Source organism: Hyla sarda, chromosome 10 (assembly GCF_029499605.1).
Source record: "Hyla sarda isolate aHylSar1 chromosome 10, aHylSar1.hap1, whole genome shotgun sequence".
Classification (NCBI taxonomy): Eukaryota; Metazoa; Chordata; class Amphibia; order Anura; family Hylidae; genus Hyla; species Hyla sarda.
Window position 1 is genome coordinate 82,359,620 of NC_079198.1, and position 144,179 is coordinate 82,503,798.

Here is a 144,179-nt window from a genome sequence, read left to right on the forward strand (position 1 = left end):
AGCAAGAGTACGGAATAGTATGGCGTACTCGCCAACGGAGGAATTACCCTGGACCAGGTTCAGCAGGGCAGTCTCAGCAGAAGAGGCTCGGGCAGGTTCCTCAAAGACGCTTCGAATTTCCGAGAAGAAGGAGTGTACAGAGGCAGTGACGGGGTCATCGCGGTCCCAGAGCGGTGTGGCCCATGACAGGGCCTTTCCAGACAGAAGGCTGACCACGAAAGCCACCCTAGACCTTTCAGTAGGAAACTGATCCGACATCATCTCCAAGTGCAAGGAACATTGCGAAAGAAAGCCACGGCAAAACTTAGAGTCCCCATTAAATTTGTCCGGCAAGGACAGGCGGAGGCTAGGAGCGGCCACTCGCTGCGGAAGGGGTGCAGGAGGTGGCGGAGGAGATGATTGCTGCTGCAGTTGCGACTGAAGTTGGTGCACAATGGTGGACATTTCCGACAGTCGGTGGGTTAGATGGGTGACCTGTCGGGATAGCTGGGCGACCACCGTGGTGAGATCAGAGATGGAATGCTGGGGAACCTCAGCGGGATCCATGGCCGGATCTACTGTCACGATGCCGGCTGGCAGGTAGTGGACCCTCTGTGCCAGAGAGGGATTGGCGTGGACCGTGCTAGTGGACCGGTTCTAAGCCACTACTGGTTTTCACCAGAGCCCGCCGCAAAGCGGGATGGTCTTGCTGCGGCGGTAGTGACCAGGTCGTATCCACTAGCAACGGCTCACCTCTCTGGCTGCTGAAGACAGGCGCGGTACAAGGGAGTAGGCAGAAGCAAGGTCGGACGTAGCAGAAGGTCGGGGCAGGCAGCAAGGTTCGTAGTCAGGGGAGATAGCAGTAGTTCTGGTACACAGGGTATAAACACACAAAGAACGCTTTCACTGGCACTAAGGCAACAAGATCCGGCAAGGGAGTGCAAGGGAGGAGACTAGATATAGCCAGGAAACAGATGGGAACCAATTAAGCTAATTGGGCCAGGCACCAATCATTGGTGCACTGGCCCTTTAAGTCTCAGGGAGCTGGCGCGCGCGCGCCCTAGAGAGCGGAGCCGCGCGCGCCAGCACATGACCGCAGGAGACGGGAACGGGTAAGTGACCTGGGATGCGATTCGCGAGCGGGCGCGTCCCGCTGTGCGAATCGCATCCCCAACGGCCATGACAGGGCAGTGCTCCCGGTCAGCGCAGACCGGGGAGCTGCAGGGAGAAAGGCGCCGTGAGCGCTCCGGGGAGGAGCGGGGACCCGGAGCGCTAGGCGTAACAGTCTGGATCCATTTGTAGTCCCTGGCCAGAGACCAAGTATCCTAGGAAAGGAAGAGATTGACATTCAAATAGACATTTCTCCATCTTGGCATAAAGTTGATTGTCACGAAGTCTCTGAAGAACCATGCGGACATGCTGGCGGTGTTCTTCTAGGTTGGCAGAAAAAATCAGGATATCGTCCAGATACACAACAACACAGGAATATAAGAGATCACGAAAAATTTCATTAACAAAGTCTTGGAAGACGGCAGGGGCGTTGCACAGGCCAAAGGGCATGACCAGATACTCAAAGTGTCCATCTCTAGTGTTAAATGACGTTTTCCATTCATCCCCCTCTCTGATGCGGATGAGATTATAAGCACCTCTTAAGTCCAGTTTGGTAAAGATGTGGGCACCTTGGAGGCGATCAAAGAGTTCAGAGATAAGAGGTAGAGGGTAGCGGTTCTTTACCGTGATTTTATTAAGACCGCGGTAGTCAATGCAAGGACGTAGGGAGCCATCTTTTTTGGACACAAAGAAAAATCCGGCTCCGGCAGGAGAGGAGGATTTGCGGATAAAGCCCTTTTTTAAATTTTCCTGGATGTACTCAGACATAGCAAGAGTCTCTGGGGCGGAGAGAGGATAAATTCTGCCCCGGGGTGGAGTAGTGCCCGGGAGGAGGTCAATAGGACAGTCATAAGGCCTGTGAGGAGGTAGAGTCTCAGCTTGTTTTTTGCAAAATACATCCGCAAAGTCCATATAGGCCTTAGGGAGACCGGTTACAGGGGAAACCACAGGGTCACGGCAAGGAGTACTGGGAACCGGTTTAAGGCAGTCCTTGAAACAAGAGGTACCCCAACTCTTGATCTCCCCAGTGGACCAATCCAGGGTTGGGGAATGGTGTTGAAGCCAGGGTAGTCCAAGGAGAATTTCGGAAGTACAATTGGGGAGGACCAAAAACTCAATTTTTTCGTGATGAGGTCCGATGCACATTAGGAGGGGCTCCGTGCGGAAACGTATGGTACAGTCCAATCTTTCATTGTTAACACAATTGATGTAGAGGGGTCTGGCGAGACTGGTCACCGGGATGTTGAACCTGTTGATGAGAGAGGCCAAAATAAAATTTCCTGCAGATCCGGAATCCAAGAAGGCCATAGTAGAGAAGGAGAAGGTAGAGGCAGATATCCGCACAGGCACAGTAAGACGTGGAGAAGCAGAGTTGACATCAAGGACTGTCTCACCTTTGTGCGGAGTCAGCGTACGTCTTTCCAGGCGGGGAGGACGGATAGGACAATCCTTCAGGAAGTGTTCGGTACCGGCACAGTACAGGCAGAGATTCTCCATGCGGCGTCGTGTCCTCTCTTGAGGTGTCAGGCGAGACCGGTCGACCTGCATAGCCTCCACGGCGGGAGGCACAGGAACGGATTGCAGGGGACCAGAGGAGAGAGGAGCCGGGGAGAAAAAACGCCTCGTGCGAACAAAGTCCATATCCTGGCGGAGCTCCTGACGCCTTTCGGAAAAACGCATGTCAATGCGAGTGGCTAGATGAATGAGTTCATGTAGGTTAGCAGGGATTTCTCGTGCGGCCAGAACATCTTTAATGTTGCTGGATAGGCCTTTTTTAAAGGTCGCGCAGAGGGCCTCATTATTCCAGGATAGTTCTGAAGCAAGAGTACGGAATTGTACGGCGTACTCGCCAACGGAAGAATTACCCTGGACCAGGTTCAACAGGGCAGTCTCAGCTGAAGAGGCTCGGGCAGGTTCCTCAAAGACACTTCGAATTTCCGAGAAGAAGGAGTGTACAGAGGCAGTGACGGGGTCATTGCGGTCCCAGAGCGGTGTGGCCCATGACAGAGCTTTTCCAGACAGAAGGCTGACTACGAAAGCCACCTTAGACCTTTCAGTAGGAAACTGGTCCGACATCATCTCCAAGTGCAGGGAACATTGAGAAAGAAAGCCACGGCAAAATTTAGAGTCCCCATCAAATTTATCCGGCAAGGATAGTCGTAGGCCTGAAGCGGCCACTCGCTGCGGAGAAGGTGCAGGAGCTGGCGGAGCAGATGATTGCTGAAGCTGTGGTAGTAGCTGCTGTAGCATCACGGTCAGTTGAGACAGCTGGTGGCCTTGTTGCGCTATCTGTTGTGACTGCTGGGCGACCACCGTGGTGAGGTCGGCGACAACTGGCAGAGGAACTTCAGTGGGATCCATGGCCGGATCTACTGTCACGATGCCGGCTGGCAGGAGGTGGATCCTCTGTGCCAGAGAGGGATTGGCGTGGACCGTGCTAGTGGACCGGTTCTAAGTCACTACTGGTATTCACCAGAGCCCGCCGCAAAGCGGGATGGTCTTGCTGCGGCGGTAGTGACCAGGTCGTATCCACTAGCAACGGCTCAACCTCTCTGACTGCTGAAGATAGGCGCGGTACAAGGGAGAAGACAGAAGCAAGGTCGGACGTAGCAGAAGGTCGGGGCAGGCAGCAAGGATCGTAGTCAGGGGCAACGGCAGGAGGTCTGGAACACAGGCTAGGAACACACAAGGAAACGCTTTCACTGGCACAATGGCAACAAGATCCGGCGAGGGAGTGCAGGGGAAGTGAGGTATACATAGGGAGTGCACAGGTGAACACACTAATTAGAACCACTTGCGCCAATCAGCGGCGCAGTGGCCCTTTAAATCGCAGAGACCCGGCGCGCGCGCGCCCTAGGGAGCGGGGCCGCGCGCGCCGGGACAGGACCAACGGAGAGCGAGTCAGGTACGGGAGCCGGGGTGCGCATCGCGAGCGGGCGCCACCCGCATCGCGAATCGCATCCCGGCTGGAGGCGGAATCGCAGCGCACCGGGTCAGTGGATCTGACCGGAGCGCTGCAGTAGCGAGAGTGTAGCGAGCGCTCCGGGGAGGAGCGGGGACCCGGAGCGCTCGGCGTAACACAGGCCTTGCACCTGACACTAGGAATAAAGAAAAATTAGAAAAATGAGCACAAGAATGAGAGGAAATCACTATAGAGGATTGGAAGGTGGTGGTTAATATCTCAAAGGCTTCAGTTAATAATAATCACAAAATTTTGATTTTTAAGATAATTCATAGGTTACATTATTCACATTTGTCACTAAGTAAAATGGGTTTTAGACTCACGATTTTTTAAGTTATCGGTATCGGCATCAAACATTGCCGATAATGCCGATAATGTGTCCAGCGCGTGCGCCCCCGATACCTGCTGCTGTGCGGCCTTGCTCCGCTGTCCCGTTCTACCGATCGCATCATGGTGTCCTATGGAGGAGCATGTGACACACACTTCACTCCTCATCCCCTGCACCCAGCATAACGCTACGGAGGAAGCAGAGTGACATGTATGTCACATGCTCCTCCATAGGACGCCATGATGCGATCGGGAGAATGGGACAGCGGAGCGGCAACACCCAAGGATAGCCGCAGGTAAGCTGTCTACAAGAGGAGGAGGGTGGGCCTGCTGTCTATAAGGGGAGGGCTGCTGTCTATAAGGGGGGGGGCTGCTGTCTATAAGGGGGGGGGCTGCTGTCTACAAGGGGATGGGGCCTGCTGTCTACAAGGGGGGAATATCGGCTATTGGCCTGAAAGTTCACAGGTTATTAGTATCTGTATTTGCTCTAAAAAAATCTATATCGGTCGATCCCTAATTTTTACTTTCCCCTCCTTGAATGCCTCTGCAGCAGATTCATTATATTGCCACCCCTGCTGGAATATAAATAAGCATGATTCATTATTTACAGGACATAAAGTACCAACCATTCCTTTTTAAGTCTTTATTTTTTCTTTAAGCGGAGACACTTATGAAAAATGAAGCCAGAAAGCTGGAGTTAACTAAAGAAAACACTCAGCGTATCTCATTCCAAAGCATGCTCTGTAAAAATAGTGATCTGACAGCTATAAACATGAACCTGTTATCACTGCCTTACTATGTTCTATTATTAAAGGATTGCACTTTCCCCATGGTAAAAAATATTTACAGTGAATGCTCTTACTTTCCAACTTCCTCTAGTATTCGGCATCGCTGTGTAAACTTTGCGGCACTTAGGTCAATATTATCTTTCTGGACATAGCTGTTCCCATAGAAACCTAAGCATTCTTGGAAAGTAGATAGAAGTACATTTAACCTCTTGACAAGATCGATTTTAGCAAATTTATAAACTCCACAAAGAAATATTACATGATTTTAATCAATAGAAACCTTCATTAATAAAAGAATCAACCGCCTCCTCTGTCTATAAGTTTGGTGCATTATCTTCGGGGGCTTGGCATAGCAGACACATAGTTGTGGTATTTCTGCCCACTCTGATTATGGGGCCATAAAGGATGGGGGCTTACAAGAAGCATTTATCATCAGTCAAAATAACAGAACATTACCCCAGCCATAAGGGTGGTAAACTACACTGCTCAAAAAAATAAAGGGAACGCTAAGATAACACATCCTAGATCTGAATGAATGAACTAATCGTATGAAATACTTTCGTCTTTACATAGTTGAATGCGCTGACAACAAAATCACACAAAAATTATCAATGGAAATCAAATTTATCAACCCATGGAGGTCTGGCTATGGAGTCACACGCAAAATCAAAGTGGAAAACCATACTACAGGCTGATCAAACTTTATGTAATGTCCTTAAAACAAGTTATAATGAGGCTCAGTAGTGTGTGTGGCCTCCACGTGTCCGTATGACCTCCCTACAACACATGGGCATACTCCAGATGAGGTGGCGGATGGTCTCTGAGGGATGTCCAGCATCTGCCATCTCCTGCACATTCTGTGGTGCATTCTGTTGGTGGATGGAGCGAGACATGATGTCCCAGATGTGCTCAATCAGATTCAGGTCTGGGGAACGGGTGGCCAGTCCATAGCATCAATGCCTTCCTCTTGCAGGAACTGCTGACACACTCCAGCCACATGAGGTCTAGCATTGTCTTGCATTAGGAGGAACCGCACTAGCATATGGTCTCACAAGGGGTCTGATGATCTCATCTCGGTACCTAATGGCAGTCAGGCTACCTCTGGCAAGCACATGGAGGGCACAAAGAAATGCCACCCTACACCATTACTGACCCACCACCAAACCGGTCATGCTGTAGGATGTTGCACGCAGCAGAACGTTCTCCACGGCATCTCCAGACTCTGTCACGTCAGTCACATGTGCTCAGTGTGAACCTGCTTTCATCTGTGAAGAGCACAGGTGCTAGTGGCGAATTTGCCGATCTTTGCCAAATGTCCTGCACAGTGTTGGGCTGTAAGCACAACCCCCACCTGTGGATGTCGGGCCCTCATACCACCCTCATGGAGTCTGTTTTTGACCGTTTGAGTGGTCACATGCACATTTGTGGCCTTCTGAAGGTCATTTTTCAGGGATCTCGCAGTGCTCCTCCTTGCACAAAGGCAGAGGTAACGGTCCTGCTGCTGGGTTGTTGCCCTCCTACGGCCTCCTCCACGTCTCCTGATGTACTGGCCTGTCTCCTGGTAGCGCCTCCATGCTCTGGACACTACGCTGACAGACACAGCAAACCTTCCTGCCACAGCTCGCATTGATGTGCCATCCTGGATGAGCTGCACTACCTCAGCCACTTGTGTGGGTTGTAGACTCCATCTCATGCTACCACTAGAGTGAAAGCACCACCATCATTCAAAAGTGACCAAAACATCAGCCAGGAAGCATAGGAACTGAGAAGTGGTCTGTGGTCACCACCTGCAGAACCACTTTTTTTGGAGGTGTCTTGCTAATTGCCTATAATTTTCACCTGTTGTTTTTTCCATTTGCACAGCAGCATGTGAAATTGATTGTCAATCAGTGTTGCTTCCTGAGTGGACAGTGTTCCCTTTATTTTTTGAGCAGTGTACAAGTAACCATCTCTTGCCCCCTTACACAAGACAATACTGTTACAGCCTTGTTCACAGCAGTGTTAGTGCTCCATTCAGGGAGCTCCATTTGATAAACCCATTAACCCATGAATGTTTTTCCATTTTTGCACTTTCGTTTTTTTCCTCCTCACCTTTTAAAAATCATAACGCTTTCCACCTACAGACCCATATGAGGGCTTGTTTTTTGTGCCACTAATTGTACTTTGTAATGACATCAATCATTTCACCCAAAGATTTATGGCAAAATCAAATATTTGTGGGGCAAAATTGTAAAAAAATTATTTTGTAACTTTTGGGGGCTTCTGATTCTGCGAAGTGCCCTTTCCAGTAAAAATGACACCATATTTTTATTCTGTAGGTCCATACGGTTACAATGATACACAATTTATATAGTTTTTTTTTATTTTACTACTTAAAAAAATATATAACTACATGCAGCAAAATTTGTATGTTTATAATTGTTGTGTATATGGGGTGGTATGAGGGCTCATTTTTTGTGCCGTGATGTAAAGTTTTTATCGGTACCATGATTGTTTTGATCAGACTTTTTGATCCATTTTTATAAATTTTTTTAGGGTAAACAAAGTGACCAAAAAATACGCAATTTTGGACTTTGGAACTTTATGTGTACACCATTAACCGCGGTTTAATTAACATTATATTTTAATAGTTCGGACATTTACTCATGTGGCGATACCAGATGTTTATTTTTGTTTACATTTTTTTTTTATGGGAAAAGGGGGGGGGGGTAATTCAAACTTTTATTTAGGAAGGGGTTAAATCACATTTATTAACTTTTTTTTAAAACTATTTTTACACTTTTTTTTGTCCCATAGGGGACTATTACTTGCAATCCTTTGATTGCATATACTGATCTATGCTATGCCATAGCATAGCAATGATCAGTGCTATCTGTACTCGATTGCTCAGGCTTGGAGCAATCAAACGACGATCGGACAGCGGGAAGCAAGGTAAGGCGTGCTGTCCTCTCAGCTGTATGGGATGCCACGATTTTACCGCAGCGGTCCCAAACAGCTAACTGGCATTGATTTCTCCCATTTTAGATGCCGCAATGAACTTTGATCGCGGCGTCTAAATGGTTAATACCAGATATTAGCCCCATCGGTGATGTCCGGTATTAGCCGCGGGTCCTGGCTGCTGATAGCAACCGGGACCCAGCAGATATGAAGCACACTCAGGAGCTTCAAATAACAGGAGCCGGCCATGGATGTAAATATACGTTCGTGGTCGTTAAGGGGTTAAAAAGACAAGCTGGGACAAAAAAAATACTGCAGAACAGTTTTTTTCTCCACTGAACTCCAGCAAGACAACAAACACCAGACAGAAACCAGACAGACTCCTTACAAAGCCAATGGGACCCGTTGAGACCTGTCGATGTCGTTTGTACAACAAACCACTCGTCACATTCAGCAGGGATTTGTGTAGCCCAGTGGGGTAACAATACATTTGGGGGCCCCCATGTGAGACCTACTGAGGAGGCCCCTATGCTCCTCCCCGCAAGGTATGCCACACCTATGCCAATTGCTCCAACCATACTGATATGAACCACCCATAGCCATTTTCTATGGACGTATGAAGAGCATTTGTAAGTAATACTTACATTTATTTTTTATTTTTTTTAAATGTCACTGTAGTGTACAATATATAGCGTAGATAAAATAGGACAATTATCTATGTTTTACAACCTAAGTAAATAAACAATTGAGAACTGCCACACACGGCACCCTCTGAATATAATACTGCCACACATGGCACCCTCTGAATATAATACTGCCACACACGGCACCCTCTGAATATAATACTGCCACACATGGCACCCTCTGAATATAATACTGCTACACACGGCACCCTCTGAATATAATACTGCCACACCCTGCACCCTCTGAATATAATACTGCCAGACACTGAACCCTCTAAATACATTACTAGCACACACTGCACCCTGTGAATATATTACTACCACACACTGCACCCTGTGAATATAATACTGCCTCACACTGCACCCTCTGAATATAATACTGCCAGACACTGAATCCTCTGAATACATTACTAGCACACACTGCACCCTCTGAATATAATACTGCCACACACGGCACCCTCTGAATATAAAACTGCCACACACTGTACCCTCTGAATATAATACTGACAAACACTGCACCCTCTGAATATAATACTGCCACACACTGTACCCTCTGAATATAATACTGACAAACACTGCACCCTCTGAATATAATACTGCCAGACACTGAACCCTCTGTATACATTACTAGCACACACTGCACCCTCTGAATATATTACTACCACACGCTGCACCCTGTGAATATAATACTGCCACACACTGCACCCTCTGAATATAATACTGCCACACACTGCACCCTCTGAATATATTACTATACATTACTAGCACACACTGCACCCTCTGAATATATTACTACCACACAATGTGGCCTTAGAATATAATACTACTATATATGTGCACTTTAAAGAGGTACTCCGGTGCTTAAACATCTTATCCCCTATCCAAAGGATAGGGGATAAGATGCCTGATCGCGGGAGTCCCGCCGCTGGGGACCCCCGAGATCATGCACGCGGCACCCCATTTGTAATCAGTGCCCGGAGCGGGTTCGACCGCAGGGCGGGTGGCGTGTGACGTCACGCCTCCGCCCCCGTGTGACGTCACGCTCCGCCCCTCAATGCAAGCCTACGGGAGGGGGCGTAATAGCTATCACGCCCCCTCCCGTCTGCTTGCATTGAGGGACGGAGCGTGACATCACACTGGGGTGGAGGTGTGACGTCACACACCGTCGGCCCTGCGGTCGCCGGTAATCAGTCCCGGAGCGAACACGCTCCGGGCACTGATTACAAACGGGGTGCCGCGTGCATGATCCCGGGGGTCCTCAGCGGCGGGACTCCCGTGATCAGGCATCTTATCCCCTATCCTTTGGATAGGGGATAAGATGTTTAAGCACCGGAGTACCCCTTTAATATAATACTACCACCCAATGCTAACTCTGCATATAAAACTAACACACACTGGCACTCTATCTTCCTTCCTGACACCAACCTCAGTGCCCAGCAACATCATTCAATGCGGCTGATAAATACTACTACACACTGTGGCCTTAAAGGGGTAGTCCAGTGGTGAAAAACTTATCCCCTATCCTAAGGATAGGGGATAAGTTTGAGATCGCGGGGGGTCCGACCGCTGGGGCCCCCTGCGATCTCTCTGTACGGGGCCCCGACTCTCCGCCGAGATAGCGGGTGTCGACCCCCGCACGAGGCGGCGGCCGACACGCCCCCTCAATACATCTCTATGGCAGAGCCGGAGATTGCCGAAGGCAGCGCTTCGGCTCTGCCATAGAGTTGTATTGAGGGGGCGTGTCGGCCGCCGCCTCGTGCGGAGGTCGACACGCCCCCTTCCAGCGGGCTGTCGGGGCTCCGTACAGGAGATCGCAGGGGGCCCCAGCGGTCGGACCCCCCGCGATCTGCAACTTATCCCCTATCCTTATGATAGGGGATAAGTTGCTCACCACTGAATCACCACTGGACTACTCCTTTAAAGGGGTACTCCACTGGAAAACATTATTATTACTTAATTGTCCGATCTGTTAAAATATAACATTATTTATCCCGAAGGATGAATGGCATAAACGTTAACAATACCAAACCCCAGAATTTTTTTAATTACATCATACCCCAGAAAAAATTTATTAAAAACCGATTTAAAAGTCCAATCAATACTACAATGGTACAGATAAAAACTATAGATCACGGCACAAAAAATTAGCCCTCATAGAGCCCAGTAACCAAAAACATTTTTTTTTAAAGTTATAGTGGTCAGAAAATGTCAATGAAAAAAAATGTTTAAAAAAGTTTTTAAATTTTTTTTTTAATTAGTAAAACATGAGGCAAACAATGCAAATTGGGTATTGTAATAATGGTGCTGACTTAAAGTATCATGATTACATGTTAGTTTGACTGCATGGTTAATGTCGTAAAAAAAGGAATTTACCGTATTTATCGGGGTATAGCACGCACCGGCCTATAACACGCACCCTCATTTTACCACGGATATTTGGGTAAAAAAAGTTTTTTACCCAAATAACCATGATAAAATGAGGGTGCGTGTGTGCGCGTGTATACCCCGACATACCCCCAGGAACGGCAGGGGGAGAGAGGCCGTCGCTGCCCGCTTCTCTCCCCCTGCCTTTCCTGGGGTCTAGAGCGCTGCTGTCGGCCCTTTTTAACCCCTGGTTATCGGCGCCGCTGCCCGTTCTGTCCCCCTGACTATCGGTGCCGGCACCGATAGCCAGGGAGAGAGAAGCGGCGCCGACAGCCAGGGGGAGAGAAGGGGCAGCGGCACCCATTGCCGGCGCCGCTGCCCCGTTGCCTCCCCCCATCCCCGGTGGCATAATTACCTGAGTCCGGTCCGCGCTGCTCCAGGCCTCCGTCGTGCGTCCCCAGCGTCGTTGCTATGCACGGCGCGGCGCTCTGACGTCATGCGCCGCGCCGTTCAGCGCATAGCAACGACGCCGGGGACGCACGACGGAGGCCTGGAGCAGCGGAGCAGCGCGGACCGGACTCAGGTAATTATGCCACCGGGGAGGCAACGGGGCAGCGGCGCCGGCAATGGGTACCGCTGCCCCTTCTCTCCTCCTGGCTGTCGGTGCCGCTTCTCTCTCCCTGGCTATTGGCGCCGGCACCGATAGTCAGGGGGACAGAACAGGCAGCGGTGCCGATAACCAGGGGGTGAAAAGGGCCGACAGCAGCGCTCTAGACCCCAGGAAAGGCAGGAGGAGAGAAGCGGGCAGCGACGGCCTCTCTCCCCCTGCCTTTCCTGGGGGGGTATCGGCGTATAACACGCACACAGACTTTAGGCTAAAAATTTTAGCCTAAAAAGTGCGTGTTATACGCCGATAAATACGGTAACTTCACAAATATTATTCTTTCCATTTTGGAGCACATGTTATGGAAAAATTAATGAAGATGTTACAAAGTACAATTGGTCTTGCAAAAAATAAGCCCTTATATGGGTCAGTAGATGAAAAAATAAGAGTTATGGCTATTAAAGGGCGAGGAGAAAAAAAAAAGAAAGTGCAACAATGAAATTGGCCTGGTACTTAAGTGGTTAATAGTTTGGACATTTCTGCATGTGGCTATACCACTTATTTATATTTTTGTTTACATTATTTTATTAGAAAAATGGGAAAAGGGGGTATTCAAACTCTTATTCTGGAAGGGGCTTATTCACATTTATTAACTTTTTAATATATATTTTATTCACAATTTTTTTGCCCCAACATTACATGTGATCTTTTGATTGCAAACACTGAACAATGCTCTGCCATAGCAAGACCATATCAGTGTTATTGTCGGCACTCCCATTATTCCTTGAACCAGCCTCTGGCTTTGCAGCTGGACCAAAACTACAACTCCCAGTATGTTGCACTATATAGTAGTATATGTTGTGGTGCAGCATGCTGGGAGTTGTAGTTTTGGGCTTGCTGCAGAGCCATAGGATGTGTCAATGAATGCTGAGAGTTGTACAATGCCCAGCATGCCCTGATACAACCTATGGCTCTGCAGCAAGCCCAAAACTACAACTCCCAGCATGTTGCACCATAAACTATACTACTAGATAGTGCAACATGCTGGGAGTTGTAGTTTTGGTCCAGCTGCAAAGCCAGAGGCTGTGTCAAGGAATACTGGAAGTTGAAGTTATTAACAACAACACCCAGCATGCCCTGATACAGCCTATGGCTCTGCAGCTGACCCTAAAATTTACCCGCACGTCTGCTTCCAGGGACACATGAAGTGTCCCAGTGCATCTGTTCAAGGGCGGTGTTAGCATATGTGAGTGAGTGACCAGGTCAGGGGGATGGGGAGTTTAGGGGGTTATAGGGCTGTTGGGGGTTCAGGAGGAGGGAGGGGGAAGGTTATGGGGGCGGGCATTGGTTGTGTTTTTGTAGGCCAGTGTCGGTGGGGGAAGTTGCTGGGGGAAGTTGTTGGGGAGGCTCCTGTCAGTCTGCCCCTGCTCCATTTACTGCTCCTCCGGTCCGTGACCTATAGGCAATAGCAGTAGGTCCCTGGACTGGAGAAGCAGTGGTCGGAGTACTGAAGGCAGCATGCTCTGCCGGTATACTGCTCAGCCGCCTGTCTTCTTGCTCCGCAGTGCTCCTCTGCTCCTAAGGTCTGGGCTCAGCACATCGGTAATGTGCCAGCATACGCTGCTTCCCTCCAGCAGACATGCGTGCCTGCGCGGGGCACGTGACGTCTGCTCTCAGAAGCCAGTGCAGCTGTCAGCCGAGGTAAATGGGAGGCGGGGTGTTGGGTCACATTAGCGCCGCCCGAGTGCAACACACACAGTAGTGGGGATTCATGTTCCCCGCTCCTGTACAGTACTGAGTGGCGCGATGTACATGTGCATTGCCACTCACTTTATCTTCTGAGGTGGGGGGTGGATTTTTCCACTGCTGGGGGCCCATACCTAGGCTGCGGGGGCCTCCGCTATGCCACTAGTGTAGCCCTTAACTCACTAACAGCCTCTATCATTGTCTTCTCCATGATCTGCCCTAAGCAACAGACTCCAAACTGGATGACTGTCCCTATACTGAGTGAGGCAGGTAACACTGGAGTGAGTGGTGTATAAGTAGCCAACTCAGAGGGTGTGGATGCCGGAATAAAACGCTAATGGACCAGACTCCACACCCTCTAATAGGTCTGGGAGCATCACAGCTGCAGGGACTTCGTTAGGGTAACAGAACTTCTAGATCCTGGGAGAAGCAAGGGTGTGACAGTCTAGCTACATACTTTGTGTCTGGAAAGGACTCTGTGTTGGAGTTTACTTGCCTATTGTGCCTTTAGCTTCTATGCAAGAGTTGATTGATTTCTACTGTAATAGCTGGTGAGTAGCCACAGTAAAAGTCCTCAGTCAATCAAGTTGAGTCAGTCTGCCTCAACCCTAGTCCCTTGGGACAGAGAGGAGATTTAAATTGTATGGTCAGTGAGCCCAGGCCTATAAGAGAGTCATACCTGCTGTCTGCAGTTTCCCACACCTCTTGTGAAGAACTGTTTCTCTGTTTCCTGCCTCATACCTTCAATGAGGGTAGTCCCCAAGCTACCCCAAGTTCCAGAGCTAGCTGAAGACTTTGCTGGCTGATCCCGCTACCGTGGTGAAACCACAACCCAAGCAGTGCTCTAGGGGCAAAAGGAAGTCTGATGGGTTCTGTAGCAACTGGATCAAGGTACGGGCAATCCTCAGGGCCATATTTAACCCTGTGAGGTACTAACACCTGGGGCCCCTCTGCTCGATACCATCAAGCCAGTGGCATCTCGCTATGCACGAGGCAATGTAGGTGAGGGACATTTCAAATTTCCACGGACTTTTCTACCCACCAAAATTCCCCCTGCATAGAAACATAGAATGTGTCGGCAGATAAGAACTATTTGGCCCATCTATTCTGCCCAATAATTGAATCCTATGAATAGTCCCTGGCCCTATCTTATATGAAGGATAGCCTTATGCCTATCCCATGCATGCTTTAACTTCTTCACAGTATTTGCAGCGACCACTTCTGCAGGGAGGCTATTCCAGGCATCCACTACTCTCTCAGTAAAGTAATACTTCCTGATATTACTTTTAAACCTTTGTCCCTCTAATTTAAAACGATGTCCTCTTGTACTTTTTCTTCTTTTAAATATGCTCTCCTCCTTTACCGTGTTGATTCCCTTTATGTATTTTAAAGTCTCTATCATATCCTCTCTGTCTCTTTTTTCTTCTATACATGTTATGGTCCTTTAACCTTTCCTGGTAAGTTTTATCCTGCAATCCATGTACTAGTTTAGCTCTTCTCTGAACTCTCTAAAGAGTATGTCTATCCTTCTGGAGATACGGCCTCCAGTACTGTACACAATACTCCAAGTGAGGTCCCACCAGTGTTCTGTACAGTGGCATGAGCACTTCTCTCTTTCTACTGCTTATACCTCCCCCTATACATCCAAGCATTCTGCTAGAGTTTCCTGCTGCTCTATTACATTGTCTTCCTACCTTTAAATCTTCTGAAATAATTACTGCTATATCCCTTTCCTCAGATACTGGGGTCAGGACTGTGTCAAATATTCTATATTCTGCCCAAGGGTTTTTACGCCCCAGGAGCATTATCTTGCACTTGTCCAAATTAAATTTCAGTTGCCAGAGTTCTGACCATTCTTCTAGTTTGCCTAAATCCTTTCCCATTTGGCGGATCCCTCCAGGAACATCAACCCTGTTACATATCTTTGCGTCTAAGCAAAAAGACCAATACCTTACTATCGAGACCTTTAGCAATATCACTAATGAAGATATTAAACAAAATTGGTCCCATTACAAATCCCTGAGGTCCTCACTGGTGACAAGACCTTGCTCTGAATATTCTCCATTGACTACAACCCTCTGTTGTCTGTCACTCAGCCACTGTCTAATCCACTCAACAATATGGGAGTCCAAGCTCAATGACTGTAGTTTATTGATAAGTCTTCTATGTGGGACCATGTCAAAAGCCTTACTATCAAAGCAATGTTTAAAATGTGAATAAGCCCCTCCTTTCCCAATCTATATATATATAAAACTTAATGGCCCTTATTTACTTAGAGTGTTTTGTAGGTTTCTTTGTGGGTTTTAATTCCCTTCAATTTTTTTCCACGGTATTTACTAAGGTTTCCCTACATTTTCCACTTTCCACTTGCAAGCCACACCCTATCTCATAAAGACATGCCCACAGCTTAAGCCCCACCCCTTTTATTATCTACCCTTTTTGTGGCTTGCAAAGTGGACATATAAATAACATGTGACCAAGTTTTATCAAAATATCTCCAGCCTTTTGGATGTTATGCAATAACATATATTTCCCATAGACTTGTATGGGACTTTAAACAAAAACCCCGACTTTGGCAAATTGGGGTGAGTAAGGGTTAAATTACCTATCCTATGTTGGTTGTTGACATATAAGTAACATGTGTGCCAAGTTTCATGTTAATATCTTTAGCTGTTTGGACCTCATGCTGGAACATACACACATACATACATACATACACACATTGGGGGACATTTATCATTGAGTTATCCCTTTTTCTGGTGTATTTATTTTTTTGCGCAAAAATTTGCACAGTGAGTTTCATTGCGTATTTTTGTGCATCTTTTTTGATAGTATATTTTCCGATGTTCTCTATGGGGGAGATTTATCAAAACCTGTGCACAGGAAAAGTTGCCCAGTTGCCCATAGCAACCAATCAGATCACTTCTTTCATTTTGCAGAGGTTTTTTTAAATAATGAAAGATGAAATCTGATTGGTTGCTATCGGCACTAATTTACTATTGCGCATTTTTTGTTTAGATATTAAAACTTTGCGCAAAGGCAACAGATCTTGGGCAAATATAGAACAACGGGGAGTGCACGAACCAATGTGTCAGACGGTAGAAACATGAAGGAATGTCTATGTTTGAGCAAAATTTAACAAAAAAATATGCGCATGGTTGATACATTTTGCACAGACATGCAAAATATAGAAAGCGCTGACATGGTTTAAATTATTTCTTCCTCACACCTACATTGATAAATCTCCCCCATTGAGTTTTATATATATAGATTTGTACTGTAGATTTAGTAGGCTAAAACATGAAAACTAACTAAAATATGACTAAAACTAAATGTTGTTTTAGTCAAAAGACTATAATTAAAACTAAATCAAAATTTGTTGTCAAAATTAACACTGGTACCATCGCTGGTACCATGGAGCTGGTGACCCATCGCCTCAGCAGTGTCACTCCTTTTTAAGTTTATGACACCACAAACCTTGGAGTAGGAGGGGTCAGTCAATGGGGTCATTATTTTAGAGCCCACTAGACAGTAAATATTGCAACATCAGACTTTGCCACCAGAGAGTGAGAGCATGCTGTGTTTGGGGCTAAAAGGGCACATATCTACAGAGACAGTGAAAGACTGTAGTATCTCTTCTCCTGCAAATGACCAAAAAAGAAGTTACTAGAAATGTAAAGTTTCTTAAATGGATGATAATGTGATAGCCTGGGGGATGTAGGGTATGGGGAGTGTGGCTGTGCAGCAATTAAAGGGTGCTTGTTAACCCTTGCTATTCGTGACGCCAGGGTTAGGGCTACTCAATAATGCTTTTCCTACCGCCGGTAGATAATAAGAATTGATTGTCAACAACCGAGAGTTTCTGAAACAGTATTAACTTTTACTGAAGATTTTCTGCAAGCTTCAATAACATAACAGTCTCTCAGCATAACAATGGCTTTCCTTGGAGATTGACAAAGGTTGGGACTTTAGCATTTAGAGTCTTTTAGTACTATGCGTGGTTTCACTGGATTTAGGGTATTTAGTTGCGGTCCAGTAGTCACGCTAGCATTAGCGGGGATTTAGATGTGAACTCACTGTTTTTGTTCCCCTGAGGCCGGCAGGTTTTTGAGGCCTAGCGTGTCTTTGAAAGCTGCGTAGATCCGTCCTGCTAGTCCGGCATCCACGAGAGCAGCAACCCAAGAGAGCGTTAATTGGACAAAGCTCCCTTATATGGGCAGGGGCTGGACTAACGCTAATTGGTCCATACTGATGTCAATCACCATTACAAAGATTTGTGGGTAACACGTGACCCAAGGATCTCCTAAGGTCCTACAACATACCATAGAGATTATTAGCATGGTCACATGACAGAAGGTCCTGCGATGCTGAACAAGGTAAGTACTATACATTACTATAGAAGATATATAATTATTAAATATATACATTTATTACTATTAAAGATAGACTTGAGGAGAGGCGACTATGGGCTGTCCCACCTGAGGAACCCTACCTGAACGTAGTTACTCTGACTTTGGGGACCTCTGCACTAGGTACGGTATGCAATACGGTATCGGGACACCACAATAACTTTTTATATAGCTTGTACTTAGTGTGGGGAATGTATTTTGGTGTGTGTGATGTAAATTTTTTTTTTTAACCCCTTTTCCTTGCAGTGTATTTGATGTGGCTGGGATTAATTTATCAAAAAGTCACACGGCCTTCCATGAACTGTGTGCAAAAAGTGATAATGATGACTGGATATATTGCATGGTATACACACTTTTTTACCATGTGGTCAGACTTGGTGTGACTTGGTGAGTACATAAATGTGGTCCCATGTGCATAAATTAGGGACTTTTTACAAAAGTTGCAAATGATAAATTGATGACCACTGCACTGTTGTGTAAAAAATGTTCTATATAAAAAGTTGCAAAAAAAGTCCCAGCACATCTTGCTTTTTTTTCTACCAATGCCGGCTAATAACAGGTTTTTCTAGAAAACTGCAGATTTTGGTTTTATACCTCCTTTTACCCCTTAAGGATGCTGCCCGTTTTTACACAAAAAAAGGAGCATGGTGCCTCGTGTGATATCACCTAAAGCTGATGTTTATAGAGAAGCGTAAGTTTCCCCCTGGGAGATTGGACCAACTGATGGCTGTGAAGGAAAGATGGCTGTCAAGCTGCAGTGTTGGCCCAAGATAGCTAGAGCTGATATCCATATTAATGGAGTAGAAATCAAAAAATAAACTTTCCCTATCCTGCAAAGACAATGGCATGAACGCAAAGTTCCAAGTTCTAAAATTGCTGATTTTTGGTCACATCCCCCAAAAAAGTTAATAACAAGTGATCAAAAAGCCAGAACTATACAAAAGTGGTACAGTTGAAAACTACAGGTCATGGAACAAAAAAAAAGATGTTGCAAAACTACAAATCTCAGCATTCCCAGACAGTCCAGGCAAGCTGGGAGTTGTAGTTCTGTAACATATGGCCCTTCAGATCGTGCAGAACTACAACTCCCAGCATGCCTGGACAGTCTCAGCATTCTGGGAGCTGTAGTTTTGCAACATCTGGAGGGCCACAGTTTGGACACCACTATAAAGTGGTCTCCAAACTGTTCTCATCCAGTTGGTGCATAACTGCAACTCTCAACATGCCCTTCGGCTGTCAGGGTACATTCACAAGGGTGGGGTTTAGAGTGAGTTTCTCGCTGCAAGTTTGAGATGCAGCAAATTTTCCACTGCAGCTCAAACTCCCAACGGGAAAGTCGCTGTAAAACCCTGCCCGTGTGAATGTACCCTAAAAACACTACACTAACACAAAATAAAAAGTAAAACACTACATATACACCCCCTTACATAGCCCCCCCCCCCCCCCCCCAATTTAAAATGAAAAACTTATGGTACGGCACTGTTTCCAAAAGGGAACCTCCAGCTGTTGCAAAACAACAACTCCCAATATTGCCGGACAGCCATTGACTGTCCAGGCATGCTGGGAGCTTTGCAACAGCTGGAGGCACCCTGTTTGGGAAACATTGCCATAGGGTAATTTTGGTATCGGAGGCAAGTCTAATTCTTGCATCCGGGTCCGTCCCTATGAAAATCCCTAACTTAGACCTCAAATGCGCACGGCGCTCTCTCACTTCGGAGCCCTGTCGTATTTCAAGGCAACAGTTTAGGGCCACATATGGGGTATCTCTGTACTCGGGAGAAAATGCGTTACAAATTTTGGTGGGCTTTTTCTCCTTTTACCCTTCATGAAAAGGAAATGTTGGGGTCTACACCAAGTGTTAGTGTAAAAAAATTTAATTTTTTACACTAACATGCTGATGTTGCCCTAAACTTTACATTTTCACAAGAGGTAAAAGGGAAAAAAGCCCCCCAAAATTTGTAATGCAATTTCTCCCGACTACGGAGATAACCCATATGTGGGCGCAAAGTGCTCTGGGGGCGCACAACAAGGCCCTGAAGGGAGAGCGCACCATGTACATTTGAGGTGATTTGCACAGGGGTGGCTGATTTTTCTCCTTTTACCCCTTATGAAAAGGTAAAGTTGGGGTCTACACCAGCATGTTAGTGTAAAAAAGGACGCAGGACGTAAATGTACGTTCTGGTGAGCTGGTACTTAATGCACCAGGACGTACATTTATGTCCTATGCATAACCGCGAGCATCGGAGCGATGCTCGCGTCATGTGCGGCAGGTCCCGGCTGCTGATAGCAGCCAGGGTCCCGCCCGTAATGGCAGACATCCGCAATCACGCGGATGTCCGCCATTAACCCCTCAGGTGCCGTGATCAATACAGATCACGGCATCTGCAGCGCTGCGGTCACTAAAATGGATGATCGGATCGCCCGCAGCGCTGCCGCTGCAATCCGATCATCCAGTATGGCGGCTGGAGGTCCCCTCACCTTGCTCCGGCCGTCTCCCGGGGTCTTCTGCTCTGGTCTGCGATCGAGCAGACCAGAGCAGAAGATGACCGATAATACTGATCAGTGCTATGTCCTATGCATAGCACTGAACAGTATTAGCAATCGAATGATTGCTATAAATAGTCCCTTATGGGGACTATTAAAGTGTAAACATAAAAAAGTTAAAAAAAATTGAAAAACCCCCTCCCCCAATAAAAACGTAAATTGTCCCATTTTCCCTATTTCACCCCCAAAAAGTGTAAAAAAATATTTTATATACATATTTGGTATTGCCGCGTGCATAAATATCCCAACTATTAACATAAAATGTTAATGATACCGTACGGTGAACGGCATGAACATAAAAAAAAAGTCCAAAATAGCTGCTTTTTTTTTTTTTATAACATTTTATTCCCAAAAATTTTTATAAAAAAAGCATTAAAAGTTTTATATAAGCAAATATGGTATCAATAAAAAGTACAGATCACAGCGCAAAAAATGAGCCCTCATACCGCCATTTATACGGAAAAATGAAAAAGTTATAGGTCTTCAAAATAGGGGATTTTAAACTTAGTAATTTTGTTAAACAGTTTGCGATTTTTTTTAAGCGCAACAGTAATAGAAAAGTGTATAATCATGGGTATCATTTTAATCATCCCAATCATTGACCCAAAGAATAAAGAACACGTCATTTTTACCGTAAATTGTACAGTGTGAAAACGAAACCTTCCAAAATTTGCGGTTTTCTTTTTAATTTCCCCACACAAATAGTATTTTTTTGGTTGCTCCATACATTTTATGGTAAAGTGAGTGATGACATTACAACGGACAACTGGTCGCGCAAAAAACAAGCCCTCATACTAGTCTGTGGATGAAAATATAGAAGAGTTATGATTTTATAAAGGCGAGGAGGAAAAAATGAAAATGTAAAAATAACATTGGGTCCTTAAGGGGTTAAAACGGGGAAAACCGACGTAAAAATAAACAGTTGGGGGGGGGGGGTAAACTGTGTTATGCCTCATAATACACTACAAATAAGCAATAACCGTAACCAAATGTATTTTCGAACTGCAAAATACAATCAGTGAACACGGAATGAAACTGTTGGAAGTTGAAGTTACGGGGTTCACTCCTTCCTGCGGCTCTGCTGCAGCTGAAAAACTACAACTCCCAGCGTGCCCTGACGGTAGAAGGCTTGGAAAGTCTGCTGGGAAATGTAGTTTTACAACAGCTGTGAGGTAGACCGCGCCTGGACTGCAGCGTTTGTAACTTGGGCGTGGCTATGTCCCGCACTACGTCACTTCCGGGGTTCGGCTCTCCTTCCCTGGGTGTTCCAGACCGGAACTAGGCCGAGAAGTGGGCGAGGAAGACGAAGCTGTAACCGGTATCAACATGGCAGGAGCTGACGGCGATGACTCGTTGTATCCTATCGCTGTCCTCATTGACGAGCTGAGGAACGAGGACGTGCAGGTGAGGCCCGGGGGAGCGGTGACCCACTGACCCCATTAGTGAATGAAGAGCCGGGCAATCCTTCATCCCTCCCCCCTGTCGTCCTGCTCTATACTCCGACAAATGACGTCTATTCCCTTCCTGAAATAATCGTCTCAAGCTATTGCACAGCTACTACTACTCCTAGCATGCACTGACAGCAGCTGCCATAGCATACTGGGAATTGTAGTATAGTAACACCTAGAAAGTCTGTGCTCTAGTGCAGTGGTCTCCAGGCAGTGGACCTCCAGCTGTTGCAAAACTACAACTCTCAGCCGTTGGCTATCCGGGCATGCTGGGAGTTGTTGTTTTGCAACATCCAGAGGTCCGCAGTCTGGAGACTACTGCGCTAGAACAAATAGATTTCTGACCTGTGGCTCTGCTCCTTTTTTGCAAGACTACAACTCCAAACATGTCCTATTAGTCACACATTAGTAGTTGTAGCTGTGCAGCTGTTTACCCCCCACCTATTGTGGACGATCGCACCATCAGCTAGGGCTGGGCGGTATAACGGTTCATACCGAATACCGAAATTTTTGGGCTGCACGATATGAATTTTTCCCATACCGCAATACTGGTTGGGCCCCTCCCCCTCGGGAATGAATGAATTATCAACCCAGCGCTGCGCTGTCCCCATATGTGACCACTGAGCGCTGTTCTGCTCCCCCCCAATTAATCATCAGCCCAGCGCTGTCCCCATCGGGGTAAATACTCACATATCACACAAGCGCTGCCCTCCTCGTCCTCCTGTTTGTTGCAGCCTCCGGCGCTGACACTCTATACTGTACACTGTATCCCTATGCCCGGGCTGCAAAAGATAAACAAAGTAAACTTTAACTCATGTTCCCCCGTCGGTCCGGACCAGCTTCCTGGGAACGTCGGAGAGCTGTCAGCCTATCACCGGCCGCAAAGATGTTCCGCCTCGGCCGGTGATAACTTGAGCCGGCTTCTTACATGACAATGGGCTCAGCCTATCACCAGCCGAGGCGGAACATCTTTTTGGCCGGTGATAGGCTGGGCGGTATACCGGTTCATACCGAATACCAACATTTTTGGGCTGCACGATATGAATTTTAGCCCATACCGCAATACCGGTTGGGCTCCTCCCCCTTGGGAATGTATTATCAGCGCAGCGCTGTCCCCACATTGGGGAACTAATCCTATGTTACCCGCCTGCGGTGTTCTGCTCCCCCCAATTATCAGCCCAGCCAGTGGGGTACTACTCACAGATGTCAAGCACTGCCCTCCTCCTCTTTGTTGCGGGCTGACACCGACTCTGGAACTCTATACTGTACGCCAGTGGTCTCCAACCTGCAGACCTCCAGTTGTTGCAAAACTACAACTCAAACAGCTGTCCGGGCATGCTGGGAGTTGTAGTTTTGCAACAGCTGGAGGTCCGCAGGTTTGAGACCACTGCTGTACACTTTATACCTATGCCCGGGCTGCAAAAGATGAAGAAAAGAAACTTTTAACTTACCTATGTCGGCCCTGGAACGCCGGACAGCCGTCAGCCTATCACTGGCAGCAGCGGGTCACATGATTTTGGTGGGGGGCACAGAACAGCGCTGGAAAATACTGTTATATACCGTGGAACCGCCGTAAGTTAAAAAAAAATTGCGTGATACACATATTTGGTCATACCGCCCAGCCCTACCCTGCTCGCTCCCCCCACTGCTATTGTGACAGAGCCTGCTCCCACTGTGCAGTGGTGTCCAGGTGATTGGCTGAACCCTGGAAGTTCAGGGGGAGCCAGCTCTGCGATAACAGTAGTGCGGGAGCGAGCAGGGGGAAGTATATATCCGGTGCTCACTTTCCTTATTTTATCCGTCCCGGGCTGAAAAATAAAAGAAAACAAATTTTCTCTTACCTGCCTAGGCTCCCCCGGTGCTTCGGTACAGGTGTTCGGTCCCCGGGCTGTATTCTTCTTACTTCCTGTTAGCCCGGCAGTGATGTCCCGCCTCGGCCAGTGATAGGCTGAAGCTCCGTGTGACGTGCCGGGCTAACAGGAAGTAAGAAGAATACAGCCCGGGGACCGAACACCTGTACTGGAGCATCGGGGGAGCGTAGGCAGGTAAGAGAGAGCTTATTTTCTTTTTTTTTTTTTTGCAGCCCGGAACGGATACAATAAGAAAAGTGAGCACCGGACATGTCCTTTAACTCCTGCCTTAGCAAAATGTTATACATAAGGTGCCATACTCCCTCAGTAACCGACCATTCACTTGGCTGATGGCTATCTCTGCCATTTACCCCTGTACACATGATTATTCATCTTAGCCGAGCATTTTGTTTTGTGAATGACGTGAGGAAATGTACGCCGCTGCCAGACAGCTCTGGTAGCTTATCTCCATGAACACAAAAGGGTCAGGCAGTTGAAATCCAATGTACCCAACTGTTCTCTTCTCTGATGCCATCTGTCGGGAGCCCCTCATACACATTGGCCAAAATTTGGCTTCCACAAACATTGTTTATTTGGCTTCCTGTGGACTTGGCCTTTATGTGTATCTGAGATAGGAAGATTACATTGTACTGAGGGCATGGTCTGATGACAATCCAAGTGTTCTCAGTATGCAGGTGTGACCATGTGGTGCAGTATCTGACATCCATTGTATTAAGGCTTACTTATGTCATGTAGAAAAAGCTTCTTTCAAATGCTTAAAGGGTTATCCTGCATTACAAAATGAATGGCCTGTCCTCAGTAAAGGGTATTCATATTAGGCTGTGTGGTCTGACTCCAGGCACACCCCTGCTGCAGCCTCTTTAATGATAGCATGTACTTATCCTTGTATCACTGAACTGTTATGGTATGTTCTTCCCGTGGAATTCCGTGCCGTGAACATTAACATCAGTGTGAATGGGTCTTCTGTGAGACCCATTCACACTGAGAAATTTCAGCGGTGGACAATTCTGTCGCTGAAATTGTTCAGCACAAAGAACATGTTCATTATTTGCACAGAAGTTCACGAGCACTGCATAGCTGTCAGTGGTGACGACGCAGTGCCGCGTGGTCCTACCGACTAAATACTTTTGTGGCAGCCGCCAGATGGAATCTCCACTTACGGAAATTCTTTGAGTGGAGATTCCATAGTGTGAATGTACCCTTAGTAGTAGGGATCGACCGATATTGATTTTTTTAGGGGCGATAATATGTAAACTTTGAGGCCGATAGACGATAACTTATAACGACATTCCAGTCTCTTTCCCCCCGGGCCTGCATAAGCTGCTGCAGATCAATGATATAAAGCGGGCGCTTTAAATCAATGAACTGCAGCAGCTGTTGCGGGGCCAGAGACCGCCGCTGCCACCCTCACTGTGCAGGTCTCCGCCCCCCCCCCCCCCCTCTCAGTATGCTGTCTGCTCACATCTCCCCTAGCATTAGCAAAACTACAACTCCCAGCTTGTCCTCACTGACAGTAGCGGGACACAAGCTGACAGTGGGAGGATTTTTCCTCCAGCTGTAAGCCCTGCACTCACAGCTGTCAATCAAGGAAGTGTGTCCATGACATAGGTGATGACGCATGGATGACGCATGGACACAACAGGACTAGTATGTGTCCAAGCGGGGGGGGGGGGGGCAGTTGTTTGACTTACTTTTTCAGTATGAAATTCTGTAGATCTTCTAATGAAAGCAATTGCAAAACCTATTTACCCCTGAAAAGTGAAATTTAACCCATGATAGGTTTGTATTAAAGGAAAACTGTCACCACAGGGTTATAGTGTGTGTGTTACCAGGAGTGCAAAGAGGTGTCGCTTATCAAATTCCATCCAGTGGCTCCTGTGATATAGCCCGAAGAAATTCCTGTGCTCAATTCTGTTAATTGCACGTAGGAGACTGTGCCCTGCCGGCTGCTCACCCCCTGCTATTTTCTGCCTCCTTGAAACAATCTGCCGCTATTACCATATTCAAATTCTGCCCTGCGCTCTGAGGCAGGAGCGCAAGTGCAGTTAGTTTACAGTCAGCTCTCATGTCCTGTTGACGTGAGAGATCTTTTTGATAGAGCACATGCGCTACGGCCTTGGAGCGTGGCGCTCACGTAACATGCGACTTACGTCACTAGGTCTTAGAGTCCTTTAGTTGATTTTTTTGCAACTGGCAGCTTATGTGTCTTTTAGTAAGGAAAGGCTTCTTTCCCGCCACTCTGCTATTAAGTCCAGATAGGTGGCGTGCTGCAGTGATGGTTGACCTTTTTAAAGTTTCTCCTATCTGCGCACTTGTTCTTTAGAGCTCACCCAGAGTGACCATTGGCATCTTGGTTATATATTTTACAAAAGCTTCTTTCTCCCCTGATAACTTAGTTTAATGAGCTTTAGGATGAGTCCGGGATGTTCCACATTTCTATTTAAGAATTATGGAGGCCAGAGAACTCTTAAGAATGTTCCGTGCAGCAGAAGTTTTTTTTAACCTTTGTCCAAATCTGTTCCCCTATGGAATCCTGTCTCTGAGCTTTACAGGCAGTTCTTTACCTCATAGCCTGATATACATTGTCAGCTGTGAGACCTTATATAGACAGTTGCGGTATCACCGTAATCTAACACAGCCCTAATTACTGCATGTGTCTTTGCTGTGTTTTACCACAAATGGTCAAATCGTGCTTAAAATGAGTGAAGGTCCACAGAGCTAAATTTTGTGTCAAAGCAAAGGGTCTTAATACTTATTTCCATGCTAAAGTTTAGTTTTTCATGTTTAATTAGCAACCTTTTCTAATTCTATTTTTACATTTTCATTATGGGTATTGACTGCAGAATAGGGGGGGGGGGGGGGGTGGTGGTAAGCAGATTATTTTAGGACAAGCACAACAGAATGTGAATAACGTGAAAGGGTCTGAAAATCTTCAGAATGCAGTGTAGATCAGCGTTTATCTATTATGTCTTGTATTGGCATAGTGCCGTTGGGTGAGTCGCTGGTGGTGTTGATATTCATAGCTGGAAATTGACATATTTCTCTGCAATCTGCGGAGTGTTCCTGTATAATGACTTGCTCGTGAGCCAGTGACGCCCACAGTGAATAATTGTTCTTGTCCTCTATCCAGAAAGTGACATGATAATTTCAGAATACGATTCATTATCCTGGGAGGTGACTGTTCTGGATCACTGTGATCAGGAGATCACCTCTGACTGGAATGAGTGGATAAAATGATGGTCCCTATATAGAAAAGCTACCTGGGTGCTTAGAAGGGGCTCCAAATATGTCCTCTTATTTCCTGTTGTTAGGGTTTGTTCATATAGTTACGGTTATGCTCATCATTATATAGTAGAAGGAGAGCAGCACCAGCACCCCAAAAAAAAGAAAAATTCGGTGCACGCAGAGTCCCAGACCCGGGTCAGGTATCCATGTATAAGCAGAAATTGGAAATATCCGCAGCACACTGAGTAGTAAAATTCAAAAAAGTTTTATTCCATCACAGTGGGGTGTCCAGAACAACGTTTCAACCAGCTCCCTGGTCTTTTATCAAGCTTTATCTGAGCTTGATAAAGACCAGGGAGCTGGTTGAAACGTTGTTCTGGACACCCCCACTGTGATGGAATAAAACTTTTTTGAATTTTACTACTCAGTGTGCTGCGGATATTTCCAATTTATGCTCATCATTAGTTATATGCTTTAGAACACGTATTTTTAGATGCCTATTAAAATTTTTTTTTTTCATAGGACTCTGTCCACCGGCGACAAGTCCTAACTATGCCATATAGATAGACACACATGGTGTATTGGGACATAAGGAGGGTTTATTTCTGTCCTGATAATGTCTTACCAGTCACCTGCTTACTGCGCTGCCATAATAATTTTCTTCTCATCCCGCAGCTACGTCTTAACAGCATCAAGAAGTTGTCGACCATAGCTCTAGCTCTGGGGTAGAGAGGACCAGGACGGAGCTGCTCCCATTCCTCACTGGTAAGTGTAGCTGTGTATTATGTTGTGATCCACAGTAGGGAGCATCTCCTCCTCCATATGTATGTAATTCATTTCAATGAGTCGACCGCTGTGAAACGTTTCGTCGGCTCATTTTTGCGCTGTATGCGCTTTTTTCCCCCGCACCAAAAACCGTGGACATCCACGGTTTTAGGTCCGGTTGTAAAAGCGCATACGGGGCAAAAATGAGCCGACCGAACGTTTCACTGTGGTCGACTCATTGAAATGAATTAGATACGGGAGCACATACGAAGGCATACGGGAGCGCAAGGTTTTAGCTCTCCCCTGCCGTATGCGCTCCCGCATGTGAGAAAACGTAGTGGGAACCCAGCCTTACTCCCATTAAAATTGATGTAACTTACACACTGTTTTTCCCCAAACAAAGAAGGCCAAATATGGTGACAATAATAATCTTTATTCAACATTTGTTTAAAAAAACATACATGAAATCACTATACAGGTATAGGTAAAGTCAGGATACACATGCAGAAGAGAAATAGAGGTGAGTATATCACATAAATGTTTAAACTAAGCACAACACAGAAGATAAGAACCTACATAATAGGTAACACTGTGTGAGATCACTGGTAAGTGAGACACACAATGTGCAAAAAGCGCTGGGAAAATGTAATGCACATCAGTACTGAGCAGGTGGAATATTGTCTGGAAAGGTAAAAAAAAAAAAAAAAAAGGTTATAACAAAATACAAATGCCGAGCCATGCACCCTCACACAGGATACCTCACCCGAATGCGTTTTCGCAAGTAGCTTTCTACAAAAAGCTGTTTTCTCTATCGGCTCCATTGGAGGGACACAGACCGTGGGTGTATGCTGCTGTCTCTAGGAGGTATGACACTATGGTAACAAAAAAAGTCGGCTCCTCCCAGCAGGATACACCCGCCTCCAGGCCCTGAGCTAATTAGTTTTAAGCTTAGTGTCTGAAGGAGTTGGACATGGTGTGGATTTCTCCAGCGCCTGGGGTTGTACCTTATGGGTCCGGGTCCCCCTATTCCCTGCTCGCCTCGCTCGCACATGGTAGCTCGGCGTGATGCAGGTAACAAAAGCTAACTGAAGACTTCGCAGAAGACACCATTAGGTAAGTTCTTCTGACTGAAGTGAGTATATATTTTCTCCCTTAGGTGCTGACTTGCAACCTCTGGAGACCCTCAATTTTTGGACCACCTTTGAGGTCTAAGGGGCTGGCCTGTGTTGGGGCTCTATCTTTTTCAAAGCAGGGGCGAGCAAGGGCATTTTGGGAAGGAAGGGGTTACTTTTTACTAAGTACGGTGTGTGTGTTTTTTTTTTTTTTTTTAAATACTATGTGGCTGTCAGCCGCAGCGCTTACTATGCGGCTGACAGCCGCGGCGTCTGTACTGTGTGGCGCACGGAGCGCCGACTTAATTTCGGTTTCGGCAGCAGACAGCTGCCGGCGTACATGTGTATCGCCCGCTCACTTTCCCGCGGGTGCAGACGCGACCGACGTGCGCCCGGGGCAAGGAGCGGGCGCCATTACTATTCTTCTTCACGACGGCCGGGGCGCTATAGCTCCGCCCACAGGGCTGCCGGAGCTTACTAGAGGCGCGAACCGCCCTCCAATCAGCGCGTTTTTCGGGGGCAGAGGCCAATTAGACAGTGCCTCTGTGCCAGGCACTACCCTCTATGGCTATTGGCTGGCCTGTTTCTCCCTCTCTTTCTCTCAGAGCGGAGTTCTCCTCACAGCAGCGGCCACAGGGGACACACTCGGGTGAGAGTTCTTTTTTCATTATGTCCGTACCCAGGAATGTTCCTCCCTCTAAACAGACAACTGGAGCATTAGTTTCCTATTTTATCTGTAAGACCTGTAATTCCAAAATGCCTGGTTCTGCTGAACCCACTTGCTGTTCCTGCTCCTCTGCTGCCCCAGACCCCATGGTTCCCCCGGATGCTCTTTCAGTTCCGGTGGTTTCGGCCGCCCCTCCAGCCTGGGTTTCTTCCCTATCCCAGTATATGGCTGACTTGACTCAAGTCTCCCGTTCGGTGGCTGAGGCCTCCGGTGACGTGGTGTCTGCCTTGAAGAAGTCTGCCCTGCGCCGGCCCTCTAAAGGGACCTGCTCCCCTTCTCCACATACCTCACACTTTCACAAGCGTACTAGGGGTGCATCTTCTGACTCTTCAGGTAGACATGGGCGTTCCCCTCGTGGGTCCCCCCCCCCCCCCCCCCCCCCGGGTCATCTGGTCACAAACGTCGCTCCTCCAGAGGACGTTCCCGCAGTTGCCACACTGCCTCGCCAGAGCTGCGTACACGATCAGGGTCGCCCCCCTCCAGGGCTGCCTCCACTCATTCACATTCTCCTGGTGAACTGGCGGATGAGGCTTTTGAATCGGCATCTGACTCGGAAGACCACTTGGATTCAGTTGAAACGGTGAACTCATTGGTTGCGGCCATAAGAGACACCTTTCACTTAGAGGACCCAGGATCTTCAGACGTGACTCCTGAAGTATCCTTTCATCGTGCTAAACCGGCACATCAAAGGTTCAGCACTCACGCTGAATTTGATACCCTTCTGGAATCTGCATGGAAACCTCCAGACAAAAGGTTCCCGGGAATGAAGAAGGTTCAGGTGCGTTACCCATTCGGCAAGGACCTTGTCTCTAAGGTGGTTTGCCCTCCCTTGGTGGACCCACCAATTTCCCGCCTCTATAAGGCTACCACACTGCCACTGGCAGATGCGGCTGCTTTCAAGGACCCGACGGACAAGAAGGTGGAGTCCTTAGCGAAGTTTGCCTCTGAAGCAGCAGGCTCTTCTCTACTTCCAGCCTTCGCCTCGGCTTGGGTGTCCAAAGCCCTATCGTTGTGGTGCTCAAAACTCCGTCAGGGTATCCAGGCGGGATCCCCCCCCCCCCCCCCCCCCCAGAGGGTCTGTCTGCCTTGGTTCTCCAATGCTCTAAAGCTGGGGAATTTCTATGCACAGCTTCCATGCAGTCAGCCCGTTGTGCTGCCTTTGCTGTGGGTCACCTGGCGGCTCTCCGCCGTTCCATGTGGCTTAAGGCTTGGGATGCGGATGCCGCTTCCAAAAGGTCTCTCACCGAGCTTCCTTTTACTGGTGTCCGTCTTTTTGGCAAGCGCCTTGACGAGATTATTTGAGGCGACAGGGGGCAAGAGTTCTTTGTTGCCTCAAAATAAGGATCGCTCTACTTCCCAGAGGAAGTCCTCTTCCTTTCGGTCCTTTCGGACTTTTGGCCCCAATAAGGGGTCGGGGCAGGCGCCTTCGCGGGACAAGAAGGCTCCCTCGTTCCGGGCGCACACGTCTTGGAAGTCGGACACCAACCGTTCCGACTGTTTTGTGGCCAAATCGGGCAACCGCAAACCCACTTACGCATGAAGTGATGCCCCCACCCGCAGATTTTTCTCGGGTGGGAGGTCGTCTTATTATTATTTTAATTTTTTTTTCAAGATGTCTGGACCACACACATTCAGGACTCCTCCAAGGGAACATTTTCGGGGTTTCTATTCCAATCTTTTTGTGGTCTCCAAGAAGAGCGGTTTGGTGCGGCCAATCCTGGACCTCAAGCGTCTCAACCGTCATCTTCTCATCCGCCACTTCCGAATGGAATCCCTCCGTTCGGTAGTGGCATCCATGGAACAAGGGGAATTTCTTTCTTCGGTGGATATCAAAGATGCCTATCTCCATGTTCCAATATTTCCCGGCCATCAACGCTACCTCCGTTTTGCAGTTCCAGAGGGGCATTTTCAATTCGTAGCCCTCCCCTTTGGTCTGGCCACTGCTCCTCGGGTCTTTACCAAGATCCTTGCGCCAGTGATAGCCCTGTTGCGGTCGAGAGGAGTCTGTGATCCCTTACCTGGACGACCTTCTCATCAAGGCTCCCACCAGAGTCCAGACCCTGGAGAATGTGGATCTCACCCTCCAGACCCTGGGTCGCTTATCCTTTCTCCCACCTAGTCTCTGATCTTCCTGGGACTCCAATTCAACACGGCCTCTGCTCGGATTTGCCTTCCGCCGGACAAACGTCTGACTCTCCTTTCAGGCGTCCGCTCCCTTCGGGCCCAGGTCCCAGTTTCCATCCGCGTTTGCATGGAAGTCTTGGGTCGGATGGTAGCCGCCATGGAGGCCATACCCTTTGCCCAGTTTCATTACCGTCCCCTTCAACTGGCGATTCTCTCTCGGTGGGACAGATCTCCTGTGTCTCTCAATCGCAAGATTGCTCTCCCTCGTCGGATCCGTCAGTCTCTGCTCTGGTGGCTCCGCTCCCCCTTTTCTTCTTCAGGGGCGATCATTTCTTCCCCTCCACTGGCAGATGGTTACAACGGATGCCAGTCTGCCGGGCTGGGGCAGTGTGTTCAGGGACTGGACGGTTCAAGGCCTCTGGTCTCCCTGGGAAGCCCTGCTTCCGATAAACATCTTGGAACTGAGGGCGATTCTTTTTTGCCTTCTTCATTGGGAGTCCCTGCTTCAGTCCCGCCCTGTCTGTGTCCAGTCGGACAACGCCACGGCCGTGGCGTACATCGGCAAGGCGGCACTCGCAGCTCGGCAGCCATGGCCGAGGTGACAAAGATTCTCATATGGGCGAAAAACAAGGTTCCGGACATTTTGGCGATTCACATTCCGGGTGTGCTCAACTGGGAAGCGGACTTTCTCAGCCGGTCCTCAGCCGACCCCAGCGAGTGGTCCCTGCATCCAGAGGTCTTCGCGCAGATCTGCGACCTCTGGGGCATTCCAGACGTGGACCTCTTCGCGTCTCGGCACAATCGGAAGATCCTTCCGTTTGTGGCAAAGTCCCGGGACCCCCTGGCGCTAGCTGTGGACGCCCTAGTGATTCCTTGGACGGGGTTTGCTCTGCCCTATCTGTTTCCTCCCCTTCTGCTCCTTCCCAGGGTTCTGAGGAAGCTCAAAGCGGAGGAAGTTCCTGCCATACTGGTAGCTCCAGATTGGCCCTGGAGGTCGTGGTATGCCAACGTGGTCAGGCTCCTGGACGACACTCCACTACGCCTTCCACTTCGTTCGGACCTACTGTCTCAGGGTCCTCTTTGCCACCCCAATTTACAGTCGCTGCATTTGACGGCGTGGCGGTTGAGACTGGGTTTTTGAGAGCCCGCGGTTTCTCTTCCCAAGTCATTCGCACTATGCTCGGGGCTCGTAAGCCCTCCTTGGCAAAAATTTACCACCGTACTTGGCGGTCTTATTTTCGTTGGTGCGAAGCTCAGGTTTTGTCTCCTGTTACTTTTTCTGTTCCCCGTCTTCTTTCTTGCAGTCGGGTTTGGAACTGGGTTTGTCTCTCAGTTCCCTTAAGGGTCAGGTTTCGGCTCTTTCTATTCTTTTCCAGCGTCCTCTGGCTTCTACCGTAATTCTCATGTCCGGACCTTTCTTCAAGGAGTGGCGCATGCTGCCCCTCCTTATCGGTCACCTTCTCCCCCTTCGGACTTGAATCTGGTCCTGGGAGTCATCCAAGGTGAACCTTTGGAACCCCTTAGGGAGGTGTCCCTGCGCCTCCTTTCTTGGAAAGTGGTGTTTCTTGTTGCTATCACCTCCATTCGGAGAGTGTCTGAATTGGCAGCTCTCTCCTGCTGTTCTCCGTTTCTGGTGCTTCATCAGGACAAGGTTGTCTTCTGGCCAGATCCTTCCTTTTTTTCCTAAGGTTGTTTCGGCCTTTCACCTCAATGAGGACATTGTGGTGTGGTTCGGGCTATTAGGTCTTACCTCTGTCACTTTTTCGTTTCGTCAGTGTGATTCCTTTTTCGTCCTTACGGAAGGTCGTCGCAAGGGACAACCTGCTTCCAAGGCCACCATTTCTCGGTGGATCCGGTCTGCCATTTCGGAAGCCTATCGCTGTAGGGGGAAGGTTCCTCCCTTCAGGGTTGTGGCTCATTCTACCCGTTCTGTTGGGGCATCCTTGCTCTCCAGAACAAGGCCTCTGCCTCGCAGATTTGCAATGCGGCTACTTGGTCATCTTTGCACACTTTCTTGAGGTTTTACCAGGTTCATACCTTCGCATCGTCTGATGCTAGTCTGGGCAGTAAAGTGCTGCAGGCGGCAGTGGAACAGCTGTCTGCCTAACTATCTGCCCACCCAAGGGACGGCTTTGGTACGGCCCACAGTCTGTGTCCACCAATGGAGCCGATTAGGAAAAGGAAATTTAACACTTGCCGCCCTTTTTGGGTTGCTCTTTGGTTTTCTGTCCGAGGGTGTGTTCAGTTATATTTTTTCTTCTGGTTCTTGGACAGTTCGTGTTTTTTTTCATTGACCTGTCGGTCCTCTCCTTTTTTGCTCTGGTACTAAAACTGATTAGCTCAAGGCCTGGAGGCGGGTGTATCCTGCTGGGAGGTGCCGACTTTTTTTTGTTACCATAGTGTCATACCTCCTAGATACAGCAGCATGCACCCACGGTCTGTGTCCCCCAATGGATCCTTCGAGAGAGATTTTACGATAAGTGTTAAAAAATCTCCTCTTACATATCGTCCACCATGACAGCCCACGAGAGATGGTCCCATAGGACCTAATAGGAAAAGGAAACAGAAAAGGGTTAAAAGCCCCTGCCCCCCGACACCTTCCCGAGTGTTTTCCTGTTCCTATTATGTCCAGGACAGAGCGGAGCCTCATTGGGCTCCTATTTTTTGGGTGAAACTTTTTTCTTTTTTTTTTTTTCCCCTGGGCTAGGGGACCGGGGCTATTGCTGCTTCCCTCCCCTATGAAAGCCCTATGGTTGCGGGGGTCCTCTTTCCCCTGCCTCCGGGAGTATGGGTTACGGCGCTCCTGAGGGGGTTAATGTACCTGTACAGGAGGGGAGGCCTCCTTTCTTTAGTGCGGCCTCCCTTCGTCTGGTCCCGGGATCCCTGTGCTTCCCACATCTTTGGGGCCGCATGTCGCTGGGGATTACCGGAGCTCTGTATGTGCGGCTGGGCGTGCTGTAGCAGAGTTCCGGTAGCACTTCCTGGCTGGCTGCGTCCTTGTGCAGCAGCTTGCGTGGTGCCCTGGGAAACGGGCAAGAAACTTTGGTTCCGGGCAGTATGGAGATGCAGCGGACCGGAAGTGACATCATGGGGCGCCAAAATTCAAACTGCAGAGCATAAAGGTAGGGAACCAGCGTCTCCACTGTGTCTGTGCTGTGTTTCTATTCTAACCATGGACTCTCAGGCTTCCTCCAGAGCTGATTCTGCGGAGCAGCCGGTTCCTTTGGTCTCTGTAAGTAATATCTTTCCTGCTTTTGGATATAGGACTGCAAAGATATGTTTCCTCTTTTACTTAGTGGGTCCCTTTTCTCTTTCAGGGAGACAAGGAACCCTCTCAGAAACCTAAAAAGAAATGTGTTATGTGCCTAGCTAACATTCCAGAGAAAGGAAAATCCTTATGTAAAAAATGCATTTCAAAAGTGGTACAAGAGGAAAAGTTGGAATCTTCTGAGGATTTGAGGTCGCTTATACACCAAGAAATTCAGGCTTCTTTAGCGAATTTTAATCCTCTTCAAAATCCTGGTGTTTCTGAAACGCCATCTGATTCTCATTTAATGACTCCTTTGGATGTTAATACTTATCCAAAATTACGTCTGCCTCCTCTCATGCAATTGGTACTGCCGCCTTTCTTCCACCTAGTAACTACCCCGTAGTTCCATCTCAATATGCTCCTCCTGCTAAAAGAGCTAAAATTATGGATATATCTGATTCAGAGGAGGATGATCTTGTCTCCAGATCAGATATTGAAGGGGTGGAAGAGGGCAAAGGGTCTTCTGTTCCTCCTAAGGAAAATGTAAAATATTTTTTCTTAGCAGAGGATACTGATATTTTGGTCAAGGCAGTCAGAGGTGTGATGGGGTTGGAAGAGGTTGATAAACCTACGTCCATCCAGGATCAAATGTTTGGCGGGTTAAAACCGGCAAAAAAATGTGGTTTTCCTATCCATGAAAATCTGAAAAGTCTGATTCTGGATGAATGGCAGGACCCTGAAAGGAAATTACAAATTTCCAGGGAAATAAAAAATAGATTGCCTTTTGTATGGAATGACATTCCTAAAATAGACTGCCAATTATCAAAAGTGGTAAAGAAAACATCTCTTCCTTTTGAAGATTCATGCCAACTCAAAGACCCCATGGATCGAAAAATGGATGGTCTATTACGAAAAACCTGACAAGCATCTACCGCCATTTTGAACCCGAACATAGCAGCTACTAGTGTAGCTAGAGCTCTTTTTATCTGGCTTTCTCAGTTAGAAGAACACTAAAAATAAAACGCCTAGAGAGGACTTATTGGTTTCTGTACCCATGTTAAAAAGGGCGGCAGGTTTTTTTGCAGATGCTTCGACTGAATCTGTGAGAATGGCGGCTAAGTCCGCTGCCTTATCAAAATCATCCAGAAGAGCTTTAAATTTTGGAAAGGGGATCCCACTTCCAAGAATAAACTGTGTGCCATACCTTGTATAGGGAAATATATATTTGGGCCTTTATTGGAAGATATTTTAGGAAAGGCCGTGGATGATAAAGTTTTTCCAGAAGAGAAAGCTAAAAAAACTGCAAAAACTTTTTTTCGTCCCCAAGGAAGGTCAAATTATAGAGGGAAAGGAAAAACGGCTAGGTGGAGCTACCCCAAAGGAGGGAAAGGTAAAGATTTCCTCCTCAATCCCTCTCAACCTGCCAAAAAGCAATGACTGCTGGTTGGTGGGAGGAAGACTCAAGCATTTTGTACCTCAGTGGCAATCTGTAACAACACACCCTTGGATCCTAAACCTGTTTTCGGTAGGATACAAGATAGTTTTCCTCCCTCCCACCTCAAAAATTTTTCCTCTCAAATCAACCTTCCCCTCTCCTACAAGAGAGAATGCTGGAGGGGGTAAGAAATCTGCTGCATTTGGGAGCTTATCACTCAAGTCCCGACATCGGAGAGGATTCAGGGTCACTATTCTTCCCTCTTTCTGATCCCGAAGCCCAATGGGTCGTTCAGAAATAAATTTAAAATATCTGAACAAATTCATTTCCGACAAAAGATTCAAAATGGAATCAATAAAAACAGTGATTCCAATGATAGCTCCCAATGCAGTAATGATTACCTTAGACCTCAAAGATGCGTACTACCATGTACCTATTCTCCCGGAGCATCAGAAGTATCTCCGGTTTGCGGTCAAGATAGGGGATCAAATCTTCCATTACCAATTTGTGTGTCTTCCTTTCAGAATCTCATCAGCTCCGAGATTATTCACAAAGATAATGGTGGAAGTAGCAGCACATCTTCGTCTATAAAATATAATTTTGATCCCTTATTTAGACGACCTGCTGATGACAGCCTCCTCAAAACATCTTCTCCTATCTCAATTGGATCTGGTAATACAGCATCTCCAGAACTTGGGGTGGGTTGTCAATCTAGAAAAATCGGATCTTCTTCCATGTCACAGAAAGATCTTTTTAGGCATGCTGTTGGACTCAGTCAAAAAAGCAATTTTTCTACCCCCAGCAAAAATAGAGACTATCCAGTCAAAGATGAGAAAATTTCAAAAATCAAGACTGGTGTCTATAAGAGAAGCAATGTCAGTGTTGGGTTCTATGACCTCCACGATTCCTGCGATCAAATGGGCTCAATTCCACTCAAGACAGCTTCAGGCTGACTCTTTCGGTATGGAACAGATCGCAACTGACCCTAGACAAAAAATTCACATTAACCCCCGGGGTAGTGAGGTCTCTAAATTGGTGGTTGGTAGCCACAAACCTAAAGGAAGGGGTCCCTTGGCTGTCAGATCCAGTCCTTGTGACTACAGATACAAGTGCCTGGGGATGGGGTGCCCATGTACAGGGACAGTACTTCCAAGGTCGCTTGCCTCCTCATCTAAACAAGTTTTCCTCAAATTACAAGGAACTAAGAGCTGTGTGGGAGACCTTTGTGTCAGTCAAAACTCTCCTTCTCAATCAAGATATAAAAATTTACTCAGACAATTCAACAGTAGCTTTTCTGCGACATCAGGGGGGCACAAGGCACAAAGCTCTTCAGGCTATTGCGGACAGAATCCTTGCTTGGTCTGAAATGTCTCCTCCATTACAGCCGTTCATCTGAAGGGATCCTGCAATCAGATAGTGGACTTTCTAAGTCGGAGTACCCTGAATCCAGGGGAATGGTCCCTAAATCCTTCTGTGTTCCATCTACTGGTTCTCAAGTGGGGCAACCCTCTATAGATCTGTTTGCCTCCCGTCAGAACACCAAGACCATTCAGTTTTACTCTCAAAATCCAAGAGAGAGGCCGCTTGCGGTAGACGCATTAGCTCAAAATTGGAAATTTCCTCTGGCCTATGCCTTTCCTCCTTTTCCTCTGATTGCAAGAACTCTAGCGAAGATCCGAGACAGCAATTTAAAAGTGATTTTTGTGGCCCCATACTGGCCAAAGAGGGGGGGGGGGTTTGTCTGTTGAAAAGTCTAGCGATAGAACCCCCCATTCCCTCTACCTCTAGTGGAAGATCTTCTGTCTCGAGGCCCAGTATTTCATCAGGGTCTACAGAACCTGCATCTTACGGCCTGGATTTTGAAGAGTCAAATTTGAGGAAACAAGTTCTGTCTCAAAAAAGTCATTTTTACATTATTGAAGAGTAGGAAACCCTCTACTTCAAAAATATACCTAAAAATCTGGAAGAAAATTCTATCCTGGAGTAAACAAATTGTTCCAGACCCATCTCATCCCAATTATCCACAAATTTTGGATTTCCTTCAAGAGGGATTTGAGAAAGGACTCTCGCTTAGTACATTAAAAGTCCAAGTGGCAGCGTTGTGGGCTTTCTTTGATTATCAGATTGCAGATCATCATTTGATTAAAAGGTTTTTTAAGGCGGTTTCTAGACTAAAACCTAAAACTCCAATCCGTACACCCTCTTGGAACCTTAACTTGATGCTATCTGCTCTCACTTCTCACCCCTTTGAACCTCTAGATCAGTGTTCTATAACATTTGTCACTCTAAAACTAACTTTTCTCATAGCTATTACTTCTGCTAGAAGAGTTGGAGAAATTCATGCCCTGTCAATCAATGAACCATACATGTCCATATCTGATGACAAAGTAACCATCAGATTAGTTCCTTCTTTTCTCCCTAAAGTGGTTAGTGACTTCCACCGGTTTCAGGAAATTTTTCTTCCTCCTTTTTGTAATAATCCAAGAAATCCACAGGAAGAGAAATTTAATATGTTAGAAGTCTTCTCTATTATTTGGATGTCACAAGGAAAGACTCTAATCTTCTTTTGCAGTTCCAAGGTCCGAATAAGGGTAGGAAAGCTTCCAAAAGTACTATAGCCCGGTGGATCAAGAGTGCCATTGTTGAGGCGTATAAAGTTAGTGGTCCCTAACGGTCTGAAAGCTCATTCTACTAGAGCAATGTCAACATCCTGGGTGGAAAGATCTGCTGCCTCAGTAGATCAGATTTGTAGGGCAGCTACATGGTCAAATCCCCATACCTTTTTTAAACATTATAGGCTCGACTTATCAGAGTCTCATGATTTGGCCTTCGGTAGAAAGGTTCTGCAGGCCATTGTACCTCCCTAATGATGTTTATTTGGTATTTCTCATGTGGGCTGTCATGGTGGATGATATGTAAAGATAGAATTATTTGCTTACCAATAATTCTGTTTTCTTGAGTCCACCATGACAGCCCCATTATTTCTGTCCCTTTTTTTTGGTGTTGGGGTTGTTTTCTTCTACTGGCATTACTTTTTCTGGTGTCCCTTTTTAATTTGTAAAACACGGGGGGAGGGGCTTTTAACCCTTTTCTGTTTCCTGTTCCTATTAGGTCCTATGGGACCATCTGTCATGGTGGACTCAAGAAAACCAAATTATCGGTAAGTAAATAATTCTATCTTTTGCGCTTAGTTTAAACCATTTATGTGATATACTCACCTCTATTTCTCTTCTGTATGTGTATCCTGATTTTACCTATACCTGTATAGTGATTTCATGTATGTTTTTTTAACAAATGTTGAATAAAGAATATTTATGGACATTTATCAACGGGTTTAGTCAGGTTTTCTTTACTATAATTGTCGCAAAATTGTCGCAACTGCGACTACACGATTTTTCGTGCGACATTTTGACTGGAAAGCGAGAAAAGCAAGTTTTCCTAAAATTTACTATGTAGTAATAATTTTAAAATGGACTACGGGTAGTCAGGTATTTATTAACTGCGACAGTCGCAACTGCGCAAAAAAAAGTCGCAACAGCGTTAAAAATTGACTAAATTTACTCCAGCTCAAACATGGAGCAGAAAAAGCTACTACCAAAGTAAAAAAGGAAAAATTGCTTACGTGAAAGAAAATTATCAACAGGCTGAAAGCAGTTGATAAATACGTCGCACATAAGCAAAAAAAAAGTAAGGAAAAAATTACTAAAAAAAAAGAATACATAAGCAAAGATTGATAAATGTCCCTCATTATTGTCACCATATTTGGCCTTCTTTGTTTGGTAAAATAATTTTAGTGGCCTATGGTTTACTATGATATAGTGCCTTAATTTTGTTGCTGATATTTACACAGACTGTGTAAAACAGCTGGCTTGGCTTTTTTTTTCAGGTTCCTGACAACCTCTGGCAGCCATAGGCAAGAAATTAGCTCTGCATCTTAAGACCTAAAGCATCAGACACTTAAGGCATACTCTATAAATGTCCACATTGGATTACTACTTTAAAAGCTTTCGCTTGTATAATGTGTAAATTAATCGCATCAGTGTACATATACCAGTGTTTCCCAACCAGGGTGCCTCCAGCTGTTGCAAAACTACAACTCCCATAATGCCCGGACAGCCTTTGGCTGTCCAGGCATGCTGGCAGTTGTAGTTTTGCAACAGCTGGAGGCACCCTTTTGGGAAACACTGGTATATCTACATAGCAGCTGTGATAAAACGTATGGTACTATGGCACTTACACACTTCTATTACTCTGTATTTTATATAAACATGGTATTTGGGGAGAAAAAAGCAAATATGCATTTTGTGATAATTACCAACGATGGAGTCCCTGTGGCTTTATATGGTGCCCCAAACCCAAATGATGGATCAGATCCATTTGTTTGAATTTCTTATACAGTAAGAGGCATGTGAAAGAACATTAGCACTAAATATTGTTGCTATAAGTGCTACCATCATGTTATTTTGTACTGCTTTATATATACAGCTTGAGGGTTATCCACCATCGACAGGATAGGGGAGGGGTTCACTGCTGGGACCCCCACTGATCATGAGAGCAGAAGCTATCCCCCTCATGAATAGTAGCTGTTGTCAGTATTTTGCACCTTTGCGACCGCCCCCATATAGCATTGTGGCCAGTCTACATCAAGTAGGGATAAGTGTTTAACTTAAGTGTGGCCTCTTTTCTTCCATTTTTGTCCCATTTTCTGTTATTTATTTCAACCATTCTCTCAGACTTTTGGAATTGCCTAGCACTGTACCCAACTATGTTTGGAAGTCCTGTAGACAGTGAATAGTGAGGTGACTAAGCATGAATGAACCATTGACCCAGGAAATACCAGTGTCACTACTACCCTTGTTTGGCTTCCCACCCCCTAAAACTTAACATTTTATTAAATGAAAAATTATCATTAAAGTGAGTAACAAAGGGTGAAAACACATGCCGCTGTGTGTTCGACCTCAGGGTGCATTCACGCCATATTTTTTTAAACAGTTCCCGTATACGTTTTCAATTTAAAAACCATATGGAACCGTATTGAAAACCGTATGCCAAACGATACATCCGGTGGCATCCGTTTTGCGTCCTTGTACGGTTTTGTCAGTTTTTTCCTGTACCCAAACCCTTAGCCTACCACGGTTTTTGGTCCGGATGAAAAATGTATTGAAAACCATATGTTTTTTTTTTAACATGGGAGTCAATGGGAACTGTAGAGATTTATGTGTGTACGGTTCCATCTGGTTTACACCATCACCATTTTTGACTTTTCACAGGTTTTTTTCTTGAAATTTCAATCAAGCAAGTGAAACTTTATTCATAATGGAGTGAAGTTAAAAACGTATGTTTTTATTTTCTTAAAAAATGGATGCAACCGGACATAATTTTTCAAACCGTATACGGGTAAAGATTTGTACACACGTTTTGATAGTTTAGTACAGTTTTGAGGAATCCTTTTTTCATCGAAAACCTGATAAGGGAATGTATTGCCAAAACGGTGAATGCACCATATTATCACATCCAGTGTACACGCTATTGAATTATCACACTATGATCAGTGGTCTGCAGTACCACTTGGATTCTGGGGGCTCTGCAGTTAAAACAGAAATGCCCACTCTACATGTTTCGTTACTTCCATAATGTCATCAGGAGGGAAAATTGGCGCGGTGACATGCCAAAAGTTTTTATCGGTCGGGATTGCTAGAACAAGCCAGGAGAAGAGACAAAATTACAGTAGAAGTCTATGCAATTGTCTTGGTCAGCAGTCTTCTCTTCCTGCTTGTTCTAGTGATTGGTTGGGGTCTAAACACCCAAACCAATGACAACTTTTGACATGTCTCTAGGATATGTCAAATTTTTGGAAGCGACAGGTACACTTTAATTGGTGGGGTCCTTATAGTGTGAATAAATCTTTTTTCCAATGTGTTTTGTGAATGCATACATTTTTTTTATCAATGTCCTGTGATTGTATTCATACAAGATTTTTATCTTTTATTTTTACAAAACCTCTTTTTAAAATGCATAGGCAAATAGGTAAAGGGCATTGTCTGTCTTCCATTCTTACAAGCTCAGTCTAGTTTCCTGTAAACCTGCACATATATATTTTGGAATTACTAATAGTGAAATTACATTTTAAAGCTGGTTGTGTGGGAGTATAGAAGAGGCTCTTCTTTTTATATTCCAGAAACTGCTAGTTTCATCAGTCACTTGTACCCTGGTGTTTACTCAGTTCCATTGATTAGGGTTGAGTGGCTATACCAGGCACAGACTATGGTGCTGTTTCTGAGAGTAAAACAGTATTTCTTTTGTTTAATCTCATGCATCATAAGAATACGTAAAGGGCTTAAATCTTGTAGGTAGCATTTGTATGGTCCCTTGAACTCTAACCTCCACCAATTCAAAAGTTTCACAGATGGTACTCAGCTCCCTCTTCAGTAACCAGACCACTTCAGTACTGTTTATAGGCCTCCCACCTGCGTTATCTTCTGTAATGTTAACTAATGGCCAGATATGTTATCTGCTTCTGTAGCAGCATGTATATACTGATAACATGCAGCGTGGTAGGATATGTGACATTCTCTGGATGGTTTGATATCCACCAACCTGTGGTCTGTTGATGGATAGACCCTGTGGCTGCTAAAAACCATTTTCATAACCTTTCTCGCTCATGTAGGTTCCTAAAGGGAAATCTGATAATACAACTTTTCCATTTGTGAACTTACATATTTGTATTCCCTAATGCTGTGTTTCCCAACCAGTGCCACCAGCTGTTGCATAACTACAACTCTCAGCATCTGGGTTGGGAAACTATGCCCTAATGAAAGTTAATATATTTTACCTGTGTTTTTTTTTAGATACCATTTATGATGAAGATGAAGTTCTTCTTGCACTGGCTGAACAGTTGGGAAGCTTCACCACTCTGGTTGGAGGACCTGAATTTGTGCATTGCTTGCTTGTAAGTTTGTCCTTGTTTAATTGCCAATGTGCCTTTGTTCAATGTAAGTGAATGTTTGTTTGTTTTTAACAGTTGACTGACATCAATCTAAAATCCAATTGCGAATATATATTAACAAGGATTATGATTCAGGGATTTGGAATCTGTATCACCCGGGACATACAGTTCCGGGCAGGTGATTTCTTCAGGCATTTAGCCCTGCTTCGGGCAAGCAGCACTAAATGCCAGAAGACTTCACACACTGCTACTGTATTTGTATCTCCCTGCTGCAGCCGATGGCAAGCCTTCCTCGAGGGGTGCGCAGTTGGTGATGTCGTCGCATCTGTGGTGTAGGACGCCGGGACGAAGACGTCCTGCGCGGCGTGTGATGTCACCTATCGCATGCGTCCCCGCAAGGAAGGCTCGTTATAGGCTGCAGCAGGGAGGTGTAAGTACTGTAGCAGTGAAATACCTTAACTTGCCTAATGACTCAATAAGGGAGGACCTGCTTATCACCAGGGGCTAACCTACAGTCATGTCCATAAATATTGGCACCCTTGAAATTTTTCTAGAAAATTAAGTATTTCTCACAGAAAAGGATTGCAGTAACACATGTTTTGCTATTCACATGTTTATCCCCTTTATGTGTATTGGAACTAAACCAATAAAGGGAGGGGAAAAAAAGCAAATTAAACATAATGTCACACCAAACTCCAAACAAGGTCTGGACAAAATTATTGGCACCCTTTCAAATTTGTTGAAGTATAAGATTGAGTCAAGTAGGGGTGTGAATCGCCAAGAATTTGGCGATTCGATTCGAATCGCGATACCAGTGTGGCGATTCGATATATCGCGATATATCGCGATACCGTCTAGGTGACGATACATCGCGATATATCGCCCACCTGGGAGCATTCATAGATCCCAATAGACGCCGCTGTCAGCTTTGACAGCGGCGATCTAGTACTCCGGCGCGCACTTTTCTCATGTTATCCCGTCCGGGCTGCAAAATAAAATAAAACGCACTTTCTCTTACCTGCCAACGAGCCCGCGGAGCTCCGGTACAGGTGTTCGGTCCCCGGGCTGTATTCTTCTTACTTCCTGTTAGTCCGGCACGTCACATGGAGCTTCAGCCTATCACCAGCGGAGGCGGGACATCGCTGCGGCTGGTGATAGGCTGAAGCTCCATGTGACGTGCCGGACTAACAGGAAGTAAGAAGAATACAGCCCGGGGACCGCACACCTGTACCGGAGCTCCGCGGGCTCGTTGGCAGGTAAGATAAAGTGCGTTTTATTAAAAATTCCACATCCCTAAAAGAATCGATTCAAAAATATTTTGAATCGATTCTGTATCGGCAAATGAAAAATCGCGATTATCGCGAGAATCGATTTTTTTCTTACATCCCTAGAGTCAAGCATGTGATGCTCCTTTAAACTCACCTGGGGCAAGTAACGGGTGTGTGCAATATAAAAATCACACCTGAAAGCAGATAAAAAGGAGAGAAGTTCACATAGTCATTGCATTGTGTGTCTTTGTGTACCACACTAAGCATGGACAACAGAAAGAGGAGATGAGAACTGTCTGAGGACTTGAGAACAAAAATTGTGGAACAAAATCAACAATCTCAAGTTTACATGTCCATCTCCAGAGATCTAGATTTGCTTTTGTTCAGTGTGCAACATTATCAAGAAGTTTGCAACCCATGGCACTGTAGCTAATCTCCCTGGGTTTGGACGGAAGCGAAAAATTGAGGAAAGGTGTCAAAGCAGGATAGTCCGGATGGTGGATAAGCAGCCCCAAACAAGTTCCAAAGATATTCAAGATGTCCTGCAGGCTTAGTGAGCATCAGTGTGAGCGTGAACTATCCAACATTTAAATGAAACGAAATGCTTTGGCAGGAGACCCAGGAGAGCCCGACTGCTGACCCAGAGACATAAAAAAAAATCAAGACTACATTTAGCCAAAATGAACTTGAGTAAGCCAAAATCCTTCTGGGAAAACCTCTTGTGGACAGATGAGACCAAGATAGAGCTTTTGGGTAAAGCACATTATTCTGCGGTTTACCGAAAACTGAACGAGGCCTACAAAGAAAAGAACACAGTACCTACAGTGAAATATGGTGGAGGTTCAATGATGTTTTGGGGTTGTTACGCTGCCTCTGGCACTGGGTGCCTAAAATGTGTGCAAGGCATCATGAAATCTGAGGATTACCAATGGATTTTGGATCACACTGTACAGCCCAGTATCAGAAAGCTGTGTTTCCGTCCGAGATCTTGGATCTTCCAGCAGTACAATGACCCCAAACATACGTCAAAAGGCCCCCAGAAATGGACGGCAGCAAAGCGCTGGAGAGTTCTGAAGTGGCCAGCAATGAGTCCAGATCTAAATCCCATTGAACACCTGTGGAGAGATCTTAAAATTGCTGTTGGGAAAAGGCGCCCTTCCAATAAGAGAGACCTGGAGCAGTTTGCAAAGGAAGAGTGGTCCAACATTCTGGCTGAGAGGTGTAAGAAGCTTATTGATGGTTATAGGAAACCACTGATTTATTTTTTCCAAAGGGTGCGCAACCAAATATTAAGTTAAGGGTGCCAATAATTTTGTCCAGCCCATTTTTGGAGTTTGGTGTGACATTATGTCCAATTTGCTTTTTTTTTCCCTCCCTTTTTTGGTTTAGTTCCAATACACACAAAGGGAATAAACATGTGTAGAGCAAAACATGTTCCTGCAATTGTTTTCTGTGAGAAATTTCTTGAAAAATGTCAGGGGTGCCAACATTTATGGCCATGACTGTATCTTCTTAGGGGCATAATTGTTAAAATAGGACCCCTACCTGCCGGGGGTAATATCTATCTGATCTGATCATCAGGTAGGGCTCCCCAGTAGGTAGACCGGCCCCCAGATAGATATGACCCCCATCAGTGATGGGGATAATATCTTTCTGGGGCCTTTATACCTATTTGGGAGCCCTACCTGATGGAGGTCATATCTATCTGTGGGCCGGTCTTCATATAGGGGAGCTCTAACTAATGGGGGATATGTCCATCTGGGGCTTTGTCTGTCTGCTGGGGAGCACACCCTTCCTATCTAATATGAAAAGGATAAGAGTCTCCTAGGACTGTATCCACCTTTTCCAGCCCACCGGAGCACCTGAAAGCTGAACAAATTTATGCAGGATAAAGTCATAAACTGCCGAGCCCGAGAAGTTTGTGACGAATCAAATTTACTGTAAGTTCGCTCATCTCTAGTAGCAATCTTTGCAGATGATACTAAACTCTGTAAAGCGGTAAACACAATAGAGGACAGTGCACTATTACAAATGGATCTGGATAGGTTGGAGGTTTGGGCTGGTAAGTGGCAGAGGAGCTTCAACACTGATAAATGTAAGGTAATGCACATGGGGAAGAAAAATACGGGCTGGAATTATGTATTAAATAGGAGAACACTTGGGACGACTGACATGGAAAAGGACTTAGGAGTCTTAGTTAACAGTAAATTTAGCTGTAGTGACCAGTGTCGGGCAGCTGCTGCCAAGGCAAATAAAATCATGGAGTGCATCAATAGGGGCATAGATGCCCACGACAAGGAAATAATTCTACCACTGTACAAATCACTAGTCAGACCACACATGGAATACTGTGTACAGTACTGGGCACCAGTGTACAAGAAAGATATAGTGGAGCTGGAGAGGGTTCAGACAGGCAACCAGGGTAATACGGGGAATGGGAAGACTACAGTACCCAGAAAGATTATCAGAATTAGGGTTATTTAGTTTATTAAAAAGAAGACTTAGGGGCGACTTAATAACTATGTATAAATATATCAGGGGACCGTACAGAGATCTCTCCCATGATGTATTTATACCCAGGACTGTATCTATAACAAGGGGGCATCCTCTATGTCTAGAGGAAAGACTGTTTCTACACCAGCACAGACGGGGGTTCTTTACTGTAAGAGCAGTGAGACTGTGGAACTCTCTCCTGGAAGGTGGTGGTTATGGTGAACTCTGTAAAAGAGTTCAATGGGGGTCTGGATGCATTTTTGGAGAATAACATAGCTGGTTATGTATACTAGATTTATAGGCACAGAACGTTGATCCAGGGATTTATTCTGACTGGGGGCACACATCATTCTGGGACATTATTTACTTAGGAAATCCTATTGCCCGAGACATGTAGTTCCAGGCGCCCGGCAGGTGAATTTTTCATAGGATTAGCCCTGTATTGGGCAAGCAGGGCCGGACAGACTGTCCTTTATTTTTATTATGGATATGTTAAAAAAAATATATATATATATATAAACTATTTGGGATTTGTGCAATCAGGCTGACCTAAAATATTAAAATATGTAAGTTTGACCACAAGGGGAATGGCGGGTAAAAAAAAGAAAAACCCCAAATTTGCATATTTGATTTATTTATTTTATTTCACCTCACACACAATTTCCGAGCATAAGTTATGAAAAAATTTAAAGGTGTCATTGCAAAGTATAATTGGTCCCGAAAAAAACAAGCCTCATATGAGTCTGTAGATGTAAAAATAAGAATTATGGCTATTATAGAACGAGGAGGGAAAAACTAATAGACCATATTTACGTTCTATTTTGGTCGAAATAGTTTTGTCTACCAGGACAAGTGGATTGTGCTCCGTTTTAGTGCCTTGGACAAGTAGTTTTATTTTATTTTTTCCACACCCCTGTGATTAGTCTTTCTGTACTTCATAGCTTTGTAGTCTCTCTGCAGGTTTTTCTGTATTCAGTTCCTTGTGTGTTCATATATAGGCTTTTTATATTGTGCAGAGTACCCCTTTAAACCTAAAATCTTATATCTACACAGATACTGCCAAGAAAATAACATGCCGCTTTGTACTCCATTGCCCAATGTCACAGCATTACCTGTGGGGTTCTTGGGGATTGAAGATTTTGGCAGTATTCTCAGTGTTGTTACCTTGCACCTGTGTTGTCTGTCTTATCCTGTCAGGAGTTTTTTTAATGCTTTTTTTTTTCTTTAGTTGGCCCATCTCATACTCGAGAGGCCACGTTTTTTGTAGATTGCATTATTTGAGCTCGATTACCTGGGGTTTAAGCAAGAAATAGTTTTATCCTCTACTCTTGTGTTCTTCCTAGTCTTAATTCCATCAAACATTAAAGTTGTTAATAGACTGTTGCCTTGTCCCTTTTTGTCCTCTATTGGCTTCAGCTACAAAGCTCGCATCTGGCTCCCCACTTCCCTGCCAATCTACTTTGTGCGTCAGCAAGTAAAGCTGCCAAAGTCTTAGATCACTTCTGAGCCTTTTCCGCCTTCTGGAACGAGAGGCTTGTAAGCATTGCGGGTATTGAGACATTAGGTGCCATCTGGGGGGCCCTACTCTCCTGGCTGTCGTCCCAAACTTGTGTTCAGCTTGGCAGCTCTTAAATATTTTTATCAACGTCACCAGCTCCGTTGAAACTAATTTATGTATGTTGGTAGCAGATGCTGCATGAACAAAACAGGCAGCTCCAGGTGGTCTTGTAAGTATACACATAATAAGCTTATGGTACAGCAGGATTAATAGTAATCGGTGGCTGCTCAGACACTGTGGACATCGCAGGAAAGTTCCTGTAATCTGCATGTAGTGAAACTGCACTTAATTGGCCTTCCTTAAGTCTGTCCCTGTAGTCCACATATGAGGCTCATTCTCCTGACCCACATCCTTACACTGGCTTTTCTCATTTGCTGCCAGATCATCACACAGTGGTTTTCTGATCCTACAATCACCCTTTTACACGGAGATCAGAGTGACAGAGTATACGCCAATTATTACATAAAATGCTGTAAGTGCTAAAAGCTCACCTAAATGCCGAGGTTGCGAATCTCGTGAAGATGTAACATCTGGATATTACTTAAAGCACAGAGAGCAAAACTTCTTCTTGGCTTCTTTTGTAGGATGCAGTTTCTGCTATTATACTGCAGAGCTTGACACCTATGTCAGTGTTTTCTAACCAGGGTGCCTCCAGCTGTTGCAAAACTACAACTCCCAGCATGCCCGGACAGCCTTTGGCTGTCCGGGCATGCTGGGAGTTGTAGTTTTTCAACACTGGTACTGACCTATGGTGCACAGTACTGGCCAGTCACGCACTGAGTCACTGGGAGTTGTAGTTTTTCAACACTGACCTATGGTGCACAGTACTGCCCAGTCACGCACTGAGTCACTGGGAGTTGTAGTTTTTCAACACTGACCTATGGTGCACAGTACTGCCCAGTCACGCATCGAGATTGAAAGATCTCCCCCTTTAGCAATAAATAAAAATGTCAGTAAACATGGTAGGAATCTGCATAAAGACATCATAATAATTAGAGATGAGCGAACTTACAGTAAATTCGATTCGTCACGAACTTCTCGGCTCGGCAGTTGATGACTTATCCTGCGTAAATTAGTTCAGCCTTCAGGTGCTCCGGTGGGCTGGAAAAGGTGGATACATTCCTAGGAAAGAGTCTCCTAGGACTGTATCCACCTTTTCCAGCCCACCGGAGCACCTGAAAGCTGAACTAATTTATGCAGGAAAAGTCATCAACTGCCGAGCCGAGAAGTTCGTGACGAATCGAATTTACTGTAAATTCGCTCATCTCTAATAATAATAATATTCGTTCTGCAGTTATAAAGATGTTATGTATGTTCTGTGGGTGAGATTATTTACCTAGATTATTAAATATTATAATAAAAATTATAATAAATTAAATTATTAAATATTCTTATTAAATACCCAGATTTAGTTTTTATGTTTTACCTGTGTCACACTGAGAATGCGGTCTATTCTGCAACATATAGAGAAGCAGGAGGTGAAAATATTCAACTTATTGTCACTTAAACATGTACATTTCTGCTCGTTCTGGGCTAATTAGTCATGTGGGCGGTCCTACTCGGTTATTGACAGCTATCTGTGTATAGTGTGAATATCGACAGAGCTGTCAGTCATTGAGTAGGACTGCCCATTTGACTGACTGCTTTGCTTATTCTAGTGTAAGGCTGCGTTCACACAGCCGTCTAGACCCGTGCCGTTCTTCTCCTGTCAAAAATAAAAACAGACTTTAAAAATAAAAAAAAACGGACAATAACTGATGCAAACGGATATTATCCGTTTGTATCTGTTATTGTTCAGTTAATAAACCAAGAAATTTTTTTTTTTTTGTTCGTAGCATGCCCGGAAGTAAAAACAGATCGAAAAAACGGATGTAAACAAATGACATTAAATGGGCACTGTCAGATACAAAAACATTTGATATGTTGTACAGCATGGGTTTTACAATTGCTCTCATTAGAAAATGTTCACTATTTCATACTGAAAAAGCCAGTCATACAACTGCCCCCCCTGCCTGCTTGGGCACATACTAGTCCTGCTGTGTCCATGCGTCATCACCTATGTCATGGACACACTTCCTTGCAGGGCTCACAGCTGGAGGAAAATTCCTCCCACTGTCAGCTTGTGTCCCGCTACTGTCAGTGAGGACAAGCTGCTGGGAGTTGTAGTTTTGCTAATGCTAGGGGAGATGTGAGCAGACAGCATAGTGAGGGAGGGGGCGGAGACCTGCACAGTGAGGCCACGCCCCCTCTCTTTGAGAGGAATTCAGACTAGTGAGCTAAATTAAAAGTGTAATAAAAAAAAATACATAAAGGTACTAGACACAAAAATCAGATATACATGGTCAGGATTAGGTACTGAGTGATATATTAACCCCTTAAGGACCACGGATTTTTCTGTTTTTGCACTTTAATTTTTTCCTCCTCACCTTTTAAAAATCACAACCCTTTCAATTTTCACCTATAAAATCCATATTATGGCTTATTTTTTGCGCTACCAATTCTACTTTGCAGTGACATCAGTCATTTTACCCAAAAATCTACAGTGAAACGGGGAAAAAAATAATTGTGCGACAAAATTGAAGAAAAAATGCCATTTTGTAACTTTTGGGGGCTTCCGTTTCTACGCAGTACATTTTTCGGTAAAAATTACACCTTCTCTTTATTCTGTAGGTCCATACGGTTAAAATGATCCCCTACTTATATAGGTTTGATTTTGTATTACTTCTGGAAAAAAATCATAACTACATGCAGGAAAATTTATGCGTTTAAAATTGTCATCTTCTGACCCCTATACAATTTTTATTGTTCTACATACAGGGCGGTACGAGGGCTAATCTTTTGCGACGTGATCTGAAGTTTTTATCGGTACCATTTTTGTATTGATTGGACTTTTTGATCGCTTTTTATTTTTTTCATGATATAAAAAGTGACCAAAAATACGATATTTTGGACTTTGGAATTTTTTTGCGCATACGCCATTGACCTTGCGGTTTAATTAATTATATATTTTTATAGTTCGGACATTTACGTACGCGGCGATACTACATATGTTTATTTTTATTATGTTTATATATTTATATGGAATTTGGGAAAAGGGGGGTGACTTAAACTTTTAATAAGGAAGGGGTTAATGTGTGTGTGAATCTTTTTTTAACTTTTTTTTTTTTTTTACACTTAGTCCCCTTAGGGGACTTTTAGGAGGAATCATTAGATTCTTCATACAGATCACTATGGTTGTATAGAACCATAGTGATCAGTGTGCTCTGCGCTCGAATGTTAAAGCCTGGCCCTGCCAGGCTGTATCATTCAGAGAGCCGGAGCCGCGTGGAGGGAGAGGTAAGCCCTCAGGCTACCCCAGCAGTGGATCGCCCCCCCCTTCCCCCCCCCCCCCCCCGGCGATAGCCGCATGTCTGCTATTAACGCTGCAGGAATCAGCTGGGGGCCAGGCGGTATGACGCGGGCTCGAGTCAGGAGCCTGCGTCATACCCGGTTAAGGGCCATTGGACGTGTATACACGTCCATGGTCCTTAAGAGGTTAAAAAAAAAATTTTGTTGGATCTGACGGGTACGCTTTTAGAGGCTCATCCGCTTTACATAGACTTCAATGTCAAATTTACTGCATCTCGTTTTGTCTTCCGTTTTTTTATGGGAAAAAATACTTTGTGCCATTTTTTCTGCCGTAAAAAAACGGAAATGAGTGCAGACTGATACAAATGGATGTAAACTTATTGTAAAAATCCCATTGACGTGAATGGGATTTTTAAAAAAACTTTTTTAATCAGTTTACAGCCTGCAAGAACAGAACCAAAATGGGGATAAAAAAAAACGGGGACAGACGCTATTGTGAACGCACCCTGAGTAGTCATGGAGATTGCCAGCTTTTGTACACGGATAGCTGTCGATCTCTTGAGTAGGAACATCGCCCACATGACTTAGCTTAGAATGAGCAGAGATTTACATGAATAAATGGCAGGAAATTTTCCTAAAAAAAAAAGTGTATAGCAATCCGCTAAGCTCCTCCTACTCTAAGCATGTGATGCGACCAAAAATCAGCAACTTTGGCTTTGGGTATGGTTTTTTTTGCCTTCCTACGATTCATTGTAAAGAATTAACAGCTTTATGTTTTATTAGTTTAAATGTTTCTACATGCAGCAATACCAGTTATATAATTTTATCCTTTTAAATAGGAGACGGGTGAATTCCCTTTATTACATTTGTAGTTCCCCTATGTGATCACTTATACGGTTCCCTGCAGTACAAGTGTATTTCAGTAAACTGTCATTTTGGGATGTACAATCATTGCTTCTCTTCGGTAAGCATCATGCTGCCATGACAACCAATCGGCTCCCCATGATTGCTTTGTGGGAGGTTTTAGCTAGACCTCGGAGGGTACTGTGATACACATCCGCAAGTAGATAGTTTCAATGCTGGTTATATAACCATCTCCACAGGTGTCACTGCTGAAAGCAGTCGCTAGGTATAGGGGACTTGGCTCCCTGTCCATACATGTCATGGGGGCATTAAGGGTTATGATGGATCTGTTGCTGAATTTGCTGCTATAATTTTGTTCTGTTTGGCTAATGGCTGCAAGATTGCAGTGGACTAGTCAAGCTGACAGCTATCTGAAATGCTTGAACAGCTTAACCCCTCAGGGACCACAAGTTTTTTCATTTTAGCACTTTTGTTTTTTCTTCCTTACCTATTAAAAATAGCCCTTTCAATTTTCCACCTACAGACCCATATGAGGGCTTGTTTTTTGCGCCACCAATTTTACTTAGTAATACCATCAATCATCTCGCCACAAAATTTACGGCGAAACCAGAAAATAAATATCTGTGGGGCAAAATTGAAACCAACCCCACCCCCGCCATTTTTTAACTTTTGGGGGCTTCCAATTCTACACAGTGAAGTTTATAGTAAAAATTACACCTTATCTCTATTCTGTAGGTCAATATGATTAAATTGATATCCAACTTTTATAGGTTTCATTTTAAAATTTTTTTTTACTTCTGACAAAAAAAAATTATACATTTTGCACCAAGATTAGCACATTTACAAATGAAATGTCCTCTTCTGACCTCTAACTAATTTTTCTGTATGCGGGGATGTGTGAGGGGTATTTTTTTTTTTTTACTGGTACTATTTTTGTTTTTGATGGGACTTTTTGATATTTTTACAATTTTTTTTTTTGTATACAAAGTGTATAAAGTGAACTAAAAAAGCAATTTTGATATAATTTTTTTAAGTTAATGCCATTTTACTTCGTTGGTCCGGGACTGACCAGCTCACACACTGTACAGGTCTTTTCATCCTTCCTCCAGCAATAAATCATGTTATGCTTTGAATATCAGCAGTAAGTGATAAGATCTACACACAGCAACCTTCACTCAGCTTCTCTCAAGGCACACAGAGAGGGGAGGGGAGAGCTGTGGCTGTGAAGCCAGGAACCATGTGGTGCTTGTCTCTGTGTAAACCCCCTCACTGACCTAGCCCCCACCCTACTGTCAAGACACAGTAGTTGGCTGGATGACGTTTTCCTCACACTTCCTGCATGTAAGTGACAGCTGAAAGAGGAAAACTACTGTATATAGTGAATGACTGCTATTTAGACACATACATATGTTGGTGAGAGGGAAAGGATGGGCTATGGGTTTCGTTCTCTGGAGTACCCCCTTTATGGAGTTAAAACACCGTTTACAAACAGCTCTCTCCAGATTCCCAAATGCATGCTTCGCTCAGCTTTATAGTTCCTCTTGTAAGTGGAGAGAGGGGAGAATGCTGCTACCAGACTCTAACCTGCCCATCCATATGAATTGAGAAGGTTAAACTGATTAATGCGGTATTAATCCCATCCCAGCCCCTCCTCTGTGGTGACTGACAAGCTGCTGTATGTAGGTAGGTATCCTACCATATTGTGTAGGGCTGAAACAACTAGTCGATTAATCTGCAACTAATCGATTATGAAAATAGTTGTCAACTATTTTTTAATAATCGGTGGGTCGATTAGTTGGACAGCCAATTTCTAAAGTTTACATACCGCTATTATCACGAGATATATATATATATATAATATACACACACACATGCACATGCATATGCAACTGTGATCTTTTGCAGCCGGTATAGTGACGAGAAGGCCCGGACAAACAATCTTCTGCTTCCTGCAGCTCCTTTCTGCAGCTATTGTGAGTCCCCGGTTGTCAGGCTCTGTGATAAAGGCCAAATTCACAATAGTTGCAGAGAGAAGATGCAGGGAGTGGAAGATTGTGTTACTGTCCTCTTCACTAAATGGGTGGCTGGGGGCATGTACGATGGGCAACCAGGGAATGTGCTTCCCCTCCTATCAGGTAAGAAACAGGAAGAAGTGGTATAGCCCTTACAAGGAAATAAAATATTATATTTATGAAAATATTTTAGTTGCAGCCCTTTTTATTGTGTATACAGCTCCTGTGCAGACGTATGTGTTTCCATAGTTACACACTGCTTACGTATACTGGGTCTGATCTGCAGTCCTGCACAGCTTTCATCTACAGACAGAAGTAGAGGGGACAGATGGAAAGGAGTTACACTGACTGCAGGGTCAAACATTATTAGGGGTTTTAATCTGTAGCTACCAACACACACAAAGGAGAAACAGAATGGGCAGACTGATAAGGAATGTTCCTTTCTAGTTATTAATCATTGTTCCATGTGTTGATTGTTATTATATTGAGATTACTCCTGATAGATGGTCTGACTGTGGTGCTTTCATAGTTGTGATTCTCAGCTTGCATCTGATCTAGTGACTTCTTCTGTGTTTACAGCCTCCCCTGGAAAGCTTGGCAACTGTTGAAGAGACAGTCGTCCGTGACAAAGCGGTAGAGTCCTTGAGGAAGATCTCTCATGAACATTCTCCTGTCGATCTTGAAGCTCACTTTGTGCCGCTGGTGAAACGTCTGGCCAGTGGAGACTGGTTTACGTCTCGCACGTCAGCATGTGGCCTTTTCAGCGTGTGCTACCCCAGAGTGTCTAGTACTGTCAAAGCAGAGATAAGGCAGTAAGTTTTCTCACCTCTCCACCAGGGGTCACCACAAAGCTTCAGTGTAATGATAGTGTCAGCAAAGCACTGGAACCGCATTAGAAGACCAAAAGTTATATAGAAATTGTAATTGTTGCTGGGAATTAGAGGTTTATTTGGAGAACAAAAATGTCGGGGGAGGGAACAAAAATATCGGGGGAGGGAACAAAAATGTCGGGGGAGGGCTATATAGATAGATAGATAGATAGATAGATAGATAGATAGATAGATAGATAGATAGATAGATAGATAGATGGATGGATGGAGATAGATAGAGATATAGATAGAGAGATATAAAAAACAATTTCCCCCTAAGATGTAATTCCGTTGAAAGTCCAGATACTTTCTAGTTAATCAGCGAAGATGGCAGTAATGCAGTGATAAACTACAGAGTACTGATGTAATTTCTGTCCGTCCATCCTATAGGGAGCTTTTCCTCATGCTGTTTCTTCCTTTGTTCAGGTGCTGGCACTCCCAGTTGCAGGGGTTAGCTTATACAAGAGCAGAGAGGCAGGCAGTAGTGTTAATGCTTTGTATCTACAGTCAGTAACTCCAAAACTTTGAAAGGGTACAACTTTGATAACCATAATTGTTGCCTGAGAACATAAACTATAGCTGGAATGGGCTGTGTGGACTAGCTGCCAAGATGAGCAGACATATGCTTGCTTAGCTTCCCTCTGAGCCCATGCCTTTTAGTTATCTTGACCTAATCCTGGACCCTCTTCAGCTGGCCTGCTCTGCTCTTTACCAGACCTGGACCCCCTTGATCCACCATGAGTCCAACCCGGGGTAAATCTGGTACGAAATGCTGCATTTTTTTGCCCGCTTGAAAAACAAAGATGTTGCTGGCTCCTCTGCTGCCAAAGTGCACTCCTCTGCTGTGACGGTCTTTGCAGAGGCCCTGGCTGCTGACTTAGCAATTGACAATGAACCTACCCTTCAGAGATGTCTACTAAGCTACTTTCCATGATTGCTACCTGTAAAACTTCCCTAACATGAATGTTAGAGGAAGTCTTGCGTCTCCACCATAAATTACCTGCCCTGATCTTCATCAGTTCTTTGGTGTCAATCTAACAAGATTTGCACAAGAAAAGAGTGGCATCTGAGGGAAATGGCTGTTCCTTATTCAATGGCATACTCTGCCAGGCTGCAGGTCGTTGATGGGGACAGGGTAGTGTTCTTTTTCCTACCACAGGAGGCGGATGAATGGGCCTCATGTTGAAGAGCTGCTCAAAACCATTAGTTTATGAATACCAAGAAGGAGCACAACCAAATTAAACTGAAACCTTTATCCTGCAGCGGCCCTAGATACAAACGCATATTGCTCCTTTTTTTTTTTTTTTCTCTATTAAACTTTGTCAGTGTTTGAAATGTATTCCAGGATTTGCTTGTGAGGATCAAAAAAATCCCATATACAAATGACTTCTGGGGAAAAGGGGGTTTTACCCCCCCCCCCTTTCCTTGAGTCATGATCCTCTTATTACCTCACCTTTCTCATGACTTGGATACAAAGTTTGGATACAACTGGGTGTGTATAGTATTGGTGATGTGAGTGGGGATGGGGATTTTCACTTATTTCAGCACTTACAGGACAACCCTGGTGAATCCTTTTATAAATTTGTTGCAACTGTGACATGCTTTCCAGACAACGTTTTCTGACTCCTTTTAGGCCTGTTCTGCTTCCCTCCTTTAGGAATCTATAAGTCTCCGGGTCCTTGGGGTACTATTTTGGCATTGTACACGTTCCTCTTGGGAGCCAAATTAAGAGGGTATCCCTTGTCTGTAGAAATGTGTTCTTCCTAATCTCTCAGATGAGGAATGGGATGACAGCGTAGCCCCTCACCTGTATGTGTCGCCTGCTAAGACTCACCCAGCTATACATTTTCGGTTAATGCTGTGTAACCCCAGTCAGCTTGTTTAGAATGGGTAGATGTCAATGACAGAATGTTATAGGGGTAGAGCTCCGTGATCCAACTTTATGCACTTTAGTAAACACCGCTGTTACTTACGAATATCTGGTCTTCAAGCATAGAAAATGCCCAGCCACGTTTAATAAAATATGTGGCGTGCAGTGCCATCCGTCCAGTACTGGTTATACCACTACGGAATGCTTTACTATCAGCTCCTCACTCTGTGGCCTGTTTGCTTTGTTGTCTTCATGGATTTATCCTACGGCTGACTGTTGTCGGCGAGCTGTATAAGACTGCCACTGATGCACACAGTTTATATACTTGTTTTACTATTGCACAATGAAATTAGTTTAAAAAAACTTGAACTGCAAATTACACTCATAGTGAAGAAGCGTGTTGAGTTATAATTGCCAGTAATGTAAGAAATACTAACTAGCTGATTGGTGGGTCTTGCACCTCTCCATGAGATTACCAAAACATAGGGGGAGATTTCTCAAAAGCTGTCCAGAGGAAAAGTTGCCCATAGCAACCAATCAGATCGCTTCTTTCATTTCTGACAAGGCCTCTGCAAAATGAAAGAAGCGATCTGATTAGTTGCTATGGGCAACTGGGCAACTTTTCCTTTACACATGTTTTGATAAATCTCCATGTTGCACAGCACTTTGCTGCTTTCAGAAGTCCCACAGAGGGTCAATGGAGGAGTGGTAGCTGAGCATGTGCACTGCCTCTTCTTCAGTGGGGAGACAATTGACCTATGTTCTTGTGACCATTGTGGGTCCAAGTGGTCTCCGATCCAGGGGATCATCTAGACCCATTTAAAAGGGTACTCCGGGGAACTAAACCCATAGCTCATCTTTTCCCTCTCATCGACCTTTTTAGTTGTCTAAATATCCTTCATTAGCCATATAGAGCAGTTGTCCCTCTTTTGGTTTTCACTTGCATGCAGGAAGTGAGGGAATTAAAGGGGTATTCCAGGCAAAAACTTTTTATATATATATATATATATATATATATATATATATATATATATATATATTATATAATATATAATATATAATATATAATATATAATATATAATATATAATATATATATATATATATATTATATAATATATAATATATATATACACATACATATATATATATCAACTGGCTCCAGAAAGTTAAACAGATCTTAAACCTTCCAATAGTTATTAGCTTCTGAAGTTTTCTGTCTAACTGCTCAATGATGATGTCATGTCCCGGGAGCTGTGCATGATGGGAGAATATCCCGATAGGAACTGCACAGCTCCCGGGACGTGAGTCATCAGAGAGCAGTTAGACAGAAAACAAATCAACTTCAGAAGCTAATAACTATTGGAAGGATTAAGATTTTTTAATAGAAGTAATTTACAAATCTGTTTAACTTTCCGGAGCCAGTTGATATATATAAAAAAGTTTTGGCCTGGAATACCCCTTTAAATCATCCAGCCATCCACTCTGTTCAAAACCTTCTCTGAAAGCAGCCCCCACCCACTTGAGACAGACCATGTGGTTTCTGCCCTGTACTGATGAATCATGCTCTCTAGTGCAGAGAACTTGGAGGTGTGTGCAGCCTTAGCCAATCAGACACAGAAACTCTGCTGCTCAGCGCAGGAGAGTGTTGTCTGCTCTCAGTAAGTGAGCAGGCTGGCAGAGGTGCAATGATTGCTGGGAGATGAAGGGAAAGGTGGTAAAGAATATTAAGCAGCCAGACAAGACAACAGAGGCCACAGTAGCCATGCATATCAGGCAGGATGGTGTACAGGGAACCTATCCAGGTAGTGTGGGTGGCTTTGGAGCTTTATTGAATATATATATATATATATATATATATATATATATATATATATATATATATAATATATATATATATATATATATATATATAATTTTTTTTTTTTTTTTTTTTCCTGGAGTACCCCTTTAAGGGCGTTCTCTATAAATGTATATGTTGCATAGGCTACTAATTTTATGCTGTTCTAAACCACTTCTTGATTTCATAAAACGTGCATATTTTTGTTTTTCCTAGACATTTCCGCAACTTGTGCTCTGATGACACTCCCATGGTACGCCGTGCTGCTGCTTCCAAGCTTGGGGAGTTTGCTAAAGTACTTGAACTGGAATATGTGAAAAATGACATCATTCCTCTGTTTACAAACCTGGCATCAGATGAGCAGGTGAGCTGTATAGTATGATTTTTGTAGGGGCATTTTTACAAAAAAATTAGCATAATTGTCATATAAGTAATAAATGTTCACAGCACTAGTCTGTAAACTGTTGCCCATGAAGAATTGTGTGTGCTCCATTGTCAGTGGCTTAAATTACCTCAGCAAAAAAAACCTTAAAGAAAAATGATTTGCACCTTAAGATTGTGCTTCCAGCAAGTCAATGACCCTAGACAACAAGCCACAATTTACAGTATTTACATGGGCAATGTTGATAGACCTTTTAAAATTCTACATCACTTTGTGAAGACAATTTTCTTTTTGTACAGTTTTTATATCTAATGTATTTATAGAACTGATATAGATACACTTGAAATGTGTTTTATCAGTTCTGTTTTGCTGAATGTTATTGATGACTTATAGGGTAATCAATGACTGAACTTTAGGCTTCTGTCTTTCCAGGACTCTGTACGCTTGTTGGCAGTAGAAGCCTGTGTTAGCATTGCACAACTTCTTCCTGAAGAGGATCTTGAAGCTCTGGTGATGCCTACACTCCGCCAAGCTACCGAGGACAAATCCTGGCGTGTCCGCTATATGGTAGCAGACAAATTCTCTGAAGTAAGAAACCTCCTACTGTTATGTTGCTTCTTTTTTACCTGTGTTTTATTTGTTCTTGTGAGTGAATTTAAAGGGGGTACTCTGCCCCTAGACATCTTATCCCCTATCCAAAGGATAGAGGATAAGATGTCAGATTGCCGGGGCCCCGCTGCTGGGGACCCCCGGGATCTCGGCTGTGGCACCCCGCTATCTTTACTGCACAGAGCACGCTCGCTCTTTGCATAATGACCGGTGATACGGGCCGGAGCATCGTGATGTCACGGCTCCGCCCCCTTGTGCCATTATGGCCCGCCCCCTTAATGCAAGTCTATGGCCGCCACGCCCCCTCCCATAGACTTGTATTGGGGGGCGTGCCGTGACAACACGAGGGGCGGAGCCATGACGTCACGATGCTCCGGCCCCTGTATTGCCCGTCATTATGCACAGAGCGAGTTTGGATGCTAGGGGCGGAGTACCCCTATAAGTTGTCCACTTGTAAATATAACATTTAGTTGGGGCACGTGGGGTTCTGTTATTTGGTCTACACTGTATTTATGCATGCAATGTAATCTGTAATATTATGCACGCAAATTGTTTGAAGTGCAACCTGCAAATACAGAAATAGCAAAGCAATATAAAATGTTTACCATGTTGTGTTTTAGCTCCAGAAAGCTGTTGGCCCAGAGATCACAAAGAATGACCTTGTGCCCGCATTTCAGAACCTGCTGAAAGATTGTGAAGCAGAGGTTCGTGCTGCAGGGGCACACAAAGTAAAAGGTGAGTTTCTGTGTTTTATTACCTTAGTTTGAAATTTGTGTAAACATTTAATTGCAAAATCTCACCTATTTGGCTCATAATTGCACAAACTTAGCCGTGATTGACAGCCTGTGCACAGCATTGAAAACTTAAGCGCTGCGTCCAATGGATGAGTGGGCCAGAGTTATCGACGCATCTGGGTCTGCATGTGACTTGGTGAAATATAGATAAAAAATTCGGCCATGCCCAGGCTGTTAATTATGCGTAATTGTGCCTAAATAAATGCTGTTACAGCCCGGGTGCAGTGACTAGTTCCAGATGCAGCACCACCTCAGGGACTACTTGCTACTGATTTAAATACAATGTGGAAGATGTATAAAACTGCTTTTCCCCCCACTTCAGCAGAATCGAGCCATGGTATATAAGCGTACTGGGGAACATCATCTTCGGAACTAAAATGTCTTGGTTACAGGCAGTCTAAACTGATGAAAGGTTACCTTTTAAATCAGTACTAATGGAAAACTATGTCCAACCTGAGCTCAGGCCTACTATTTTAAGGGGAACCTATAAGCTCCAAAGTGTCAGTGATTTATTTTATCCCCTTAGCACCTATCTGCCAGTACAGAGCTGAAGAGGTTTGTTTAGGCCGACCACATCCTTCCTGCAGCAACCTAAAGCCAACAGCATAAGGAATGTGCTGCATCTACCGTATATACTCGAGTATAGGCCGAGTTTTTCAGCACGATTTTTCGTGCTGAAAACACCCCCCTCGGCTTATACTCGAGTGAACTCCCCCACCCGCAGTGGTCTTCAACCTGCGAACCTCCAGAGGTTTCAAAACTACAACTCCCAGCAAGCCCGGGCAGCCATCGGCTGTCCGGGCTTGCTGGGAGTTGTAGTTTTGAAACCTCCGGAGGTCCGCAGGTTGAAGACCACTGCGGCCTTCAACATCATCCAGCCCCCTCTCACCCCCTTTAGTTCTGAGTACTCACCTCCGCTCGGCGCTGGTCCGGTCCTGCAGGGCTGTCCGGTGAGGAGGTGGTCCGGTGGGATACTGGTTCCGGGCTGCTATCTTCACCGGGGAGGCCTCTTCTAAGCGCTTCGGGCCCGGCCTCAGAATAGTCACGTTGCCGTGACAACGACGCAGAGGTGCGTTCATTGCCAACGTACTTCTGCGTCATTGTTAAGGCAACGCCTCTATTCCGGGCCGGAAGCGCGGAGAAGAGGCGCCCCCGGTGAAGATAGCAGCCCGGACCACCTCCCCACCGGACCACCTCCTCACCGGACAGCCCTGCAGGACCGGACCAGCGCCGAGCGGAGGTGAGTACTCAGAACTAAAGGGGGTGAGAGGGGGGCTGGATGATGTTGAAGGCCGCAGTGGTCTTCAACCTGCGGACCTCCGGAGGTTTCAAAACTACAACTCCCAGCAAGCCCGGACAGCCGATGGCTGCCCGGGCTTGCTGGGAGTTGTAGTTTTGAAACCTCTGGAGGTCCGCAGGTTGAAGACCACTGAGGGCGAATGATGAGAAGAGGATGATGAAGGGGGGGGGTGTGGGGATGATGAAGGGGGGTGGGGATGATGAAGGGGGGGGGGATGATAAGGGGATGATGAAGGGGGGATGTGTGGGATGATAAGGGGATGATGAAGGGGGGATGTGTGGGATGATAAGGGGATGATGAAGGGGGGATGTGTGGGATGATAAGGGGATGATGAAGGGGGGATGTGTGGGATGATGACAAGGGGATGATGAAGGGGGGATGTGTGGGATGATGATAAGGGGATGATGAAGGGGGGATGTGTGGGATGATGACAAGGGGATGATGATGAGGATGTTAATGACGGGTCTGGATGATGACAGGGGGGGGATGAGGTATTTCCCACCCTAGGCTTATACTCGAGTCAATAACTTTTCCTGGGATTTTGGGTTGAAATTAGGGGTCTCGGCTTATACTCGGGTCGGCTTATACTCGAGTATATACGGTATTTACTTAGTGTACCTGAGTGTTCCTGACAGCACCTTTTCTGTTAAGACTGGCAGTCATGGCTTCATTTTTAACAGGAAGATGTGTTAATTGAACCGTATTTGTAGATATTTTTACTTTAACTAATATTTCTTGTTTGTCTTAGAATTTTGTGAGAATCTACCTGCTGATGGAAGGGAGGCCATTATTATGAACCACATTCTGCCCTTTGTAAAGGTGAGATCACGTCATAGGTAAAGGAGGGCAAATGAATAGCATTCTCTTAATAGATCATGCACCATGAAATTGTTACATCAGCGCTGTGTTCTTCTGTAAGGTCAGGCTTTGTCTTGTTACCCATCAAGCTCAGGAGCTGAACTCGCATCATACCCGCACGGTCACAGCTGCTATCAGCAGCCAGGACCCGTGGCTGATGCCGGACATCGCCATTGCGGCAGATGTCCGGCATTAACTCTTTAGTCGAAAGTGAAAAAAACCTGTAAATAAAAATAAACGTGTGGTTTCGCCGCGTGCTTAAATGTCCGAACTATAAAAATATATTGTTAATTAAACCGCACGGTCTGTGGCGTACGTGCAAAAATTTTTTTGCCGAAATAGCGTATTTTTGGTCCCTTTTTATACCATAAAAAAATGAATAAAAAGCGATCAAAAAGTCCGATCAAAACAAAAATGGTACTGATAAAAACTTCAGATCACGGCGCGAAAAATTTGCACTCAAACCGCTCCGTACGTGGAAAAAAAAAAGGTTATAGGTAGAGATGAGCAAACTTACAGTGAATTCGATTCGTCACGGACTTCTCATCTCGGAGGTTGCTGACTTTTCCTGCATAAATTAGTTCAGAGTCTCCTAGGACTGTATCCACCTTTTCCAGCCCACGGGAGCACCTGAAAGCTGAACTAATTTATGCAGGAAAAGAAATCAACTGCCGAGCCGAGAAGTTCGTGATGAATCGAATTTACTGTAAGTTCGCTCATTTCTAGTTATAGGTGTCAGAATAGGACAATTTTAAACGTTTACATTTTTCCTGCATGTAGTTATGATTTTTTTTCAGAAGTAATACAAAATCAAACCTATAGAAGTAGGATATCACTTTAATCATATGGACCTACAGAATAAAGATAAGATGTAATTTTTACTGCAAAAATCTACTGCGTAGAAACAGAAGCCCCCAAAAGTACAATTGGTGGTGCAAAAAATAAGACGACATATGGATTTTAAGGTTCAAGATTGAAAGGGTTATGATTTTTAAAAGGGAAGGAGGAAAAAACGAAAGTGGAGAAACACTGTCCTTAAGGGGTTAATAACTGAGTGTGGAGGGGTTTTTTCTTCGTGGGTTTTAATTCCCTACAATTTTTTTTCCTAGGTATTTACTAAGGTTTCCCTACATTTTGCACTTTTCCCTACATTTTGCTTATTTTTTTATTTTTATTTTTTTAACACCTGCTCTGATCTGTCGGGTTTTCCTCAACTCAAATCCACTTCATTTTCTGTGGAAATGTAAATGTGTTGGGTTTTTGTGACAGTCAAACATGCCCCTTTTAGTTAGCCAAGCCCCTTTCCCCAACAGTCATGCCTTTTTTTTCAGGAGGGTTGGTTGGGGTTTTTTTTTTTTTTTTTTTTTTTTTTAATTCTGGCGCTGACAGAATTCTTGGCACAGTGCTCCAGAATCTGGCGCACAACCCAACAAAATGTCAGGGTTACAATAGTAAATCAGGGCCAGTATGTTTAGAAATAGTCATGTGGGAGTCACATCTTAGGATTTTGTCATATGGAGGTGGAACTGAGGGGGTTGACTGACTGAAACCTCCACCAACCTGGTGTATGTAGTCTTATAAGCCATGCATTGCCATGAATAAGGACCTGCTTGAGGTCCGGAGCGCGTCGGTGCACTTGTTTAACCCCTTCTATCTATGTTTTAATGGAGTTAATTAAAGCTTGAAATTTTAAGTCATGCTGTGAAGCCGGATACCCTCCCATTGTTGCATCAAAGGGAAAAAGTATGCAAACTCCACAGGAAAAATAGCTTGTTCCTCATTGCTACTTATTAGAGGTAGCATCCCTTTTGAGTTAATGTTTAACCCTTAAAGAGCCTAAACCCAAATACATTTTAAACTTTTAAAAACATTAATTATGCAGTATTAGTATGCATTAAAAAGTGTCCTAAAAGAGAACAAAACTGAGATTGTGAGGTGTCACAGTAAAAATCGAAAGTAGGATAGTTGAAACCCTTAGGCCATATAGTCGCTAAATGAAGACTAAGGGGGAGATTTATCAAATCCAGTGTAGAGGAAGTGGATCACTTCTTGAATTTTTAGAGACCAGTGAAAAAATGAAAGAAGCTATCTGGTGGCTATGGGCAACTGAACTGCTCTTCCTCGGCACAGGTTTTGATAAACCTCCCCAAAATCCACATCCACAAAATCCATAAAACCATTTGTATTGTATAGTCTGCACAGTATTCTGAATCCTGTCAATAGTCCCTGGCCCTATCTTATATGAAGGATAGCCTTATGCTTATCCCATGCATGCTTTAACTCCTTCACTGTACTTGCAGCTACCACTTCTACAGGAAGGCTATTCCATGCATCCACTACTCTCTCAGTAATTTACTGAAGAAACCTTTTACCCCTCTCTTGATAGTACATGGAACCAGCAGTGGAGGCTTGACTGTTTTATAAATAGGAATATTCATTCTTTTCTTGATGTTTGTGCTGCAATATGGTTAAAAATTTGGAAAACGTACAGCATGTGCTGGAATGCATGCCCCAAAATATTACTTTAAATATAAATATCAATCTCACAAAACTCACTACTACTTCTATATATATTTTTTTATCTTACTTTAGGAACTGGTATCCGACTCAAATCAACATGTCAAATCCGCTCTGGCTTCTGTAATCATGGGATTATCCACAATTTTAGGCAAGGATAATACAATTGAGCACCTTCTACCTCTTTTCTTGGCGCAGCTGAAAGATGAGGTAAGGTTTCCATTTTGCTCTTTTTGTACATAAGTGATACACAGTTATACCGCAGGCTGTCACCCGGCTAATGTTCATTTTTCTTCAACTCCTGTCGTGAGATTTCGGACTTTTCAATGGCTGACCTTCTATTCCCCCTATTCTATCTATGAATACATATAATTGTAGTTATTGCAGCATGTTTTACCGTACTAGCACAGAAGCAAGTGTTCATAATTCCATAATTTCTCTGCAATATAAATGGCCCTTGTGATTTTTTTGTGAAATTGTACACTTCCTAAGTATTTTCTTTTCAACAGTGTCCTGAAGTAAGGCTGAATATTATATCTAACCTGGACTGTGTGAATGAGGTGATTGGAATTCGCCAGCTTTCTCAGTCACTGCTCCCAGCTATTGTGGAGCTGGCAGAAGATACCAAGTGGAGAGTGAGGCTTGCAATCATTGAATATATGCCTCTGCTTGCTGGTCAGCTTGTAAGTATACATATATATGTATTTCCTATTGTATGTTATTTTAATTTACATCTATCAACAGGGCACCAGGCCAAAAATCATTTGGTTGCCTTTGGCTTCAAAGCCTAAAAATATAGATGGCACTTTTAGTTGGCTTATTGGGAAGTCATTATAAATGTACAGTCACACAGGTAGATATAGACTGGCACCCCTTATCCTCAGTATATTCGGGCAATTGGATCAACATTAAAGGGGTACTCCATTGGCCAGGGTTCGGAAGTAAATGTTCCGAACGCTGTTTTCGCACTGCTGGGGTCGGCCACGCCCCTCGTGTCGTCCTGGCCACGCCCCATCAATGCAAGTCTATGGGAGGGGTGTGACGGCCATCACGTCCCCTCCCATAGACTTGCATTGAGGGGCGTGGCTGTGACGGCTAGAAGGGCGTCGCCGACCCCAGCAGCGCGAAAACAACGTTTGGAACATTTACTTCAGAACGCTAGCCAGTGGAGTACCCCTTTAATACACTATCAATGTGCGAAATCCTTGGTGCTCAGCGGCATAAAGAAATATCTTTAAACACTCATTATAAATGTAGTTATTGTGACTATTTATTATGAGTATTTTCCATGTTTTTTTTTTTCTACACTATAAAAGTTATGTTGTGTTCACAGGGTGTGGAGTTTTTTGATGAAAAGCTGAATTCTCTGTGTATGGCTTGGCTGGTTGACCACGGTAAGTGCCTGGCACGTGCCAAGATAACGTTGTTGTGTCTCAGTCTGGCTTCCTGGGGCCTGTGTAATCAGTCAGCAATTCTTTTATCATAATTGGGCCTAGCGGGAACAGTTGACATCACTGTGTTGGTTTGGATTCCACAAAAGTGCATTGATTTTGGCAGTTTTCTGTGACGCTGTGCGGCCAATTGAGATTTGCTTCTAACTCTAATGGCTGGAGACTTCCACTTCTATACTGTTGTACTGAATTATTAAACTTTATAGATAAACCAGGGCCCAAAGTTCTGCCCATAAAGCCCTATGTCTGGCACAGCAGGGCACCATTTATGTGGCAGATTTAACTCTGGCCTGCTTTTAGCTTTCATTCTGATTCAGAGAGAGTTTTTTCGTGACATATTCTACTTTATGTTAGTGGTAAAACTTCATCGATACTTGCATCATTTCTTGATGAAAAAATCAAAAATTTGATGAAAAAATTGAAAATGTTGCATTTTTTTTTTAACTTTGAAGCTCTCTGCTTATCAGGAAAATAGACATTCCAAATAAATTATATATTGATTCACATATACAATATGTCTACTTTGTTTCCATCATAAAGTTGACGTGTTTTTACTTTTGGAAGACATCAGAGGGCTTCAAAGTTCAGCAGCAATTTTCCAGTTTTTCACAAAATTTTCTAAATTCAGAATTTTTCAAGGACCAGTTCTGTTTTGAAGTGTATTTGAAGGGCTTTCATATTAGAAATACCCCATAAATGACCCCATTATAAAAACTGTACCCCCAAAGTATTCAAAATGACATTCAGTAAGTGTGTTAATCCTTTAGGTGTTTCACTGAAATAGCAGAAAAGTGAAGGAGAAAATTCAAAATCTTCATTTTTTACACTCACATGTTCTTGTAAACCCAGTTTTTGAATTTTTACAAGGGGTAAAAGGAGAGAAATCTTCTTAAAATTTTTAACCCAATTTCTCTCGAGTAAGGAAATACCTCATGTGTATGTAAAGTGTTTGGCGGGCTCAGAAGGGAAGGAGCGACACTGGGATTTTGGAGAGTTTTTCTGAAATGGTTTTTGGGGGGCATGTCACATTTAGGAAGCACCTATGATGCTAGGACAGCAAAAAAAAAACATATGGCATACTATTTTGGAAACTACACTTCTCAAGCAACGTTACAAGGGGTACAGTGAGCCTTAACACCCCACAGGTGTTTGACGACTTTTCGTTAAAGTTGTGTGTGTAAATGAATTTTTTTTTTTTTCACTAAAATGCTGCTTTTCCCCCAAATTTTACATTTTTACAAGGGGTAATTATAGAAAATGCCCCCAAAAATTTGTAACCCCATCTCTTCTGAGTATGGAAATACCCCATGTGTGGACGTCAAGGGCACTGTGGGCGAACTACAATGCTCAGAAGGAGTCACATTTGGCTTTTGGAAAGCAAATTTTGATGGTGATTTTTGGGGGGCATGTCCCATTTAGGAAGCCCCTATGGTGCCTGGACAGCAAAAAAAAAACCTCACATGGCATACTATTTTGGAAACTACACCCCTCAAGGAATGTAACAAGGGGTACAGTGAGCCTTAATACCCCACAGGTGTTCAATTTTCAATGTGCACAAATTTTCGTTAAAGTTGGATGTGTAAATGAATTTTTTTTTCACTAAAATGCTGCTTTCTCTATCGGCTCCATTGGGCGACACAGACCTCTAGGAGGTGTGACACTATGGTAATAAAAAAAAGGTCAGCTCCTCCCAGAAGGATATACCTGCCTCCAGGCCCTGAGCTAATCGGTTTTAGCTTAGTGTCTTGCAGGAGGTGGACATGGGCTGGAATTCTCCAGACCAGGTCTTCTGATTTATGGTTTTCCTAGTATAGGGACTTGTTAGTTTTTTATTCCTTTTTCTTTATTGTTTTCAGATGGGGACTCGGGGACTCCGGTTCCCTGTTTCCCCAATGCGAGTAAGGGTGCACAGACATTGCGTATATGCGCTGTTCACCCCCCTCGCCAACGGTCAGCGCCTGGGTTGGTACCTCATGGGTCCGGGTCCCCCTATTCCCCTGCTCGCCTCTCTCGCGCATAGCAGCCAGGCGTGATGCAGGCGACAAAAGCTGACTGAAGACTTCATACAAGACGCCATTAGGTAAGTACATTTCCCTTTTCTCCCTTAGGTGTGGACTTGCAACCTCTGGAGACCCTCAGTTTTTTGGCCCACCTTTTCAGGTTTATGAGGCCGGCTTATACTGGGGCTTGACTTTTATTCTGGGGTGAGCAGTGGCATTCTAGGGGGCATACATTCTATGTTTAAACTGTGTGAATGTGTTTTTTCTACTTCACTGTGTGTGTGTGTGTGGTTTACTGTGCGGCTATGACTGCAGCGCCTCATATGCGGCTGACAGCCGCTGCGCTCGTTCTGGCCGGGTGCACTGAGCGCCGGCTTACTTTCGTTTTCTCCGGCAGCCGCTGCCGGCGTTTGGGCCGCCCGCTCACTTCCCCCCGAGCGCATATGCGGCTGACGTGCGCTCGGGACAAGGAGCGGGCGCCATTACGGCTTCTTCTCGCTCCTCTCATAGCTCCGCCCCCTGGGCTGTCGGAGCTTCCTAGAGGCACAAAGCGGCCTCCAATCAGTGCCGGGGGCGTGAATTTTAATAGGGGCCAATCAGATTGTGCCTCTGCCTCAGGCACGCCCCTTTCTGGCTATTGGCCAGCCCATTTTTTACTCTAGCTGCACAGAGCTGAGTTCTCCTCCCTGCAGCTGCCAGGGGACAGTCTGGAGTGAGAAAGTTCCTGTTCTTTTCTCATTATGTCCGCCCAGAGCTGTTCCTCCCTCTCAACAGATAACCAGAATGTCGGTGTCTTGTTTTGTCTGTAGCACTGTAATGCTAAGATGCCTGGCTCTACTGAGCCCACTTGCTCTGCCTGCTCCCCCTGGTACCCCCGGATGCCCTTTTGGTTCCGGTGGATTCAGCCGCCCCTCCAGGCTGGGTTTCTTCTCTGACCCAGCATATGGCTGACTTGACTCAAGTCTCCCGTTCGGTGGCTGAGACCTCCCGGGAAGTGGCGTCCGCCTTGAAGGGGTCTGCCCTGTGCCTCCTCTGACTCTTCCATTGAGTCTTCAGATAGGCGTGGGCGCTCCTCCCATGGGTCCCGCCCCCCCTCTGTCATCAGGTCACTAACGTCGCTCCTCCAGAGGACGTTCTCTTGAGTCGCCGCTCTGCCACGCCAGAGCCGCGGTCAGGGTCAGCACCCTCCAGGACTGCCTCCACTCATCGCATTCTCCTGGCGAACTGACTGACGAGGTTTCCGAATCGGCAACTGGTACAGTTGAAATGGTGAACTCATTGGTCGCAGCCATAAGAGACACCTTTCACTTAAGAGGACCCAGGAACTTCGGACGTAAATCCTGAAATATCCTTTCATCATGCTAAGCCAGCACCTCAAAGGTTCAGCTCTCACGCTGACTTTGACACCATTCTGGAATCTGCATGGAAACATCCAGACAAGAGTTCCCGGGAATAAAGACTATTCAAGAACCGAGGGATCGCTTTTTTCGATCCAGGGCCCCCCGGTCTCCTTCTCTGGCGAAGCAATTTCGAGAGGCTCTCCAGTCTCTGCTTCCCCAAGGGGTTATCGTTCCCGTTTCCTCCAGGGGGAAAGTTTTTCGGCGTTCCTATTCCATTCTTCTTGTGGTCCCCAAGAAGGACGGTTCTGTACGACCAATCCTAGACCTCAAGCGTCTCAACCGTCATCTTCTCTTCAGCCACTTCCGAATGGAATTTCTCCGTTCGGTAGTGGCCTCCCTAGAACAAGGGGAGTTTCTTCCTTTGGTGGACATCAAGGATGCCTACCTCCATGTGCCAAGATTTCCAGGCCATCATCGCTATCTCCGCTTTGCGGTTCCGGAGGGGCATTTTCAATTCGTAGCCCTCCCCTTTTGCCTGGCTACGGCTCCTCGGGTCGTTACCAAGATCCTTGCGCCAGTGATGGCCCTGTTGCAGTCGAGGGGAGTCTCGGTGATACCCTACCTGGACGACCTTCTCATCAAGGCTCCCACCGGAGCCCAGTCTCTGGAAAATGTGGATGTCACTCTTCACACTCTGGATCGCTTCGGGTGGATGGTCAACCGGAACAAGTCAGTCCTCTCTCCCACCCAGTCTCTGATCTTCTTGGGACTTTACTTCAACACGGCCTTCCCGAATTTGCCTTCCGCCGGTCAACCATCTGACTCTTATGTCAGGAGTCCGTTCCCTTAGGGCTCAGGTCCCAGTTTCCATCCGCACTTGTTTGAAAGTCCTGGGTCGGATGGTGGCGGACATGGAGGCCGTACCCTTTGCCCAGCTTCATTACCGCCCTCTTCACCTGGCGGTTCTTCCTTCGATGGGACAGATCTCCTCTGTTCCTCGATCACAAGATTGTTCTCCCTCCAGAATCCGTCAGTCTCTGCTCTGGTGGCTCCGCTCCCCCCTTTCTTCTTCAGTTGAGGTAATTCTTCCCCTTCACTGGCAGGTAGTTACAACGGATGCCAGTCTGTCGGGCTGGGGCGGTGTGTTCGGGGATTGGACGGTTCAGGGATTCTGGTCTCCCCGAGAAGCCCTTCTTCCTATAAACCAATTGGAACTACGGGCGATTCTTCCTTGTTTTTTTCTTTGGGAGTCTCGGCTTTGGTCCCGTCCTGTCTGCGTCCAGTCGGACAATGCCGTGGCTTACATAAATCGCCAAGGCGGCTCTCGCAGCTCGGCAGCCATGGCCGAGGTGACAAAGATTCCCATCCGGGCGGAAAGCAAGGTTCCGGCCATTTCGGCGTTTATCATTCCGGGGGTCTGCGACCTCTAGGGCATTCCAGACGTGGACCTCTTCGCGTCGGCACAATCGGAAGATCCTTCCTTTTGTGTCCAAGTTCCGGGACCCTCGGGCTCTAGCCGTGGACACCCTAGTGATCCTTGGGCGGGTTGCCCTACCCTACCTGTTCCCTCTCCTTCCGCTCCTTTCCAGAGTTCTGAGGAAGCTCAAAGCGGAGGATGTTTCCGCCATTCTGGTAGCTCCAGATTGGCCCCGAAGGTCGTGGTACGCCGACGTAGTCAGGCTCCTGGATGACTTCCGGACCTGCTCTCACAGGGTCCTCTTTGCCACCCCAATTTACAGTCGCTGCATTTGACGGCGTGGCGGTTGAGACCGCAGTTTTGAGGGCCCGCGGGTTCTCTTTCCAAGTCTTTCTCACCATGCTCAGGGCTCGCAAGCCCTCCTCGGCAAAAATCTACCACTGTACTTGGCGGTCTTATTTTCACTGGTGTGAAGCTCAGGTCCTGTCTCCTGTGATTTTCTCGGTTCCCCGTCTTCTCTCTCCTTTTGCAGTCGGGTTTGGAACTGGGGTTGTCTCTCAGTTCCCTTAAGGGTCAGTTTTCGGCCTTTTCTTTTCCAACGTCCTCTGGCTTCTAATTCTCATGTCCGGACCTTCCTTCAAGGAGTGGCGCATGCTGTCCCTCCTTACCGGTCACCCTCTCCCCCCTTGGGATTTGAACCTGGTTCTGAGTGCCCTCCAGGGTGCACCCTTTGAGCCCCTTAGAGAGGTGTCTCTGCGCCTCCTTTCTTGGAAGGTGGCGTTTCTTGTTGCTATCATCTCCATCCGGAGGGTGTCTGAATTGGCGTTCTCCGTTCTGGTAGTCCACCAGGACAAGGTTATTTTCCGGCCAGATCCTTCCTTCCTTTTTTGCCTAAGGTGGTTTCGGCTTTTCATCTCAATGAGGACGTTGTCCTCCCGTCTTTTTGTTCTGCTCCTTCTCATCCTAAGGAGCGTTTACTCCACAAACTGGATGTGGTTCGGGCTGTTAAATCCTATCTCTCTATTACTACTTCGTTTCGTCAGTGTGATTCCTTTTTCGTCCTCACGGAAGGTCGTCGTAACGGACAACCTACTTCCGAGGCCACCATTTCTCGGTGGATTCGGTCTGCCTTTTTGGAAGTCTATCACTGTAAGGGGAAGATTCCTCCTTTCAGGGTTGTGGCTCATTCTACCCATTCTTTTGGGGGGCATCCTGGGTTCTCCAGAACAGAGCCTCGGCCTCGCAGATTTGCAAGGCGGCTACCTGGTCGTCTTTGCACACTTTCTCAAGGTTCTACAGGGTTCATACCTTTGCATCTGCTGATGCTAGTCTTGGCCGTAAAGTGTTGCAGGCGGTAGTGGAACGGCCATCTGCCTGACTGCTTATCTGCCCACTCAAGGGATGGCTTTGGTACGTCCCACAGTCGGTGTCCCCCAATGGAGCCGATAGAGAAAAGGAGGTTTTTTAACACTTACCGTAAAATCTCTTTCTCGAAGGATCCATTGGGGGACACAGCTCCCGCCCTTTTGGGTTTCTCTTTGGTTCTCTGTACGAGGGTGTGTTCAGTTGTATTTTTTTTTCTTCTGGTTCTCAGACAGTGGGTCTTCTTTGACCTGTCGGTCCTCTCCTATTGCTCTGGAACTAAAACTGATTAGCTCAGGGCCTGGAGGCGGGTATATCCTGCTGGGAGGAGCCGACTTTTTTTTGTTATTATAGTGTCACACCTCCTTGAGACAGCAGCATACACCCAAGGTGTGTGTCCCCCAATGGATCCTTCGAGAAAGAGATTTTACGGTAAGTGTTAAAAAAATCTCCTTTTTCCCTCAAATTTTACATTTTTACAAGCGGTAAAAGGAGAAAATGACCCCTGAAATTTGTAACCCCATTTCTTCTGAGGATTGAAATACCCCATGTGTTGACATCAAGTGCTCTGCTGGCACATTTCAATGTTCAGAAGGGAAGGAGCGCCATTGAGCTTTCGGAGAGTGAATTTGTTTGATATGGAAGTCAGGGGCCATGTGCGTTTACAAAGCGGGGGGGGGGGGGCTTTGGCACCCCCGTGGTGCCAGAACAGTGGACAACCCCCCCCCCCCCCCACATGTGACCCCATTTTGGAAACTACACCCCTCACAGAATTCAATAAAGGGTGCAGTGAGTATTTACACCCCACTGGCGTTTGACAGATCTTTGGAATAGTGGGCTGTGCAAATGAAAAACAAAATTTTCCATTTTCACGGACCACGGTTCCAAAAATCTGTCAGACACCTATGGGGTGTAAATGCTCACTGTACCCCTTATTAAATTCTGTGACTGGTGTAGTTTCCAAAATGGGGTCACATGTGGGGGGGTCCATTGTTCTGGCACTATGGGGGCTTTGTAAACACACGTGGTCTTCAATTTCGGACACATTCTCTCGTCAAAATCCCAATGGCGCTCCCTCTCTTCTGAGCATTGTAGTGCACCTGCAGAGCACTTTACATCCACATATGGGGTATTTTATTACTCAGAAGAAATGGGGTTACAATTTTTGTGGGGCTTTTTTCCTATTTTCCCTTGTGAAAATGAAAAATTTAGGGCAACACCAGCATTTTAGATAAATAAATTTTTTTCATTTTCCCATCCAACTTTAATGAAAATTCTTCAAACACCTGTGGGGTGTTAAGGCTCACTATACCCCTTGTTATGTTCCGTGAGGGGTGTAGTTTCCAAAATGGGGTCACATGTGGATATTTTTTTTTTTTTTTGCGTTTATGTCAAAGCCGCTGTGAAATCAGCCACCCCTGTGCAAATCACCAATTTAGGCTTCAAATATACATAGTGCGCTCTCACTCCTGAGCCTTGTTGTGCGCCCGCAGAGCATTTTACGCCCACGTATGCGGTATTTCCGTAGAAATTGTTACAAATTTTGGGGGTCTTTTTTTGCTTGTGAAAATAAAAAGTATGGGGCAACACCAGCATGTTAGTGTAATTTTTTTTTTTTTTTTTTTTACAATAACAAGCTGGTGTAGCCCCTAACTTTTCCTTTTCATAAGGGGTAAAAGGAGAAAATGCCCCCCATAATTTGTAGTGCAATTTCTCCAGATTACGGAAATACCCCATGTGTGGCCCTAAACTGTTTCCTTGAAATACGACAGGGCTCTGAAGTGAGAGAGCGCCATGCGCATTTGAGGACTAAATTAGGGATTGCATAGGGGTGGACATAGGTGTATTCTACGCCAGTGATTGCAAAACAGAGTAAAAGTAGTAGAGAGTCGGCACTCGTATAGGTGGTGGTGCACGTGGACCAAGGGTGCAAATAGTAGGTAGAAGAAATCCCGGCACTCACGGGATATGCTGAATCATAGTAGTTTATTTATCCATATGCAAGGTAATGCGAGTCGCTATCTTGCATTACCTTGTATATGGATAAATAAACTACTATGATTCAGCATATCCAGTGAGTGCCGGGATTTCTTCTACCTACTAATTGCCAAACAGAGTGCCTCCAGCTGTTGCTAAACTCCCAGCATGCCTGGACAGTAAGTGGCTGTCCAGAAATGCTGGGAGTTGTTGTTTTTGCAACAGCTGGAGGCTCCATTTTGGAAACACTGCCTTACAATAAGTTTTTCATTTTTATTAGGGGGGGGGGGGGGGCAGTGTAAGGGTGTATATGTAGTAGTGTTTTACCCTTTATTATGTGTTGGTGTAGTGTAGTGTTTTTAGGGTACATTCACACAGGCAGAGGCTTACAGTGAGTTTTGAGCTACAGCTGAAAACTAGCTGCATTTCAAACTTGCAGCCAGAAACTTACTGTAAATCAGCCTGTGTGAATGTACCCTGTACATTCACATTGGGGGGGGGGGGGGGGGGGGGGGGCAAAACTACAACTCTCAGCATGCCCTTTGGCTGTCCTTGCATGCTGGGAGTTGTAGTTATGCAACAGCTGGAGGCACACTGTTTGCAAAACACTGAGTTTACTTAGCTCAATGTTTCCCAACCCGTGCGCCTCCGGCTGTGGCAAAACTACAACTCCCAGAATGTACGTTTTTTCAGTACATGCTGGGAGATATAGTTTTGCAACAGCTGGAGGCACACAGGTTGGGAAACACTGAGTTAGGAAACAGACAATGTTTCCCAACCAGTGTGCCTCCAGTTGTTGCAAAACTACAACTCCCAGCATGCAAGGACAGCCGAAGGGCGTGCTAAGAATTGTAGTTATGCAACAACTGGAGGAGAACAGTTTGGAGACCACTGTGTAGTGGTGTCCAAACTGTAGCCCTCCAGATGTTGCAAAACTAAAACTCTCAGCATGCGCAGACTGCCCAGACATGCTGGGAGTTGTAGTTCGGCAACATCTGGAGGGCCAGATGTTACAGAACTACAACTCCCAGCATGCCTGGACTGTCTGGGCATGCAGGGAGTTGTAGTTTTGAAACTTCCAGAAGCAGCAGTGAAGAGCTTCACTGCTGCCTATGATGCTGCAGATGCCGACGCAGTGCCGCCTCCTCCACTTACCAGCCGCCGTGTGCCTCCAGCTGTTGGGAGCCTGCCGCCCGTCCCCACTGCCGCACCGGTACTTGAAAAACGCCGGTAAGTGCCGAAGTCCCAGCCGCAGCTGTCGGTGTCATCTTCCCCTGCTGTTCCCGGACTTCTATGGGCGGGAAGAGCAGCGGAAATTAACTTAACCCCCCCCCCCCCTCCCCCCAGTCAGCTCATTCACTGTGATTGGTCCACAGGGTCCAATCACAGTGATCGCTGACCAGGACCATCGACAGATGGTTCTGGGGGGTGTTGCAGAAGTTGTCCCCTGCTGGAAACAATGGGACTTCTGCCAGTTAACCCGTGCGATGCCGCGCATCGCCGGGTTAACTGAATGACATCAATTGACGGCGGAATGCGCGAAGGAACTTCTCAATCCGCCGTCAATTGACGTGTTTCTGCGGGAAGGGGTTAAAGCTTTGTTTTGTGTTTGTCACTTTTAAATCTATATGACATTTTTTATTTTTATGAATCCTGGTGTAGGGGACAATAAAATCTTTTCATATGTCTTGGCTTTACTTAGTAAATATAATAAAATTCAATAATTGGTCAGAAGAGTTTTTAGGTAAATCCAAGGGAATGGGCTATTCTATGAGTCCAATAATAATCAGTCAGTTTTGCAGTCCCTTTCAAAATAGTGAAAGCGGTTTTCTAGGACCCTTTTTTTTTTTTTTTTTTTTTTTTTTTGTGATTGCTTATCTTCAAGTTTTAGGCCACAGTGAGTCCCTTCTAGTCTGTCTCCTATGTTAACACATCAGAAGCTCTGGCAATAGGGCTGTCCTGAAAGTAAACCCAAAAATACAATCAGAAGCAAATTCGAAAAATCATGGGGCAGGGGAATAAGTTTTAAAGTAGTGGAGAACCCACTTCAAGTACTTCTATACACTTTTTAGCCAAATTTTAAGCCACTAAATGAATACCTGTCCATTTTCTAATTAATCCAATCGTGTTTTATAGGGTTGAAAATTAGTCTTGTATGCAGAATAATCAGTTTCTGTTAAATCATATTTCAAGTACCATTTTTAAGACCTCACTTCCTTTACTATTGGCTTGGAGTTGGAGCCCACACACTTTAAGATTGTTATAGAATTTTATTAGGTTTATTCCTATATACATGTACTTGTAAAAGACCTAGAAGTATTGCTTAGACGTCAATGAGCAGTACATTATTAGCACACTGGAACAATTGGAAAGACAGGATAAAGATGCGTCTATAATTTTTTACTGATTTTTACTGCTGAACACAGTCTACACATTATTTATTTAATACAAGAGGTAAAACATGTATGTGATTTCCTTTCAGTTTATGCAATCCGAGAAGCAGCCACAAACAATTTAATGAAGCTGGTGGAAAAGTTTGGTGCAGAGTGGGCCCAAAATACTATTGTCCCGAAGGTCCTGGCTATGGCAAATGATCCCAACTACCTGCATCGAATGACAACTCTGTTCTGTGTTAATGTATGTATTCTGCACTAGTGATCTTGTCACTGGATTACTGCTTCATTTAGACAGGTTGTGTGGGTGCAAATGTATTTTGAGTCCTCCTATTTTCTTTACAGGCGCTGTCTGAAGCATGTGGAAAAGACATCACCACTAAACTGATGCTGCCTATTGTATTAAAGATGGCGGCTGATCAGGTGGCTAATGTTCGTTTCAATGTAGCCAAATCACTACAAAGGATAGGACCTGTCCTGGATAGCAAGTATGTGTTTCTGTTGAATAAACCTAAAATACAGGATTGTCTTGAATGATGTCTTCAAGTGAAATTATGATTGTAAGGGTAGGGTCACACGTAGAAAATTTGATGCAAGTACACTGCAAAATTGCATCGGACCTCCAGCGAGTTCTTTTGTGTGAAATACGCACCTTCATTATTTAGCAGCATATTTAATGCTATATATTTTCTCCCGACACCTTGCCAGCTGTTTGTGTGTTCTTTGTTTTAATAAGGTAATTCACTCGCGACGATTGCAAAATTCAGTAAAATACTCCAATTCTACTACTGAAGTGAGTTGAGCTTCCAGTTCCATTCACCATGTAATGCAGGTGCCTCAACTTTGCGGATCAGCTGATCATCAGTGGCTTTGGCACCTTACTGATCACGTATAGATGGCCTGTCCTCTAGCTGAGCGATCAATGAAACCCCAGCAAATTTATTTAACCCCTTAAGGACTCAGCCCATTTGGGCCTTAAGGACTCAGCCAATTTTATTTTTACGTTTTCATTTTTTCCTCCTCGCCTTCAAAAAATCTTAACTTTTATATTTTCATCCAGACTAGTATGAGGGCTTGTTTTTTGCGTGACCAGTTGTCCGTTGTAATGCCTGTATGTAATGCCTGAATGTAATCACTCACTTTACCATAAAATGTATGCTGCAACCAAAAAAAAATACTATTTGTGTGGGGAAATTAAAAAGAAAACCGCAATTTAGCAAATTTTGGAAAGTTTCGTTTTCACTCCATACAATTTATGGTAAAAATGACGTGTTCTTTATTCTTTGGGTCAATATGATTAAAATGATACCCATGATAACATACTTTTCTATTACTGTTGCGCTTAATAAAAAAATCGCAAACTGTTTTACCAAATTAGTACATTTAAAATCCCCCTATTTTGAAGGCCTATAACATTTTCATTTTTCTGTATAAGCGGTGGTATGAGGGCTCATTTTTTGTGCGGTCACCTGTACTTTTTGATACCATATTTGCTTATATAAAACTTTTAATAAATTTTTTATAAAAAAAAAATTTGGAATAAAATGTTATAACAAAGCAGCTATTTTGGCCTTTTTTTTTTTACGTTCACGCCATTCACCGTACGGTATCATTAACATTTTATTTTAATAGTTTGGATATTTACGCACGCGGCAATACCAGAAATGTATATAAAATATTTTTTTTATCACTGCATCTGAGGGGTTATTGGCAGACATCCGTGCGATCGCGGACGTCCGCCATTACTGGCGGGTCCCTGGCTGCTGTCAGCAGCCGGGACCTGCCGCGCATGACCCTAGCATCGCTCTGATGCTCGCAGTTATGTATAGGACGTAAATGTATGTCCTGGTGTTTTACGTACCAGAACGTACATTTACATCCGACATCGTTAAGGGGTTAAAGGAATCTGTCAGTTGTATTTGCAACCACTGGATAGCTGATGTGGTATAAAACCAAACTGTACCTTTCCTGGAGTTAGAGGTGGTTGTTAAACTCATACAGTTGCCTTTATATTTCATAGACAAGTATCAAGAAGGGAGAATAAAGCTGCTTAAAGGGGTACTCCGGTGCTTAGACATCTTATCCCCTATCCAAAGGATAGGGGATAATATGCCTGATCGCGGGAGTCCCGCCGCTGGGGACCCCCGTGATCTTGCACGCGGCACCCGGTTTATAATCAGTCCCCGGAGCGTGTTCGCTCCGGGTCTGATCACCGGCGACCACCGGGCCGACAGCGTGTGATGTCACGCCTCCGCCCCCTTGTGACGTGACGCTCCGCCCCTCAATTCAAGCCTACGGGAGGGGGCGTGATAGATGTCATAGATGTCTTCCTGTCAGCTCCCAGCCCCTTCTTGAATAACGTTTTAAGGCCCTGTATATCAGTTAATGTTTGCAGCTCTTAGAGCTAGCAGATTCCCATTAATTTTAATACTGTTATCCTGCACTCACCTTTGTCATATTGAGTTTGTTCTATGTTCTCTTCTTCTTTACTTCACTGAAAGAATTAAGTATGTCTGGCCTATGCTGAAGTTTGTCTTTTATTACACATCCCTGACTTATAGGTAGTAATGGGTAATTAGAAGAAATGCACACAGATTGAAAAGTTTTAATTAAACTAAATATCACTGAACTCTACGTGTGTGTGTGTGTGTGTGTGTGTGTGTGTGTGTGTATATATATATATATATATATATATATAACAGTCTTATATTCATAAATATAAATTCTGTCATAAAAATTATTAGCTATAAATAAAAAGCAAACTTTGATGTTCTGTGCTCATTGCAGTACATTACAATCAGATGTCAAGGCTGTACTTCAGAAACTGGGCCAGGATGAAGATATGGATGTGAAATATTTTGCCCAGGAAGCCATGACTGGTAAGTTGTTTTGTATGAATTAATGTTATATGTACTGACAGGGTGCCACTTCATCATTTGCCATATATTTTAAATGTTCAGTTTATGAAATATTTTATTCAAAATTGATACTTGTGTACTTAAATGGGCGTTGTCAGATACAAAAACTTTTTATATGTTGTAAAGTAGGGATCGACCGATATTGATTTTTTTAGAGCCGATACCGATAATCTGTGACCTTTCAGGCCCATAGCCGATAACTTATACCAATATTCCGAATTCATACTAGTGAGCTAAACTAAAAGTGTAATAAAAAAATAAAGGTGCTAGACACATAAAAATGAGATGTACATGGTCAGGATTAGCTACTGACTGATATATTAAAAAAATGTTTTTGTTGGATCTGACGGTTACGCTTTAAGATTGATAGTTAATATTGCCTTGTACATATTATTGAAGGCGAGCTCACAAAGCAGTTGGCAGTCGCATTTGTAAACATTTAGCCCCATGTATGAAGTATAAATAAAATGCGTTGGTTTTACCTATAGCAACCAGTATGTTCCATATTCTAGTGAACGTCTGAAAACTGAACTCTACTATGAGTAACAAGGAAAAACTTTGCTGTAAGACAAGAAGGACATTGTGCTCCAGTACATGGCATAATTTGATTCTGTTCTGTAAAATTAGCTATAGTGTAGTCATTGTGTTGTAGAGGACAAAGACTTGGGAGATTCTTCAGAATCAGAGTAAAGGTGGAACAGTTGATCGTTGCCTTATTCCAGCTCTCCATCTTTTTTGGAGGTCCTCTGGACTGTTAAAGCGGCACCCACTGGGTCTGTGGGCAACTGCTTTACCTTTTTGATAAGCACCCCCACCCAAAATATTTTTAGCATGTTTAGGTGGATGTACTATTAGGTGGATAGTCTTCCTGAATTTACTTTCTTCTTTAGTTCTTCTCCTTTCCTTATGATTAACAATTTTTCCTTGTTTCTGTTGGTATTTGTTCCTCTTTAATTGTTGCCTTACCCTCTTTGACCATTACTTTTAGCCCTGACTTGCACTACAGATTTTTATTGTATCTATTCTTTTTTCTGCAGTCCTTTCCTTGGCATAAGAAGAAGTTGCAGACAACCCGTCCCCTTATTGTATGTTGAGTATGTAGTAGAATGATGTTTTGAACCTCTGCGGAACAACCTTTCAAGACCTCACAGGACAAATGGCAACTACTGTTGGAAGGCCACATTCCCTGCATATGTGCCTCTTCTAAAAGACTTCTTTTTTTTCTATGTTATTTATACATTTTCAGTCTCATTATTTTTATTTGCAGTACAAAAGGAGTCTTACTTGTTCGTGGTGAGGGTCAGTATATTCTTGGCTATTGGTGTTTTTGAGTTGGGGACCTGATGAAACTCTTTTCAGAGAGCAGTGTTCAGAGCTAGATGTGGGATTAACACATGACACTGATGTAGAAGTTAAAGGGGTACACTCTCTGCTGACACCTGATGCCCGTATCAGGAACTGTCCAGAGCAGGAGAAAATCCCCATAGCAAACCTATGCTGCACTGGACAGTTCCTGAGATGGACAGAGGTGTCTGCAGAGAGCACTGTGGTCTGACAGAAAAGAAATTCAAAAAGAAAATAATTTCCTCTACCATACAGCTGCTAAAAAGTGCTGGAAGGGTAAATATTTTTTAATAGAAGTAATATACAAATCTGTTAAACTTTCTAGGATCAGTTCATTTAAAAAAAGAAAAAACTAATAATTTTCCACCGGAGTACCCCTTTAAAGGGGTAGTCCAGTGGTGAAAAACGTATCCCCTATTCTAAGGATAGGGGATAAGTTTCAGATCGTGGGGGTCCGATGGCTGGGGGCCCCGGCTCGCTGGCCAGAGAGCGCGTGTTGACCACCTCACGAAGCTGCGACTGACACGCCCCTCAATACAACTCTATGGCAGAGCCGGAGATTGCCGAAGGCAGCGCTCCGGCTCTGCCATAGAGTTGTATTGAGGGGGTGTGTCGGCCGCCGCTTCGTTGCGGTGATCAACATGCCCCCTTCCCGCGGGCTGTCGTGGCCCTGTACAGGAGATCGTGGGGGGTCTGACCGCTGGGGCTTAGGATAGGAGATAACCAGTGGTGAAAAACTTATCTCCTTTAAGCTTTGTCAGAGGTGAGGCTATTCTAGAAGTGGGTGAAGGGGAGACCCAGGAAGTTAAAGCGCAATTATACCCCCCACATTAATACCATGATAGTATAGATGATGATACGTGTAATGCAGATGTACTTTTGGCTGCTCTTTATCACCAGGAAAATGGTTTTATCGTGCGGTCAGCAACTGTCGGATAGGCGTGGCTGGGGATCGTAATGCCCCGCCTCCGCCACGCCTATCCCCTGTAAGTGAGCACGGGACCACTGTGGGATTGACACACAGGTCCCCACCCCCGATGTCCATGATGTGCAGTCCGGCGTGACTCCACTGAGCCTATACATATTATGTGCACCTTTATGTTATATGATATACAGGGCCCGTACTCCTCTTCTCCTGGTGCTGGAGACGCGCTGCTTCTGCTTTCACTATAGGCACAGAGTTCGCTCCCTGCCTCTAGCACTGCGCAGGCGCACTGAGCTGGTGACAGACAACGGGAGAGAGCTCTCTGCCTGTAGTGAAAGCAGAAGCAGTGCGTCTCCAGCACCAGGAGAAGAGGAGTACGGGCACTGTATTTCATATAACATAAATGTGCACATAATATGTATAGGCTCAGTGGAGTCACGCCGGACTGCACATCATGGACATCGGGGGTGGGGACCTGTGTGTCAATCCCACAGTGGTCCCGTGCTCACTTACAGGGGATAGGCGTGGCGGAGGCGGGGCATTACGATCCCCAGCCACGCCTATCCGTCTGTTACTGACGGCACGATAAAACTATTTTCCTGCTGATAAAGAGGGATGTACAGCTGCATTACACGTATCATCATCTATACTATCATGTTATTAGTCTGGGGGGTATCATTTCCATGACAGTTGCGCTTTAACTGTTACAGATATTATCCATTACTTCTTACATTCATCATATTTCCTAATATTGTATTCTTCCTTCCCTCTAGTTTGAGCTTGATGTCTGATTGAATATCGCAGGAACTTTCCACTCTAACTTTTCTTTTTGCTTTTGGCATCTTTCCCATTGCAGGGGGCACTGAAATGATATAGCAACTGTGAGGTGGTCAATGTTTTTGCATGTCGGGCATGATTAGGGACAGTGCTTATCTACTGACATTTGCTGGACTCTCTTGCTGTGTCCTTGGTGGTAGACATAGCATTCCATCTTTGTTTTGTTGTTTTATTTTTTAAGCTGTTTAGCTTTGCACGCCAATGCCTGGAGAAAAGGTGCTCACTTAAAAATAACCACCTCCATATCTGTAGGCAGAGTGTCCATCTGAATAAATGACAGCCTTTTAATCCAATGCAAAAATTAACTGAAGTCCCCTTGCTACTGGATTTTCCTTGAAGGGTAACTCAATATTGACTGTAGAAATTGTCATGTAAGTGCTTGATAAAGGAAATAAACGTAACACAAATAATGTCTCCTTGAGGTTGTATTTTTGTAAATGTGTTCATTTTCCATTCTTTGGAAGTAGCTTTCTATACTTTGAGATCCATTGGGTACGCTCAGGTCTGGCTTTATAAAAGCTCCCAGTAACGTTGTAGGTTATCTGTAGTTTGTGTTCTTGCATTGCAATTCAATTGTTTGTGTGTTTTGCATCAGGTACTGCATCTTTAGAAAGCACATTCAGTTTTCATTGCCTACACAGCCTTGAATCAGTTAGAATAGTGGCCCAGATTACTAAGGTTGCCTGCAAGAATTTTGTAGTGAAGGGCAATCTCTACACATTTATACACAGTGCAACAAAAAGTTAAACAATGGCCATGATTTAATGAGTGTAGGTTTCTTTGTGGGTTTTAATTCTCTACTAGTTTTTTTCCACGGTACTTACTAATGTTTCCCTATGTTTTACACACTTCCCTACATCTAACTTATTTTTTACACCTGCTCTGATCTGTGAGGTTTTCCAGAGCTCAAATCCATCAAATTTTCTGTGGAAACCTTAAAAAAAAAAATGTTGGGATTTATTTTTTATTTTTTTTGAGATGTCAGGGACATGCCTTTTCGGGTTTTTTGAGTCAAATGGAAAGTTGGTCTGGTTTTTACATTCTTTAGCCCAAATTCTGGCACAGACACAATTTGTGTTGTTAGGCACCAGATTCTGGCACACAATCCGACAAAACAGGTTGTGTTTACAATAGTAGATCAGGGCCAATGTGTGCAACTAACATATTTGTTTATTGCCCACAATGTAACGAGTTTCACGGTCCACAAACCGCTTCCTCAGGCACACTGTGTGTATGTAAAGATATATATATATATATATATATTATATTATAATATAATATATATTTTTTTTTTATATTTATCAAAGGATTACAAAGTCCCCTTGGCTCTTAAATTTCACCAGAGTTGACAGAAAGAACTGGGAGTTATCAATGAAGAAGAATATATTGACATACCTAGACTTATAAAGTGTGAAATGCCGGTTGGTTTAATTCAGTATAAATCATAGGCTTTATTACACACCAACACTTTTGTACACTCTAAGTGACCTAGGTGTGGTGAAGATGGAGGATTTCCTACACATGGTTTGGTCATACACATACAGTTATTGGAAAGAAATAATGACTATGGTCTTATCTTAATTAGACTTGCTTTTTAGGAAGTTTAAATATACAGGTTACTTCCCAGAAACGACTTGGGTTAATTATATTGCATATTGGAGATTGGTTAACTTCTAATTCTGTCTGCAAGAGTGGAAGTGGTAAAACCAGAGATGTCTCGATACTGGTATCGGTATCTGGACTCATACTGAACATTTGCTTGAGTACTTGTGCAAATGTCCCTGCCGGCAGGTATCACCGAACTATGCAGCGTGCTCAGCAGCTGAGTGCGTGTAATGGCCAGGATCTATGGTTAATGTTGGACATCACCGATCACAATGATGTCCCTTTAATGATTAACCCTTTAGAGGCTGTGATCAAAGTTGATTGCAGCGTCCCGATTAGCTGAGAGGACGGCCAGAGGTCCCTTTCAGTGCTCTATGCCATCCGATCGTAGCTCCTTTACTGCAGCCAGCCATGATAGAGCATTAGTAATGGAGTTCCGATAACACTGATCAACACTGGCATAGCAGTGGATGCAATTTACAGATTGCATGTAATAGTCTCCTATGGGGAAAAAAAAGTGTAAAAAGACATTAATAATGTGAATTAACCCCTTCCCTAATAGAAATTTGAACATTCCCCCTTTTCTAAAAGTTTTAATAAAATATATACTTAATGTATGTTCCAGCATCACGTCCAAACGGCTAAAGATATGAACATGAAACTTGGCACAAATGTTACTTATATGTCAACAACAAACATAGGATACTCACTTACTCACCCCATTTGCCAGGGGCGGGGTTTTTTTCAAGTTCCATACAAGTCTATGGGAAATATGTTACTGCATAACTTCCAAACGGCTGGAGATATTTTGATAATACTTGGTCACATGTTACTTATATGTCCACTAAAAATATAGGATGGTTAATTTAACCCTTAACTATCCCCATTTGTGAGGGTCGGTGTTTTTGTTTTAAGTCCCATGCAAATTAATGGGAAATGTATGTTCCCACATAACTTCCGTACGGCAGGAGATATTTCAATAATACCTGGTACACATATTACTTACCGTATTTATCGGGGTATACCACGCACCGGCCTATAACACGCACCCTCATTTTACCAAGGATATTTGGGTAAAAAAAGTTTTTTACCCAAATAACCATGATAAAATGAGGGTGCGTGTGTGCGCGTGTATACCCCGACATACCCCCAGGAAAGGCAGGGGGAGAGAGGCCGTCGCTGCCCGCTTCTCTCCCCCTGCCTTTCCTGGGGTCTAGAGCGCTGCTGTCGGCCCTTTTCACCCCCTGGTTATCGGCGCCGCTGCCCGTTCTGTCCCCCTGACTATCGGTGCCGGCGCCGATAGCCAGGGGGAGAGAAGCGGCGCCGACAGCCAGGGGGAGAGAAGGGGCAGCGGCACCCATTGCCGGCGCCGCTGCCCCGTTGCCTCCCCCCATCCCCGGTGGCATAATTACCTGAGTCGGGTCTGCGCTGCTCCGGGCCTCCGTCGTGCGTCCCCAGCGTCGTTGCTGTGCACGGCGCGGCGCTCTGACGTCATGCGCCGCGCCGTTCAGCGCATAGCAACGACGCCGGGGACGCACGACGGAGGCCTGGAGCAGCGCGGACCCGACTCAGGTAATTATGCCACCGGGGATGGGGGAGGCAACGGGGCAGCGGCGCCGGCAATGGGTGCCGCTGCCCCTTCTCTCCCCCTGGCTGTCGGCGCCGCTTCTCTCTCCCTGGCTATCGGCGCCGGCACCGGCAGCGGCGCCGATAACCAGGGGGTGAAAAGGGCCGACAGCAGCGCTCTAGACCCCAGGAAAGGCAGGGGGAGAGAAGCGGGCAGCGAAGGCCTCTCTCCCCCTGCCTTTCCTGGGGGTGTATCGGCGTATAACACGCACACAGACTTTAGGCTAAAAATTTTAGCCTAAAAAGTGCGTGTTATACGCCGATAAATACGGTATATGTCAAATAAAAATGTGATAGTTAAATGATCCCTTACCTACACCCTTATATAAAAGATGGGTTTTTGTTTCAAGTCCCATGGAAGTATATGGGACTTCCAGTACCTTACCCCATAAGCTCCGCTCTGCATTGGTGAATGTGTCGGTCCGGCTTGCAAGCCACACCCCCGTCTCACAAAGACGGGTCGGGCTAGGAGGATGGCATATGGAGATGGGATATGACAATATATGAGGACGGGATATGAAGTTAAAAGCTTCCTCCTTTGTTGATTGATTTTTTTCCTCCCCAACAAGGATTAGGAAGGAAAAGTAGTAGTAAAATAACAAAACCTATATATGATGAGTATCCTATTTGTATTAAAACAATAAAGTGATGTAATTATCAAGTTTAATTGGTCCCACATAGAACAAGCTGTTATATGGCCCTCTAAGTGGAAAAATTAAGTGTAATGGCTATTTAAAGGCTAGAAGAAAAATAATAAAAATTGCTGTGTCCTCAAGGAGTTAATATGGTCTATAAAGGCAATACCTTAGAGTAGAGTGCGTCAGAGTAAATGCTGCTACGGTGGACCTGGCCTATGGTTTGGCTAAGCAAGTGATAAGTTCTTACCCCGGTCTCCCACAACAACTGTGCCAGGAACTACCCCGCTGCAGGTACTGCTCCTGGTCCTTCTCTTGAAAGCAGAGAGGAACAAAGGGGAATGGGAGATGCGTTGCTTTTTTTATTTATACAAAATGAACCAACAATATATAAATTTTAAAATGCTAGAAAACCCCTTAATGGAGCAAAGTTATTAAAATGGTCAAATGTTACTTGAATGTTTAAGATTTTTTTTTTATTTCATAAAAAGGGTTAATTGAATATATACAGTTCAGCTACAAAGCAGCATTTATGTGATATCAAATGAATGCAATGTATTAAAAGGATATGATATTAAGAGATGAAGAAAATCCCTTTTAACACCTATAACTAGAGGAAAAAACTTTCCATAGCTGTTAAACCGTAAGAACGTTATGTGAACCATTTGCCCGATACTATTGATATGCCGTGATGCAATTTCTGAGCAATTTTCTATTAACAAATTCTGAAGCCAGAAAATGGAAAGTGAGGGAATGTTCCTTCACCGGCTTCTCTGCTCATAGTGACAAGCAGCATAGATACATAATGAGAACAACCAGTACCTGATTTGCTTTCATTGTAGACCTATTCCAATTGTTAAGGCACCTGCTGTTAGGAATTACAGTCAGCAGAGAGTAGCAATGATTTTCTTTGAATCGCTGGAGTTACAGACTTTTTTTTTTCCTCTACTAAACTCCGTTAAACTACCCGATCCCCAATAAACCTCATTTCGGTAAGTGGGATCTTTCTAGACCCAACAGTGTCTGTTGCGCTCTGACCCAATTCGAGGTCCATTCTGCACAAGAAAGAAAAAGAAAAAAGCCGAACAGACCCTGAACGGGAAGGATGAAAATGACACTGTGAACTTAGCCTAAAAGAATATTTTTGGTGTATGACATTTATTCCATTTTTTATATTCTATTTGAGAATCAACTTAAAGGGGTTTTCTAGGACTGAAAGGTGTTTTACCATTAACACCTATCACCTATCCACAAGATAGGGGATGAGTTTTTGATAGTTTGGAGCCTGACTGCTGCATCCTGTTTAAATTGGGATGGGGTCGGACATGTGGGCTGCCACTCCATTCAGCTTTGTGGGCCTGCAGAAGATAAGCAAGCCATGTATTCTGCTATTTTTGTCAGGTCTATAGAGTCAAATGGAGTGGCAGCGGACATGTATGCCCACCAATCAGTTCAACAATGGGGGACCCCTGCTACCCCGATACTTCCCAGGAGCTGAAGGGGGTCACTGTGTCTAGCAGTGTTGAAAATTGTTAGAAAGCTTGCTTAGGTTGCTGACACTGTAGGAGTCCCAACATGGACAGAGGGGGCAGCAGAGAGACTGTGTTTCTATCGGATAATATAAGGGCACAGAGTACGCCTTTAAAATGTCAGAATCCCACTATTGTGTTTGCCACGTGCTGCTTATGTTCTGTACATGAGAAAAATTCAACCTTAAAATTTGATTTGAAATTATATAGGATATAACTGCCACATACATACATATTGATTTTTAAGAGCATTATATGGTGTATTTTAAATATTGAAATTGTTGAATATTAGGGAATGAAAACCTAGGGCATTGTGACATGGTACACTATTGAGAAAACAAAAGTCCCCTGCCAGAATAAATAGGTGTCCAATTATCTGCAGGGCTCTCTCCATTTTAAGTCTCTTGGGATTTAGAGAGAGAGTTGTGCAAGCTTGCTATTGTATAGAAATAGTAAAAACACAGGCTACCCATAACTAAACAACACTGAGATATAAAGTATGTAAGTACATATATATCAGATTGCAAACACTTAGGGTACGTTCACACTTGCATATTTTTGCTGCCCACTAACTTAAATGGCTGAGGCAGATCTGCAGCAAAAATATGCACGTGTGAACGCACCCTTAGACGGGTTCTCTACTTTAAGCAAAGACTATTAGAAGGGTCCTCCATAAATAAGCTGATCACAGGTCCCACTGCTAAGGCCCCCAGCCATTAACTCTAATCTGTTGTAGTTTATTTCTCTCCTAATAATGGGAAACCTTTTTTATTAGAATTTCTGCATGTTTTTCTTTTTATCAGTACTGTGCAATTTAAAATGATATACAATTTATTGGCCTTACTGTAGCAGTCAGCATAAATGGTTGAACCTCCTGTACAGAAAGGTAACAGATTGTTTGTTTACTGCTTCTGCAGGGTAATTCTCATTGTAATACTAAGTAAAGGATTCGAATGACAGCTATGATGTTCTTTTGACAGACTAGATAAAGATGTCCCAGACAGACATGGGCTACTTTTGCACAATAATGCATTTCAGGGTAAGTAGTAGTTCTGATGTCACCGCATTCCAAGAGCCATATCTTTATATGTAGTTTTCCTTTCATGTAGCGGTTTGGAGCCTGGTTTACCTATGAGAACCAATTTAGCATACACATAGGTAATTGGTTCACTTTTATTTCTTATTGCTCCATTGCTGATTTTCTATGTCAGTCACCTTGTAGCTTAAAAGAAAATGTGATGGTTCTAGATCATGCTTAAATCTCATGTGGGCTTAATGCAGTGTCATGCTACAGAATGCATGCCTTCTCCCTCCCCCCCACCCCTCCCTGCCTTGTCAAATTGACTAGCTGGACTCAATCAGTTCAATAGCAGTACTCTGTGTGCAAACATTGGGGGTGGTGGACCTACATAGATCTTTCGAACAGGGCCACAGTAGAGGTAGGCTATATAAGCAAATCACTCATAAAAATGTTTGTGGTTTGCTTTGACAATGGCTTTGACAATTGAGTACACACAGAGAAGGGACAGAAAAGGAACTAGACGCTATAGAGCAAAAGAAACCACTTTTTTTTTTAATTTATAAATGTTTGACTGTCACATACATGTTCATTCGTTAACAAAAAAGAGTGCAGGAGTCCCTTTAAGGCTATCTAAAAGAAAGCATTGCATGGTTCCCATAGGCCTGTTCCATCACCAGCTGCTTGCTATTTAAGGCAGGGTACTGTATATATCGGTGTTAATACTTTGAGTAATTGTCTGCACCCTCCCCCGGTTAGCATGCTGCTCAGTACTTTGGACAGGTTGTACAGCCTTGGTCTGCTTTCTACAGAACTCACGCAGGATAACTGGGGATTTAAATATCGCCAATAGAAACCATGACGCATTATTCCATTCCTACACACTGTTCCCCCTCAGCACCTGTCTGAATTATTTGTCTCTTGTTCCAGGTCGTGCTCCTTACAGCAAGGGAACAACATGCTCATTGTTCCCATACAATAGAGCCAGGGGTGAGGCAGCAGGCTATGGAACAATGTCACATTTACCTGGGATCTTTAGATCAGCACAATTTATTTTCTTGAAGCTACTTGTTAAAGGGAAGCAAGGGCAGCCCTAAGGCTAAGTTTCCACTTGGTTTTTTTCTGGCAGTTTTTGGAGATCTGCCACTGCAGTTTTTGAGCCAAAGTCAGAAGTGGATCTATAAGGGAGGAGAAGTGTAAGTCCTTCTTTTATTTGTCCTATTACTTTTGAATACACTTCTGACTTTGGCTCAAAAACTGCAGTGGCAATATTCCAAAAACTGCCAGAAAAAAACAAAGTGGAAACCTAGCATGAAGGAGAACCATCACCTTTTGCCACTTCTAATATTTAAAGTAAGATTAGATTTTAAAATTGACAAATCTGTAAGCCTCAAGATGTTCCCATTATTAATGTTTCTGTATGATAAGACATCATTTCTGCAACAAACCTTCCGCATACCCTAAAGGTTTAAACTTCAGATTGAGGTTTGAGGTCTTGCAACGTGGCAACACAATTTTTTTTTCCCCCCCACAAAACATACTTTCATTTAATATAAATAATGTAAATATGGTACAGGTATAGTACCAGCGCTGAAATCCATTTACTTTAATGAGCCGACTGGAGTCAAACGGTGACTGCGGTCGGCTAATTTTTGACCCGTGTCCCGTTTTGTGACCAGACCTAAAACCATAGTATACTACGGTTCTAGGTCCGGTCAGGAATCTGCATACGGGTGAAAAATGAGTAGACTGGAGTCACCGTTTGACTCCGGTTGGCTCATTAAAGTAAATGGAATTTCCCCTCCCCGTCCGGATCTGGCAACCTTGGCTGAAAACTAGGTGTGAATGCAGCCTTACAATGGCCTCAACATACAATAGTTTCAACATACAATGGTCTTTCCTGGACATTGTAATCTGAAACCAGACTCAACATACAATGCTACGGACAGTCCAGATCTGCAAAACATGTCAATGGCTGGAAGAACCGACCAATTAGAATGGGCATTCACTGGTAAAACCCTGGACCCCTGCCTGGTAGCACCCCCTGCAGTACAGGGTGGTACTACATGTTCTGTATTACTTTCCCCGTGCCACAGTTAGCTGCTCCTTCGGACACAAAGTAAGTTTTGGACAGTGCGTACTATACAGGACCCCCGAAGAAGCTCCTGTCCTCTATAGACAGTAATTTACAGCTTCCAGCAGCTCTTTCTTCCTTTTATATGTAAGGACTTGCTTTATTTTTTGGTAATTTCAGAACCAATTATCAGGTTTCCATAAAGTTATGGTCTCAACATACAATGGTTTGAACACACAATGGTCGTCCTGGAACCAATTAATATTGTAACTTGAGGGCTCACTGTAAACTGTTACCTCAAAATGTGTAACTTACTAATATATTGTTTTCGCAAATTTCCTAGCTTCAGCATTTTTTTGCTTAATTTCACCCCTAGCAGTAGTCCTTTCATCCTCAGTGTGGTGTTGTCTCAGTAGGTCCCTGTCTCCTAACTATTGAGATAACACATCATCCTCTGCTGTCTCAGGAGGCTTGGCTGGATCTTTTCTCTGAGCTCAAGCCCTAATGCCCTGCCTTCTGAGCGATGTCACGACCTCAATATCTTTATTGGGACATTTAGCAAAGACTAAGCTGTGTTTACAACATACTGCCTTGTGCTCAACATTGTTACACTCATAGGAGCAGACATGGAATGAATGCAGCAGATTCTGTAGGCTGGCTGTGTGGAGGGATAGTGTGCTGTATTATGCAATGTTCTGCAGCAGCTTTGAGAAGGGATCTGGCAGGAGTTCTGTAGGAGTTCTGTAGGAGAGCTGTGATGAAGAGCTGAAGGAAAGCAATGCATTCTGGGAATTGTAGTACTGAGCAACTGTTTAACCAATCTGACAGTGAGAGACCCACAGACACACAAAACTAATGGATTTTGGGGGGTTTTAGAACTGGAGAAGACAAGTAAGCAATGCTTTATGCTTCCGCAGCATTTCTATTTTTCTTACCTGACACCAGAATACCCCATTTAAAGGGGTACTCCCATGGAAACCTTTTTTTTATTTATTTATTTATTTTTTATTTAAATCAACTGGTGCCAGAAAGTTAAACAGATTTGTAAATTACTTCTATTAAAAAATCTTAATCTTCCAATACATTTTATGGGCTGTATACTACAGAGGAAATGCTTTTCTTTTTGGATTTCTCTGATTTCACGACCATAGGGCTCTCTGCTGACCTCTGCTGTCCATTTTAGGAACTGTCCAGAGCAGCATATGTTTGCTATGGGGATTTTCTCCTGCTCTGGACAGTTCCAAAAATGGAAAGCAGAGTTCAGCAGAGAACACTGTGGTAATGACATCAGAGAAATCCAAAAAGAAAAGAATTTCCTCTGTAGTATACAGCCCCTAAAAAGTACTGGAAGGATTAAGATTTTTTAATAGAAGTAATTTACAAATCTGTTTAACTTTCTGGCACCCGTTGATTTAAAAAAAAAAAAAAAAAAAAAAAAGTTTTCCACGGGAGTACCCCTTTAAGGCTAGAATTGGGCTATAAAACAACACAAAACTTGCTGTTGTGTCTATAGCAAGAGTTCTATAAAATGGGTTAGTCTGTGTGGAATATTGTTTTTGCTCCCTTAACCACTACATGGATAACCCTCAATGGTATGGTATCTATGCTGTTGATTATGAGTACTTACTATGCAGGTGGAAATACAAGATGTTTATTAGGAAGGGGCTTTCATTTTTTTTATGTCAAGCTCCAAAAAATGTACATTTGACCACAAAACGTTTTTTTGACACGTTTACCTTTTATTGTTACATTTTTAAAGAGTAGCTCCCACCATCCTTTTTTTCTTTATTTTTTTTTTCTTTCCCTGCCTATTGCCCATCTATCCCTAACCCCCTCCCTGCCTTTAATTTTTTTTTTTACTATCTTAGAAATGGCCTTTTGTCTACCTGGTAGTGTGTTCACGTCACTGATGCCTGCTGGGGGACGACTTCCGCCCTTAGTGCATCTATACACCTTTAGCTTATCTATACAGGCCAGGATTGTTTTCCTAACAGTGTACCTCCAGCTGTTTTGCAACTACAACTCCCAGCTTGCCCTGACATCTGTTGGCTGTCAGGGAATGCTGGGAGTAGTAGTGGTGAAACAACTGGAGCCAAAATTATTTCAGTTCTCTCACTGCTGAGCCACTTAGAGCCCCCCCCCCCCCCTTCATGGTGAGCAGCTATTTCTCCTTCTTTTTTAGTGGGCGAAACCAGAGCTGGGCTGTTAGCTATTAGTGCACACACAGGTACTTCTTTCCCATACTTTTCTGGACAATCACAGGACTTCATTTTCTTTGCTAGGTTATGACTAGAGATGAGCGAACTTACAGTAAATTCGATTCGTCACAAACTTCTCAGCTCGGCGGTTGCTGTCTTTTCCTGCATAAATTAGTTCAGCTTTCCGGTGCTCCGGTGGGCTGGAAAAGGTGGATACAGTCCTAGAAAAGAGTCTCCTAGGACTGTATCCACCTTTTCCAGCCCACGGGAGCACCTGAAAGCTGAACTAATTTATGCAGTAAAAGACAGCAACTGCCGAGCAGAGAAGTTCGTGACGAATCGAATTTACTGTAAGTTCGCTCATCTCTAGTTATGACACAGTGCTGGTGAAAGTGCATTGAATGGGCAGGAACTGTGCTGAGGTGATGATTTACAGAGTACACTACTATAGATAATGTATGGAGGCAGAACTGATTATTGATGCACTTGGTTTGTAAGGGGCTCTGTTAGTTAAAAAGAGCAATAGTCCCAGCAAGGAAGGGGTCACGCTAAGCACTAAACTACTTGTGGTGATAGTGATGAAGACAAGCCTGAAAACTAAAGTGAGGGGGAAGATAACACTACAGTACTGGGGACATACAGCAGTAGGTGAACTAATATTTTCACAAGGGACAGATAACCTGAACTTTATGGTTGGTGAGAAATTAAAGGGAAGCCTTGATTTACCTTTTTATAGATAGGCAGACTAGCTCAGCTTGCATGTACACCATTCAAGCTTTCTCAGGCTCTCTCTCCTGTACAAAGCAGATGCTAAACCCCACCTCCACTTTCTGTGTTTTGCCTTGCTCTGTCTGTTACTAAAGACAGGTTTCCACTAACAGCAGACAGTGGACAGTAGGTTGTAGAAAAGGGAGATACCTAATGGCAAAGAGCTGTTTTTTTGGGGGGGTAAGGAGATTTATAAATACAGTATGTTAGGAATCACAAAGGCTCTCACATCAAGGGAAGTTGGTTGAAAGAACAGTGACTATTTATTATGCAACTTTCAATTATTAAGTGCTATTTATTACGGACTTAAAATGAACCCAAAAAGCTAGTTCCGGTTCTTAATATTTTCTGAAAATACATATTTTTTCTTTTAAATTGCTGAAGTGTTGTACATGATTACAAAGTTCCTACTGCCATACTCAATAGTGGTTTAATAGTAGCAGACAATGTATTAGATGCTCTCACCATGACTTCGTCTAAACTGCAGATATTATGGGCTTTTTTGCTATTTTGTGTAATCTTTTTCTATTCTCTTTGAAGTTGTCCTGGAGTTTTGAGTTTCACAGATTAGTTTTTGGTTCATACAAGGTAAACTGAGCTGAGCAGGTGGTTTTTCTTTTTATGCTTTTTTAGTGGTATAACTTACCTTGAACTGTGCCGTTTTCTTCATGCTGAAATGTGTCCGTACAATTCAGCAGGTTTTACTTATTTCTCTCTTTTTTTTTTTTTTAATACACTGCTCAAAGAAAAGTAAAGGGAACACTTAAACAACACAATGTAACTCCAAGTCAATCACACTTCTGTGAAATCACACTGTCCACTCAGGAAGCAACACTGACTGACAATCAATTTCACATGCTGTTGTTCAAATGGAACAGACAAGAGGTGGAAATGATAGGCAATTAGCAAGACACCCCCAATAAAGGAGTGGTTCTGCAGGTGATGACCACAGACGACTTCTCAGTTCCTATGCTTCCTGGCTGATGTTTTCTTCACTTTTGAATGATGGCAGTGCTTTCACTCTAGTGGTAGCATGAGACGGAGTCTACAACCCACCCAAGTGGCTCAGGTAGTACAGCTCATCCAGGATGGCACATCAATGCGAGCTGTGGCAAGAAGGTTTGCTGTGCCTGTCAGCGTAGTGTCCAGAGCAGGGAGACGCTACCAGGAGACATGGAGGAAGCCGTAGGAGGGCAACAACCCAGCAGCAGGACTGCTACCTCCGCCTTTGTGCAAGTAGGAGCACTGCCGGAGCCCTGTAAAATGACCTCCCATGTGCATGTGTCCACTCAAATGGTCAGAAACAGACTCCATGAGGGTGGTATGAGGGCTTGTGCTTACACCGTGCAGGACATATGGCATTTGCCAGAGAACACCAAGATTTGCAAATTCACCACTGGCGCCCTGTGCTCTTCACAGATGAAAGCAGGTTTACACTGAGCACATGTGACGGACGTGGAGACCCCGTGGAGAACGTTCTGCTGCCTGCAACATCCTCCAGCATGACCGGTTTGACGGTGGATCAGTAATGGTGTGAGGTGGCATTTCTTTGGGGGGGCCGCACAGCCCTCCATGTGCTTTCCAGAGGTAGCCTGACTGACATTAGGTACCAAGATGAGATCCTCAGACCCCTTGTTAGACTATATGCTGGTGCAGTTGACCCTGGGCTCCCTCCTAATGCAAGACAATGCTAGACCTCATGTGGCTGGAGTGTGTCAGCAGTTCCTGCAAGAGGAAGGCATTGATGCTATGGACTGGCCTGCCCATTCCACAGACCTGAATCCGATTGAGCACATCCTGGGGCATCATGTCTCGCTCCATCCACCAATGCCACGTTGCACCACAGACTTTCCAGGAGTAATCAGGAGCATGCCCAGGTATTGTAGGGAGGTCATACGGGCACGTGGAGGCCACACACACACTACTGAGACTCATTCTGACATGTTTTAAGGACATTGCATCAAAGTTGGATGAGCCTGTAGTGTGGTTTTCCACTTTGATCTTGAGTGTCACTCCATATCCAGACCTCCATGGGTTGATAAATTTGATTTCCATTGATCATTTTTATGTGATTTTGTTGTCAGCACATTCAACTACACTGCTCAAAAAAATAAAGGGAACACTAAGATAACACATCCTAGATCTGAATGAACTAATCGTATGGAATACTTTCGTCTTTACATAGTTGAATGTGCTGACAAAATCACACAAAAATTATCAATGGAAATCAAATTTTTGTACCCATGGAGGTCTGGATATGGAGTCACTCAAAAGTCACTTAAAATCAAAGTGGAAAACCACACTACAGGCTGATCCAACTTTGATGTAATGTCCTTAAAACAAGTCAAAATGAGGCTCAGTAGTGTGTGTTGCCTCCACATGCTTGTATAACCTCCCTACAATGCCTGGGCATGCTCCTGATGAGGTGACGGATGGTCTCCTGAGGGATGTCCTCCCAGACCTGGACTAAAGCATCCGCCAACTCCTGGACAGTCTGTGGTGCAACGTGGCGTTGGTGGATGGAGTGGGACATGATGTCGGATTCAGGTCTGGGGAACGGGCGGGCCAGTCCATAGCATCAATGTCTTCCTCATGCAGGAACTGCTGACACATTCCAGCCACATGAGGTCTAACATTGTCTTGAATTAGGAGGAACCCAGGGCCAAACGCACCAGCATATGGTCGCACAAGATGTCTGAGGATCTCATCTCAGTACCTTATGGCACTCAGGCTACCTCTGGCAGGCACATGGAGGGCTGTGCAGCCCCCAAAAGAAATGCTACCCCACACCATTACTGACCCACCATCAAACCGGTCATGCTGGAGGATGTTGCAGGCAGCAGAACATTATCCATGGCTTTTTCAGACTCTGTCATGTCTGTTACATGTGCTCAGTGTGAACCTGCTTTCATCTGTGAAGAGCACAGGGCGCCAGTGGCGAATTTAACAATCTTGGTGTTCTCTGGCAAATGGCAAACGTCCTGCACGATGTTGGACTGTAAGCACAACCCAAACCTGTGTATGTCAGGCCCTCATACCACCCTCATGAAGTTTGTTTATGACCGTTTGAGTGGACACATGCACATTTGTGGCCTGCTGGAGGTCATTTTGCAAGGCTCTTGCAGTGCTCCTCCTTGCAAAAAGGCGGAGGTAGCGGTCCTGCTGCTGGGTTGTTGCCCTCCTATGGCTTCCATGTCTCATGACCTCCACTTCTCCAAACCTAATGTGAGGGAACTAGCAGGTTCCCCACATTAGGCAGTCGCAGGTACCCCACATTAGGTAGTCGCGGGTTCTCCACATTAGGTAGTCGCGGGTTCCCCACATTAGGTAGTCGCGGGTTCTCCACATTAGGTAGTAGCAGGTTCCCCACACAGTAGGTAGTTGCAGTTTCCCCACATTAGGTAGTAGCAAGTTCCTCACATTAGGTAGTAGCGGGTTCCCCACATTAGGTAGTTGCAAGTTTCCCACATTAGGTAGTTGCAAGTTCCCCACACAGTAGGTAGTAGCACATTCCCCACATTAGGTAGTAGCAGTCCCATCCCCCCCCTCCCAAACACACAAAGATGTCCTCCTGCGCGGGTCTGTGGAGGAACATCACTTGCACGACATCCCTCATCAGACCTGGGACGGCCGCCGGTGCAACTGAAGACTGGGGGTTGGTTGCGGGGGGTTGGGTGCTAAGGGGCATGGTGTCGCCCCATCAAGCTGGTGTCACCCGGTGCGGCCTGCACCCCGGTCGCTACACCACTGGTCAGCTGCAGACACTGTTGGATATCTATTAGGATATAAAAGCAAACTGTACCTTTCCTGGTGCTGATGGTGGTTGCCAAATTCATAAAAATCTACTTTTTCAGCCATATATCAAGGAGGGGGAGCTGAGCTACTCAAGTGCCACAATCTGGCATGCCTCTTTGCTTGCCCTCACCTTACAGCCCCTTCCTTATTGATGTACATGTATGTGTGTTAGTAAATGATGAGCGAGAAAGTGTGCCAGGCTGTAGCACTTGAGAAGTTCGCCTTTCCTCCTTGACTGAGAAATAAAAAAGGAGATTTTATACATTTGGCAACCACCGTCAGATCCAGGAAAGATACAGTTTGTTTTACATTTTAACAGCTATCCAACAATGTCTGCAGCTCATTGCAGCTAAAAGATTCCCAAAAAAAGCAAGAAATGTTTTTTTTTTCTATGAAATAATGCTTAACACTTCTCAAAACTTCACTTAACATTTAAAACTCATGTCATCTTTTTTTATCAGCATGTAAACAGTAGTGTGCATGTGAGGATGCCCCTACTGTTCTGTAGCAGTCATCTCATTTTGTTTAGTGGCAGAACACAACAAAAGTTGTGTAATCTCTATTCCTGGAGGCAGTGTATCCAGATAATTGGTGATTGTCAAAGCTCACCTTCTTCACTCCCTGCACAGGTCACAGAGCATGCTCATAACACACTGCCATAGTTGATAGAAGTGATGGTCATAGTTCACCTTCTCCCTTCACTGCATAGACACCTTGGAAGTGGTTACATGGCATGCTCAAAAACACTCTACCATAGTTGATGGAGGTGATTTTCACAGCCTATCTCCTTCCCTCCCTGCATAGACTTCTGCACAGGTTACAGAGCATGCTCACAATGTTTTCCCATAGTTGATAATTGTTATGGTCACAGCTCACATCCTCCGTGCATAGATGGTGTTACACCTATGCAGATAGAGACGTTTGCATAGGTGTAACGCCCCACGAGTGTGGACCCACTGTACCACAAGTGGCAGCTGGCCATGCAGACAGAATGGGGCACACTGACACTATAGACAGCGTCAGACACAGTAGAGCTGAACAGGTGTTTATATGAGAAGCTGTAAAAACATCTAGGCAAGATGATTACAGATGCAGGCTTGCTGGAACAAGCTGCTAGCAGACAGAAACCAGGTAGACAGGCCAAGATCATACACATGAGATACAGGTCAGAGTCCAAGGGATGAGGCAAAGTACAGAATACAGACAGGTATCAGCAACACAGGAGAGCAGCAGACAGACAGGCTTCAGAAACCTACCAATGCAGAATAAGGCCAGGAACAGCAGGTGTGGCAGACTTATATATAGGGAGCTACTGGCTGAGTTTGGAGGAGGATCCAGTAGGGAGTACACGCTCGCTCTATAAGACTTAGCCAGTGCTTGCGCTACTACCCCAGTGGACAGAGCGAAAACTGCAGCAAGGGACACACCAGAGCAGGCAGAATAAGAAATGGCAGGCAAATGACACAGAGAATGTCGTACAACACTGGTAAGAACCACATGGTATGCTGGTGGTTGCCAACCAGCAGCCTTACAATAGGTCACAGAGCATGCTCACTGCACTTTACCATAGTCTGAAGTGTGTTATATCCATGTGGCTACTGTAAACCAAATTACATAACTGCTTTTCACAGCTAAGAGCAGCACTAAAGGGCAAGATGCCTGCCCCCACAATTATGTAAAGAAAAATAAATATATTCAAATAAAAATAGGTTAGAAAAATGTTTCCGTATATATGCTTTTAATTAAAAGAAATAGATCCACTCGAAAGATGGATTTTCGCTATGAGGGGAGAACCATTTCTGTACGGTAATGACATAATGGATTACCCCGGCTAAACTACAGTGTTAAAAACTTGCAATGAAAAATCCCGCTGGTTGTTTGTGCTCTCTCGTATGGTCGAGTGATCAATAGAATAAATTAACACGTTATTCTAAACTGCGCATTTTCCTTTGGATATACTGTAAAATTAGGAAAAGCCAAAAAACTATAAGGCACTAGAGCAGTGGTCTAAAACTGTGGCCCTCCAGATGTTGCAAAACTTCAACGGCTGTCCGGGCATGCTGGGAGTTGAAGTATTGCAACATCTGGAGTGGCCCCAGTTTTGGACCACTGCAGTAGAGGGTGGGGGGGACTCTGAAAAGGATGCAGGAGGGCAAAGTGTGGAAGAGTAACCTTGTAACTGCAGGAGATAGATTGGGAAAAGGGAATAGATAGAGAGTCGTAATCGTGTTGTGAGGTTAAATACAGAGGTGAATTGATGGGATTGTCTGTGTAATACGTGTGCAGTTAAAACAAACATGGTTAAAGCCCATTTGTTTATTGAATTACCAAAAAGTAAAATCAGTGACATGACCGATTTTTTTTTCTCTAAATCATAACACCGTCTCCATGGCAACAAAAGACGTCATACTTGTTATTGCAGGAAAGAGCATCTGCGAGGACATTGCATTTAGCACAGAGTGGAAACTGACAGCCAGGGAAATCTAAATAAATTGATTTTTCTTTCTGCAGCACTCTGTGTATAGGAAAATTCACACAGCATTTCACTTTTACATTGCCCGCCCAATAGTCATCTATGTACTCTATTGCCTGATCCTCAATATACGCTGTCAGCACCTCAACACTAACAAGGACACACCTTCAGTCTGGTATAGACAGATAATCCATGACCACAGAACATGTGGATTTAAAGGGAAAGTGTGATATCTCAGCACAGGACATGGTCCTGCACTACACTTAGGCCCTGTCAGGTTGAGTCCCTCGGTGACCTAGGGGATTCTCCTGCAGTGTCTCCCCGGCTGTTATCATAGTGCTATTTAATGTAATAGGATTATAGTCAGTATAAAGGACCTTTGGGGGACTCCAGTAAATGTCTAAAGGACCTGGGAAATGTCACATGTTATGTTTATGTTATCACATGTTACCCAGAGGGCACCAGTTTAACACATGACCCGCAGCTTGACCAATGGGCTTTGGCTCAGCCCCCCTCTATATAAGGGGGCAGCCATTACAATTCTCTCTCTTCTATCATCACTCTTGCTGAGGAATAGTGAAGACCAGATGTCTCAGTGCCAATACCATCTTGCCCCTGGGGTTAATACCATCTTGCCCCATCCACCTACACCACTACACCCGTGGTCCCGCCATCACCATGGGTCACCACAAAAGTATCACCTATTTAAAAAAAATATTTTACTGAAAAATTTTCCTGTTTCCTATTCTGTTTTAATTTACCGATTGTAATTTCTTTTATTTATTTTTGTTGTACATTGTTATGGGGGCAGCCATTTTGCTGGCATTGTCTTTAACCCCTTAAAGGACAAGTATCTTAAAAAAATGTTTCCCCTATCTGAAGGATCGCGGGGGGTCCGAGCGCTGGGGCCCCCCGCAATCCCTGTTTAAAACCCCAGGCTCTCCTTCACAGCAGCACGTCACGACCCCTGCCCGATGCGGGGGCCACCATGCCCCCTCCATATAGCTCTATGGGAGAGCCGTTCAGCAATCTTCGGCTCTCCCATAGAACAATATATAGGGGGCATGGCGGCCCCCGCTTTGGGTGGGGGTCATGATGCGCCGCTGTGAAGGAGAGCTTGGGCTTTAAACAGGAGATCGCGGGGGGCTCCAGCGCTCAGACCCCCCTCGCGATCTAAAACGTATCTATTAAAATTCTTTTTTTTTTCCATGATACTTGCCCTTTAAGGGAGGGGAATTTATCAAACCATTTAGACTGCTTTTTTTTGTCTAAATTTGTAGCATGAAAAGTTGCAGGGAGGCCCCATACTACGTTTTCTGCGACATTTTATTTAGAACGTTTACATTTCATTACCATGAAAGGCTCTTATTTAGAGCACTTTGTACAGTGGTCACTGATTTATAATGTGCGTTTTTTTGTGTAATGTCGCACTGGCCAGATTTAGACAGGTCCAAAAATTTCAACTTTTTGTACACAAATTGTCCTTTACTGACCCCTATCACTGTTTTATTTTTTCGTGTACAAGGATGTATAAGGGCTAGTTTTTTTGTGCCTTTATCTGTAGTTTTTCATCTGTACTATTTTTAGCTTTAAGTGTTAAAAGTGACAACATTTTGGACTAAGGTATTTTTTACGTATACGCCATTGTCTATGCAGTTTATTTAACAAAGACAATATAATACAAGAGTCAACTTTCACTGTAATGCCGTACAGATCACTTTCCACAACAAGTGGGTTCCTCATCCATTTCCCCTGAATTAATTGGTATCTGTGTCCTTAAAGGAAAACTGTCAGCATGTTCACCCACACTAAACCCAATACACTGGGTTATAGTGTGGGTGAACAGGAGTCCATTGAGGGGTCGCTTATTAACATACATAACTGAGGTCTGGAGTAATGTCCTACCAAATAACCTTTCTATCTGCACTGAATTGCGCTCTGGAGCCGGACCCCGTCAGCTGTATTTGCTCATTCATCGGTGCTGTTCTCTGTGTCCACGTGAGCGCTCAGTCGGCCCATGCACTCACGTGACCAGCACTAGGACGTGGAGACCAGCATCAATGAATATCCAAATACAGCTGATGGGGTCTGCCCCAGCGCACAATTCACTGAAGATAGAAGAGGATCTTTGGTAGGACATTACTCCGGACCTATGGTACATATGTTAGTAAATGACCCTTTGTTGGACTCCTGTTCACCCACACTATAAACCAGTATATTGGATTTAGTGTGGGTGAACAGGATCACAGTTTTCCTTTAAATAGGATGTGGGTACAATTGAATGAGTGTGCACTGGCAGGTGCAGATGTGATGCAGATGGTGTGACTGCACTACCTGTGTCCTTTTCTAGGAGCCAGACCTGTACATTGTATTTTAGGGAGCAGTGCGTCTTATACAGTACTTAAAATGATCGCTGTTGTCTCAACAAACTTAATAAAACCATAAATGTCCTGTCAACTCTGCTCCGCTTTATTCAGAAAGCCAAGAGCGTGGTGTACAGACATAATGAATGTCCCTTGGTTCTAGCAATCTCAACAGCCACACTGCCATATATTTCAAGTTGTGTGAACATTAGGGTACACATTAACTTTAAGGATTAATTTACCTTTTCTTCCTGCACTGTGGATGTTTACTCAATGGTCCAGATTTACTATTCCAAATGTGACAGCATTCTGGGGCAATTTTACCAGAAAACTGTCTTGCTTCCACAAAAGGAATGTGGCCTTGATGCTCTACAAATGTGCCAAAACTTTGAAACATGGTAAGCCATATAATATTTGGTTTAAAATTATACTAGACAGTCTTCAGATACACCTGATTTATCATTCAGCATGATACTCTGTACTAAATTTGGTGCATTTAAAGTCTGTCCGTCTAAGTTTGTGTAAACTAAGTGTGCAAGAATTAGGAAGTTTTAGTACATGTGGGCCAATCTAATTAATAAGAGACTGGAACAGTACAACGGTTTGTATGTTAATAATTCAATTAGATCGGGTTACCACATGCTGAGGGTAAGTTACAGAAAAATGACATTTAAAGTTCGGTAGAGATAGATTTGAGCAGTTTCTCAATGCGGTAACCACTTTGGGGGACGTTCATTATTAAAATTGTGGCGAAGAGGGGCACATGTGCGCAGCTTGAGAGGAAGTTTGCATGTAGAACAAGCTCTGCACCACCTGTTGTTCTATAGCCTTTATCAATATGTAGGAAAGAAAAAGGAACAAAAATGGCACTAAGTGCCATTACTGTGATCTGCCAGGGAATGTTGGGTTTGGGTGGGAAAAAGTGGGGCAAGAGGGGCATGCTCACCTTTAACTGTTGCGCTACAGACACAACACTGGATATAGCATTTAAGTGTGTAATACACTGTCAGATCTCCAGTGGCAGCCGTGCATCGGTCCCGATCATCAATGGCGTCGGTTTCAGGAAATGTGGCTGGTGCTGGGTCTGGACATCGGGGTCTCAGGTCCGGCGTGTAAAAGATGGATGCAGCTCGGGGCACCTTGGGTCATTCTCCTGTGTCCCAAAGGACAGTGAAATGGCAGGAGATGTAGATTGTTGTAGGAATCTTTTCTTTATTCATCTTAAAAGACTATGCGTTTCACGAGGGGTCCCTTGCTGACAAAGCGAGGGACCACTCATGAAACGCGTAGCCATTTAAACTACAGATTCAGCTGAAATCCTGTTCCTCTGTGGTTAAATCTTTATCAGAAGGCTGTACTTCAGAAAGAAGGGATTGATTGGGAATAATCACTTTCATCTACCCCTGGCTCGCAGAGACCTCAAGGTGTCTAGAACAAGGTGACCCATCCAATAAAGAGGGCTAGAGTAGGCCGCAAACAGCACAGATATATGATTTGCCGACCATTGGTTCTTTTGCTCTTCTTTGGCTTGGGGCTCTAGTTGGTTTCCTAATGGGCTACTACTCTGTTTCCATTGGAAGTTGGGCTTTTAGACTACTCGTGTAAGACTGTTCTTACTGTTTTGTTTTTGTCTTAACTAATGTTTTACTTATAAGTTACTCTTACTTGATGGTACCCATCTTTATCTCATACCACTTTACGTTCTGGTTCTTACTGGGGTTCTTTTGTGACCATTTTGTTACATGCATTTGGGCCTTTAGCTAGTAGTCATTTTTTTACATGCATGCACCCCTAGTAAGATTGTTTTGTGCATTACAATGGTTTATATACAGTATTTTAGAAGCTATAAGGCTGGGTTCACACTACGGTTTGTAATTACGGTTCCCGTATACGGCCGTATTCGGGAACCGTAGTTAATGTATGTCTATGAGCCAACCGGAGTGAACCGCAGCCTCCGGTCGGCTGCTTTTTCGGCCGTATGCGGTTTCCCGACCGCAGGCAAAAACGTGGTTGACCGGCTGAGTGCGGCGCCGCGATTAAGCCCCGCCCACCCCTCCTCCCAGCCGTATACGGGAGCCGTAGTTCAAATCATAGTGTGAACCCAGCCTAACAGTATGGATTTTCATATTGCCTCCCTACTTATGTTGTATCCATCATTCCTACTGCTTTTATGTTTATTATGATCTACACGCCCCCTTCCAGCAGATAGCCGGGGCCCTGTTCAGGAGATCACAGGGAGTCCCAATTAAATTATGTTTTACTACAGAACTCCTGTAAGGCTATTTTTACATAGTGGAATTTCTGCACTTCCTCTTAGATTTTTTTGGAATATTCATGGAATTTGTGGAGAATTTATGCAGAATTTCTTGCACGCAGATTCCAGATGGAATAAAGAGTCCCATTGACTTCAATAGACTCTGCATAGGAATTCTGCAAAAACTATTGACATGTTTAATTTTTTTGCTGAATTCAAAATGTAAAATTATTGCAGTGGAAGTTCTACAGTGGAAAATTGGCTGTGTGAATGGGAAAGCAAAAATTCTATCAATACAATGTTAAACCTGATGTAGCAAAATTTCTGAGCTGAATTTTTCCTTCAATTTCTGCCATGTGAATATAGCCTAAGGGTAAAGTCACACGTGTCCTATTTGCTGCGGCATATTTTCCTGCCTGTTGAAGTCAATGTGTTATTTTTTTATTATGGAAAGTAATAGGGTAACTATAGATAAAGTCATCAAACTGCAGAATATCATATTATTATATATTTAGGCTTTATCCCCGACTTAAAAGATCAAATAGTAAGATCTAACTGAAATAACTGAAGATTTTGACGATATTCCCAGTAATACTGGGATTATTGTACGGTATATTTATTTTTGCCATAAGTAATAGAATATTTTACAAATGTTATTCTATGTAGGTTTGGAGTTCTTGAGGATTTCTTTCCCTACCTGCCCTCTGCACATTTTTCATGGTACCTGGAGCATGACAGGTAATTAGCAGGTTGTCGTGCTCATGTGACTCAGGTAATTTCCAAGTGCAGGCAAGTAGAATTGAGTAGTGGAATTAGAGCCCAGGATGCCTGTAATTATTACAGTGGATACACTTGCTAAGTACTAGTGTTCTGCTTTTTGAGAACATGTTTTCAAGGTCAAACTGTGCTCTTTCCTTCGGAACTAATCCAAGAAAGAAGGTATCCTTTTATCTTCTAAAATTCTCTTTGTAAAATGTAAAGATTATAGTGTAATGTTCAGGACGGGCTGGCTTTACACCAAAATTCAGTCATCTGGTTCACGAAAATGACATGTTTAAATTTCCTTTTGAGATAGAAAGAGATGCAAGAAAGGACAGCAGGAAGCAGGTATCAGAGGGATCCGCGTGAATAAGAGGTCATGCCCAGAAACTAGAGGGAGCCAGGCTTCAGGATGCTGTGCGCAAGAAGTTTTAATATTCTATTTAAATTAAAAAGGAACATGGAGTAGATGTTTGGATTTAACAGATGGAGAATGTATATTCCTCAGAGACTGCTACTCAACCATGTTGTGCCACATGGGGTGTACGGACCATTCTTGCATTATGTCAGTAGTACCTATGGGCCTGTGGCCGACAGAGAGCCCACAACCCCTTAGCTATATTATTCCTTGCAGGACCAGAAAAGAAGTGTTACCTAAATACAGTTTCCTAACTCAACTAGTAAGGCCCGACCACTGAGAATCCCCTTCTGGTAGGGTCTTTTTGTAGTTTGTTGAAGAGCCGTACATGATCGTTCTGTTCAAGCTTTTTTGAAAAATTATGTTCAGTTTTTATTGAGCTAAAGTCGGGTGACCCTTTTGGCTCAATTTTGATTTAAAAAAATAAAATACTTTGCCAAATAGTTTTAATGGTTATATTAGTCTCACTATTAATGCACGTTAGTGACCCACCTCAGCCTGTGATTGGCTGAGCAGACACTTCCTACATATAGGAATACAGGAAGCACTGCTCAGTCCCATAGACTTGTATTAAGGGGGCGGGCTGTGATGTAACGAGGGGCGGAGCCGTAACATCACAATGCTCCGGCCCCTGTATCGCCAGTCATTACACACAGAGCAAGTTTGCTCTGTGCAGTAATGAAAGCAGGGTGCTGCAGCAGAGATCCCAGGGGTCCCCAGCGGCAGGACCCCTGCGATCTGATATCTTATCCCTTATTCTTTGGATAGGGGATAAGATGCTAGGGGCGGAGTACCCCTTTAAGGCCAAAACTGCTTTGTTTTGTTTTTTCTATTTTGTAGTAAAAACAAAACACAAAATATTAAAACATATATTTTACAACAAAATCATGATTGTTATTGCCACAAGCAGTAATGTCCAAACTATTTAAATATAATGTAAATTGTTTGGCTTGTTTAAAAAAAAAATCGCAAATGGGCTGTTCACACGACAATTTCATTAAACATTTCTTGTATACGTCAGCATCCTGCCAAAGGTATACAAATGTATACTGCCACATACCGACTTTGACTTTATTGGTCCAAATGCAGTAAGCTATTTCCTGTATGTATAAATTTACTTAGTGGGATTAAAAAGATCCAATAGGATGCTTGGGAAAAGTGTTCTTAATTATAAAAAGAAAAGAAAAGAAAAAAAAGTTGATTAAAACTGACAACTACGTTAATTACTGATCAAAAAATAACATCTACCCCAGTATGACAATGAGAATGATTTGTAACACTTATGGGTGAGTTTTAGAGTGTTGATTCCCTCCCCTTCCAAACCTTCATATTAAAGTAGTCCTGAGAGTCACAACTAAAATGAAAAAAAAATAGAAGCAAAGCACTACACTGTGAAGGACAGTATACAATGAGGTGAGCCCCTAACAATAGAGAGGCACAACACTCTTCAGAGCATGTAATGAAAAATCCTTTCGGAGGGTTGTGGTGGAGATCCCGCCCGGACATCAACTCAGGACTGCAGCTTATCCCGCCCTCGACAAAGCATAGGGAACGTATACAGGAGTTTATGCACTTTTTCAGTGCACAGAAAGAAGGGATATTTTAGTGCTACCAAGGTAGGTAAAGTTTAAATCTTTTATTTCAACATGTAACGCGTTTCAAGGACGCTCCGTCCTCTTCCTCAGACATGAGGAATAGGACGGAGCGTCCTTGAAACGCGTTACATGTTGAAATAAAAGATTTAAACAATACCTACCTTGGTTGTGGACAGTGCTAAAATATCCCTTCTTTCTGTGCACCGAAAAAGTGCATAAACTCCTGAGATACACAAGGAAGACCTGAATTAGTGGTGGGAAAAAAGAAGGTAAGAAAGGTAAAAAAAAAAAAATGGAATGCCCCCATAATGTACGAATATATGGGAGTGGGAATATGGGATCAAATTATAAGGAATGAAGGCAAAATTGTTTACATTTTTTTATTGGAATCTAAAAGAATAGTGTGCAATTGTGCTTAGTGGCTTTGTTAAAGGGGTATTCCCAGCAAAATCATTTTATCCCCTATCCAAAGGCTATCTACTTGCAGCACCCGCATTCTATGCAGGGACTGCATCTCTAGTTTCGGAAACCTCATTGTAATTACCTTTTCCTGGATCGTAACAGTTTGCCTTTTTGCCTTACTATGATTTTGCCTGTTGATTTGCACCTGATGCTACTCCTAGTTTAAACTTTGTCTGTTTGTTCTGCCTCTGGTTCTGATTTTGTACTGTGTTACCCTCCTGATCTTGACCCTTAAGTGCTTTTTTTTCTGTATTTCCTTATTCGTGCCATGACTTTGTCTTTTAGTTACCTGTTTGCTATTGTCCTGGCTAATCTGACCTTCATGATATCTATACTTAGTCCAGTGCAGGGACCATAGCCAAGTTGAGGACCGTCATTTAGGGCAGATCATCCAAGCAGGTAGGAACAGTGGCTGAGCTCAGTTCAGGGCTGCACTGTACCCTACCTGACATGACATTCGCTCATATATTACCTCCCCTCTAAGGCACAGCTCTGTATAATGACCATATGACCGCACAATTTGGAGTATCATACTCAATCCAAGTTGTCTTCATCCAAAAATGTGCAATATTTCACATGATAATTTAACTTTAAGACATGATTTTGATTTTCATTATCCAAAGACACACAATGGGGGACATTTGTCAAGGTATTTAGAGCCTTTTTTTTTCTTACAAAAGCAAAAAGTTACAAACAGCCTTACTTATGCAAATTTCAGTTTTCTCTTCACACGTAGGCAAAAAAAAAGTTGCAAACCCCCTTCAAAAAGTTGCAAGTCTGCTCCAGGTCTGACCTGGAGTACAAAACTCCCGTACATGAACAGATTTAAAAAGTCGCTGCTACAGCCGCTCATCTCTCCTCCCTCCCCCACGCCGCTCATCTCTCCTCTCCCCCCCCCCCCCGCCCCGCAGCTCATCTCTCCTTCCCCCCGCCACTCATCTCTCCAGCTCCAGCTGTTGCTAAACTACAACTCCTATGACAGGAGTTGTAGTTTAGGAATGGGGTGCCTCCAGCTGTTGCTAAACTACAACTCCCATGACAGGAGTTGTAGGTTAGGAACGGGGTGCCTCCAGCTGTTGCTAAACTACAACTCCTATGACGGGAGTTGTAGTTTAGGAACGGGGTGCTTTCAGCTGTTGCTAAACTACAACTCCCATGACGGGAGTTGTAGTTTAGAATTGAGGTGCCTCCAGCTGTTGCTATCCTTAGACTCCCATGACAGGAGTTGTAGTTTAGAAACGGGGTGCCTCCAGCTGTTGCTAAACTACAACTCCCATGATGGGAGTTGTAGTTTAGGAACAGGGTGCCTTCAGCTGTTGCTAAACTACAACTCCCATGATGGGAGTTGTAGTTTAGGAACAGGGTGCCTCCAGCTGTTGCTAAACTACAACTCTCATGATGGGAGTTGTAGTTTAGAAACTGCGAGACTCCAGCTGTTGCTAAATTACAAGTTATATCTTTCCCAGACAACTAAATGATATCTGGAAATGATGGGAGTTGTGGTCTAGCAACAGCTTGAGGCTCCCTGTTTGGAAATGCTTGTTTATTGGCGTTTTCCCTAAGAGAGGGCACTATAAATGTACTCACCATTTTTCTGTGTTTTTTCCTTCTTGTTTCAGATCTGTGTATGCAGAGGAATATTGGTGGACTACGTCAATGACCAGCGTTTTTTTTTTTGTTTAAAATGTATAAAATGGTTAGCCAGGGCTTGTAGGGGAGTGTTTTTTGGAAAAAAAGTTTTTAAAAGGTGTTGTTGTTTTCTTTTAAATTTACTTTACAGGCTTAGTAGTGGAATCTGTCTGATAGACAGAGTCCTTTACTAAGCCTGGCTTAGCGTTAACCACAAAAACATCTAGTGCTAACCCCCAATTTTTACCCACCACCACAGGGGTTCCAGGAAGAGCTGGTACCAACAGGCCGGGAGTGTAAAAAATGGCGCTCCTGGGCCTAGGTGGTAACAGGCTGGTGTGGTGTTATTTAGGCTGGTAACGTCAGGCTGTTGCTGCTTGGTTGGTATTTGGCTGAGAATAAAAATAAGGGGAACCCTATGCATTTTTTTTAAATTATTATTATTATTTATACAAAGTATAAATAATTTTCATTCTTAGCCAGATACCAACCAAGCAGCAACAGCCTGATGTTACCACGTTATCCATAAGCCCTCGTTAACCATTTTATTAAAAAAAATAAAAACGCTGGTCATCGACGTAGTCTACCGAATTTGAAAAAGTCCTCTGCATACACGGATCTGAAATTATAAAAAAAAGAAACACGGAAAATTAGTTAGTACATTTATGGTGCCCTCCTTTAGGGAAAACGCCCATAAACCAGCGTTTCCAAACAGGGAGCCTCCAGCTGTTGCTAAACTACAACCGCCATCATTTCCAAACAGCCTTCGGCTGTCTGGGAACGATATAATTTGTAATTTAGCAACAGCTGGAATCTCTTTGTTTCTAAACTACAACTCGTGATGAAAAAATGAGCCTTCACACATGCCCATATACGGAAAAATAAAAAAGTTAGAGGGGTCAGAAGAGGACAATTTGTACATGCTAATTTTTATATAAATAGCTATATATATATATATACATATACATATATATATATATATATATATATATATATATATATATATATATACTAGCTGAGTACCCGGTGTACATTGGACGTGATGCTGGAACATACACACACACACATATACACACACACACACATTGAGTTTAAAATATATATATAATTTACTAGCTGAGTACCCGGCGTTGCCTAGTTTTTCCTTCCTAATCCTTGTTGGGGAGGAAAATCAACAAAGGAGGAAGCTTTTGACTTCATATCCCATCCTTATATATCGTTGTCATATCCCAACCCCATATCCCATCCTCTTATCTCAACCACCTATCCCTTCCCCATATCCCAACCTCATGTCCCGTCCCCATATCCCAACCTCATATCCCATCCTCCTATCCCTTCTTCATATTCCTTCCTTCTATCTCGACCTCATATCCTGACCTCCTATCCCGTCCTCATATCTTGACCTCCTATCCCGACCTCATATCATGACCTCCTATCCCATCCTCATATCCCGTCCTCATATCCCGACCTCCTATCCAGTCCTCCTATCCTGTCCTCATATCTCGACCTCCTATCCCGACCTGATATCATGACCTCCTATCCCGATTTCCTATCCCGTCCTCATATTCCGTCCTCATATCTCAACCTCATAGCCCATCCTCATATCATGATCTCCTATCTCGACCTCATATCCCGACCTCATATGCCATCCTCATATCTCGACCTCCTATCCCGATCTCCTATCCCGTCCTCATATTCCGTCCTCATATCTCAACCTCATAGCCCATCCTCATATCACGATCTCCTATCTCAACCTCATATCCTGTCCTCATATCCCCTCCTCATATCCCTACCTCATATCTCAACCTCCTATCCCGACCTCATATCCCGTCCTCATATCCTGACCTCCTATCTCGACCTCATTTTCCGTGCTCCTATCTTGACCTCATATCCTGTCCTCATATCCCGACCTCATATCCCGACCTCATATCCCAACCTCATATCCCGTCCTCATATTCCGTCCTCACATACCAGCCTCATATCCCGACCTCATATACCGTCCTAATATCCCATCCTCATATCTCGACCTCATATCACGTCCTTATGTCTCATACTCATATCCTGTCCTCAGGTGGGACTGATTTGTGATGAAGATATTATAAGCTGAAAATAGAAGGGGACATGGCTTTGTGGGACTGGGAGTGATTTGCAAACCAGAACGATGCACAAAAAGAGTAGATAATAAAAGGGGTGGGGCTTAAAATGTGGGCGTGTCTTTGTAAGATGGGGTGTGTCTTGCAAGCCGGATTGACACATTCACCAGGAGATACAGAGCTGAGCTTGTGGAGTAAGGTACTGGTAGTCCCATGTACTTTTATATAAGGGTGTAGGTAAGGGTTAAGTTAACTATCATATCTTTTTATTTGACATATGCCGGCGTATAAGACGACTGGGCGTATAAGACGACCCCCAACTTTTACAGTTAAAATATAGAGTTTGGGATATACTTGCCGTATAAGACTACCCCTCCTACCGCTATGTACAGTACCTTATAGTTCCCCCACATTAGGTCGGCAGCATGTTCCCCCACATTAGGTCGGCAGCATGTTCCCCCACATTAGGTCGGCAGCATGTTCCCCCACATTAGGTCGGCAGCATGTTCCCCCACATTAGGTCGGCAGTTCCCCCACATTAGGTCGGCAGCTCCCCCCCCCCCCCCACATTAGGTCGGCAGCTCCCCCACATTAGGTCGGCAGCTCCCCCACATTAGGTCGGCAGCTCCCCCTCCCCCCCACCCCACCCCACAATAGTAGGCAGCTCCCTCCCCCACAATAGTAGACAGCTCCCCCCACAGACATACAACTTCCAGCCATATACAGTGTATGGCTGGAGGCTGTATGTCTGTGTACTGCCCCCCCACAGTGTTCCGGTCACCGCTCCTCTGGCCCGGGGTCACAATCTACTGCTATGGCCTATGGACCCTTAGCAGCAGTCCCGGGACCAGAGGAGCGGTGATCGGAACACTGTAGATGACGCGCTGCCGGTCACTCACCAGGCCCCGGCCGCGCTCGTCCTCCTCCGGTCCTCCTGCGCCTCTATGGTTATACGCACGGGACGTCACTGACGTCCCGTGCGTACAACCATAGAGCGGTGGAGAAGCGCAGAAGGACCGGAGGAAGACCGCAGGAGGACCGGAGGAGGACGCGCGGCGGGCGGGGAATGGTAAGTGACCTGCGGACATCCTTATGTCCCGAAAAGATTTTTTGGGACACGGGGATGTCCGGCATAGGAATGCTTACGATTATCGTGCCGGCTCCTGTGTGCGGCTGCAGGCGGGGGCCGGCCAGAGCATGTAAAAACTAATTCATGAATACCAAATACCAGGGTGCCTCCAGCTGTTGTGAAACTACAACTCCCAGCATGCCCGGACAGCCTTTACCGGTCCGGGCATGCTGGGAGTTGTAGTTTCACAACAGCTGGAGGCACCCTGGTTTTTAAGTATACAGTTATTAGTTTGTACATGCTCTGGCCGGCCCCTGCATGCTGCCGCACACAGGAGCCGGCACGATAATCGTAAGCATTCCTATGCCGGACCCCAATACCCGGCATATAAGACGACACCCGACTTTTCAGAAGAAAATTTGGGGTTAAAAAGTCGTCTTATACGCCGGGATATACGGTAAGTAATATGTGTACCAGGTATTATTGAAATATCTCCAGACTTTAAACAAAACCCCGACCCTCACAAATGGGGATAGTTAAGGGTTAAATTAACTATCCTACATTTTAAGTGGACATATAAGTAACATGTGACCAGGTATTATCGAAATATCTCCAGCCATTTGGAAGTTATGCAGTAACATATATTTCCCATAGTCTTATATGGGACTTTAAACAAAAACCCTGACCTTGGCAAATGGGGGTGAGTAAGGGTTAAATTACCTATCCTATGTTTGTTGTTGACATATAAGTAACATGTGTGACAAGTTTCATGTTAATCTATTTAGCCGTTTGGACGTGATGCTGGAACACACACACACACACAGACACACACACATACACACATACACACATACACACATTGAGTTTTATATATATATATATATATATATATATATATACTAGCTGAGTACCCGGCGTTGCCCGGTTTTTCTTTCCTAATTCTTGTTGGGGAGGAAAATAAACAAAGGAGGAAGCTTTTGACTTCATATCCCATCCTCATATATTGTTGTCATATCCCCACCTCCTATCCCAACCTCCTATCCCGTCCTCCTATCCCGCCCTCCTTTCCCGTCCTCCTTTCCCATCCTCATATCTTGACCTCCTTTCCCGTTCTCCTTTCCCGTCCTCCTATCTCGACCTCCTTTCCCATCCCCCTATCCCGTCCTCCTACCCCGTCCATCTATCCCATCCTCCTATCCTGTCCTCCTATGCAGTCCATCTATCCCGTCCTCCTATCCCAACCTCCTATCCCGACCTCCTATCCCGTCCTCCTATCTTTTCCTCCTATCCCGTCCTCCTATCATGACCTCCTATCCCGTCCTCATATCTTGACCTCCTTTCCCGTCCTCCTTTCCCATCCTCCTTTCCCGTCCTCCTATCTTGACCTCCTTTCCCGTCCTCCTATCTCCACCTCCTTTCCCATCCTCCTATCCCGTCCTCCTATCCCGTCCTCCTATCCTGTCCTCCTATCCCGTCCATCTATCCCGTCCTCCTATCCCGTCCTCCTATCCAGTCCTCCTATCCCGTCCTCCTATCCCGTCCTCCTATCCCGTCCTCCTATCCCGTCCTCCTATCCTGTCCTCCTATCCTGTCCTCCTATCTCGACCTCCTATCCCGTCCTCCTATCATGACCTCCTATCCCGTCCTCACATCTCGACCTCCTATCCCGTCCTCATATCTCGACCTCCTATCCTGTCCTCCTATCTCGACCTCCTATCACGTCCTCCTATCCCGACCTCCTATCCCGACCTCCTATCCCGACCTCCTATCCCGTCCTCCTATCGCGTCCTCCTATCGCGTCCTCCTATCTGACCTCCTATCCCGGTCCTCCTATCCCGGTCCTCCTATCCCGGTCCTCCTATCGCGTCCTCCTATCGCGTCCTCCTATTGCGTCCTCCTATCCCGTCCTCCTATCCCGCCCTCCTATGTCGACCTCCTATCCCGACCCGTAATATGTGTACCAGTTATTAAAATATCTCCAGCCGTACGGAAGTTATGTGGGAACATACATTTCCCATTGATTTGCATGGGACTTTAAACAAAAACCCTGACCCTCACATATGGGGGTAGTTAAGGGTTAAATTAACTATTCTATATTTTAAGTGGACATATAAGTAACATGTGACCAAGTATTACCTAAATATCTCAAGCCGTTTGGAAGTTATGCAGTAACATGTATTTCCCATTGACTTGCATGGGACTTTAAACATAAACCCCGCCCCTTGCAAATGGGGGTGAGTAAGGGCCAACTTATTCTTTGTTTGTATTACAAATACCGGGGAGTGGCTACCTCCATGTTGGTTCTTGCACCCCACCCACCTCTATCAGGTGTATATAAGGTGATTTGGATGTTCCAGATCCTGCAATGCCTGCGGATCTATTCACACAGAGGCATATTCATAGTGTAGGGTCCGTCCCAAGGAGATCACCTTACCGTGGTGGGACGGTCCAAGCTATTTGCCCGCCAAATTGCAAGCTAAGTATCTCACTATTTCATTACTGCACCATAGCTGAATAGCTTCTCATGTTGTATCTATATACTCATGTTTTATCTATATCTTTGTGCTAGCAGTGTGCTGCTGTATTCTCCTGTTGCTGTATATTTAGCCCAGCAGCCTGCACCTGTAAGCCAGGTCCGTATAATAGTTTGGAATCAAAAGTGCTGACCAACTTATTCTTTGTTTGTATTACAAATACGGGGGATTGGCTACCTCCATGTTGATTCTTGCACCCCACCCACCTCTGTCAGGTGTATATAAGGTGATTTGGATGTTCCAGTTCCTGCAATGCCTGCTGATCTATTCACACAGAGGCATATTCATAGTGTAGGGTCCATCCCAATGAGATCACCTTACCGTGGTGGGACGGTCCAAGCTATTTGGCCACCAAATTGCAAGCTAAGTATCTCACTATTTCATTACTGCACTGTCAGGCCCAAGGCCTGATTATTGAATCCTACAGGTGTATTATAATTGTATCTGTGTGTAATGTATTATCCAAGACATGGGTGAGGGGTCATTCAGACGGTGTATCCTTTGTTTTTGTGTATTGCATTTTATTGGCTGTTTGGTATCTCCTTTGAAGTCATGCACTCTGGTCCAATCACATAATCAAACAGATAAGGGGTCAGGAAGAGCGATGCCCCACCTGGTGGGATCAGAGGGGAGGGGGGGGGGGGGGAATGGAGTTTCCCTCCAAAGAAGCAGATATAAGACTTAAAATGCTGGACTCAACTGTTGTTCAAGGCTGTGCCAAAAGCTGACAAGAGCTGGACTCTCACTCACAAGGACGGCTATACCATTATGCTGTAAGGACTTCATTTTTGCTTTCTGAACTTGTCTTGCCAAACTCTTTTATATATTTTTGTACCTGTATGTCATTTGTTTCTGTTTTTTTTATATATATATAGCACTGTGATACCTTTTATCAGATTAAATGTTTAATTAATCAGCTCTGGTCTTTGATCTCTAAATATATGAGCTCTCCTTTCTGAAGGAAGCTCTGGTGAAACACGTTTATCTAAGGGTTAATTTGGTGACTTGCTGGGACTAGTAGTGGATACCCAGAGGTCTGGTGGCCTTAACCCTTGCACCATCACACTCTCTCTAGCGTCTTAGCTGGACCGATAGGGTGTGATCGTGACAACTACCATAGCTGAATAGCTTCTCGTGTTGTATCTATATACTCATGTTTTATCTATATCTTTGTGCTAGCAGTGTGCTGCTGTATTCTCCTGTTGCTGTATATTTAGCCCAGCAGCCTGCACCTGTAAGCAAGGTCCGTATAATAGTTTGGAATCAATAGTGCTGGCCAACTTATTCTTTGTTTGTATAACAAATACGGGGGAGTGGCTACCTCCATGTTGGTTCTTGCACCCCACCCACCTCTATCAGGTGTATATAAGGTGATTTGGATGTTTCAGATCCTGCAATGCCTGCTGATCTATTCACACAGAGGCATATTCATAGTGTAGGCTCCGTCCCAATGAGATCACCTTACCGTGGTGGGACGGTCCAAGCTATTTGGCCGCCAAATTGCAAGCTATGTATCTCACTATTTCATTACTGCACCATAGCTGAATAGCTTCTCATGTTGCATCTATCTACTCATGTTTTATCTATATCTTTGTGCTAGCAGTGTGCTGCTGTATTCTCCTGTTGCTAGATATATATATATATATATATTTTTTTTAAGTAAAACAAAATCAAACCTATATAAGGCCCTTTTCACACTGCCATAAACGTCCGCCAGCTACTTTTTTTTGGTGCCTTAACAGACGTTATTTTTGATGGGGCACAATGGGAAACAACGGGTCCCGACAGATGCCATTCACTATTATGGGGTCTGTAAGGTGCAGGTTGTTTTTTTACGGGAGTAACGGGAGGAAAAAACGTAGCATGATATATTTTTCCTCCCTCTATGCCGGATGAAATGCTAATTAGCACGAAACCATCGGTGTTTGCCTCTGAGCCCCGTCTACCTCTCTTACCTTCCCCTTCCTTAGAGCCTTCGTATATCCAGCGATGGACATGGTGAGTGCGGGATTTTCTATCTGCATTTAATGTCAGTATAATAAATATGTCACACATAAGCAAAAACCAAGGCAAGAAAAAAAAGAAAGAAATGCCTACAGAACTCGCTTACCAAAGCAATGATGAAAAATGTCCCCCAATGTGTATAAATCTGGCCTAACCTACAACTTTTGTATGGCATTGTTAAACAATGTGCTGCTGACTTTACTGATGTTCAGTGGTTGCCTGAAGGTATCTTATAGGATATAAAACTGTATACTCTCTAAATGCTGTGTGAGCACATTGGCTGTACCTTTCCTCCTGCTTCCCTTTATAGCCTCACATCCTTCCATTGTGTCTGAGGAGCTGAGAATTCAAGCCATTAACCTTGAGGTTTCTCAGTGCTCTAGAGCACTGCCCTGCTGGGATAAAAGCTTCGCTCTGAAGCACTGCCGGCGGGCGATAATTCTAACCTTCCGTGTTGTGATCAGCTGACACCTCGCAGCTGAAATGCTGAATTACTTACGCTATAAGGGACTTTAAGACGTGGCAGCTTTAAACCCTACACATTTCCCTTTCTCAACTCCATAACCTTTCCACAGCTTTCTAATTATGTTTATCTGCACATAAACCTGCAGAAATGCTGTATAAAATATCTTCTTATTGCTAAGCTTTCATTTTCATCTACACATAAACTAGTAGTTATGACAAATAGGCCATAGACTTGTATTAGAATTGATTTTTAAGACATGACCTGTCGCAGTGCACATCTATTGTAGGTACTAAACAAAATCGTGAAGGGACAAGATAGGACCCTGCTATAGGAGGTGACTATGAATGCAGCCATTTCCTATACTGCAAGCTAAGCCATACATGTAAAGGTGTATTCACAACTTCAAATAGTATTCCATAACTACAGGAACATTGCTCAATGAATGAATGGAGCATAGTGGGCTCAGCAAAGTCCAGAAGCCCCTGCCACCTCTGCCTATGTCAGGAACTGTCCAAAGAAAGAGAAGTTTGGTATAGGGATTTGCTCATAATTTAGACAGTTCCTGACCTGGACAGAGGTGTCAGCAGAGAGCACTGTGGTCAGACTGAAAAGAACTACACAACTTCCTCTGGAGCATACAGCAGCTGATATTGGAAGGCTAAAGATTTTTAAATAGAAGTAATTTACAAATCTGTATAATTTTCTTGCACCAATTGATTTTAAAATATTTTTTTTCCTCTGGAGAACCCCTTTAACTCCTTAAATATGAAGTAAATTTGTTTTATTAAAGGGGTACTCCTGTGGAAAACTTTTTTTTTTTTTTAAATCAACTGGTGCCAGAAAGTTAAACAGATTTGTAAATTACTTTTATTAAAAAATTTTAATTCATCCAGTACTTATTAGCTGCTGAATACTACAGAGGAAATGGTTTTCTTTTTGGAACCCAGAGCTCTCTGCTGACATCATGACCCCAGTGCTCTCTGCTGACATCTCTGTCCATTTTAAGAACTGTCTAGAGTAGGAGAAAATCCCCATAGCAAATATATGCTGCTCTGGACAGTTTCTAAAAGGGACAGAGATGTCAGCAGAGAGCATTGTGGTCATGAAGTCAGCAGAGAGCTCTGTGTTCCAAAAAGAAAACCATTTCCTCTGTAATATACAGACCCTATAAAGTACTGAAAAGATTAAAACATTTTAATAGAAGTAATTTACAAATCTGTTTAACTTTCTGGCACCAGTTGATTTAAAAAAAAATAAGTTTGCCACGGGAGTACTTCTTTAAGTTATCGTCGCCTTCTATGAGTCATAATTTACCCATTTTTTGTGGTACAGACTGTACTTGATGGCACACTTTATTCTGCCATAATATAACATAATAACAAAATAATGAAAATTTTGGGTGTACCTTCAGCTGTGCATCACCAAATTCTGACCACTATAGTTTTGATTGTTTGTTTTTTATTTTTTGAAAGCTATGTAGATTCATACAGTAGTCCAGTTACCTGGGGCAGTGTAACATCGGCGCTCTGGCCAGACACGCTGTTCGTGAGCGCTCTCTTGTCATGTCCCCGCTGCCGGCGGGGCTGGGATTCGCATTGCGAGATGTGCCTGCATGCGAATCCCAGCTTGTCACTCACCTCCCTGGTCTTCCTGTCCTCGCACACCCGCCTCCTATGGCATGCGCGTACCAGAGCTCTTACATTTGAAGGTCCAGTACTCATTTAATTAAGTGTCTGCACCTGCACCTTGTCTTTAAAGGGGTTGTGCGCTGCCCTGACTTTCGGAGCTCCGCTCACAGCGTCCGGAAGTTCATTACTCCGAACGCTGTGTGCGGGCTTCCGTGTTCGCAGCTGCCGAGCGTGACGTCCCGCCCGGCCCCTCGTGACGTCTCACCCGCCCCCTCAACGAAAGTCTATGGGAAGGGGGCGTGACAGTGGTCCATAGACTTTGGTAGAGGGGGAGGGCGTGACGTCACGAGGGGGCGGGCGAGACGTCACGAGGGGCCGGGCGTGACATCATGCCCCGGTGGCCGCGAACACGGAAGCCCGCACACAGCGTTTGGAGTAATGAACTTCCGGACGCTGTGAGCGGAGCTCCGAAAATTAGGGCAGCACACAACCCCTTTAAGTACTTGCTTCTCCCTTGTATCCCTGCTGGTTCTTTGTTGCCTTGTGCCCTAGTGAAAGCATACTGTGTTCCTGATATCCGTGTTCCTGAACCTTGTTCCGTTACCTGACCCTGAACCTGTGCCACCTGCCCTTACCTACTGCTACCTTGACCTCGTCTTGCCAGTTTTCTTTGTGCCACGCCACATCCCAGCAACCTGTGTGGATGAGTTGTGCCACAGGTAGCAACCTGGGTGCCGCCTGCCGAAGCAAGACCATCCCGCTTTGCGGCGGGCTCTGGTGAAAACTATCGGTATCTTAAACTCCGCTCCCTGGCACGGCTCATGTCATCATCCACACAGGCCCAGAGGATCCACCACCTGCCGCAAACCTGACAGGCAGATTCTAGTTTTTTTTTCCTACCTGAGGAGAATACTGAAATGGTACACCCTCACCACCACCCTGCATTAAAAGGTTTGCATGCAGAAAATCTGCTATGTATAGGAATGCCTGTGTGCATGGGGTCAAATACCATATGGCCTGACAAATACCGACACAATAGAGGCCAAAATGACCATTTATTGCATATACTGAAAGCTATGATGGCCCCTATGTTAAACGCACAGTTAAAAATGGCGTGAAGCCAGTCTAAGAGAGACAATTGCAAATAAACATCAAAGAACAGACTTCTCTACTCACCGCATAAACCGTGTCGCTGTACTCCACTTTGGAACTGCCGGTGGACGGGAACACAGCTACAGCGTGGGGTGACAGCCATTGAGATGCGCTTCTTCTGGCCTCATTTACGTCATTGCACTGTGCGGATAAGTAGTGCAGCGGTCAAGACCCCATCACTTGACGTGACATCAGAACATAGAAAAGAAAACAAAAGTAGAAATAAATCACCAGGTAAGTGAATCTACTTAAAGGGGTACTCCCGTGCCCCAGTGTTCTGAACATTTTGTTCTGAATCCTTGGAGCTGGTAGCCGTGATTGTGACGTCATGACCCCTAGCAAAGTCACACCACACCCCCTCCCATAGATATGAATGAAGGAGGCGTGGCCATGACATCACGACTACTGCCACCGTAATACGCCCGCGAGCAGACATCTTATGTCCTGTGCTTTGGATAGGGGATAAGATGTCTAGCAGTGGAGTACTGCTAGACATCAACGCAAGCACAATAGGGCTAAAATGACAAAAACGGAGACATATCTAATCTCTCATCAATCTCGCCCCTGTGCGTCTAACTTTAGTAGCCTAAGAGAGACTATACAGAATATAAAGGCATTTGTTCCTGTAGTAGGGTTTATGTCATAGAAGCTGTTAAAAATGCCATCAGAACCCAAGTGGTGGAAAGAGATGATATCAGAAAATCTAATTCGTACAGAGCAGACAAAATTTAGGCCAGAAGCAAGGACTGTTCAGGGAGTAATTTGCACAGCATTGATCAGGATTATGAGAGGTTTTAAGACCAAATCTCTGTAAAATAAGAGGAGATGATGATTACTCAAACGTACTAAGGGCTAAGCCAATTATCTGTACCGTATATACTCGAGTATAAGCCGACCCGAATATAAGCCGAGACCCCTAATTTCAACCCAAAAACCCAGGAAAAGTTATTGACTCGACTATAAGCCTAGGGTGGGAAATACATCATCACCGCCTGTCAATCCCTTCATCAGTGGTCTTCAACATCTGCGGACCTCCAGATGTTGCAAAACTACAACCCCCAGCATGCCCGGACAGCCGATGGCTGTCCGGGCATGCTGGGAGTTGTACTTTTGAAACCTCTGGAGGTCCGCAGGTTGAAGACCACTGTGGCCTTCATCATCATCATCCAGACCCCCCTTTAGTTTTCTACTCACCTCCCCTCGGTGGGAAGGAAGGGTGAGCTGGTCCGGGCCATCTATGCTGCAGGGACCGTCCGGTGGGGAGGGTTAGTCGTTCCAGGCTGTCCATCTTCACCGGGATGCCCTCTTCTCCGCTCTGGGCCGGCCCCGGACTAGTGATGTTGCCTTGACGACGACGCACAGGGACATTCATGCGCAGGGACGTCACAGACCAGCTCACCCTTCCTTCCCACCGAGGGGAGGTGAGTAGAAAACTAAAGGTGGGGTCTGGATGATGACAAAGGCCGCAGTGGTCTACAACCTGCGGACCACCAGATGTTTCAAAACTACAACTCCTAGCATGCCGATGGCTGTCCGGGCATGCTGGGAGCTGTAGTTTTGCAACATCTGGAGGTCCGCAGGTTGAAGACCACTGAGAAGGGATTGACAGGTGGAGAGTTCACTCGAGTATAAGCCGAGGGGGGCGTTTTCAGCACGAAAAATCGTGCTGAAAAACTAGGCTTATACTCGAGTATATATGGTAATTTAAATGTGAAGTTTGACAAGTTGTTAAAGAAGCTATAGGTTTTGGACTGTGTGAAATTGTCCATTAGCATTAAGTGTCTTTTTGTTGGGAAATGTAGCCTTTACCCACAACACAGGTAATGTCATTGTCCTTCCAGGTCTGATAATTCCTCAGGCTGATCATCTGTGAACAACTTGGGCAGATACAATGAGCTGATCAGCTGACATGCAATAGTCATCTTTATGGTCCCTAACTAGCGGCACAAATGGGGTATTACTGCTCCTTTGGACAATAAGGACAGGTAGAACTTATAATAATCAAATTAAATGGTAATTAACCCCTTAAGGACTCTGCCCATTTTCACCTTAAAGGGGTACTCCACTGGAAACATTTTTTTTTTTTTTTATCAACTGGTGCCAGAAAGTTAAACAGATTTGTAAATTACTTCTATTAAAAAATCTTAATCAATTCAGTACTTATCAGCTGCTGTTATGATCCACAGGAAGTTCTCTTTTTTTTTTATTTCCTTTCTGCCTGACGACAGTGCTCTCTGCTGACACCTCTGTCCATTTTAGGAACTGTCCAGAGTAGGAGGAAATCCCCATAGAAAACCTATCCTGCTCTGAACAGTTTCTAAAATGGACAGAGGTGTCAGCAGAGAACACTGTGATCTGACAGAAAGGAAATTTTAAAAGTAAAGAACTTCCTGTGGATCATAACAACAGCTGATAAGTACTGCAAGGGTTAAGATTTTATAATAGAAGTAATTTACACATCTGTTTAACTTTCTGGCACCAGTTGATTAAAAAAAAAATGTTTTCCTGTGGAGTACCCCTTTAAGGACTCAAAACAATCTTCGTTTTTGCACTTTCGTTTTTCCCTCCTCATCTTCTAAAAATGTAATATAACACTTAGAAGAAGGTAAAGAAATCGGCAACTCACCAATTCAGCTGATGCATTCTTCTTTATTGTAGCATAAGCCTATTCACGTTACAATGTGACAGAGGAAGAGGGTAGTGGGGGGATAGTAATGGCTCATCACTATCCCCCCACTACCCTCTTCCTCTGTCACATTGTAACGTGAGTAGGCTTATGCTACAATAAAGAAGAATGCATCAGCTGAATTGGTGAGTTGCCGATTTCTTTACCTTCTTCTAAGTGACATGTAAATATGGACTAGGATAAACTGCACCAAAGGATAACCAGAGCAATTGTATATAGCTACCAGATTATGTATTTTGTATTGTAATGCACATTGGGAAAGGATAGTTGCAGTCCTTCCTGAAGAGGAGCATCATAAAGAAATACGGTGTGTTCTCTTTTATGTGAAGCTGGAAGCCTTCTTGTATTTTTCTAATAATAAGGGTAAAAACACATGAAAAATTTTCACGAATTCTGGCAAAATTGGCAACAGAATATTTGCCCCAATGTTTTGTGTCATTTCTGCAATTTGTGTTTTTGCATTTCCATAAGCTGGGTTTGTAGCAGATATGTGAATGGGTGCTACAGCTCCCTATACACTGGTCATGGGCACCCATAGATCTTTGATGAGGTATCTTAGCAGATGCTTAACATTGTCATGAGCATACCAGTTTGCCTTTTTCTATTACTGTATCCTAGTGCGAGCCTTTCCCTAGACAAGCAATGCACATTCACCTGGCTGTTTATAATGAGTTAAAGGGGTATTCCAGGCAAAACCTTTTTTTTTACATATATCAACTGGCTCCGGAAAGTTAAACAGATTTGTAAATTTCTTCTATTAAAAAAATCTTAATCCTTCCAATAGTTATTAGCTTCTAAAATTTTCTGTCTAACTGCTCAATGATGATGTCACGTCCCAGGAGCTGTGCATGATGGGAGAATATCCCCATAGGAACTGCACAGCTCCCGGGACGTGAGTCATCAGAGAGCAGTTAGACAGAAAACAACTCAACTTCAGAAGCTAATAACTATTGGAAGGATTAAGATTTTTTTGATAGAAGTAATTTACAAATCTGTTTAACTTTCCGGAGCCAGTTTATATATAAAAACAAGTTTTGGCCTGGAATACCCCTTTAAATAAAAGAGGGTTCTGACAAGTTGCAACTACAGAGTCCTTATGCAGATTTTGGAATGCACTGTGTGCTCCAACACCTATCATAATATGCTGTCAGAGGCGTACCTTGTGCTTCCTGCATCCCTAACGAGGTGCTGTATCTAGGCATCAAAGGTGTGCATCAACGCCCCCCTTACCATACAGTTAAATTAAGTGACTGACAATTCAAGTCTTTTATGATCGACTATCCTTTGACCTTTTCATCTCAATCCGACTCAGACCGCCATGACGTCTTCCCCACCTCTACACAATTTCACCATCCATAGGCCCCCAAACTGTAATAATGTCCCCTTAGTGCCCTGTACAAAAAAAATGCTTAACTGAGTAGGTCCACCATTAAATAGGTATATCCCGCCACAGTAGGCCGGTAGGTATGTCACACAGCTTATTAAGAATTCTCCTATAAGCAGCTATAGGAAAAAAGCTATTGTTGTATGTAAATAGGTAGCCAGGTAGCTAGCTTTTAGGTAGAAAGGTATATAGCTAGGTAGGTAGCTATGTTGGTAGGTAGGTGGCTAGGTATGTAGCTATGTAGGTAGGTTTCTAGCCAAGTAGCTAGGTAGGTAGCTATGTAGGTAGGTATTTAGCCAGATAGCTAGGTAAGTAGCTATGTAGATGAGTAGGTAGCTCAGTACATAAGTAGATATGTAGGTAAATATGTGGGTAAGTAGGTAGCCAAGTAGGTAGCTATGTTGATTAAGTAGACAGGTAGATAGCAATGTTGGTAGAAAGCCAGTTAGATAGCTATGTTGGTAGGTAGCTAGATAGGTAATTATGTTGATAGGTAGCCAGATAGATAATTTTGTTGGTAGGTAGTCGGGTAGATAGCTATGTTGGTAGGTAGCCAGGTAGGTAATTATGTTGGTAGGTAGCCAGGTAGGTAATTAGTTTGGAAGGTAGCCAGCCACACCCACTCCTCCCCCACCAACCACCCACTCCCCAAGATTGCAGGAAAAGAAAAAGAAAAAAAAAAAAGCAAATGCTTACAGTATCATGTTCCACACAGCAGTCTCCTCAGCAGTGCAGCCTGGCCGAGTTCTTCTCCATCTACAGTGCAGGCACTTATGAGTGATGTCATTGGCACCTGCACTGTGTAAGGGCGAAGGTCACTGGCCTCCCCTTAGTGTAGGCCACAGATGCTGCGGTTCACACAGAAAGAAGGCTTTCAGGAAACTTTGGCAGCATACACCAAACCCCTCCTCCAAGGCATGTGCCAATGTGTTAATATGTGCTTCAGTAGCCCATCTGTGGGATCGGTTCATATAGGCTAGCCTTATTTGGGCACCCATGACCCTGTTACCAGCTCGCCAGTTGTCTTTCCTTGGACAACCTAGTACTTACTACTGCATATTTGCATCTCATTGTTTTTTTTTTGTTTTTTTTAAAGGCTAGATTTTTCAGTAAACAAACAACAAACAGAGAACAAGGGCAGCTACAACCGCCGCTCACCCCACCAAAAAACAAACAAACACATATCAGGTGGGATAGACAAAGGAAAAAATTACATTGTAAAACACAGCTGTAGCCAAAGTCAGTCCACAACGCAGGGATCAGGTGCTTTAATTGTTTAATTTAATGCTTTAATTCCGAGCTACACGAATGCAGAGGAGCAGATGCTGCAGCCAACAAGAATAACACGCCCAACAAGACATTCACACCAAAGCGCACCACACACAACAAGACAAACAAAACTCCCCGCGCTACACTCCCCCCCCCCCCCCCCACTGCAAGCATCACTGCTCAGGCTAGGCAAAACAAGTACGGTAACTTACGAGATAACAGACCACACAGTAACCACAGAGGCGTCCAACATCAGCCAGGGAAGCCATATTTTTTCAATTGGGATCTGATTGTTGTGACGATTTTCTGGATAAATTATTTGCCCATCACAGTCTTAGAACTTTATGCTCGCCCATTTTTCTGGCTTTCAACACAACGATTTCAAGAACTGTAAAAAGTCTTTAAGGGTAGGGTCCCGTGAAGCATAAACGCAGCATACTTTGCGTCGTATTTTCTGCAGCTGATATTCCTACTCATTGGCCCTCATTTACTACATGTGTCAGATTCTGGCGCATTGCGCCAGAAGTTCTGTCTGCACCAGAATTTGCGCCAGAATTCAGAAAAACCTGACTAACTCTCCATTTTACTGAGAAAGCCCGAAAAAGGGGCATAGGGTTATCGGGGAAAGGGGTGTGGCCACCGTAAAGGGGCGTGTTCCTGACATTTTAACAAAAACCCAACATATTTACTAAGGTTTCCACATAAAATGTGATGGATTTGAGCTGAGGAAAACCCTACAGATCAGAGCATGTGTAAAAAAAGCAAAATGTAGGGAAAGGTTCAAAATGTAAGGAAAGCTTAGCAAATACCGAGGAAAAAAAATAGTAGGGAATTAAAACACACAAAGAAACCTACACTCCACTCTTGGTAAATCAGGGCCGTTGACTTCATTGGGTAGGAAAATATGCAGCAGCAAATTACGCTGCGTATACACTATGTGGGACTCTACCCTAAATAAGAAACAGAGAACAACTACTATGGGAATTACCAGACTGATATCCTGCAGACCGGTCCCAATTAAAAAGTGAATCATATACAATATATTAGTATAAAATGGATTATGCTACATGAATAGGAGTTTGAATATTTTCCATTTGACTCCTTTTTATCTAACTTAACGTAACAGGGTTCTCTTGAGTGCGGCCACTAAAGCTGGATCCTAATAGCCCTTTTTGAAGCAGATTGTGCACGACCCCTTAGACTACAGCCTTGCTGTACAGGGATCACTGAACTGTACATAGGCACTAGTTGCTATGCAACCGCACAGAAATGTCAGCTTTCGGCAACTTTCCCTTCTCATGACGTAGGAATGAGTGGTCACAGTGAATCACGCTTTTCTTTTTACCTGGTATCTTTTTGAACATATGGGCACTATATGACAATGCTTGAAAATAAAGGAATAAAGCTCCAATTAGATGTGCATGAATAATGCAGCCATTTACGTCATGTTCTTAACTCTTTCACTACAAATAGGCACTTCTATTATAATAAAGGACAATGGTTTAGGAGAAATATTGGGTTAATGTTCGATGGCAGAACAGAAATAGTTTTATGCAAAACAGGGTTGTTGAATTTCAACCTGCACCTTGGATACCTATTTCATATACTCATAATAAACATTATTTCTGAATTACAATAGAGGCCCACATTCCCAGCATCAGAGAGCCGCTTTGTTGGCTGAATAATTAAACTGAGTCATTTATAGATCTCCGACAACGCTGGATGCAGCCACAGTACACGGTAGTGTTTCAACTCGGAGATGAAGGTGTCCTTTCAGACATTAAAGATGTCCTCTCCGGCAGAAGCCTCAATAGGTTACTGGCTGGATTGGAGGGCACCATGTGCAGTAAAGGGAGAATAATATTGATTTTATATACAGTATATATGTTGTGCATAATGTGGTATATGAAAGTCTACGGAAAAGAGGGGGACATGTTTAAAATTTTCTCCGCGGCTTGTTACTTAGTTTTATGCAAAATTTTTGGGCAAAAACAATCACACTATACTGTTAAGAACAAAAGTTTGCATGATGCACTCGAGTTTATGAAAAGTGTGCATGTCATCAGATTTAGTACAAATTAGGGGACATTTTCAAAAACTTTACATGAAAATTCTCATGGGAAGGTTACAATAATGTTTTCTAATCAGATGCAGCAGGATTGTCATAATTACATAGTTAGTGCAGTTGAAAAAATAAATATGTCCATCAAGTTTAATCAAGTAGGTGAAGGGAAGGGGTATGGGTGAATGAAGAGGAAGGGATTCTACATTTCTGCATAAGCATTAATGTTATTTAGTTCTAGGAATGTATCTAACCTTGTTTTCAAGCCCTCAACCGTTCCTGCTGTAACCAGTTCCTGAGGTAGACTGTTCCATAAATTCACAGTTCTTATGGTAAAGAAGGGTCATCACACCTGCAGACTAAACCTTTTTTTCTACATACAGAGAGAGTGCCCCCTTGTCTTTTGAGGGAGTTTTACCTGAAACAGTCCCCCCCCCCCCCCCATGTTTTTTGTATGGGCCATTTATATACTTAAATAAGTTGATCATATCCCCCTTGAACGTCGCTTCCTAAGACTAAACAAATGTAATTCTTTTAATCTTTTCTCGTTGCTAACATGTTAGAGACTGTACTCTTTCTAGCTCAAGAACGTCCTTTTTATGAACCAGTGCTCAATACTGAACAGCATATTCCAGGTAAGGCCGTACCAATGCTTTATAAAGTGGTAGTAGTATGTCCCTGTCCCACAAGTCCATGCCTCTTTTGATACATGGCAATGTCATGCTGGCCCTATAAGCAGCTTCTTGACGTTGCAAGCTGTTCTGTAGTCTATGATCTACAAATACATCCAGATCTTATCAGCTTTCTTTGAAACAAGATTCGAACATTCTTCAAAGATAATAGGCAAATGACCTATTGACTCTTTTCTAGAAAGACTTTATTATAAATTAGCATGTTTTGTCATATTCTTCTAGAACCATAGGCAACTATGTAGAAACTTCTATATAAGGATATTTGGTAGTATTCTATATTCTATGAACACAGTTGAGTGTTGATCTATGACCATTCTCTTGAATGCAGACCTCCCATTTGTCTCAGGTCAAGCAAGCTGTCCTGGATTTCAGGCGCTGACTCACTATCCTGGAGGAGGTCGGGAGGAATTTTCACGGCACATTCTCCTGATTAATGGGCAAGTGACACTTTTCCACTGCATTCCATTTTTTAGGACGCACATGCAGTTGAAGACCATAGCAAAGGAGAGAGCCACTGGCTTCCTGCCCTGCTACATACTCTATTAAGCCAAAGGCTACTTTATGCCTGCAGGCTACAAGAGGTCAGAAGTAGCTACGGTGTTACAGGTGGCTTACTTCATTGCATTGCAGCACCTGCATCATACTGCAGAAAAAGTGAGTTCGGGTTTTTTTTTTATTTAACATGCTAACAGAATTAGAGCCTGTTCACACTACAGAATTTTCACTAGGAAATTCAGAAAAGATTTTACTTGCAACAGACTCCTATTGATCCCAAAGGAATTTGGCTGCTTAGTTTAGAATTGAATTCCAGCAAAGACTGAACATATTCAATCTTCTGGGGAATCCACCAAAGAAGGACTGCAGTGTAGTAAATAGGATAGCACTTACTGTCCGCAAAAGATTGCTGTAATGTAAACTGGGCCTTACAGTTTTAGTTCATGAGCAGATAAAAACCATTATAGGAAGCAATACCATTTTTAAAATGACATTACATTAAAGGGATATTCTGGGCAAAAACATTTTATCCCCTATCCAAAGGATAGGGGACAAGATGTCTGATCGCAGGAGGCCCCACCGCTGGGACCCCCACAATCTCACTGCAGCACCCAGATTCTATGTGAGAGCTGCATCTCCAGTTTTGTAAACCACGCCCCCTCCATTCATGTCTATGGGAGGGGGCGTGACTGGGGCGTGCTAAGGTTACAATCCCCCCCCCCCCTTGCTTTTTGTACACTTTGTTTAAAACATTTGAAGGTATTTAAGCATTCTTTGCATGTGTTCTTTTCTATACCACAGTTATATACAAAATAGCTTTCGCATTATTTTGTAAATGTGCTTTACCGGGTCGGGTATTCACCACTTCCTTTTTCTTCACTTTCATTGATGTCAGTATTTAAATCTATTTGAAAAATAATAATACATTCTAGGATGACCATTCAAACTTAATAGCTTGTTAACTGAAAAATTCCTTAATAAGTATATGATCATTTTATTTCTAAACTATTCCTGTGATCATAAAGCACTGATTCTGGTTTGTTCCTAATCCAGAGTTTGGTTGGGGGAGTAGGGCAATGTTTATTAATCTCTTGTTGTCTCTTGTTTGTCAATGCTTGTTCTCTTGCCTTCCACTTTCACATCCTCATGGTCCAATTTCCGTTGAAATGCTTTATGTGGTTGCACCGTGTGTCACTGTGGTATGTGCTGATGAGAAAGGACTGCATAGGGTGCAATGAGAAAGGACTGTCATAACATTTTAGAGCCCCAGGCAACCCCTTTAAGTAGAGGATGCACAGATTCCCTGTGGGATGGTATTGGAAGCAAGGTTTAGGCCACCATGCAGCTTTGCCATACAAGGTGCTGACCAGAGACCATTATCTCCAGTAAAGGGCTTTCTATGCTGTCAAATAAGCCTCATATTGATGCACAAGCTTTTGTAAAGGAGCCAAGCATAAAAGTATCTTCAACATCACCTAATCCCTCATGAGTCCCAGGGTAAATTAAACAATAAATTCCAAACCCCTTTTGAGGGCTAACCCTCCTCGGGGACTAATACCCTTAACTAGGGTCTCACTAAAATTACTTTTTATTGGTATGCTCTAAAATCAAATTATATGTGAATGGGTTTATAACAGTGATTAGAACTATCAGAGGTCTCTCTTGCACTACTAATAGGAACGTATTACTATTGGCCAATGGACACACTCTTGGTCCTTATTCCAGCATCTGCTGGTTAGTGACTTCCTAAGATGAGGGGGACATTAAGGTCTCTCACACCTTATGTACTAATTTGGGGTCACATACACCCTCCACTCTATCTGGCTTTATGCCCCCTCTACTATCCAGCCCTAGTAGCCTACTGCCCTTGACAGAGCCAGTTCTCTGGCAAAATGTTGGGGAGGCTGGTGAATATTTTAGACAGAGACTCTCTATAGGGAATGTAATACAAATTGCCTATATTGGACTTTATAAGAGCTCCTGACACCAGGGGTGGATAGTAGAGGGGGCATAAAGCCAGATAGAGTGGAGGGTGTATGAGACCCCCAATTAGTACATAAGGTGTGAGAGACCTAAGTACATAAGGTGTGAGAGGTGTTGTTGTTGTATTGAGGAACTTAACCAAGTAAACCTGCAGCGAGCATTGACTGATGCTATTTGTCCAGAATATACAGTGAGGGAAAAAAAGTATTTAGTCAGCCACCAATTGTGCAAGTTCTCCCACTTAAAAAGATGAGAGGCGCCTGTAATTTTTATCATAAGCATACCTCAACTAAGAGAGACATATTGAGAAAAAAAAATCTATAAGATCACATTGTCTGATTTTAAAAGAATTTATTTGCAAATGATTGTGGAAAATAAGTATTTGGTCAATAACAAAAGTTCATCTCAAAACTTTGTTATATACAATTTGTTGGCAATGACAGAGGTCAAACATTTCTGTAGGTCTTCACAAGGTTTTCATACACTGTTGCTGGTATTTTGGCTCATTCCTCCATGCAGATCTCCTGTAGAGCAGTGATGTTTTGGGGCTGTCACTAGGCAACAAAGACTTTCAGCTCTCTCCAAAGGTTTTCTATGGGGTTTAGATATGAAGACTAGTGTTGAGCGGCATAGGCCATATTCGAATTCGCGAATATATGGACGAATATTCGTCATATATTCGCGAATATTCGCATAGTCGTTATATTCTCGTTTTATTTTCGCATATGCGAAAATTCGCGTATGCGAAAATTAACATATGTGAAAATGAGCATATACAAAATTAACGAACGCGAAAATTCGCATATGCGAAAATTTGCATATGTTAATTTTCGCATATGCGAATTTTCGCACGCCAGTCTCACACAGTAGTATTAGAGCCTTCTTTACACCACACAAGCTGGAAGCAGAGAGGGATGATCACTGTGATGTGTACTGTGAAGAAAAAAAAAAAAAAAAAAAAAAAAACAACGAATATTACGAATTACGAATATATAGCGCTATATTCGCGAAATTCGCGAATATGCGATATTCGCGAATAATATTCGAATTGCGAATATTCGCGAGCAACACTAATGAAGACTGGCTTGGCCACTCCAGGACCTTGAAATGCTTCTTACGAAGCCACTCCTTCGTTGCCCGGGCTGTGTGTTTGGGATCATTGTCATGCTGAAAGACCCAGCCATGTTTCATCTTCAATGCCCTTGCTGATGGAAGGAGGTTTTCACTCAAAATCTCACGATACATGGCCCCAATGTTCTTTCCTTTACATGGATCAGTCGTCCTGGTCCCTTTGCAGAAAAACAGCCCCAAAGCATGATGTTTCCACCCCCATGCTTCACAGTAGGTATGGTGTTCTTTGGATGCAACTCAGCATTCTTTCTCCTCCAAACACAATTAGTTGAGTTTTTACCAAAAGTTCTACTTTGGTTTCATCTGACCATATGACATTCTCCCAATCCTCTTCTGGATCATCCAAAATGCTCTCTAGCAAACGTCAGATGGGCCCAGACATGTACTGGCTTAAGAAGGGGGACACGTCTGGCACTGCATGATTTGAGTCCCTGGCAGCGTAGTGTGTTACTGATGATAGCCTTTGTTACTTTGGTCCCAGCTCTCTGCAGGTCATTCACTAGGTCCCCCCCGTGTGGTTCTGGGATTTTTTCTTTCTGTTCTTGTGATCATTTTGACACCATGGGGTGAGATCTTGTGTGGAGCCCTAGATCGAGGGAGATTATCAGTGGTCTTGTATGTCTTTTATTTTCTAATAATTGCTCCCACAGTAGATGTCTTCCCACCAAGCTGCTTGCCTATTGCAGATTCAGTCTTTCCAGCCTGCTGCATGTCTACAATTTTGCTTCTGGTGTCCTTCGACAGCTCTTTAGTCTTGATCATAGTGTAGTTTGGAGTGTGACTCTTTGAGGTTGTGGACAGGTGTCTGTTATACTGATAACAAGATCAAACAGGTGCCATTAAAGGGGTACTCCGGTGCTTAAACATCTTATCCCCTATCCAAAGGATAGGGGATAAGATGCCTGATGGCGGGAGTCCCGCTGCTGGGGACCCCTGTGATCTTGCACGCGGTACCCCGTTTGTAATCAGTCCCCGGAGCGTGTTCACTCTGGGTCTGATTAGCGGCGACCACAGGGCCGACGGCGTGACGTGAGGTCACATGGGGGCGGAGGCGTGACGTCACACGCCGCCGGGCCCGTGATCGACAATAATCAGACCCGGAGCGAACACGCTCCAGTGACTGATTACAAATGGAGTGCCGTGTGCAAGATCACGGGGGTCCCCAGAGGCGGGACTCCTGCGATCAGGCATCTTATCCCCTATCCTTTGGATAGGGGATAAGATGTTTAAGCACCGGAGTACCCCTTTAATACAGGTAACGAGTGGAGGACAGAGGAGACTCTTAAAGAAGAAGTTACAGGTCTGTGAGAGCCAGAAATCTTGCTTGTTTGTAGGTGACCAAATACTTGTTTTCCACCATTATTTGCAAATAAATTCTTTAAAAATCTGAAAATGTGATTTTATGGATTTTTATTTCTCATTCTTTCTCTCATAGTTGAGGTATACCTATGATGGAAATTACAGGCCTCTCTCATCTTTTTAAGTGGAGAACTTGCAAAATTGGTGGCTGACTAAATACTTTTTCCCCCCACTGTAAGGGGATAAAATTGTATGTGAGCTGGTGGGGTTTGTGTGTAGGGACTGCTTCCAGGATGGCCCTGGTTGTATACTTGTTTACATAGGAGAATCCTGAGAATCATTTACAGAAATTCCATTTGTTATGCAATCTGCTAAAAATCCTGAATTCTGTTACTTTTCAGTAACTAAGGGGGGAAAAGTTTTTTTTTTTAAACAAAGAAAAATGGCCACCTGCCTAATCCCTCAATTGACGTCCTCATTTATGTATTATGAGAATGTGGGCATTTGGGTATAGAGCAATTAGTAGTTTACAGTAAAAAGATCTGCCACTAGGCACTGGATGTGTCATTAATATGTCTTTAGCAAGTGCCAATAAATAGGGTAAAATTTTCTTTATTCCCAAGAAAGTGGTCTAATTAAAATTTGGCATCAAAATGTTCTTGTCAACTCTTTTAGGAAATGAGGTAAAGTGAGAAAATGTATCCGAGAGCGGGTAAGGCATGCCAAAAGTTCCCAGCCAAGACACTCGACCTAGAAGACAAGCATGTGCCAAACACTTAGCAGCATATAAATGTGAATGCTGATAATCAGGTGGGGATGTGTGCTTGTAGACTACATCGGATGATTGCTGGATTACTTATAAGTGGCAGCTGGACAATTATACTTTAACCAGTCTCCTGAATTGACATGCAAATTAAATTACTATTATCTGAACGCTCTCTCTAAGGTATGAATTACCTAAAATACGTGAAGTCTCTATTAGTGGCTTGTCACATAACATTGACTTACATCTGATTTCTCATCCCATTGACAGCCTTGCTAATAAGTCACTGAAGCTACTTGACCAACATCAGTGCGGATAGGAAAACAACCCCTTCAAGTAAATAAACTTAATAAAATTCATAATGATAGCAACTCTTCGATTTGGGTCAAACAAGTTGTTTGATATATTTATGGAGGATTTCTACAATATTGGAAACCTGATTCATGTAAAGATGAATCTGTACATCTAATATGCATATGGCAGTAATATACAGATAGAACAGATTGAACTAAATAAACATGTATATGTATTGTTAGTGTTTATAACACAAGCATATATGTACTCTAACATTTGTTTTAATGTATTATAAGACAATCAAGTTAGTGTGATTAATGGGGTTGTTACATGAAAAATCATTTTCTCTATTACTCAAAATATAATTTTATTCATTTATTTAAAAAAAATATGTTCCAGTGTCTAGATATTTCTGTGGCACACTTGTTATCATGCCCAATAGTGTTCTTCTGACTCCATTTCAGGACATACACTTAATGTGTCCAAAGTTGGTGGTCACACACTCAATAGCTCAGTCAGACCAGCTGTGGATTGTTCTCTCTAAAAAAAAGATCTAGAAGCATAGGAGGAGCTATCTGGGCAATGGGCAGTTGTATTGCACAATACTACCATACCGTGGCTATATAGTGGTATATACCATATCTACACAAGTGTTGTAATGGCCATATTTACAGTTATAGTACGTCTTCTTCACTGTCTTCACTGTTATCCTGTATGTGATAAGGAGGAGACTGCTGAAAACAGGGAGTGTCATTTTATTAGGCTTAGTGTGCATGAAAAAAAAAACATTAAATATTTTTAGAAATAAATTTAACATAAAAACTTTATTTAAAAAATGGGTCATTTTTTGATGACACATTCCATGTAACTTCATGTAATGTTCATTCTCAAAGGGAAAGGGCATTCAGTAGTTAGTTATGAGGTTAGCCTCTTCTGGGTATAAGTTTTAATAAAACCTAAATTGCAATCAAATGCAATATCTTCATTGATATATTTATGTATTATGATTAAGAAACTAAGTGGCAGACCTAAATATCTAAATATCATAATCGTTATTCCTGAAAAAGACAAATAGACAGATCTGAGACATTTGGGCTGATGTTAAAGTCAAGTGCTATAGGCACATTTTAAGTGAACACTTTGTACACTCCCACACATAGCTTTAACACATCAACACTTTTACTGAGGTGTCAAGGTTATTATCGAAACTCTGCAATGTGTGAACTGAGCTGTATTTTCTACCACCCACAGAATGAAGGGAAATACCCAAAGCCTCTCCAGACATTGCCTCTCCAGATAATCTCTTACATAACAAGATAAACTCAGCAAAAAGATGACTTCAAGGCAGTGGATTTGAGATTCTTAAGTAATATTATGTAGATATTGGTTAATTGAAAAACTGCTTCAGCTACGATTAAGGCTAAAAAAAAGATGTCTTCTAGACAGTCACTGATTTCTATGGACACCAAATCCCAGGATTCACATTAGCAGTATCTTAGACATCTGTCCTCTGGCAAAGACCAGCATAATGGGTGTTGTCAGGCATAGGGATTTGCTGGTGTAAAACTAGGCCTTACAGTGGGCCCCCTCATCTACTAAAAAGATGGATTTTCAGCCATCTATGGCCTAATTGCGGCAGCAAGAGATGAGCTGTAGGTATTCTGTATACTACTGGCTACTATAAACTTTAGGGCAAACTACATTGTGATCTAAGTTCAGATCAGGATGGTCTGTTGCAGCAACAAAACAGACTGCAGAATTTTAAATATTTATGACTATTCTTAAATCCCTTTTTTGGCTACAAGGTAGTAGATAATCCTGGTGTTGTTAATAGAGGTGTTTATTAAATAATATGTATATTGATAGCTACTGTTCGCTGTCCCTGCAGGGCCCTTGCAAGGGACATAAAACACAGCAAAAGTAAATGTATAAAAAATAAGCACTTGTTAAGGCGGATACTAAAATCAACTGATAAGATCAAATATTAAATCAACAACTTGCATCTAAAATAATGAGTAGAAAATAGAATAAATAATCCTTATTATAGTAAGCTGCTCAATTAATAAAGAGTCAAAAAATCTATGTCTCTCAATAGCAAATCATTCCAATGGCTGGATGCGATGTCAGCTTTTCTGTATATTGCCGATCTGAATGAATGGTGACAGTTTTGAATACAATGTATCCAGCGTTTCAGTACACTACCAATCTTAATAAATAGTAACAGTTTATAAATGCAGTGTATCCAGCGTTAATGGTACAGTCTTTACGCACGATAGTCTTTATGCACGATGTACTAATCGTGGTGGCACAGTGTTACACAGTGGCACGGAGATGTCAGGCCTCCGCCAATGGCTGGTAGCGGTCCCCAGTAACTTGTTAGTGCTGCAGGTCTCCTCCTTCAGAAGTCCACGGATGGCACCGGCCTAGCAGGTATGCCGTTGGTCTGTAGGTGGTGTAGCGGTGGTGCAGCGGTGTAATGGTGGCAGTGGTGAAAGTAGAAGCGGCGTCCCTCGTGTGAATTGGGCGCTAATGCACGCGTGGAGCAGCAGCAAGGTAGTAGTGGTCCCGAAACTGGGGACTTCCAGCAGTTGCAAGCAGAGTTCTGAATTTCGCTGGATTGATGATAATTTGAGGTAGGTATGGATATTTGCATCTATCCATACCTACCTCAAATTATCATAAATCCAGCGAAATTCAGAACTCTACTTGCAACTGCTGGAAGTCCCCAGTTTCCGGACCACTACTACCTTACCGCTGCTCCACGTGCCCATTAGCGCCCAATTCACACGAGGGACGCCGCCCCTACTTTCACCACTGCCACCATTACAGCGCTGAACCAGCGCTGTCCCTATACACCACCTACAGACCCACGGCATACCTGCTAGGCCGGTGCCATCCGTGCCAGCCGCGGACTTCTGAAGGAGGAGACCTGCAGCACTAACAAGTTACTGGGGACCGCTACCAGCCATTACCGGAGGCCTGACACCTCCGTGCCACACCGCCGAGCCGGCTCCAAGAACGATCCCGGGAGTGGTGAGTGGTGCTGTGCACCGGACCCCGTTCTTTCAGTGCTATCTCCAATCTTACAAATACAATCTGTAACACTGTGCCACCACGATTAGTACATCGTGCATTAAGACTATCGTGCATAAAGACTGTACCATTAACGCTGGATACACTGCATTTAAAAACTGTTACTATTTATTAAGATTGGCAGTGTACTGAAACGCTGGATACATTGTATTCAAAACTGTCACCATTCATTCAGATCGGCAATATACAGAAAAGCTGACATCGCATCCAGCCATTGAAATGATGTTATCTGTATACATTGGTATATATTTTCTACCTATATATAACCGCTTATAACCCAGTTTTTGCACTTTCATTTTTTCCTTCTCGCCTTCTAAAAATCATAACGCTTTCAGTTTTCCACCTACAGACCTATATGAGGGCTTGTTTTATGTGCTACCAATTTTACTTTATGGTTGGGGCTCCAAGCATAGACAGACTGCCTGACTAATAAATAACAACAATACATAGTATTGCTAACACCTATAATAGTAATCATGATAATAGAAATAACAATAATATAGATAACAATCAATAACATACTTACAGCGGTCAGACGTGTGCCCAAAACCGTGACCGTGGGCAAGCCTATAAAGGGCCAAAAAACCTGGCAGTAATCAAGAACTTATTATCACGTACCTCATCCGAACACCAGCGCTTAGTCGAAATTGGCCAAACAATTATCTAATACCAGGAACCACGTCATGACAACCCTCCCTGTTTTGAAGTGCCGGGGCGTACCAATGCGCGTTTCTCATCTGATCGATTGTCTGTAAATGGTAAATCTGCACCTGTATGATTTCTGATACTAACATGTTAGTTAGTCATAACCTCTGGCAGGGGCCCCACCCATAAAAGGCCAAAAAGCCCAAACAATATCCTTTGATTCCCTACCACCAGTTGTCAAGGATATTATTGTTCTGAAAGCGTGTCAGTAACAAAATTAGGCAGTGCTTTACCCTGCAGACATGGCAGGCATAGCAGGGATACTACTGCCACTTAAAAGCCTTCTTATTGCTATGATAACGTGTTAGTAGCAAAATACACAATGCATCTCTCTGCAGACGTGGCAGGCATAACCAGTATTCTACCGTATATAGGACGTGATATTATTGCTCTGAAAACATTTCAGTAACAATAATTGCACAGTGCATCCCTGTGCAGACGTGGCAGATGTAACAGGTATGCTACCACATGAGTTGTGATATTATTGCTCTGAAGAGGTGTCAGTAACAACAATTGCAGTGTATCCCCATGCAGGCGGGGCAGGCATAACGGGTATACTACCGCCGATGGTTTATAAAGTCATACTCTGAATGTGTCAATAATAACAACACAATGCATCCCCCTACGGACGTGGCAGATGTAACAGGTCTATTACTGCATATAAGCCGTGATATTGTTGCTCTGAAGAGGTGTCAGTAACAACAAATGCAGTGCATCCCCTGCATGCGTGGCAGGCATAACGGGTATACTATCGCCTATGGTTCGTAAAATTATGCTCTGAAAGTGTAAATAACAATAATTACGCAGTGCATCCCCCTGCAGACATAGCAGGCATATCGGGTATACTACCATCTATGAGTCATGATATTCTTGCTCTGAAGACATGTCAGAAACAATAATTATGCAGTACCTCCCCCTGCAGGTCTGGCAGGCCTAACATGTATGCTGTCATGTATGACAAACCTCTGAGTATGTATTAAAGTTATGCAAGGCTTAATTAAATTATTAAGTTATATGTGAATGCTATGAACTCGTGTACAGTATGAATGCTAACAAAACGTATGTATAGCATGAACGCTACGAGTGTATGTACAGAATAGATGCTATGAGCGTATGAACCTTGCAAGCATGTGTACAGTCTAAATGTTACAACCGTGTGGCACACATGCTACTGGCACGTATGCTACTGGCGTATGACCAACAAATGTTATGAGGGTATGAATAGAATGACTGTTATGCACATATGTACCGTATGGAAGCTCTTGATGTAAGCCTGACCTAAATACTATGCACTACGCACAGCACCAATGTTATGAGCCTATGACCCATGTAAACTATGCACTTATGTATCGCACCACCCTATGTGCATAAAACAGCACAAATGCTGTGGGTGTATGTGCGATATACAAGCTATGAGCCTATATGCAATATGAAGGTTAAAAGCATATGTGCAGTATAACAACAATGTGCGTACATGCATTATGAATGCTATGAGCATGCGTACAGTATGAATGCTATGAGCGTGCATACAGTATGAATGCTATGTGCCATATAAATGCTAAGAACATGACTGCTATAAGCGTAAAGCAGTATGAATCATATGAGCATACATGCCGTAATTCTGTGAGGGTGCGTGCAGTGTAAATACTATGAGGGTGGGTACAGTATAAATACTATGAGGGTGTGTGTGGTAAAAATACTATGAGCGTGCGTGCAGTGTAAATACTATGAACGTGTGTGCGGTGTAAATACGTGCGTGCGGTACAAATTCTATGAGCGTACATGCGGTATAACTACTATAAGCGTACGTGCGGTATAAATACTATGAACGTCCATGCGGTATGAATATTATGGACATGCGTGCGGTATGAATACTATGAATGTGCATGCGGTATGAATACTATGAATGTGCGTGCGGTATGAATATTATGAACGTGCGTGCTGTATTAATATTATGAGCGTGCGTGAGGTATGAATACTATGAGCGTGCGTGCGGTATAAATGCTATGAGCGTGCGTGTGGGCAGTATTAATGCTATGAGCGTGCGTGCAGTTTTAATGCTATAAGCATACGTGCAGTATTAATGTTATGAGCATTCATGCTATATTAATGTTATGAGTGTACATGCCATATTAATGCCATGAGCATGCATGCAGTATGAAAACCATGAAAGCGCAAGCAATGCAATGCCATGAGTGTGCCAGCACAAAATGCTATGTGTGTGTGTGCAGTATAAATGCTATGAGCGTGCATGCAATACAACTGCTATGATGTCCGTGCAGTATACATGCTATGAGTATGCTTGCAGTATAAATGCTATGAGCATGCCTGCAGTATAAATGCTATGAGCATGTGAGACGCATAAATGTTATGAGCATGCGTGCGGATGAATGTTATGAGCATATGTGCCGTATAGATGTTATACGCATAATGCAGTATAAATGCTATGGGTGTACGTGCGGTATGAAAATTATGAGTGAGAGTGCAGTTTAAGCTAAGAGCAGCATGAAATACTATGGGTGTACGTGCAGTATAGCTATAAGAGTAAGTGCAATGAAACTAAGCGTACATGCAGTATGAACGCTATGAGGTTAAGTGCAATATAATTGCTATGGACATAGGTGCAGTCAATGTTGGTTTTATTTATCTGGCCAGGTAGGTTTTGTGTTAGGTCCCGCACCATTTGAGAAACCTTGGTGTTTGTGTGTGGGCTCAAGTGTGTCCTTCATATAAGGATATACTGGCTAATGTCTCAATTTTACATCAGTTTTGAGGGTTAGCTAATGTCATTGTTTACATTAACCACAGTAGTGAAACCACATTGTGATCCATAGGTGCAGGTCCTCCACTCCAACGTAAGTGCACAACTGCACTTGGGGTTGAGCACCTTGTATCACCTTAGACCACGTTAATTTTATTATTTAAAGTCAGTCATGTATAACGCATCCACATACACATTTATCTGGTGTCAGGATACCATTGTGGTACTTGTGACCGTCTGCAGGCATCCTCCATTGTATGCAATTTTTGCTGGGGATCGCCCTTGGCAACGGTTCAAAAGTGCAGGACCTCCAACCCAGCAAAGGTGCACAACTGCACTTGGGGTTGAGTTTCCTGCTATAACCATGTTCATGCAAATATAAGCCGATATGCCTTTGCCCCAGCGGCGGGACTCCCGCGATCAGGCATCTTATCTCCTATTCTTTGGATAGGGGAAAAGATGTGCAATCACCGGAGAACCCATTTAAGGCTTATACTAATGCACCCTTTTATCTTACTGGGTAGCATTAGGGTTTCACCTGTGAGGCCTGCTATAAATGAACCAATCAGGGAGGGGCTTGTAGCTTATCTCCTCCCTCCCATTGTATGTGTGCCTAGTCAACACTGGAGGTAACTGAGGAGCAGTCTGCAAGTCGGACCTAAGGCTGCCGTAATTTGATTTCTGGTTTTATTTATCTGGCCAGGTAGGTTTTGTGTTAGGTTCCGCACCACTTGAGAAACCTTGGCGTTGGTGTGCGGGCTCAAGTGTGTCCTTCATATAAGGATATACTGGCTAATGTCTCAATTTTACATCAGTTTTGAGGGTTAGTTAATGTAATTGTTTACATTAACCACAGGAGTGAATCCATATTGTGATCCATAGGTGCAGGTCCTCTACTCCAACGTAGGTGCACAACTGTACTTGGGGATGAGCACCTCCTATCACCTTAAACCATATTAATGTAGCAGTATCAATGTTGTAAGTGTAAGTGCAATGAAAAAGGCTACATGCGAATGTGCAGTATAAATGCTATGAGCGTGAGGGCAGTGTAAGTGCATTACCGTATGTGCAGTACGAATGCTATGAGCGTGAGTGCAAGATAACTGCATGACTGTTTGTGCAGTATAAACGCTATGAGCGTATGTGTAGTATGAATGCATGACCATATGTGCAGTATAAATGCAATGGGCATGAGTGCAGTATAATGCTTGACTGTATGTGCAGTAAGAATACTATGCACGGGAGTGCATGCACGGGAGTGCAGTATAAATACATGACCGTATGTGCCGTATAAATACTATGGACATGAGTGCAGTATAATGCATGACCATATGTGCAGCATAACTGCATGAGCGTATGTGCAGTAGAAATGCTATGAGCGTGAGTGCAGTATAATGCATAGCCATATGTGCCGTATAAATACTATGAACATAAGTGCTTTACCATATGTGCAGGATAATGCATGACCGTATGTGCAGTATAAACACTATGAGTGTGAGTGCAGGATAATGCAT

At 44.0% G+C, this 144,179-nt stretch overlaps 1 protein-coding gene across 1 annotated transcript; it reads left to right on the forward strand.

Annotated features, from left to right (window-relative positions):
* Positions 1-21,692: 21,692 nt before the first annotated feature.
* Positions 21,693-83,074, forward strand: PPP2R1B (protein phosphatase 2 scaffold subunit Abeta). The gene is given in 16 exon segments (XM_056543097.1): positions 21,693-21,857; positions 27,673-27,715; positions 27,718-27,762; positions 43,259-43,359; positions 55,479-55,711; positions 59,694-59,841; positions 60,292-60,447; positions 61,089-61,203; positions 63,311-63,381; positions 66,013-66,147; positions 66,447-66,620; positions 67,271-67,331; positions 77,967-78,121; positions 78,223-78,365; positions 80,665-80,756; positions 81,833-83,074. Coding segments are annotated over 16 exon segments (1,767 nt in total). The 5' UTR covers positions 21,693-21,779; the 3' UTR covers positions 81,850-83,074.
* The last annotated feature ends 61,105 nt before the right edge of the window (positions 83,075-144,179 follow it).